The sequence below is a fragment of the Dermacentor silvarum genome, chromosome 3 (genome assembly GCF_013339745.2).
Source record: "Dermacentor silvarum isolate Dsil-2018 chromosome 3, BIME_Dsil_1.4, whole genome shotgun sequence".
NCBI classification, from domain to species: domain Eukaryota; kingdom Metazoa; phylum Arthropoda; class Arachnida; order Ixodida; family Ixodidae; genus Dermacentor; species Dermacentor silvarum.
The window spans coordinates 43122214-43241008 of record NC_051156.1 but is presented as its reverse complement, the minus strand read 5'-3'; the positions used below and the strand labels follow the sequence as shown (position 1 = coordinate 43241008).

Here is a 118795-nt window from a genome sequence, read left to right as displayed (position 1 = left end):
GCTCGCCATACGTGGCCCAATCGTGGCACGACGCATCTTCGGAATACCACTAGGCCATCGCTGATTTGGCGGGGTCACTCAAATGCGTTGTCCACTCGCGAAATAACTCGTGCACACTTCGTCGTCGCCGGCATCGTTTTCTTTCATTCATAACAAAAACATTAGGATTCGGAGAACAGAAATCCGATGATTCCCTGCGCATATGGGGAAAGTGGACGAGACTCGGGTGAACCTCAACGAGATTGCGCATGACTTAGCACGAGGACTTGCTAACCGTGACAGCCATAACAGAGCCGTTCATCATCAGGCCGGGGAATATAGAGATCATTTAAAACCTTATAATGAGATTATCAAACATTACTATCTAGGACGCAGGTAATACCCATTGCCACATTCAAAACTAAGCAGGGCTCGGGCAGTCTCGCTGTGCTTATTGCGAACGGGTACATACCCCATGCCGTACCACATTAACAAAATATATCCAGAGAGGGAGATTAGGATGGAATACAATGATTGTGATGGCATCACTGAAATCAAACATGTGCTCGCGGGGTGCCCCGCTACTGTTCCCAGCTTCCTGGATGAATGTACTCAATGGGGAAAAAAAAAGCCCGGCTGATCGCACACCCTGTGGGAATCTATATTATGCGAAGCAGTGTTAACGAAAAGACGATGAGAGCATCCAGACGTAGGCGGCTCTTTCATGACCTACATGACACGCATATGACGACATTCATGTCATGAGTTCTCAGGAGTCCCTTTAGCTACACCTAAGCTACCTTAGGGCGACTCTGACTTCTACAATCATCCTTTAGTGTTTCCTTCACTTGTACCGACGTCCGAACCCATTCCAGTGGTTTTTGAATGTTAATCTTTTTTCGCTGAGGCATGGTCATTTTTGCTGAGTCATGCTCATGCCTACGATTTCTACCATCATCCTTTAGTATTTCCTTCATTTAGTTCCCATGTACGAACCCATTCCAGTGGTTTTTGAGTGTTCTTCTTTCGCTGAGTCATTGTCATTTTGCTGAGTCGTGCTCATGACTATTAATTCTACCAGCATCCTATAGTGTTTCCTTCACTTAGTACCCACGTCCGAAGCAATTTCAGTGGCTTTTGAGCGTTAATATTTTTTTGCTGAGTCATTGTCATTTTTGCTGAGACATACTCATGATGTAAGGCGTTTATTGCACGCAAGCGTTAGAGCCGACCGTTGGATCAGCTCAGGGAACTGCGGGCGCGAGCGGCGTAGTCCGAGCGATGCGCTAGCTGGAGAGCTTGACCCACTAGACAGCTCTGGTAAGGATGCCCCACTGCATCGTCCCTCTTCTTCACTACAATTACCCCGGGGACGAAAAAGGGAGCCGTCCGGCGACCTAACAGTTCGTCACTATTAGTGGATCGTAATACGGCTTGAGGCGCTCGATGTTGACAATGTCGCGTCCGCGACGGCGCATGTCCGAAGATGGTTCAACGGGCTCAATCACATAGTTGACGGGTGATGCACGCTCGACGATGCGGTAGGGACCTTCATACTTGGGCATTAACTTGGAAGACAGACCAGGTGCAGCGGAAGGAACTGAGAGCCATACAAGCGCTCCAGGAAGAAAGGTGGGCGCAGAGGTGGTGTCACCGCGAGTGTTCTTCTGGCGCTCTTGGTCATTGGAGGTAAAGGCCCGGGCGAGGTCGCGGCACTCTTCAGCATGTCTCACCGTATCAGAAATGGGCGCACATTCAGATGCGTCGGGCCGGTATGGTAGCATTGTGTCGATGGTGTGCGATGGGTGCCGGCCGTACAATAAGAAATATGGCGAAAACCCAGTAGTGCTCTGCGTAGCGGTATTGTACGCGTAGGTGACGAAGGGCAGAATGGCGTCCCAGTTCGTGTGGTCGGAGGAGACGTACATTGAGAGCATGTCGCCGAGCGTACGGTTGAATCGTTCCGTGAGTCCATTAGTTTGAGGATGGTAAGCCGTTGTTGTGCGATGAACAACGTGGCACTCTTTGAGAACAGCTTCAACTACTTCGGAGAGGAAGACACGTCCGCGGTCACTGAGCAGCTCCTGGGGTGGCCCATGACGTAGGATGAATCGACGAAGCAGGAAGGAGGCAACGTCGCGCGCAGTAGCTGCCGGAAGCGCCGCAGTTTCAGCGTATCGCGTAAGGTAGTCAACTGCCACAATGGCCCAGCGGTTTCCAGCCGATGTCATGGGAAGGGGACCGTACAAATCGATACCGACGCGCCCAAAGGGCCGGGTGGGGCAAGGTAAAGGCTGCAGCCCAGCTGGCGAGAGGCGGGGTGAAGATTTCCGGCGCTGGCAATCGGGACAAGAGCGTACGAACTTTTGAACGTAGCTGTACATCCCTCGCCAGTAGTACCGCTGTTGAAGGCGCTGGTAAGTCTTGAAAACGCCAGAGTGGGCACACTGGGGATCGGCGTGGAAAGCTGCGCATATTTCGGAACGCAGGCTGCGAGGCACTACTAACAACCACTGGCGGCCGTCGGAGCTGTAATTGCGCCGGTGAAGCAGGTCGTCGCGAATGGCGAAATGGTGAGCTTGACGGCGCAACGCGCGGTTAGGTGACCTGGTCGATGGATCAGAGAGCCAGCCTATAATCGACGCAATCCAGGGGTCCTTGCGCTGCTCGGAAGCGATGGTGCGAAGGTCGATGGAAGACACAGTCAACCGAGATATATTGTTGTCAGCCAAGGGAGAGCGCGAGAGGGCATCGGCGTCCGAGTGGTGTCGTCCGCTGCGGTAGAGTACGCGGATGTCGTAGTCTTGCAGGCGAAGTGCCCAACGTGCAAGACGGCCGGACGGATCTTTCAATGACGCCAGCCAACATAGTGCGTGGTGGTCCGTGATGACATCAAATGGGCGACCATACAAATATGGCCGGAACTTAGTAAGAGCCCAGATGATCGCGAGACATTCTTTTTCTGTCACGGTGTAATTATTCTCGGCTTTCGTAAGCATTCGGCTGGCATAGGCAACGACATACTCAGGGAACCCTTGCTTGCGTTGCGCGAGGACAGCGCCAAGGCCAACACCGCTGGCATCTGTGTGGACCTCTGTAGGGGCTGTCGGGTCGTAGTGGCGCAAAATTGGGGGGGAAGTCAGCAAACGACGAAGACTCGTGAACGCCTCATCGCACTCTGATGACCACGAGGTGAGGAGCCCGTTGCCCCCTAGGAGCTTCGTCAGGGGCGATACGATGGCGGCGAAATTCCGAATGAAGCGTCTGAAGTACGAGCACAGACCGATGAAACTGCGCAATTCTTTGATGGACGTTGGCTTGGGGAATTCGGCAACGGCGCGAAGTTTGTCGGGGTCGGGGAGAATTCCGTCCTTGGATACGACATAGCCAAGTATTGTCAGTTGCCGTGCAGCAAATCGGCACTTCTTTATGTTTAATTGTAGGCCGGCGTTCGATAAACAGGTCAAAACACGCCGGAGGCGTTCGAGGTGCGTGGTGAAGTCGGGCGCGAAAACTACAATGTCGTCAAGATAACACAAACATGTGTGCCACTTTAAGCCTCGCAGAACTGTGTCCATCATGCGCTCGAATGTCGCGGGCGCATTACAGAGTCCAAAAGGCATAACGTTAAACTCATACAAGCCGTCGGGCGTGATAAAGGCTGTTTTCGGCCGATCGACTTCTTCCATAGGCACTTGCCAATACCCGGAGCGCAAATCCAGAGATGAAAAGAACTCGGCTCCTTGCAGGCAGTCAATTGCGTCGTCTATGCGTGGCAGGGGATAGACGTCCTTGCGAGTGATCTTGTTGAGCCGGCGATAATCGACGCAAAACCTTACGGAGCCGTCCTTCTTTGTAACAAGGACGACAGGAGAAGCCCATGGACTTTTCGAGGGTCGAATTACTTCGCGCCGAAGCATGTCGTCGACTTGCTCGTTAATCACTTGACGCTCGCTGGCAGAAACGCGATACGGGCGTTGTCGCAATGGTGGGTGAGAGCCAGTGTCGATGGGGTGCGTTACAGTTGAAGTCCGACCCAAGGAAGTTTGCCCCACGTCGAAAGACGAACGAAATTCATCCAGGAGGGACAGCAGCTGGGAACGCTGGGCCGCTGTAAGGGTCCCAGCGATGGAGGAACCAAATACATCTCCGGGCAATGTGTCAGCAGTAGAAACAGCACTGAGCGTAGGGTAGGTTGCGCAATTCGGGTAGTCGGGCACGTCGATAACTTGCACGTCGTCGATGGCTTCCACGGTACCAACACATTCTCCTCGGAGCAGCATGACAGGGTATGGGCACGGGTTGCAAACGAAAATTGTGCTAGTACCCTTGATGATGTCCACGGTCGCAAAAGGTAGCAACAGGCCCTTCCTTGCGAGGAAACGGCCAGACGGCGAAAGTAATGCAATGGCGTCCGAGAGGCCACTGCAGCGCATGGACACGATCATTGAGGCGTTGGGAGCAACCTGAGTGTCGGCGTCGACGATTAGTTTCCTGGAAAGCGACGGAGCGTCAGTGGGCGTCAAATCTAGCAGCGGCGATAGTTCTATTTCGGCCCGTGCGCAATCGATAACGGCATTGTGGCGCGAGAGAAAATCCCAGCCGAGGATGACATCGTGAGAACAGGAGGAAATGAGGAAGAATTCTATAGCGTATACAGCGTCCTGAATTTCTACACGAGCTGTGCAAGACGCCAAGGGTCGAATGTGCTGAGCACTGGCTGTTCGAAGGGATAGTCCGGACAGGGGTGTCGTGACTTTCCGAAGTAAGCGGCAAAGTTTAGCGTCCATAACACATACGGCTGCTCCTGTGTCCACGAGTGCAGACGCGCGGACACCGTCGACAAACACGTCTATCACATTGGATGGGCTGCAATGAGGACTTGTGCAGTTCGACGTTGTCGCAGCCCTTGCCTCTTGGACTGCGACTGTTAGTTTTCCTCATCCCGAGGGCCGGCACGAGGCCGCATCGGCGATAGCGAGCGCCGGCGCGGAGATGGGGAACGGCGGGTGTTCAGCGGCGGGCGGTATGTTGGTGACACACCGGAAGGTGGGTCGTAATATGGACGGGGCGAACGGTTGGTCATGGATGATGCGACGCTGGGCGGCTGCAGACGATTACAGAAACGGGCCACGTGACCGGCGTAGCCGCAGGCAAAGCATATAGGCCGGTTGTCAGATGTACGCCACCGGTTCGCTGTGGCTGGTCCCGTCCACGTCGGAGCACGCCCTGTATGGAGCGGCTGGTGATAGGGCTGCACTGGAGGCCTAGCCACGACGTCGGCATAAGTAAGGGGCACATGAGCAGAGAGTGGGCGGGGCCTCGCGACGACTTCAGCGTAGCTGAGCGGTGCTGGCGCCGGAGCCTGTTGCGGTGGTGCCACGACCTCGGTGTAGCTCAGTGGCACAGACGCAGGAACACGGTGGCGTTGGTCTGGCAAGACCTCGGCGATTTCTTGCTCGATGGCGCGGCGGAGCGGACGCACGATAGTCGAAGCGGGCTGTGGCACATGCGACGGTTGAGCAAAGGGTACCAATGAGAGTTGGCGTGCTGCTTCCTCCCGAATGAATGCTTTCACTTCCGCAAGCAGTGCGGTCTGGTCGAAGGTGGTAGCCAGACCAGCGATGTGTTCGTCGCATGATGAAGTCCGACGAGTCAACGAGCGCTGCCTGCGTAGCTCCTCGTAACTTTGGCATAACGTAACGATCTCTGTTACGGATTGTGGGTTCTTGGCGAGCAGCATATTGAAAGCGGCGTCCTCGATTCCTTTCATGACGTTTCTGATACTGTCTGATTCCGACATCGTTGCGTCCACGCGCTTACACAAGTCCAGGATATCTTCGATGTAGCTAGTGAAGGACTCTCCCGGCTGTTGGGCTCGTTCTCGCAAGCGGGATTCTGCTCGCACCTTGCGCGCAGCAGGACGACCAAACACAGCTACCAATGAGGTCCTGAACGCGGACCATGTCGGAATTTCCGTCTCGTGGTTGTTGTACCAGAGGCTTGCCACGCCGGCGAGGTAAAAGAGTACGTTGCTTAGTTTCGCGGCATCGTCCCATTTATTGACGACGCTTACTCGCTCGTACGTGGACAGCCAGTCCTCCACGTCGTGGTCGTCTGTGCCGCTGAAAACAGGAGGATCCTTGTGGCGAGGTAGACCAGAGCACACGACGGATGGTGCAGGAGGCGTTTGCTGGGACGTCGGCTGAGATGCGTCCTGGGACATGGTTGAAGAGAGGGTACGGGATCGAAGCTCCAGGATTGTTCGAGCGTAGCACTCTCCACCACTTGTAAAGGCGTTTATTGCACGCAAGCGTTAGAGCCGACCGTTGGATCAGCTCAGGGAACTGCGGGCGCGAGCGGCGTAGTCCGAGCGATGCGCTAGCTGGAGAGCTTGACCCACTAGACAGCTCTGGTAAGGATGCCCCACTGCATCGTCCCTCTTCTTCACTACAATGAGTATGATTTCTACCATCGTCCTTTAGGGTTCCCTTCACTTAGTGCCCACGTCCGAAGCCATTCCATTGGTTTTCGAGTGTTAATCTTTTTTCGCTGAGTCATTGTCTATTTTGCTGAGTCATGCTGATGACTATTACTTCTACCAGTATCCTGTAGTGTTTCCTTTATTTAGTACCCACGTCCAAACCCATTTGAGTGGTTTTTGAGGGTTAAAAGTTTTCGCTGGGTCATTGTCATGACCCACATGACACGCATGTCATGACATTTTTGCCATGACCTATCGCTTATGTTCGTCATACACTCCTGTAATAATATATTGACACGTATACGTGTTTATCTTTCACCGGTGACCGCTTTTCACCGGCTGTTGCGGCTGCAGGCACAGGATGCGCCTGCATGTATCGGAAGTTTCTCGAACGTCATCGATGCTTCTATTCGTTGTCTCTTGAAACCGACGCTCATGTAATCTGTTCGTATGAGTGACGCGAATTCTCTAGAACTTTCTCGAAGACACGCGCGTACCAGGGTACCTTCGATGACTCATGTATAAAAGCTGACGCGTTTCGCCGCTATCGTTTACCTTCGAGTGCAACTTGCTTGTGTGGGTACACGTTCACCCTATAAAGTCCGTTTCGTAATTCACAGTTTTGCGACTGCTTTCTTCGCCGTCACTACTACGTGACAATATCAATTTTGGTACCTACCAAGTTAACGAAACGGCCATGAGTGCACCAAGACGTAGGCGGCTGTTTCAGGACCTGGATGACGCGCATGTCATGATATGCATGTCATGACATATCATTTATGTTCGTCTTATACTCTTGTCATAGTAAGCCGATTTTGGTACATAACAAGTTAAATAAACGACCATGACAGGACAAAGTCGTAGGCGGCTAGATAGATAAATAGATAGATAGATAGGTAGATAGATAGATAGATAGATAGATAGATAGATAGATAGATAGATAGATAGATAGATAGATAGATAGATAGATATGGTCAAAGTAGCAAATGTTCACCATGAAATGCTTGGCATTTAAAAAGAATCCAAGCCTATTGCTTCAAGATCAACTAAGGGCTGTCCAGAGAGCCCATGATGTCGCTGAAGGGCTAGGCCTGACAGTGCTAACGTGGGAGCGGCCCGCCTCGGTTTAAGTCGAGCCTCCGGACCTCTTTAAATATAATTTTCACACACACAAATGCTTTGTTCATTTCTTCTGCACAAGTTCCTTTGTCGCTGACTATGAATTTTCACCATATTAGAATTGACAAAGCGCAACCGGAAAAAACATATTTTTTTCAGTGACGTAGAGACCCGGTACTTCCGATTGTTTTCAACCCATTAGAACTTCAAAGTCAAATTTGCACTAGCCAAACGTTTCCGGTTTAACGACTTGTATTTCTAAAGACCACCTGTTTCCTTGACGCAGGAGTTTGGGGCATCTACGTGAAATGCGTTTCGAATTAAAGGATGATGTTTCCGACAACGCATAGAGGAAACACTTTTACTTGCTATCGCATTGTATTTGTCATACCATCACGTGCTCATGCCAATAAACTTAATCGGGTGCTATGCTAACGAGACCAACCTGCGAAAATATATAAAAAACATTGACTAGAGCAGTTCGTTTCAGCTGACAGTGGCTGATATAAAAGTCCGCAAGCAGACACTCGAGTTCTTAACCTGAAATAGGCTAGCCAGCAATGATTCCACAGTGGAAGTTTATATTCGCAGCGTTCTTTGCTTTTGTCCTGCTACCACTTTCTATCAGCGGGAGCACTGAAATTCCCTACAACAATCCTGCGCTCGGAATCTATCAAAACGAGGCGGCTGTAAGTAGGACTTGATTTGCACTTTCTGTTGAAATTTGCTTTGACTAAAATTACAGTGTCTTTCAAACAAGTCACAACATATAATTTTCAGTTAAGCAAATGCCTATTATGCAGACCATTAGCTCATGCTTGCCATAACTTGCAGTTGTTGCAAGCACGCGAGCTTGCTGACAGCTTTAGGCAGCCTGCATTAGAGATGTGTGAAAGATGAAAATATATCAGAGCTAATTGAAAGCTACATATTCCTCATTGACACAACGAAAATGATGCTTCCAAGAGTATTATATGATATATATTAATATGTAATATTATAACCAAATGATAAGCGTTAATTAGACAATTATAAAGCAACATGATACATGATACCTTTACAGCTTTCTCTTGCTCAATACGTGCTACATAGAAGTGTTTTTCTAAGCATGAGAGAAGCCCGGTGAATACTCGAAAAGTGCCTTAGCGGGCTTCTTTCACGTTCGAAAAAAAACACTTCGATGCAGCCCGTATTGAGCACCAGAAAGGTGTTTGGCGAGTTTTAAAGCGAAGCTTTATATGTCTAGGCGAAATCACCTGTGTACGGAGAGCTATCATCATCAGCATTGGCTCGAGCGTAGTCGTCTTCCGCAGCTGGCTCGTTGGCACCCCTCGGGTAGCGCTCGTGATCGTGCTCGGCAGGCGTTTCTTGCCAGTGCTCCCGCGTTCGTCGTCGTCGTCTTCTTCCACAGCTGCCTGCGTTGCCACTCACCATTCCAGCGTAGAATTTCACTTCTCTTCTGTCGTCGTAATGGGGAGGCCGCGTTTGCGGGGTATGATCCATTGCTTAAGGGAATATGAGCCATTCATTGTCTTACGTAACGGATAGATTTAATTTTGAAGCAACTTAATTTCGACGACTTGCAAGCGGCAATGGTGGGCGAATGCTGATAACCACGCCGCCGAGCAAACTCGAGACATCGAACGCAAGCGACAACGGCGGACTGCGGGCATACCGTCAGTGTCATGGGTCTCTCCGTCGCAGTCGAACGTGTGTGTAACCTCATAATTGAGAAATACATTAACGAACCCTCGGAATTAAGTGAGGACCAAGTCCGCACGGTTCCGCTTCGGTGGTTAACCATGTTCACGGAGAGGAAGGGCCGACGAATTTTTTTCATCATTTAAGCCTTTCATCTAAATATAATAATTGAGAAGTAGACTGATTAATTATGACTAATTATCAAATTAGGCGGAATACAAACGAAGTAATCTGAGTATCTCAAAGCGACGGCAAACTACATTACTTTGGTTCTGTGCAACTAGGTGGCATTTGCATATATTTAGAGTTTGGCTGAAGTTACGTAGCACACCGTGTGTATGACGCCACAGAACTGCAGTCTCCGAATCGTTTCATTGCAGTGCTTCCCGATCCACGAAAAATGGTATATAATGTACAGGAACTACCAAGAGGATCCATATTTCGGGGACAGTGGAAAGTGCATCACCATAATTATGACAAGTCCTTTTGAGAACAACTATGGTACTTTCGAAGTGGACGTTGGCGATTACGTCAAAGTGTGAGTTTGTGTTCGGAAATACTTTTTTAACAACAGATAAAAATGACCGTGCACTACGTTTCCAGTGATGAAAACTTCAGTTCGACATAGTGAATTCGAAATACGCAACATAAAAAAAGCGAATTTAAATACTACACCTATTTTAGAGAGTACGATCACTTCAGGTAACGAAATAGAATTTGTGTACTCGCTGTGCCTCATTTTTATCTCGCATGGCTTCCCGAACTACATAGGGTTCTAAATTGCCACTAAATTTGAATTATAAAATTGTATACAAATCACTAAATATTTCGTAAATAATGACTTGCGTAGTGCTAAATTATGAATAATTTACAAGCACCTGTAAGTAAATAAGGTTAATAAATTCCTGTGGAAAGAAAATAAATGAACGACTGGCTCCCCCTGGCCAGTTTCTCAGGACCAATAAAAGTTCTAGTCACTGTCACTGACGCATTGTTACATGTTTGTAAGACGCAGTTATACATCATTTTCCTGTCTGGCTAACGCTCTTCAGGAGCCACGAACTATCTTAGCATTTCTTAAAATGGTGCTTCATGACCTGGTACTATCATGTGCCTGAATACCAATAAAGAGATTTTAGCAGTTAGGCAAAAGAGGAGGAAATCTTCAAAAGTTAAACATAGGCAAGCGGTTCCCTTTATATTGTAGACAAATACCCTTACTTAAAGCATTAAAGCAAAGGATTTTAAAAATTGGCCAGTTTTACGTTTGTGAAATCTGATGAGACAGCGGGGCTCTGCAAGCGTGGGTGTATAGCGTAGTGGGTATGACGCTCGCCTTCGCACCATGAGTACCCGGTTGAATTTATGCCTCGCCAAGAAAGTTTATATAGTTTTTTTTCTCTTTCTCGCTCTCTCTGTCTCTCTCTTTATTTCTCTCTCTTGCTCTCATTTTCTCTTTCTCTCGCCCATAGAAAGTTGTGTTACAATGGTCGGTACAATGCAACCATATGGTTCCCACAAATGCATGTTAGGCAAGGGAGGGTGTATAGTGCAGTGGTTACCCGCTGTGGTTGCTCAGTGGTATGGTGTTGGGCTGCTGAGCACGAGGTCGCGGGATGGAATCCCGGCCACGGCGGCCGCATTTCGTTGGGGGTGAAATGCAGAAAACACCCGTGTAGTTAGATTTAGGTGCACGTTGAAGAACCCCAGGTGGTCAAAATTAATCCGGAGTCCCCCACTACGGCGTACCTTATAATCAGATGGTGGTTTTGGTACGTAAAACCCATTAGGTACAGCTCACGGCACGCTGAAAATGTTTGGTGACGACGAACTGGGACTCATTTCATATGCGCTAACATCCAGGGTGGGGGGGGGGGGAGTTATTCTGTAAGAGCCCACCTAGTGGACGCCATTGGTTGCCGCTTCACGAGCGCGAAGGTCCCAGCCAGTCCCAGCCAGCGGTAGCCAATGGCGACAGCCGAAGTGGACAGTCCACTAAGTGAACTCTTACAGAATACCCCCCCCCCCCCCCGGTACTCAGGTGCACGTTGTCTGCCCAATGCAATATTTAGAGGCTGCTAGTAAAAAAAAAAAAAAAACTACGGCTCTCCCGTAATCGAGAGCCGATGTAAGCATGCAATGGCTACCATATGGCGTCTTTTGTAAAACCCCTAGATTTAGTCTTTTGTGGTCTGTGGTGCTGCCGCCTTCAACCGTGTTTTTTCTAGCAACAATCCAACGCGCTCAGTGTCTGCCGCCACTTTTTCTTCTTGTCGGATCGAAGTGATCGGCTGCAAATGCGCGGCCTTGTGTTTCATACCTTACCTTTGAAACCTTACGTTTCATACATAAGGTGCAAGGCTATGGAAGCTACGCAAGAAGTACGGTCTCCAGAAATGTGTCACTCCGCGTCACTTCGCTGCGCGCCAGCGGCGATTGTTCTGGCGAGCATGCATGCGTGAGCCACGGCCGCTGAATAAGAAAAAGGTGCGGCCTGCCGCGTGCAACGAAAACGGTGTGATCCGCCGCGGCACCACACGCCGGGGTCTCTTGTCTGGCATCGGCATAGCAAATGCGTCAAGAGCGCGCTTCAAACGCCGTCGCGCGTGCGAGCCGAAGCGTTCCATTCCTCCGAGCTAGCGCCGTTCGGCCCAGCCAAGCGGCCGACAATGCAACTACGGCCGTCACGTTCGCTCCCATAGCTGCGCGCTCGACGCGGCACGCCGCACCTTTTTTTTTTATTGCGATAGCAATTATATGGACACTCAAAAGCAGATTTCTGCCGTCGGCGTCGCCGTCGCCGTCGCCGTAGCCGTCGCCGTCGCCGTCGCCGTGAGGTTCCGTATGACGTCATTTGGAGAAGAAATCGTCGCCGATAAGTGGTTCTTGAGGGAAAGGGAAAGGTTGGCGCTATCTTCTGCAGCCCTTGAGGGAGCACGGCTCAGCGCCAAATCGAACGCTGTATGTGCGAGTGAAAGGGCGCGAGGGGCGCGTCTTTCACGGGGAGTGAACGCACGGCGGAGAACAAACGCGCGTTCTGCGCCGTGCTCGCTTAAGGGCTGCAAAAGTAGGCGTCTCTGTTCTCCTTCGCAATCACCAGGTATGTAGAGCAAACGCGCCTTCTTTCGACGAGCGAGAGGCCGTGGGGGAGGGGGAGGGAAGGGAGGCGACGTTTAGCTGCGGCACGCAGTGCCTATTTATATCAGAGGCTCCGGCAACAGTCGCCAACGCCGCACGCATTTTGAGCGAACGCGGGCAAAACGCCGATGGCGTCTTCAACAGTTCTGCGTGTTGCCGATGTTGCTGCATGTCCAAGTTTATACAGCTGATAAAGCTAATATCCCTTACTCCGTATAGCTCTCTACAAGTTTGCTATCGCAATTGACGCTTCGCCTTTCAGGTGAAACTGCGACAACTTTTTTTATTTGGGGGGGGGGGGGGGGGGCGGGAAACGCCAAAGCGAGCTCTCCTATTAAAGTGGCAACCTTATGCTGCGAAACCGGCAGACGCGCAGTCGCTGCTTTCCTTTTGTTTAGAAGCGAGGGGGCAGTACGCTTTCAGAGGCTTCAGAAACCTGTACAATATGGGAATATAGAATGTGGAGTGAACATATTATTATTGCGATAGCAATTATATGGACACTCCAAAGCAGATTTCTGCCGTCGGCGTCGCCGTTGCCGTCGCCGTCGCCGTGAGGTTCCGTATGACGTCAATGGAGATGAAATCGTCGCCGCGCGCCGTCGAACGCTGTATGTGCGAGTGAAAGGGCACGAGGGACGCGCGCTTTCACGGGGAGTGAACGCACGGCGGAGAACAAACGCGCGTTCTGTGCCGTGCTCCCTTAAGGGCTGCAGAAGTAGGCGTCTCTTTCCTCCTGTACAATCACCATATATGTAGAGCAAACGCGCCTTCTTCTGACGCACGAAAGGCCGTGGGGGGGGGGGGGGGGGGGGCAGGGAAGGGAGGCGACGCTTAGCTGCGGCACCAAGTGCCTATTTATAGCAGAGGCTCCGGCAACAGTCACCAACGCCGCACGCATTTTGTGCGAACGCGGGCAAAACGCCGACGGCGTCGACAACAGTGCTGTGTGTTGCCGGTGCTGCTGCATGTCCAAGTTTGTACAGCGGATAAAACTACTATCCTTACTCCGTATAGCTCTCTACTAAGTTGCTATCGCAATTGATGCTTCGCCTTTCGGGTGAAACTGCGACAACTTTTTTTATTGCGATAGCAATTATATGGACACTCAAAAGCAGATTTCTGCCGTCGGCGTTGCCGTCGCTGTCGCCGTCACCGTGAAGTTCCGTATGACGTCATTTGGAGATGAAATCGTCGCCGCGCGCCGCCGAACGCTGTATGTGTGAGTGAAAGGGCGCGAGGGGCACGTCTTTCACGGGGAGTGAACGCACGGCGGAGAACAAACGCGCGTTCTGCGCCGTGCTCGCTTAAGGGCTGCAGAAGTAGGCGTCTCTTTTCTCCTTTACAATCACCATATATGTAGAGCAAACGCGCCTTCTTCCGATGCGCGAGAGGCCGTGGGGGAGGGAAGGGAGGCGACGTTTAGCTGCGGCACCAAGTGCCTATTTATATCAGAGGCTCCGGCAACAATCACCAACGCCGCATGCATTTTGAGCGAACGCGGGCAAAACGCCGATGGCGTCGACAACAGTTCTGCATGTTGCCGATGCTGCTGCATGTCCAAGTTTATACAGCTGATAAAGCTAATATCATTACTCCGTATAGCTCTCTACAAGTTTGCTATCGCAATTGATGCTTCGCCTTTCAGGTGAAACTGCGAACTTTTTTTTTTTTTTTTATCCAGCGGCCGTGCGCGAGCTCTGGGAGGATTTGCTATGTTGAATTTGGCTACAGAATGGTAAACCGACACCTTCGCTACGTACTCGGGAAAGAGGCTTCGGTACCGGATCCGAGTACCACAATGGGGTATTTTTTAACACTTAGACGATAGCTATAGAGTTCCCAGCTCTCAAAGAACTGGCTCATCGTCCACGGTTGAGTGCTTTCCTAGCGCGTTCATCACGCTTTTGTACGACGTTCGCAGACAAGAGTCTTTGACCAGCAGGGGTATTCTGTAGGAGTCCAACTAGTGGACTTCATCAATACTTCTTTTTGGGCGAGTTGGCACATCTTGAAAGTTTGGGTGACAGCGCAAACAGGCGACCACAAGAAGGTGTGCCAACCTTCACAATAAAAACCAGTTGTTAGTCAGCGCCTGTGTGTCCGTGTCTCCCTTCTTGGGGTCGTCTGTTTGCGCTGTTACCCAACCTTGCAACTAGTGGACTGTCCACTTTGGTTGTCGGAATGGCTCCAGCAGCACGAGCGAGAAGTAGCCAGCCAGTATTTTAGGGGCGAAGCTCCTTATGGCGGCACCCGTTCCGTCCCCTGTCGTAGTAGTAGTAGTAGTGTGTAACCAGTCTGAGAAAAATGAGAAAAAATTCCGAAGTTGTGTCCGTAGCGCGGAATCGAACCAGGGACCCCTCGCTTCCGAGCGCGCGGCGTTAGCCCACTACGCCACGAAGCTTTTTTTTCTTTATTTCCGAAATAACACGTTACAGGGGAAAAAAATGGCAGCCAGACTTTGGCTATCGCGGCATTAAAATCTTTTCATACAAGCCAACACATCAAATACAGGGATCCAGTCTGGTGGATCGGCTAGAGCACGATACACATCTCGCACACGCACAACACTTTCGATAAAATGTTCGCGAACAGGGCGTACATTTTCATCAGCATGCCGATATTCCATTCTCGTTTTCCACAAGGCGTGGAGTCCCAGGACCATGATCAAATCGTACGGAATATCCTCGGATACGTCTACCGGCAAGAAACGAATGCCATATGGGTCAAGGGGTAATTGTTTCTTTAATGTGCGCTGAAGCACATCCCAGTGAAAGATTGGGTCCCAACAATCTAGAAATGCGTGCTCGATCGTTTCTGGTTTCTTGCATAAGGAGCATAAACGGCATAAACAGTAAAAATCTCTTCCGGAACCCTTCCATAATGTTCCTTTGTTGTCCAAGCAGCACAGTAAAATGATCAGCTATCACGCGCATGATCATCTTCCTATCCGACGTCATATCGTTGCCACTAGCTATTTGACTGATTGTGGGTAGGTGAAAGACCAACGAAGCGGGCGTTGTCTGATGAAAAGAGATATGCGTGCCAGAAAGAAATCACTACGCCACGAAGCGGACATGGACAAACGCACCACGATGGCTATAAATGCCCAACATTAACGAAAGGCCGCGTTTCTAGCGCGTTTCTTCTTTCTGGGGTTTTACGTGCCAAAACCAGTTCTGATTATGAGGCACGCCGTAGTGGAGGGCTCCGGATTAATTTTGACCACCTGGGGTTCTTTAACGTGCACTACAACGCAAGCACACGGGCGTTTTTGCATTTCGCCTCTATCGAAATGCGGCCGCCGGGGCCGGGATTCTATGACTGAGCCACCCCGGCGGGTCCTAGCGCGTTTCTAACGCGTTTGTGCTAGCGCGTTACGGCCCGTGTAAGAAGCTGGTGTAAGACGCTGTGGCCTCTCCACCTTACCTTCAACGCGTTTCGAACGCGCTGCCCAAAGCGGTGGCAAGTCAAGTTCAAGTCGAGGAGCGTTTATGAATACGGGGGGTATACTCTCTCAGCAGTCATGTGATGGCGTCGGCAAACGCGGTGCACGTTCGGCATGTGTAAATGGCTGCGTAAGACGCTGTGGCCGCTCCCCCTTACTAGAGAGTACTGCACGTTTCTAACGCGTTTGTGCTAGCGTCCCCTTAAGCGGGAGATCCGATGATTCCCTCCGGAGCTTCGCCCACTCATCATCATTCACCTCGTGGATCTGCTGTCATTTTTTTTCTCGCTCGTGCTGCTGGAGCCATTCACGACAGCCGAAATAGACAGTCCACTAGGTGGGCTCTTACGGAATACCCCCCAAAGCTCCGTATTGCCGGCAAGCACTTACGGAGTCGCCACCTGTCGGAAGCGCTTCCCTTGTTCTCTTGCGCAGTATGAGGGATAACGCGGCGCGCCCCTCATAGGTTTGTCTTTCGGTGCTCAATAAGAACACCACGCGGGCGCCCTCCTGGCCATTTCTGCAAGTACTTTCCAAACGAGAGAAGTTTCTCACTGCCTAATAATAACCCTAGGAATAGTTTACAGGCGCTAGCTCTTTACCGAATATGTACAGCGAACACCCATTGCGCGCGCTCGCCGCGATGGAGTCCCCCGACACAGCTTCTTGCGTGAAACCTGGCAACCACTGAGAGGAGACTAGGCGTGAGTATAACCAAATGGAGCCTAACAGAATAAAGCCTCAACGCAGCGACCGCACGGGTTCGCAGCGACCGACTGCGCGTCTGCATGCGAGCGCCTTTTCGCACCGTGCCGTGAGCTTTAGGCAGCAGCATATGAATATTTGACAATACACAAGCAACCATTGTTGCATGGACGCTATCAGAGCTGTTAAAAAAAAGTTGTCGCAGTTTCACCCGAAAGGCGAAGCATCAATTGCGATAGCAACTTAGTAGAGAGCTATACGGAGTAAGGATAGTAGTTTTATCCGCTGTACAAACTTGGACATGCAGCAGCACCGGCAACACACAGCACTGTTGTCGACGCCGTCGGCGTTTTGCCCGCGTTCGCACAAAATGCGTGCGGCGTTGGTGACTGTTGCCGGAGCCTCTGATATAAATAGGCACTTGGTGCCGCAGCTAAACGTCGCCTCCATTCCCTGCCCCCCCCCCCCCCCCCCCATGGCCTTTCGTGCGTCAGAAGAAAGCGCGTTTGCTCTACATATATGGTGATTGTAAAGGAGGAAAGAGACGCCTACTTCTGCAGCCCTTACTGGAGCACGGCACAGAACGCGCGTTTGTTCTCCGCCGTGCGTTCACTCTCCGTGAAAGCGCGCGTCCTTCGCGCCCTTTCACTCGCACATGCAGCGTTCGGCGGCGCGCGGCGACGATTTCATCTCCATTGACGTCATACGCAACCTCACGGCGACGGCGACGGCAACGGCGACGGCGACGCCGACGGCAGAAATCTGCTTTGGAGTGTCCATATAATTGCTATCGCAATAAAATTAGCGTAGCTCTCACTGGAGGCGCAATGCTACAGAGACAGGGGAGCTGATGGGTACCTAGCTAGTCCTGGCTTTGGGCTAGGCTAAGCACTGCCAAGTCATCCCCAGCATTTCCCGGAATTTATTCATTATTTGTCGATTATCGATTAGCGATTGATAGGCTATCGCTAGGTATTGGCTACGTATTTGGCCTAGGCTAACTACTAATAAATCATCCCCAGCATTTCCAGGAATTTATTTATTTATTTATTTATTTATTTATTTATTTTATTATACCTCAAGGGTCCCGTTAGGGACATTACATGAGGGGTGGGTACAGGGGATAGAACATAATTTCAGTAAAAATTGGTGAATACAGGTCCAATAAATACAAATCAGTTAGCGAATACAAGGCAGGAATAAATAAAATATTAATGATGCGCAGCAGTGTACACGATAATCCTATGGGTTAGCGTCGATGTGTGCGATTTCTTCGACGGCGGATTTGAATGCTGCATGGTCGGTGATCGTAGCGATATGGCCGGGAAGGCGATTCCAGTCACGCGCAGTACGAATAAAGAATGATTGGTGAAATGTTGTGGTGTGGGCACGTGGATTGATTATTTGTTGATTATCGATCAGCCATTGATTGGCTATCGATTGGCTATCGCAAGATATTGGCCACTTATTTGGGCTAGGCTAAGCACTACCAAGTCATCCCCAGCATATTCCAGAATTTGTTGATTATTGATCGATTACTGATTAGCTATTGATTCGCTATCACAAGGCATTGGCCACGTATTCGGGCTAGGCTAAGCAATACCAAGTCGTCCCTAGCATTTTTGGAATTTAATAATTATTGGTCGATTATCGATTAGCTATTGATTCGCTATTGCAAGGTCATCATCATTAGCTTATATTTATGCCCCGTGCGGGACGAAGACCTCTCCCTGTGATCTCCAATTACCCGTCTTGCGCTACCTGATTCCAACTTGCGCCTGCAAATTTCCGAACTTCGTCAGCCCACCTAGTTTTCTGCCGTCCTCGACTGCGTTTCCCTTCTCTTGGTATCGATTCTGTAACTTTAATGGTGCACCGGTTATCCATCCTACGCATTACATGGCCTGCTGAGCTCCATTTTTTCCTCTTAATGTCAACTAGAATATCGGCTATCCCCTTTTGCTCTCGGTTCCACACCGCTCTCTTCCTGTCTTTTAAGGTTAGGCGTAGCATTTTTCGTTCCATCGCTCTTTGTACATTCCTTAACTTGTTCTCGAGATTCTTTGTTAACCACCAAGTATCTGCCCCATATTATAGGAGCGGTAGAATGCAATTTGTAGGCTTTTCTTTTCAACGACAGTGCTAAGCTCCCAGTCAGGATTTGGCAATGCCTGCCTCATGCACTCCAACCCAATTTTATTCTTCTGTAAATTTCTCTATCATGATCAGGGTCCCATGTGAGTAATGGACCTAGATAAACGTACTCCTTTATAGACTCTAGAGGCTGACTGGCGATCATGAATTCTTGTTCCCTTGCCAGGCTATTGAACATTACCTTTGTTTTCTGCATACTAATCTTCAACCCCACGCTTACACTTTCTCGATTAAGGTCCTCAATCATTTGCTGTAATTTGTCCCCATTGTTGCTGAATAGAACAATGTCATCTGTAAACCTGTATCACAGGGTATTGGCCACGTATTCGGGCTAGGCTAAGCACTACCATGTCATCCCGAGCATTTCCCAGAATTTACTGATTATTGATCGATTAGATATTGATTAGCTATCGATGATTGAGTAAGCTTAAGTAGTCCCAACCATGCTTACTAGACTTAGCCAGGCTCAGCTTCGTAGTTCACAGGGGTATGTGCCATTGCGCTTGGACCCTTTATGCACTACCGCCAGGATCGGCATACATTTTACGTTGACGCGCCACGGACTTACGGCCGGCTTAAACGACTCCGCTGTTAATAAATTCATTATAACTAGCGACTTCGACGCTATACGGCGGCTCGTGATTTTTCATCGCGACGATTCTATCATTTTTACAGCGAAGCTGTTAAAGGTTCACTCTTCGATGGTCCCTTCCAGCAATAGAAAAAAATGCCAGGCCTGCGCGGCACACGCAGCACAGTCACAGCGTAAGCTAGACGAGCGTTTCGACAGTACTACCTAGTAGTTTGAGTGAATGCGTCAGGAACGCGCATGGGACGCCGTCGCGCGTGCAAGCTGACGCGTTCCATCGCCGATGGCTAGTGCCGTTTGGCCCAGCCAAGCGGCCGACAATGCAACTACGGCTGTCATATTCGCTCCCTTTGCAACGCGCCTACAGTGTGCTAGTACACTGTAAACGCGCCCAATCTAGCGCAATCAACGTGATCCCGAATGTCCTTCGGTATGTTAGCGCTATCTAGTTAAGGCGGCAGCAAAATTTACAGTGTCTGAAGAGTTGCGTTTGCCGGCGCCTTAACTAGATGGAGCCACCATACCGGCGGAGGCTCGGGACCGCGTTGTTGGCGTTCCGCGTCTGAATCGCATCTCGTCGTCTGCGCCTGCGCGCCTGCATAGGGCGCGTTTATAGTAGATTTTCCCACTCTCCAATAGCAAGCGCTTGCTTGGCTCAGTGGTGGAGAATCTGCCTCCCACGCAGTGGGCCTGGGCTTGATCCCGGCGGAGAGCGGGTATATTTCTTCGCATGCGATAGCGGCTACGGGTCGGCGGCCGCGGCATCATCGCGACACGAAACGCGTAATGGAATGAGCCCATAACAGCTTACGCGGTAAAACTCTCATGGGACGTATGCTGTTTGTGCGAGCGACGCGCGCTTTCACGGGGGGCGAAAGCACGGCGGAGAGCAAACGCGACTTCCCAGTGGAAATGCAGCGGTGGGTGAGGAGGGCATCGAGGCACCCTAGTTTGTGCGTGTGCCTGCCCGCTCTCCCACTGCGGTGCATGCGCACAGCCCTGTCGGCCTCTGCCAGCGCTTCTTCCTCTTCACAACCCCAATCTCTCTGCCGCCGACTCTCTCTGGGCTCTCGACTGCCTGTTCCCTAACAGTATCCACAACGGCGTTTAGCCGTTCCTTCACGTATATATAGCCCGCGTTTGACAGCGGCTGTGTTCGGTGACACAAACAACGCGCACAAATGTTGTCGACGGCGGCGGTGATTTGCCTGCGTTATCACCGAACTCGCGCGGCGTTGGTGACGTGGTTAGGAAGAACGTGCCAACCTTTTCCGTACACCCTATGGTGGTGTATCGTTAACGACTATAAGGTCATGGTCCCTGTGGTCACTAAATAAATGAAAACCACTGGATCATATATATTTCTAATTCATTAATAGTTCAAATAACCAATTACACCATTACATCTTAATAATCATAATAGTAAATACATAATTCCCACCATAGTTGGTCAGGCTACTCAGTCAGCGTAAGAGACGATCGAGTGACGACAATGTCATTACGGGAGTCGGAGCACGAAGCTTGAATTACGACGACGCAAGCAACACGAGAGCACAACGACCATCAGGAGCATCACGACCTAGTGGTCCAAGCAAGTAGACTACTTAGACCCGTGGGTTGGCCTAAGAGGCTAAGTAGATAAATATATAGTCTAAAATATCTAAAGTAGGCAAACGATGCTAATCGTATTTATACATTAACCTGACCGAACACATCTAGCGACACGTTCTATGTTCGTTCGCTGTCCCCAGAAGTGATGAATTTGCTTAAACGGTGCGCTGGGTTTTGTCTCTAGTAATATTTTCACAGAGTGGCGGTTGACGTCGAATGAGATTTTGTGTTCACCTTCAGACTATGGGTGCAAATTCAGTATTGTTGAACATGAGTAACCATGTTTTCTTAGCAGAAAAACGCACTTGGTCCAGGTTAGGCCCGCAAATCTCGTCTGAGGAGATATCAACAAAAATTCGTTATGTTGTTATTATGGTGAAAGCCAATTACGTGACTTATATACAGGTTAAATACTGCGCTGCAAAATGATGTTGTACTGAAACAGTGTGCGCTGAATAAATTTATCTTTAAGCCACGAAAAACGGCAGCGACGCCTACGCATTCGCGTGACCATGGCGTGAACGAAACCAGCCGATACGTGGTATACTGCTTTCTACAGATCATATATACTAATATGTACCGGCTGCGTTCTATATGTTCTTAAAATATATTACAAATGGTAACTTGTTTAATCCTTAAGCCTGCTAACGTTCACCACTCGATAGTGTTCAGTGAAATCGCAGCAACCGGAGCCCATTCTAACGGCACACCTTAAAAAATAAAAAAGCATTTTGTAAGCACGATTCGAGACATGTTTCTTTCACCGCAGGGCGCCACTAACCACAACTTACAGCCTCCGTGAGTGCAGGGCGTGGTTTATTCATCATGCTGACAGAACCCATGTGCTCACAGGCAGTTTACGCCGCCCACTTGTAGCTATAGAATGGTGAAACGCCATGATGAAGTCGCCGCAGTTAGCAAGAACTGGACACATTCCCTTCAATCGTTTTAACCTAGAATCTGAGCGACCGTGTTCACATGGCTTTGCTAGTTAAAAACGCTGAAAGGACAGAAAAACAGTCCGCAGAAGCACAGCTGCTTCTTTGTTGACCTGGATGCTGCAGCAAGTTATGGTACCTAGCGTATACCTTAACTTACTGCGGGGAGAAACTTATCCAGGCATCTGTTTGATCCCATCCTCTAATGTAGCCTACCGTACCATCTCTGTGCATTTATTAAACAACAGCAACAAAAGTACCTTGGCATGTAAACAATAAAATATACAGTGCGCTAATAGTCCCACTGATGTCCTTCTTTTTCTTTTTGGAATTTTGAACCATCGATGGAACTACAATAGAAGCGTGGCAGGGACGCTGATGTCTTCTCCTGGATACACGGTGAAGAATGTGATACACGTGGATGCCATTGACGGTATGTTTGGTAATACAATGCTTAGCTGGTCTTCTATAGCACTACTTCAAGAGCCTTACTCGACCACGTCCACTGCGCTCACTTAACGCTCATGTAGTGAACTTCGTAGCTGCGCAATGAGCACGCTGCTCAGTACGACGCTCCGCTCCAATGAGCACGACCCACAAGGGCCTGCTCCGTGCGCCGAATAACCCCATACTCATGCTGAACTAGACGAGCGATCTACCGTATTTTTACGAATGTAACGACAGTTATTTTTTATCTTTATTTCCATCCTTACAACGTAGTCTTGTTATATTGAGGTTCGTAACAGGAATACAAAGCGAAAATTTTTCATTTTTCTTTTAATTTCTCTTGTGCTTCGAACTGCAGATCGATACCGCGTAGGGAGCCCTGCTCCTCCTGCCACCGACGCCCGTTCTAAGGTACCCGTGCCAATGAGAATTTCGGGACGGCTCTCTTCTCCAGATTTAGATCACAACCTTGAGAAAGACAATGACCGCAGTTGGCACGCTCGTCCTGGAGCTATCTTCGAAGTCGCGCCGTGGATCACTGCGGATTCCATGAAAAGCAATGTTTTTGTGTCGTGGGCACTTCTGAAGCGCTGCCTGTCCGATAAACTTGCTGGTTGTCCCAGTAGCGAAGACATCAGCACTGGTCCTTTTACTATATGTTGCGACGGCAGTTCGCGGTTATGATGAATAAAGCGTTGTGGTCATCCGATATAATGCATCGCTACCTGTTTCTTTGCGATATCGCTTTGCGTTGTAATCGTAACATTTGTTTCTTTTCTTCTGGAAGACCGATAGACATAGAGAGAGAAGGGAGGCCGGGAAGGCAGGGAGGTTAACTAGAATTAGTCCAGTTCGCTATCCTACACGTGGGGAGAGCAAGGGGCAGTGAAAGAAAGCGATAAAATGTATTTAGTATAAAGAATGTGTATTGATTTCAACCGTACATTCACCTAGCGGGTTCGTTTCATTTTGAAAGCAACACGTCAGTAGAACTAGGACGCTCAACCAACAAGCATATTTACCTCGAAACAACAAAAAGAGCAGCTTACTTTTGTATTATTTTATTGACAAAATACTGCGGACAAGAAGTTCAAGCAGGGTGAGCAGAATACACAAGATTATTTACACAAATGAACAGGATGAAACAACTTTGTAACACGCTTTTCACAAAATTTCTTTGGTCATAAGATACACGATTAAGAAAATTTAAACAGCTTCCTTATATTGCAACTCTAATATGAAATAACAACATTAATTGCACAAATGGTATACAGGTCACGGGTGCTGGGGAAATACATCAGTTAGTTTATTCCAGTCAGCTATTGTTTGTGTAAAAAAAGAGTACCGAAAAGTGTCAGTCCTTGCGAAAACTGGTGTTAGAGAATGAGAGTAATGGTGTCGAGTGGGTCTGCTTACCAAGGGCGATACGTATGTTACGGTGTCTAAGGCTAGCCTACGATTCATTAAGATTAAACGAAACTCTAGTCCACGTTTCTTGACAACATCCAGCTTGTATCTTCTGTTTCAGTCCCTGGCATAAGCTTCAACCTAACCTCTGTCTACACAGACTGCAGCAAGTGCAAAGTGCTCCTTCACAGTTACATTGATGGAGGTACCGTAACAATTTACACTTTTTATGCTATGCTTAACTTTCTCCACCATAACCAGAAAAGCAAGAACTATTTCTAGATTATGAAGCTATGTGAGTCTAGTCGGCGTTCAGTCAACTATCAGCCACAAGACATAAGAGTAATGAATAATGGTATAATATTAAGATTGCTCAGATTTAGATGATCAAAATAAATTTTCATAATCTTTACATTGGCAAGCGGGGCACACATTCGAGTCGCTTAGACAGTTAATTTGTGTGTATTTTGCTACCAGTCAGTCATTTTGATTGCCGGCAGATATCAAATGTGTGTTCTTTACAAGCAGTCGCCTATTTGTTCTAGCTCATGTTGCGTACGTGTTCTACATGTTGTAATCTCGGATAACGCAAAACGGTGTCTTGACAACCTGCAGAGAAAAAGGAATAAATGTAGCTGTACAATTTACAACTCGTGTTTGAACAACGTAAGCTTCCCCTAATATTATTCATTGTCTTCGTGCCCTCTTATCTTGGTAAAACATATAGACAATCTTTGTAAACAATGAACCAAAATGCATGAAATCCATGTGCTGCAGTTGTACGTGAGTCTAATTGGCTATATTTTAGGTTTATTTTAGTGGTGATTAAGCTTTTTTTTTCTCGTGTGCGCTTTGCGTTGTCACGTGTATACAGGATGTCCCAGCTATCATGCATCGATTGTTCTAGGAGTATTCTACGCGAAAGTTGGCAAAATTTTGAATTGTGATCCAGATTAGAGCACTGCACGGGCTCGGGCTTACCGAAAGCCCGAGCCCGGCCCGGCCCGTGGGCCGGGCCGGGCCGGGTAGAACAGTTTTTTCACGCGCTCGGGCTGGGCTCGGGCACGGCGTGTGCTTTTTGACCCGGGCCCGGGCTGGGCTCGGGTTTTTTGACGCGGGCCCGAGCCGGGCTCGGGCTTTCTGGTGGTGTGCATGTAACGTGCAGCGAGTTATTCTCAGGCGTCTCAACTCTGAAAAACATTATTTTTCGGTCTCGGGCCGGGCTCGGGCCTAAGGTAAAGGGGTGGCGGGCCTGGCCGGGCGGGTAACGTAGATTATTTCCGGGCCCGGTCCGGGCCCGGGTCTCGCCATAAAAGTTTTGTTCGGGCTCGGGCGGGCCGCCCAACATAAAAACGGGCCCGGGCCGGGCCCGGGCTGAAAAAATTGGCCCGTGCAGTGCTCTAATCCAGATAGACATGTTTCAGTAAACTGCGACGATTGTGTGGGCGAAGCACTGCTTAAGAGTTGTTCCGTCTACAGAAATACGGATAAGGATACGCAGGTAAATTGTCGGAGCAAACTTGATTGCAAAAGTGGGTGCTAACTGCGTCAGCGCCCCGTCGATTACTCTGAGCGGGAGAGAAAGTGCCTATCTGGAAAATGCTGGTTTACACGTGCGATTATTTCTACTTTGTATTCGTTTTGTCGATATAAGTACCATGCCCTTCTGAAATAAAAATCAGTGGATAACTATAGCGCATGTCCTGTCGCCCCTGTTGTCCACGCCAATTCAGCGCTTTCAACTCAATTACTACAACGAACCAAAATCTGTACAACGCCCAAAAATCTGTACTCCATAGCCCAAGTTGCCTAATATCTTCGGAAACTAGGTACGTGCTCGTGTTCATGATGCCTTTGTGTTTGTTGCATCATCGTCATTTCAACTTTGTCATCCGACTCACGTCATGCTGTAGTTGCCACGCCATCATCGTTACACAGTCGTGGTCATACCGTCTTCAACACGATGTCGTTTTACGATAGTCATCACTTCACTAACGTCATCCCATATCGCCATGCCGTCGCCGTCAATCTGCATTCGTCGTTCCGTCGACTTCATTCCTTATTCTTTGTTCCATTGTAACCCTTCTGTCGTCATTCAATGGTAATTATGCTGCCGTTGTCAAGCCGTCAGTATCATGCGGCCGTGATCATTGCATCTTCTTCATTCCATCATCGTGATTGGTTTTGTCGTCATACCGTAGTCGTCACGCCATCATCTTCATACACTCGTCGTCATCCCATGTCGTCGTTGGCATGCTTCGTCGTCATATCGCATTTGTCTTTACATAATTGTCCTATCTGCTTCGTCTTTGCACCGTCGCCACTGCATCGGCATCATAGAGTCGCCATCATCCCACCATGCTCATGGGTAATCTTGGCGAACGAGTTGCCCCGCAAAGTGGAACGATGCCGGAGCACGTCCCATATAGCAAGAGAAAGGGAACCCGCAGGATGACCTGCTACAGGTGCTAAATAAACGTAACTTCAGAAATAGGGTGTTTTGCTACGTAGATCGATTGCTAATGACATTACTGTCGACAGTCATCGTGAGATAAGTTCTGCCGTAATTTCTTACACGCGTAATGGTAATACTGACGCCTTCGGTGCTTCGGCTATATGACACATACCCCGCTATTGACCCACATTGCTATGATACTCGCTTGCCAAGGTCACCCGTGAGCATGTAGGCATGAAGATGACTGTATGACGCCAATGCAGTGACGATTTAATGACGAAGAAATGATGATATCGATGGAACGACAAAGCTGTGTAACGAAGATGGTATGGCGATAATGAGATGCCGATTCTTGAATTATGACGATGATATCACAATGGCGGTCGAATCGCAATTTAACGACGAGAGCATGGTTACGATAGAATGATGAACAAGTAATGATGTCGATGGATGGATGAAGGTGGTATGACCACGGCGGCATGACGAGAGTCGGATGTCGAAATTATAATGATGACGATGGAACGCCTGTGATGGCGTCCCAAACATGATATGAGAAGGAATGCATGCCGACGACTGCATGAAGACGATGGAGAGACGATGATGGCACGACAACGACATGAGAACAACGGGATGACGACTAGTGTCTGATGGCAACGGTGTAGCGATGACTGTATCACTAAACCTTTATGACGACGATGGCTTGTCCACGATGGCAGGAAGAGAGTGGGATGACGAAGCTGCAGTGACGATGATCGCAAGACCGCGACAGCGTTACGACGAAGGTCTGACAATGGAGGCATTATAGCGGCTGTCTGACAATGACGCCAACACAAGGGCGGCATAATCGCGTTTGAATGATGGCAGTATGATTGCAATACAATGGCGAAGAAAGATTAACGTCGACGGAAGGACAGAGGCGGCATGACGAGAATGGGATGACATTATGAAGTGTGAATAAACGACAGCGTGATAACGACGGCATGGCGACGACTATGCGACGACGATAGTGTGATAACGACGGAATGACGAGAGTTGGATGACAAAGCTAGAATGCCGACGATGCAATGACCACGATGGCATCACGACACCGAAAACATACCTAGTGGCCGGAGTAGAAAGCGTGCCATAGAAGGCGTGACGAAGTCAGATCACGAAGCTGGAATGACAACCATTGAGCCACCATGATGACATCAGTATGGCGGTGTGACAACGAATGCATGACGACTGTAAGACGATGACGCCATGACGAGGGTCGGATGACAAGTTTGGAATGACTGCGATAAAACGGGCAAGATAGCATGACGGCCACGAGCCCATACCCAGTGCCCCAAGTTATCAGACAACTTGAGCACTGTGTAGGGGTAGAAGGCGCGAGGATGACGGCATGACAAAAGGAAGAATACAAAATTTGAGTAACGACGACTGAACGACCACCATGGCATCACTATAAGGAGCACCAAGTCGTACCTAGTGACCCAAGCAAGTCGACAACTTGGGAACTGGGTCAGCGTAAGACGCTAGATAGATACGTAGATTGATTGATAGATAGATAGACAGTAGATAGATAGGCTCAAAACAGCCGAAGTAGGCAAACAATCCCATTTGCATTAAAATATAATAAACGAGGGTAGGGCACTACAATTATTGTAAATTTTGTTCACTGGTAATGAAGAATTAGAGGAGGCTAAATAAGCGACTTGTTGCTGTTTACTTAAAACTACTGTCTTTATCAGTGTAACTAACCCTTACTAACAGTTGACGGGCGGAGACAACGGAATGAAGTGATGAGATAAGAAAATTGCAAATAAATCATTGCTTGGCTCGCACAAGACAACATCATTGGAGATATAATGCAGAATCCTTACTATAGCAGATGAGTATGTTCGCTGTAATTGTGATAAAAATACTTGCGATAATACCGTTGGAGAACACTTGGGAGACAGACTTAGAAAAATGGGAAATTTTCTTGACCATCCACTAACGCACACCATTTCACCCCTCAGGATGCAGCTTATGGCAGCCCGAGAGTGCTCTCGGCCAAGATGTGAACTGCTGCCATTTCATCTACGACCTGGTGTGCGGACCGAAGTATTCACTTTGCGAAGAAGTTTAAATAAAGAGCAGTGGTTCTATACTGTAATGCTATATTGTTATTCAGAAAGTCACTCCTTATTGGAAATGGCATCCAGTCTGAAAGGCTCAGGTCATAACCGATGTCTGTGGGCAGTTCATAAACTTTAAACCAGTCATTATGGTTCTTTTCACGCCTGCCTCCTTGGTGGCCAGTGCTGAAAACACGCTACGATACGGCGTCCGATCCGACGGGTGGTCTTTTATTCCGGCATGATGCATGCAAAGATTAGGTATACAAGGGACGTGCTTTTGACAGAGCCAGTGGCGCGTAAGCTCTGCACAGATCTAGCCCCCTGACTTGTACACTCGGAAGACTTCATATCCTCGCCGAGATGTACAAAACAAACAAACAAATGAGTTATTGTGTGTTGTTCAGTGGCGCAAGGGCCAGGTATGGCCAAAGAGCGCCATGTCAGTGTTTGTGAATTTGAAATGGAGCGATGAATTCTGAGAAGTACATGAGGTGTGGCTGTAAAGGGGCTAAAATAGCCGCTGTACTGAACGAATGAATGAACGTCTGTTGTTTAGTGGTGCAAGGGCCAGGTGTTTGTGAGTTTGCCATGCAAGTGCTTGTGAGTTTGCCACTGCCACGGCGGCAACAGTTTTGCTGGAGCCATAGGCCACTGTTCAAGCACTGGAACACCCATTTCCTCACTAAGATTCCTCACACGCCAAGAGAACGGCTTTCTCGCCGCCGGTCGATTATGGAAGAGTGTGGCAGTTGTCATATCGTTTATAGCTGAATACAAAGCATGTTAAATTTTCGTGCGTTCTCTCAGAAAGTATGTAAAACTTGCATACGACCGCTGGACATGAAGTGACCACTGATTGGTCTCTACAAAGAGGTTCTGGATCAGACTTGGTCGGAAAGCACCGGTCGCAAGGCGGATACCGAGATGGTGAACGAGGTTCGGTATTTTTAATGCACTTGGCGTTGCGAAATTATAAATTATAGCTCCGTATTAAAGGCGTTAGCTGACAAGACTTTTATACAAGTTAAGCAGACACTTTCGATTACTATCCCAAGTCATACGCGACAGAAGCTTTAAAAGGTTATTGTCTTCAGGCATTTTGCCCTCAGATACTTAAGATGAGGAATAAAGGTCAGCTTGGAATTTAAAATGATTCCTAGAAACTTATGCTCACAGCTCACGGAGAGCGCATCTCGTTTGATCTCAATACTTGGGACTGGCGTTACTCCTCTCTTGTTTGTAAAGAGTATGCAAGTGCTCTTCTGGGAGTTCACTTTAAAACTGCTTTCATCTGCCCATTTGTACAATCTGTTTATTCGAAGCTGGACATGTCGTTCGCAGATGGCAATATTACATGACTTGAAGCCTATGTGCACATCTTCGACATAAACAGAATAAAACATTGTGCGTGGGATGACTGTATGCAGGGAATTCATTTTGAAGCGAAAACTTTATTACGCTACCTCCAGGCAGCCGTCGGCGACTCAACAGTTTGCATCTTGAGAGCGATAGGTCAAACCACAAGAGATCATTAAGGCGCGTTTATAGGCAGACGTTATCGTTGCTCACACTTTGTCTTGCATTATTTACAAACTTATTCCTCGGATGTTTGAGTATGAAAGCCCACAAACAAATATCATTAAACAAAATGCCGGCAGCAAATGCCTTTTATGTTAAATATTCTCAAACTAAATATTAAAAGTCCGAAACAAAAAATTGACAGTCACTTATGCATACGCGAAAGAGGGCGAAGGCGAAAGCCTGCGCGCTCAAGTGACATTCATTAAATTACTTGGCATTCTCATTCGAATGCATTGTTACTTTGGAAGCCAAAGCTGCATTACGCTACCTTGGGCAGCCGTTGGCGACTCAACAGTTTTCATCTTGAGAGCTACAGGTCAAACCACAAGAGGGCATCAAGGCGCGTTTATAGTCCGACGTTATTGGCGCGCGGGTGAGCTTCATTAGATGCCGGGGCGTCGGTGCATTGGCCGCGCGTCCGGTTAAGTTAGCGGCGCCAGTACGTCGAACCATCGGTCGAACTATAGCAGCTGTTGGTCTCGCCAACGTGACACAACGTGTGCGTGCGCTGTCACGCTACGTCGAACTATATTTAGGCCTTTACAGAGCCCTGAAAGGAGGCATAGCCGCCGTTGCCCGAGTTGGGCTCGGATGCGAGTTGCAACCAAGTCTCACTACTTTAATGATCACCGCAGTGCCTTCATAGGCATAAAAAATAATTAATAAACACTGTATTCATCGCAAACATGGCTGTATATCATTGCGAACCCACACCTCGGACACAGCTCGACAATGGGCCTAGCCAGGGCAGTGAAGCTTTCGCTATCAACCAGGGTTAACCAAAGCTAAGCCACACCAATTTTTTTACAATAAATAATGTGCAGCTACGCACACCCCTCTGCAGCACAGCAGTTTCTTGGCTGAAAGGCCTAGATAAAGCTCCGTCCACTCTTACGCGAAATGTGCGATTGAATAGGTAACTTGCAATTGTGTTTAGAATGTTGCCACGGACACCAATCATCAAAAGATATCGGAGAATTCCGAAGCGCTATGTGGTGTCGCAAGCTTTCCCTAGGTCTATAAATATTGACACACAGAACTGCTTATGTTCCTCAGACACACAGAACTGCTTATATTCCTCAATGTGGATAAGGTGGTCTGTTGTAGACATAAGTTCTCGAAAACCACACTGGAAGGTGCACAGTATTTTCTTATTTTCTATGAACCAGATTTAGTGCCGGTTTATCTTTTTTTTTCGAACAGCTTGCAGAGACAACTTAGCGCTATTGGCCTGTAGCTGCTGGCTAGGGACGGGTCCTTGCCTTGTTTAAGCACGGGGAGGACTATAGGTTGCTTCCACGAGGACAGGATATACCCAGCCACCCACATAGTGTTGAAAATAATACAGAAGTGTCTTCAGGGTTTCAGGATGCAGGTATTTAATCATTTCATACATGACACAGTCGCCGCCTGGCGCCGAGTTCTTGCACCAAGTGAGAGAAGCTTTACGTTCAACTAAGCTGAATTGGCGGTTGTAATCTTCAATTTGTGCACATTTTAGATCAAGCGGCTTTCGCTCTGCGTGCTGTTTGAACCTTAGAAATGTTTGTCTGTAGCGGGACGCACTAGAGTTATATTCAATGTGTTCAGCCAAACAACCTGCCTGATCTTCCAGTCTCTCCCCTTGAGGGTAGGTGGGTGTACCAACCTCCCCTCCCCCCCCCTCCCGGCCTTTTAATTGATTTACTTGATTCCCCACTTTCGTCTCACCAGTGTCAGAACTTATACCGGAGGTGTACTTCACCCAACTCTCCCTTTTAGCAGGTCGACGTGTTCTTCTACCCTGGGACTATATTTGTTTAAAACTAATCAAGTTTTCGGTGGTTGGAGAGTCGCGAAGTCGTCCGAAAGTTTTGTTTTGATTTTTCTGTGCTTTTTTGCATTCTTCATTTCACCACGGGATACGACGTTTATTCGCCACTTCGTTAGTTCGACGGGTGCATACTGTGGCAGCCTCAATTATGAAGCCATAAGTTATATGCGCTATAGCATCGTCTATAATAAAAGAGACCATATCATCCCTGCTTAAATACGTTTGTTCTTGGAAAAGTTCCCAGTTAGCTGTGTCAACCTTCCATCGCGGAGCATGTGGCGAGCATCCATCTTGTTTTGTTAAGCTTAAAATTGTGGGGAAGTGGTCACTCCCAAAAGGGTTCTTGAGAACGGACAATTCTAGGTACGGCATTAGTGTACTCGATACCATGCTTAACTCTATAGAGGAGTATGTGCTATGTGCCATGCTATAGTACGTTGGCTCTTATTAAGTTTGCAAGCTCTTGAGGACAAGAGAAAGTTTTCAATTAGGCAACCTTTCGCATCGCAACAAGAGTCTCCCCACAATGTGTTATGCGCGTTTAAATTTCCGGCAACTATGTATGGCGCCGGAATTTCATCTATGCTTTTGAAATTCGGTTTTATTAAGTTGGCATTTGGGAGGGATATATATAGAGCTGTAGTGACTAGCCTGTCAAACAACACCCCTCGGACAGCAACTTCCTCGAGGGGCGTTCGAAGTTTCAGTTCTCGACAAGCAACACCTCTGTCAACTACGATAGCAACACCGCCGGATGACAAGAAAGTGTCATCGCAGTCTTTACGAAAAATTGCATATTGTCGGAGAAATTTTGTTTCAGTATGTTTGAGGTGTGTTTCCTGTACACACAGCGCCTTCGGATTATACTTATCTTGGAGTTCTTTAAGGTCATCGAGATCGTGGAGCAGACCTCTGACATTCCACTGTAAAATTTGTGCATCCATGTTGAATGCGGTTTTTGTGCTGTGTGTTAAGAAAGAGGAGTTAATTCACAGAGCCCTTTCCGGGTGCCGTGATGCGGTCTTTTTCTTGTTTGGAACGATCGAGACACTCTCGTCGCTCTTTGGGCGCTGGCGGCGCCGTCTGGCCGGTTGTTGTGTCCAGCACCTCTTGCGAGGCGCAGGACACGAGCTCGCGCGAGCGGTTTTTTTTTACTTGAAAGCCTTGTCTCGAGACCGTTGATGCCAGCAGCCTGGAGGTCGATGGCCCCTCCTTGTGAGATGGTGGAGCAGCGCTAGCTGCACCCGCCGAGGGGGCGGATGGCGTCACCGCCGTCTCACTGTGTGTGGGCCGGAGAGACGCCGGAGGGCGTTGTGGCGCTGCCCCCTGACGCGCCACATCGCCAAAACTGACTTTAGGTAGGTATGACACCCGCCTGCAAGCCTCCTTCAACGTTATATTTTCTTTTACTTCGATTGTAGCTAGTTCTTTTTCTTCCTTCCTAGACGGGCATGACCGCGAGTATGTGGCATGCTCGGCGCCACAGTTGACGCAGTGGGAAGCGTTTTCGCACGTTTCAGAGGCATGGTCACCGGAACTACATTTAGCACATGTCTGTCGGCCTCGGCAGTTCTGGGTACTGTGGCCGAAACGCTGGCATTTGAAGCAACGAAGATGATTTGGAACATAGGGTCTGACACGTAGCTTTACATGCTTGCCTTGATTGTCTCGGGCAGGATGCTTGGGCCTAAAGTAAGTACTAGATGCTTGAATTTGATCTCCCTGCCGTCCCGTCTTAGTATGATTCGTTTAACAGTGATCACGTTTTGCCCGCACCAGCTTTTCAACAGTTCAGCTTCTGTCCATCAGGTCATCGACGGAGACAACACCACGGCCGGTGTTCATAGTTCGGTGCGGGGATATCGTCATCTGGGATCTCCTCGAATGACACTAAGTTAGGAAGCTCTTCATGCTGTTTCGCATCGAGGAGTTCCAAATGGAGGTCACCGCTAGCCATTTTCAACGCTTTGTAGCCTGCTCCAAGAGCTTCGGACAGACTTTTCGAAACGAGGAAAGGTGAAATCATTCTCACCGTCTTTTCGGGTTTATCAGAATGGATCGGGGGACGTTTTGCAATTTGTTGCCAAGAAATCAAAAAGCATCTTCGGTGCGCCCTCGTTTCTGAGGGCGATCAGGAAGTCGGGGTAACGACTACAAAGCCATAACGCTAACTATAATTTCAATAACTATGCCAGACGGCCACCACTGAGCCCACCAAGGGGACGCTGCGAAACCCGAAGGCAACGAAGACGCCAACTGTACCTAGCTACTATAACCTAATATTACAAGCCCAAGGTTGGATAAACTACACCAGGTTAAATCTTGCTTCCCGGAAGATTGGAAATAAAATGAAGTGAAGAGAAGACAGGAGAGATTTAAAGTGAGAGAGAAAGACGAAGGCTGGAGGGAGAGAGAGACAGGAAAAGGCAACTGCCGATTTCCTCCGAATGGGTAAGTGCGGAGGTGCCGTTTACGTGAAGCCGAGGTCAAAGTGGCGTGTTGCCTCCGCTGAAGGGCCGTAAAGGTCCAAACACCCGGCATCGGCTCAACCTCCAGGATCCTCTTTTCCCCGGAGACGGCTAAGCCATGCATGGTTAGTGAGGGAGGGTCCAACCCTCATGTGCTCGGGTATGTGGTGTCGCAACACACCAAAGGCCTGCTGACGCAGATGCCCCTGCGGAGTACAAAAGAAACAACTATGCAAATTGCTGCTTCGCTTTACACGGACATTGTCTATAAAATTATGACTGCGCATGCATTAAGCATAAACATGGTCGCGTCGTTCACTGACGGCTCCACTGACAGCCTTCGACAGGGCGGGCTGGCTTAGCTCGGCGGATGCCTCAGCCGACGGTTCTTGTGATACAGCGTGAGCTTGTAAGAGGGCACATACTTTGCCAACACGAATACTAGTTGTGCACTTATGTCGTGCGTAATTAATTGGAATTGGTTTACCCTACGCCGTCGATTAGAAAGGCTAACGTGCACGCCAATCGAGCGGCCTCGGTGTGTGCTGTCCCCCTGTGCAATGTCCTCGCATGGCAATTCCCGATCTCGCTAGTGGCTTGGCACTAGGCACTTTGCAGGACACGCGCACTTTCGACATAATTTCATGCAATTTGCAACCACTTCTAGACAGAACGACATTATAGCTGATTTTTATGACGGCATGAGCGGCCAGAAACAAGGCCCGCCGGCGGAACCTCAGTGGAGGGAAAACTGACGATGACGTTCACTGGCATCCCCTTAAAAACGGGGCAAGACTAATAGTCACCTAACCTGTTTGGTTTATTGAGATCTTAATACATCAATCAAATCAAGCCTCATGCCTATGGTATCTTAATTTTAACGTTCGTCCGTAAAACTTATATCACTATTGACACGTATACATGTTTATCTTTCACCGGTGGCCGCTTTCCACCGGCTAACAAATGTTAAACGTTATCGCTCGGCGCAGGACGCGCCTGTATCGGAAGTTTCTCGAACGTTATCGATGCTTCTTTCCGTTGCCTGTTTTCACCGACGCTTATGTTATCTTACTATATGGCTGACGCGAATCGTCTAGAACTTTCTGGAAAACACTGCGGGTACGAGGGATTAATCTGAAACATTCGATGACTCATGTATAAAATCCGGCACGTTTCTCCGCTGATCAGATTTTCGACGATCGCCGACTGTGTTCGCCGCTTTCGCTGTGCTTCGAGCGTATCTAGCTTGCTTTTGTGGGCACAGGTTCGCCCAATAAAGAGTCAGTTTCGTAATACACAGTTTTACGACTGTTTACTTCAGCGTACTACTACGTGACACTATATTGTACTATTACCCACGCTTGCAATGACTCCGGTTATATAAATCTCTACCCTGTTTTCCTCAATCAATACTTTAATCGTATCTCACTTATCTCGACTGCTGAAGTTAATCAGCTCAACGTTTCATTTTCTTTGAGTCTCTTACGTTTCTGAAAGTTGGACCCTCCCGACGGGTCCGCCTGGGCGAATATCTTGTCATTCCATTAAACTGAACCAACTGGTTTCCGGGCTATTCTCGCAGCAACCTCATGCTTCATCCTGTGGCGCATGTTTGCTCCGGTATGCCTTCGTCCCGAGTAAGCCTGATTTCTTTCTTGCCGTGTTTATAAATCTTCCTGGCATGTTTTGTCTCCATCCTTCGCATCCAATTTAGCAACTCTGCTTCTATAACTTTCTTTTTCATAGCTCCTGGTCGTGCATCTAGACTTTCAATCACCCTGTACTTGGTTGCCAACATTCTTGAACTCTTTCTCCATTCTGTGTGCACGCGCTTTCTTGGTACAGCTATTTGTGCACTGTGGGCGGCGATTTCTTTTCCGTCATGTTCCATAGTGCTTCTTTAAAAGTAATTTTTTTCAGTACTTCCCTGACTTCAACACAAGCCCAAGCCGTGTCACCTTGCACTGCCTGATTTGTGGTTTTACCGTTGGCCGCTCAACACACTAAGCCCACCGACGTCTGGTTAATCTCCAACTACGATAAAATGTGTGATTTAAAGCACAGAATTGTATTTGTGAACGTTAACGCTGGTACCATCACACTTTTTAATTCCTCGCACGACCTCATATTTAATATAGGCCTAAAGAGATCTATATGTTTGATTATTGCTGCGTTCCGCTTCCCTTACCTTTTTGGATTATCTTGGTGCGCGCTTTAGTAGGTATTTCCTTTGTTTATATATACACACCCTGGTATTTATAATGCTTCCCTATGCGTGTGACTTTCTTTTGAACTGATACCACGTCATTAATCGTCTGTTCAATAAATAAACTCATGTAGCTTTCCATAAACTCTAGCGCGAGGCTTTATGGGAGTAGGGTGCGCCGAAGAAGAGCGAGAATCCGATCCTTTGCGTGCCCGCACATCGCGATAAAGCTGCTTGGGAATTGCGGTACTCGCTTGAGCGGGTGCTCACAGCACATTTTTTGTGTTCTCGTACTTTTTGCTTTTATTTGTTATTGTAGTGCTACTGGTTGGGTAGCGGTGGTACTCTCGACACGATGCCTCCAAGGCGAGGCAACGGATAGACGTGATATATCACCGGTTGTGAAAACAACACTGTGAAGCATCGCCACCTTTCCTTCCATTAATCATGCAGGGATTAACCTTCAGTGAAGATTTATGATGGACTGTCGATAAATGTATTAAATTTAAATAATTTAGTGCCAAGGTGCTAAACACTCTATTAAGAGCAAGTCAAGGTGGTAGAATGACGCGTTCTGCATTGTATCATCAGTTACCATAGTTACAGGCACTGTAGTGACTTCTCGAAAGCGATGTTTCGTAGCAATAGATTTCCCTCAGAAATAAATTGAAGGCACTTGAGGTAAGCAAAACGTTCAATTTAGCCTAAGCTTAACTTTTCTGGTCTATTCCTTGCCACAATTGCACATAAATGACAAAAATAAGTCGCCTCCACAAATGCGTACGCCGTGACTTAAGGGGTTAAGGTTATCGCTCTGCGCATGACTTGCCCGCATGATTTTAAACTTACTCGAATGTTGCCGTTGATCATATCTATTGTGTATGTTCTCGCAGAACATTTATTATTGTGGGATCGAATGCCGGCCACGGCCGCCGCATTTCGATGGGGCGAAATGCGGAAAACACCCGTGCACGAGGTGCACGACAAAAAAGCCACAGGTGGACCAAATTATTCCGCAGCTTCCACTACGGCGTGCCTCATAGTCAGATGCTGGTTTTGGCACGTAAAACTCCATAATTTCATTTTTAACCTTTTATAATCAGCTTGGATGCACGACACGAAATGTGTAGTAGTTTCTGGAAGGCGCGCGGGATCCAGCGATTGTTTCGGAACTTTCAACGAGTATAATATAAAAGCCTACGCACTTGACGTACAGATCAGATTTTGACAATCGCTGACTATGTTCGCGGCTATCGTTGTACTTTGAGTGTAACTTCTTTTTGCGGGCACAGGTTTCCTCAATAAAAAGTTATTCGGGGTTTTGCTTCTGTGTCCTTCCCTGTCACTACTACGTGACAATATTGTTACGTGTTTAAATAGGACACCTCTCATTATTAGCCTGACTTGAAGAATTAGATAATAGTTGTTTTAATGCGAAAGCATTATAAGCCCCTTTACGCGAATCTCCCGCGTTGCCGTCGACGGCGTGACCGAACGATGGTACCAAAAATGGTACCAAAAATGAAATTGTTTGTGTAACAACCCAAGACGGCGTCGCATATCAGTCGAATATAAAATCATCTATAATTGCCTAAATTGAGGGGCGGAAGGCCACCAGTCCTATCAAGGAGGGATCATGTTCTTTTGCACTTTCATTTGAAATTCAATGGAGCCGTGTGTGACGGCTACTGAAGTTTTCATCAATTGGCATGTCTACAAGAACTGTATGAGCCTGCGCTCGCTGAGTGCATAATATAAGCGCTACGGTGGTTTTTTTTTTTTTTTTTTTGTAAAGGCGTGCACTACGGGCATCCATTTGTTTCTAAGTTTAGATGTTGAAGCACAAGAAATAGCTGTGATATCGCCATTGTTTTACTTATACATTTTATAAAGCGCATCATTGATCTTATTATTGCGAATATCCCTTACTTTTTTTTTTGTTGATCAGTTTCGACAGTTCAGCGAATTCTATCTGATCTCTGGAGTTTGCCACTTTCATGTTTTGTCGTTTCTTTATTAGATCCTTTTTTACTTAGGAAAACTTCTCTACTGGTTGTTTTGGTGCCACACCTCCACTTCAATTGCTGCTTCTGAGATCAGCCTTCTTATGGTTTCGTTTATTACCTCTATGTTTTCTTCACCCTCCTGTCCTAAAGCTGCAAATTTGTTTGCGAGCACCAGCCTGATTTGGTCACAGGCGAACCTAGACGCAGGCCAAGAAGAAACTAATAATAATAAAATAAAAACAGGCCAACTTAGACGCAGTAAGGGTAAAGCGCTTACTGCGTGTAGATTGACCTGTTTTTTCGTGACTAATTTTACTTTTTCTCTCTTCAAATTGAGAGAAATACTAGACCTCACTAACCTATGGTCGCTGCACTTTACCCTACATAACACTTCTACATTAGCACTATGCTGGTATTGGCAGAGAGTGCGAAACCTATATCATTTCTTGTTTCTTCATTAGAGATTTTCCGGGTCCACTTTCTGTTGCTGCGCTTCGTGAAGAAGGTATTCATTATTTGGAGCCTATTCCTTTCCGCGAATTCCACCAACATCTCTCCTCTAGTGTTTGTAGAATCGATGCCTTAGTTGCCAATTGCTTGCTCATCAGCCTGCTTTTCCCCGCTTTTGCATTGAAGTCGCCAATGACGACAGTATACTGAGTTTGCACCTTCCTCATTGCTAATTCAACATCTTCATAAAACTGGTCTATTTCTTCATCATCGTGACTGGAAGTCGGGGCGTAGGCTTGTACTACCTTAATTTTATACCTCCTATTGACCTTTAATACGACGACTACTACACTCTCATTAATGCTGTAGAATGCATCAATGTTGCCCGCTATGTCCTTATGGACTAGAAATCGTACCCCGAATTCTCTTTTATCTGGAAGACCTCTGTAGCAGATGACGTGGCCTTTAGTCAACACTGTATAAGCCTCACCAGTTCTTCTAGCCTCAATAAGGCCAATAATATCCCAGGCAATGCCTGATAATTATTCAAATAACCCTGCTAAGCTCACTCGAGAGGGTGCGCATGTTGAACGTTGCCCGGTTCAGATCCCAGTGGCGGCCTGTGCGGACCAAGAGATATTTAGCACCCTCTGCCACGTCGCACGTCTGACCACCGCCTTGGTCAGGTGCTCTGCAGCCGATGGGCACGGAGGGCCATGGGTTATTTGTAGGAGTAATGTCGGAGGTAATGACCGAATTCTGCACCACGGAGGCCAATTCCTGTTCTGGAGAGGAAGTGACTTTGTTGAAGCTTAGTGGGCTTTGCTAATTTGGTTGCACCAGGACTAGTATAGCCACACTAGCCCTCGGCAATATTTTTACAGCGAAGCTGTGAAGGGCTCACCTTAAGATCGTCGCGTCCGGCAATAGAAAAAAAGCCGCATTGGCCGTAGGCTGTATGTGCGAGTGAAAGCGGGCGAGGGCGAGCGATGCGCGCTTTCACGAAGAGCGAACGCACGGCGGAGAGCAAATGCGACTTCCCAATGGAAGGGGAGTGGTGGGCGAGGAGGGCATCGAGGCTAAACCAAGGTAATTATACCTGGTAGCGAGGCTTCCATAGAAGCCCACACATTCAAAACATGGCTGTTCATCTGCGACGCATGGGGCTTAGCGCCATCTGTGTGAGAAGGGAAAAGTTCTGGCGTAAGAAAAAATAATTTGACGTCATATCCGTTAAAAACAGAAGTGACGTCATTTTGTTCTCAAAGGCGCGAAGTTTTTTTCGAAAGCCTGCCATTAGAGCGGTATATTCAAATGCCCCGCCATTCGACTTGATGGGCGTTTCGAGCTTTTAGCAGCGGAGAGCGATGCAGGAAAAGTTCAGCCGTACGGGTGTCGAAATCGCATCGCTGCATGGAACATACTTCCTTTGGAGGCCGACGAACGTTTTGGGAGTAGAGTGCTCGTCCTTTCGTCGAACGCCAAACCCGTCGGCCAGCGCTGTCCCACGACAACAACTAAAGTAAACAACTATCTGGCGGTCGCAACTCACTACTTTTGACTTAACAGATTAAGAGACAATAAAACTACCCGCGTCACCAAATTCAGACAAACTACGACAAGCAAAGCAACACAACATGGGAGGGAGGCGTGAACTCTACGAGCGTGCCTTTCTGTCCACTTCAAGAGGTGCATTGCATTGCAAGTGATAGCGGCGTCAACGCCCGCCGCTATCGGTGGGTGCTCTTACGGTGGGCGCTGAAAAAAGATATTTATTGATAATGATTAAGTAAAATAGAGTTATTTTCTGCCATGCCTATATAAAAATGATTGAGAATTTTATTTTCCTTGAATGAATCTAACTATATCTCGATTTAATTAAAAAACGCCTTTTTCTTTCCCCATGTTGGTTCCCTCCAAACATAGTCGCGCTTTAATCGCTGCTCTCATAACCACCCTTGCTGATGTCGGTGACAATTCGTTCTGAACCGCTTTGCGCCCGAAGCTTCGCGACCATTTGGATCGACCTTGGCTAGACTGTGCCTGTGCGTGCCCGCTCTCCCACTGCGGCGCATGCGCGCAGCCCTGCCGGCCTCTGCCGTCGACCCTCTCTATGCTCAAGCCCGCCTCTCCCCTAACAGTGTCGGCAACGGCGTTTAGCCGTTCGTCACGTTGCAAGCGTTGTGACAGCCGGTTTTGTGCGGTCACACAAACAACGCGCACAGCTGTTCCCGACGGTGTTGGCGTTTTGCCCTCGTTCGCACCGAACGCACGCGGCGTTGGTGACGTGTTAATGAAGAACGTGCCAACCTTTGCCGTACACCCTATGACGGTGTACCGTAGCGACCATAAGGCCATGGTCCCTGTGGTCACTAAATAAATTAAAATCTCCGGATCGTATATATTTCTCATTCTTTAATAGTTCAAATAACCAATTACACCATCGCATCTTAATAGCCATCATTGGAAAAACATAATTCCCACCATAGCTCTGCTTCGCTGGTCTTCCATCTCCACCCCAGTGGAAGGGCTGACAGTTTTTTTTTGCTGGTGTCAGGCGCGGAGTGTAGTGGACTGGAGGAGGATTCAAACCTACGATCTTCAATTTAGAAGCCGGGTGTTCTACCTCTGCTCCACGCCACCACATAAAGACTGACTTAGGAGTAAGGATAAACGGTGAATACCTCCGCAACCTTCGGTTTGCAGATGGTATTGTCCTATTCAGCAACAATGGGACGAACTACAAGCAATGATTGAGGACCATAATCGAGAAAGTATAAGAGTGGGGTTGAAGATTATATACAGAAGGCAAAGACAATGCTCAATAGCTTGGCAAGTGGACAAGAATTCCGGATCGCCAATCAGCCTCTAGTGTCTGCAAAGGAGTACGTTTATCTAGGTCAATTACTCACAGGGGACCCGGATCATGAGAAGGACATTTACTGAAGAATATAATTGGGTTGCAGTGCATACGGCAAACATCGCCAAATCCTGACTCGGAGCTTACCACTGTCGTTGAAAAGAAAAATGAACAATCTTTGCATTCTACCGGTGCTAACATATAGGGCAGAAACTTGGAGTTTAACAAAGAAGCTCGAGAACAAGTTCAAGACCGCACAGAGAGCGATGGAACGAAAACTATTTGGCCTAACGTTAAGAGACAGGAAGAGAGCTGTGTGGATCAGAAAGCAAACGGGGATAGCCAATATTCCAGTTGACATCAAAAGGGAAAAATGGAGCTGGACAGGTCATGCAATGCGTAGCCGGGATAACCGGTGTACCATTAGAGTTACAGAACGGATACCAAGAGACGGTAAGCGCAGTCGAGGACAGCAGAAAACTAAATGGGGCAATGAATTTACGAAATTTGCAGGCGCAAGTTGGAATAGGTAGCGCAAGACAGCGCTAATTGGAGATCGCAGGGAGAGGCCTTCGTCCTGCAGTGGACATAAATATAGGATGATGATGATTATTATTTATCTGTGTTTGTTGACAAGTGTGCAAGGAACCTATTAACACATGTTGTTTACCGGTGATTTTTCTTTGCCTTGACCGTTTGTTAGCTTTATTGCTTGTGCAGTGCTATGTTACAAGTCTGCATTTACTTGGCCTACCATGAACCCTCTGAAATGATGATATTGGTCTTACTGGTATAGTATTCTACTGAAACACTGTGGCTCGACCAGATAGTCTTATTTCGATTAACCTGCATGCCAGAACTACATCCTGTGGCTTAACTAATTAGGTTGATGTAGCAGGTACTTGTCATATCTCATAAAAAGTACATCGCTTCCCCTACTGCAGCAATGATTCAATAAATGTACTACGGAGTACCCGCATAAATTTTACATATCTGCTGTATTGCCTACCATGTCTGAGTTATCCCTGTACAGGGCGTTAGGGGTTTGGTTCCGTTGAAACAGATACCTATTGCCTTACACACCATGGATGGTCAGCTATTCCTTGAGTCAACTCGATCAGGATATGGGGCCGGTTAGTGGATGCCAGAGGCTGTAATAGAAAGACAATTACCCACATCACCACCGAAATGGACAGTATGCTCAGGTTATCTCTAGAGTATCGAATTCGAGACTATAGATGGTGTCTCCGTGCGTTCCTGATGAGCTACATCATTTCTGCTGCAGCCGCCATAGATTGGACTAAGACAGAAAGGAACAAAATAGGCACGCTCATGCGCAAGAGCCTTAAAAGAGTACTGGGATTACCAGTCACCACTAGTGCACAGAAGCTTATGCAGCTGGGCATGCATAATACCGTCTCGGAGGCGATAGAGGCCGAAAGAACAGCACAAATTTTCAGGCTATCGACATCCAAAGCCGGCAGACGTTTACTAGACTCAGTCAACTTAGCTCCAAGCTTAATTAACCATCATGATGAATTACTCTCGGATACAATCCGAGCATCATTCACTGTTAGTCCTTTTCCTAGGAAGGTTCACCCACAGTATAACATTGGGCGACGCAAGGCTCGGGCCCGGGCTATTTTATACGTAGACAGTCGCAGATAGCACATGTTGCAGCATTTGTAGATGCGGCCCAATAAGGACAGACCAGGAATTTTGTTTCGGCAGTAGTTGATACGAACAGTGCACTTATCAACGCGGCTTCCGTCGGTCAGATCTCCATCGATGTAGCACAACATATAGCCATGGCTTTGGCAATGAGGGACCCTGAGCGTCCCAATATATGCACAGACTATCGTGCGGCTATACGTGCCATTGCATCGGGTTCGGTCTCCCGAGAGGCTGCTGCCATCCTCAGAAATAGGGTGATTACTGGTTTTCACTCCATTACGTGGTTTCCGGCACACATGGGTCGGAATATTCTTACAAATCCCCCAACGCCACTGAGCTTGCTCAAAACCGTGCGCGAGATCTTCCCCGCCGCGGCGGTATGGAAACTTTTTGGGGGGGGGGGGGGGCGGACGAAGTTTAGCGCAGCGACCCATTACTTACTTTCCACGAAATAGTTTCTCACTACCAGTTACTACCTGCCGAGGAGTTGTTCACTACCGCATCCTAAGCTTAGCAGGTCTCAACCACCGACTTTTAGAATGCTCCAAACGGGGTCCTCTCCTTCGGGGGCTTTCTAAGTCACATCGCCCCAACTACAGAACCACCCTCACTCGATTATGGTGTGCATTTCTGTACATTGGCTCACATACTCTGGCAGTGCCTTGCGTTACGTAACGCACCATTCAAAGAAGCGGACTGAGACAATGCTCTTAAAAGCGGCGTGCTGGCGGTTCAACTCCACGCAGAGGGCCTGCGAAAGGGCGGATGACCACGGTCTTCCTGCCTTTACGTAGACGCTGCCAGCAACTACGACTTACTTTCCACAGAGGGTCCCCACGTAGTTCCTCAGGACCAAATAAAGTTCATGTTTGTCTGTATTTCTGCTGTATAAACAACAATCAGTAACACTACCTGATATGCAGCATACAAGACGATGGATGTCTCTATCTTACAGGCCCCTGTTTGGTTTCACGCAAGTGGTTTGTGCCACAATTTTTATCGCAGTTGATTAAAATGCATAATCAATGCCATTACAAGTTAGTCGAGTCGTGAAATTATTGTCCAGATGCCTCCCCGTTCAAAAGTGCTAAGATGAGCTGAAATAAACTTCCAACGTTTCAAAGCAAATCTGATGTGTGTTTGTTTACATATTTATCTATTTACATTACCCTCAGGGCCCGAAAGGACGTCACATAGGGGATGGGAACATTAAACAATAAAAATGCAACACGTTAAAATATTTATTAGAGTTTCAAGGGGCCCTGAACTACCCCTCGGGCTTGGTGAAATAACATAGTCAGCGGGTAGCATACGCTGCTGTGAACATCTCAGCCAAGTTTTGCTGTCGTACGCGGTGCGTGAAGCTCGCAAGTGGAGCGCGAAGTAACCTTTGTCTCAAACGCCCCCGTTTCAACAGAGCCATGATCCTCGCTCTCTTCTGTGTGCTTTATTGCGCAATAAAGCACATTCCAATACGCGGCTACTATTCGTCGCTGCCGTCGATTACACCGCGGCCGCCGCGGGGATCCGCCTCGAGTCCACTGGCTAAGCGCACTGCGGCTCTCTGAGGATAACCGCCTTTGGACAACCGTTTAGCTCGGCGTAGACACCAAAATTACAAATTGGAACTGCGCACCACGGTGACGTCTTGAAGGCGGAGTGCTGTGGCCCCGCCCCACTCTGCCGTAGCCTTCGCAGTTCAAGGCATTGAAGAAGGAAGGGGGAGCACAGCGGAGGTTGTGTTTGATTGACAATAACTCCGCTTTTGCTGAACGCATTGAAGTGCTTTTTGCAGCAAATTATTTCTGATATAGCCTATTTTAACCTGAAATGTTTTTCTCCTTTTCGACAAAAAGTGGTACAGGGCCCCTTTAATGCGATAAACTGAAAGTATAAAGGTTGGAATTTTCGATGGGGGCGAAATGCGAAAACACCCGTGTACTTAAATTTAGGTGCACGTTAAACAACCACAGGTGGTCTAAATTTCCGGAGTCCCCCACTACGGCGTGCCTCATAATCTGAACTGGTTTTGTCACGTAAAACCCCACGATAAAATTTTTTAATAAACTCAAAGTATAATCCATTATTGCAGTACTGAAAGATGATGCATACTCGAAGCAGGCGATGGAGAGGTGAACGCGGTTCCCTCGGCACTGGTCTTTGGTAGACCAGTGCAGAGTTCGACAGATAGGAATGTGTGAAACATCTGTGCGACAGATAGGAATGAAAACTTTCAACTGATGATCAAGACGTGGCGACATGTACGAAGGCTCTGAAATGAACTCTTGCTTATGCGAGTTATTTTGGTAAAAGATTTAACATAACAAAGGCAGAGGCAAGAAACCTTTCTTTGAAGCTTCAAATTATTAAGGCCAAAGTCTGATTTCATAAAAGAAACGTATGTGCGCGTAAATAATTCGAAGGGATGAAACAGGCTGACATGTTCTGAACGGACTCAATGGTATCTGCTAATGTTTTTTCATCAGTGTCCCAAACTGATGAAACTGATGCATACTCTTACTCGGGTCTAATTAGTGTTTTGTTGACCACCCGCCGCGGTGGCTCAGTCAACTAAGGCGTTGCGCTGCTGAGCACGAGGTTGCGGGATCGAATCCCGGCCGCGGCGGCCGCATTTCGATGCAGGCGAAATGCAAAAACGCCCGCGTGCTTGCGATGTAGTGCACGTTAAAGAACCCCAGGTGGTGAAAATTAATCTGGAGCCCTTCACTACGGCGTGCCTCATAATCAGAACTGTTTTTGGCACGTAAAACTCCAGAACGAAGAAGAATGTTTTGTTGACCAGTAACATTAAATGGGGGGAGGCTGATAAATTCCTGCGTATACAGGCAAGATATATTTTTGAATTGTTAGTGATGTTTTCGATGTGCGCATGCCACGAAAAGTTATCGTTTAGTTTGATTCCGAGATATTTATAGGAAGTCACATGCTCAAGTTTGGTTCCATTGATATATAGCCGAAATGAGATGGCGAGGGTGAGCGACGCGAGAAAAATATAATATTGCATTTGGTGGGATTGAAAAGCATTAGCCATTGTTAGCACCACCTTGACATGTCATACTGATGAATAAAGTTATCATGCTGATTAGTTATGTCGCATTATAGAACGCAATACCCGGCAAATAGTTTAGTAGATCTAGTAATTGCGGCAGGTAAGTTGTTAATAGAAATTAGGAATAGTAACGGGTTAATGTTATTGGGCATCCATCCAAGACAGAGCCTTCAGGAACCACTGACTACACGACACAGTGACATTACTGCTCCGCCTCACAGCAAAACTGTTCCTGTTATGCACAGTTTTGCTGTGAGTGCGGTTGACTTTCAGTGGGCGGGTACCCCTCATTATTGCAAAACTTTTTCTTTGCTACACGTGTCTAGGCTACGTTTCTAAATCTGAGTTTTAGACTTTGTGCTTAAACATTACTTCTTAAGTGATTCCGTTAAGTGATTTTTTGGCAGGCCTGCACCTGGTATTAACTTGAATGTACAGCCCCTGTTATGCGAATAAGAAACTACAGGTGGAACTCATTTTACCAGTATTTTTCAAAAGTCAAGAGCCACATTGCTATCTACCTAATTGCTAGTCGGGATGTAGGACTTAAGCTAAGTGATGCCACTGTCCTATCAAGTGGTGAACAAGAACCATAAGCATGGTTTCTACTACATTGTTTCCTCTTCATGTTAGCAAGACTGGGCCCTGTACATACTCCTGATAAACCTGAACATCACGAAAACACGTTCTCAAGTTTTTAATGTTGTTTTTAATAAGCATCAAGGCTACTAAGTTCTAAAGTTTGGGCAACACTTATACGTAATTTACTATTTGTGGTCGCCACAAGAAAATATAGTCTTAATAATAATTTTAGGTAAGAAGCTGGACTTTCTTTTTCTTTGCTTATAACAGCCACATGTCACTTATTATCTAGAACAAATTATTTAACCAAGGGGCCGCCACCGACACTGCTGGGCCGAAACCGGATTCACGCACTGGGCGTTTGGTTGCCGTAGTACAAAGAGGCCGTCCTACGTGTGGTTAAAGACGTCCCAAGCCTCCTGACCGATTTAAAGTCCCTGTTCCAACCGGGGGTGGGTTTCATTTGCCGGCACGACGGCTAACATTTACGTTCATGAGGGAGCCCGGCTTCGTTTTTTCAAGCCTCGCGCACTGCCATTCGCCCTGAAAGACGGAGTCACCCAGCACCTGCAACGGTGACAGCGAGAGGTCATCCTGGTGCCTGTCATGACGTCTGAGTGGGCCGCTCCCATAGTTCCAGTCCTCAAGCGAGATGGCAGTGTCAGGATCTTCGGGGATTTCAAGATTACCATCAACCCCGTCGCTACCGTCGAGGAGTACCCGCTGCCTCAGATTGAAGATATCTGGTCAGCGTTGCTCGGGGGACAGAAGTTCACAAAGCTCGACGTCAGAGACGCTTACCAGCAGCTGGTCCTCCAGGATGCCTCCCGAAAGTATGTCACGATATCGACAACTTTGGGGCTTTTCCAGTACACGCGCTTACCATTTGGCGTAGCCTCAGCCCCGGCCATCTTTCAGAGAGAGATGGACAACCTCTTCAGGAGCATGAGGCACGTGGCGGTGTACTTGGACGACATCCTGGTTACTGGAACCGACGACGGGGACCACCTACAGAACCTGCACAACGTCCTGGCACGATTGCAGGACGCCGGTCTCAAGCTCAAGCTGGAAAAGTGCGTTTTCCTGGGGCCCAGCGTTGAGTACCTGGGACACGTGATTTCCCAGGCTGGCCTGTCCCCAGCCCTCCCGCAAAGTTGATGCTGTGCTCAAGGCGCCAAAACCCCACAACAAGAAGGACTTCGGAGCTACCTTGGGTTCCTTAACCTTTACAGGAGTTTCCTGCCGAGTTGTCGGCTCATCTACAGCCTCTTCATCTTCTACTTCGAGATGGTGAGCAGTGGACCTGGAAGAAGGAGCAGGAAGTGGCATTCCAGCGCAGCAAGATGCTAATCATCAAGGCTCCAGTGCTGGTGCACTTAGATCCGGACAAGCCTGTCGTCCTTACAGTAGATGCGTCGCCGTACGGCGTGGGAGCCGTCCTGGCGCACCGGGACAAGGGTGGCCAGGAACACCCTGTGTCGTTTGCTTCCCGTCGGCTTCTTGCTGCAGAGCAATGTTACATTCAGCTGGATAAGGAAGGCCAGGCCCTCATGTTCGGGGTCAAGCGCTTTCACCTGTACCTGTGGGGCAGAAAATTTCAGGCGGTAACGAACCACAAGCCGCTGCTGGGTCTGCTGGGGCCGGACAAGGCGGTTCCCGTGCAGGCCTCGCCTCGATTGGTACGCTGGGCCTTGACGCTTGCGGCCTACAGCTACCGGCTGGTCTACTGTCTCGGAAAGGACCTGGGACCTGCTGATGCCCTTAGCCGCCTGCCCCTGCCGGAGATGCCAGCTGCTGCTCCAGAGCCTGCTGAAATGTTCATGCTGGAGCACGCATACCCGGAGGTAGTCTCCAGACCTGCGGTGTCACAGGCGACCAGCCGGGACCCAGTCCTGTGTCAGGTGGTCAAGGCGGTGTCCCGAGGGGAGGAGTTGGTGCAGCAGGCTTACAGCCACAAGGCTGCCGAGCTGAGCCTACAGCATGGCTGCCTACTGTGGGTTTCCAGGGTTGTGATCCCACAAAGTCTCCGGTCCAGGGTCCTGCCGTGGCTGCACGTGGGTCATCCTGGTGTAGAAAAGACGAAGGTGGGGTCCCTGTCCCACGTTTGGTGGCTTCGCCTGGACCAGGACATCACTCACATGGCGCAGAGCTGCCAAGTCTGCCAGGAGCATCAGCGGGCCTCACGTCATATGAAGATCACCCCCTGGCCGTTCCCACAGAGACCCTGGTCCCGCTTGCATGTGGATTTTGGGGGTCCCTTCAAGGGCCACTACTTCCTGGTAGTGGTGGACGCCTTTTCGAAGTGGGTGGAGGTCCTACCTGTCGCCACGCCTTCAGCAGGGGAACCATTGCGGCGCTGCGACCGATATTCGCCGCGCAGGAGTTGCCGGACGTCATCATGTCCGACAGTGGCCCGGCTTTCGCCAGCACAGAGTACCTGGCCTGGCTGACGAAGAACGGAATTCGCTGGATCATGGTTCCGCCGTACCACACTGCTTCAAACGGTGCAGCCGAGCGGGTGGTACGGACTACAGCACTGCACGGGCCGATTTTTCAGCCCGGGCCCGGCGCGGGCCCGTTTCTACGTTGGGCTGCCGGCCCGAGCCCGACCAAAAGTTTTATGGCGAGACCCGGGCCCGGCCCAGGCCTGGAAATATTCTCCGTTACCCGCCCGGCCCGGCCCGGCCCGCCACCCCTTTACCAAGGCTGCCAATACAAATACTTAGGCCCGAGCCCGGCTCGAAAACGGCCCGAACCCGGCCCGGAACCGAAAAAGGTCACCGAGCGGCATTAAAAAAATAAAATGAGGAAGAGAATGAAAGGAATTTATTTTGAAGGCATAAATATATGTCATATGCAATTATGAACACAATTTGAGCGGTCTGAACGCAAATACCAGCGCGCGAAGTAGTACGAATGACCTTGCCGAGTATTATCGCCAGCAGTTTCCTACGGCGCGACCTTGAAGAATTTCTACGAATTCGCCTTTGAAGAATCAGCAAGTCGCGAAGGCGCTTGCAACGCACTGAAAGCAATAATTACATTGGTCATTATTTATCCTTTCTTTAATTCAAATAATAAGTACAAGTAATTTCCCCTATGTTGTGCTTGGTGTTATTGTTTGTTGGCTTCTTATGATATGCTTATAAAAAAAATCGGGCCTCTCGGTTTCATTTCTTCTCGTTCATTACATAACGAGGGCTCGAATCCGGCAACAATGATGCCTGTAGGTAGCATATGTGGGCTTATTGACCAGTTGCCATCACCCAGATAGTTCACGTGCTCGTGACGCCTGCGGCATAAGGGATGTTTCATATCCGCCCTATGGTTTATGAGCGGTGGCGCTGGCTAACACTCCCAGGGTTAGTTTTAGCTGTAAAAACATAAATACCCCAGAAAGTGGATGGGAAAACGGTTCCGTGGTAGCTCAATAGTGAGAGCATCACACGCGTAATGCGAAGACGTGGGTTCATTCCCCACCTGCGGACAGTTGTTTTTTCATCCATTTTCATTTTCATTATTTATCATTTATTTATTTCAATTAATAAGTACAAGTAATTTCTCCTATGTTGTCTGGTGTTATTGTTTGTTGGCTTTTATGATATGCTTATCAAAAGAATCGGGCCCCTCGGTTCCATTTCTTCTGGTTTAGGTAAGGAATACAATGGCATCCTTTGGTGTGAGGCGACCTCGGCCTTTCTGGGCTTTTACATTCTGTTCAAGCAGTGCAAAATACAACGGAAGAAGAAAACGGATGTTCACAGGAGTACAACTGCTAGCTTCCAGCTGCGCCGGGGCACACAGGTTTTTCAGAGTCGATACGCGCGAAGATAACTCCCTGCACGTTACATGCACGCAAACAGAAAGTCCGAGCCCGGCCGGGGCCCAGGTCAAAAAGCACATGCCGTACCCGAGCTCTGCCCGAGCCCGTGAAAAACTGCCCTACCCGGCCCTGGCTTTCGGGTAAGCCCGGCCCCGTGCAGTGCTCTAGAACAGACAATTAAGGACAAGCTGAAAAACAGTAAGGCTGGAGGTTTTCGGACGCAGGTGGCCCGGGTACTGTTTCAGTACCGAACCACGCCCAACGATGTCACTGCCCGTGGCCCCTGTGACCTCCTGCTGGGTCGGATGGTGAAGACACCCTTTTCACGATCTCAGGGAACAACTAAAAATCGTCACTTGGGCCGAGGGAGTCGCCCCCAACAGGGGCCACCCTGAGACCCCACCATGATTTGCAATAAAGATGTTGTAACCACCACCACCACCTTCACGTCCTGCATTCGGACCTCCGGTCCACAGCGCTCCTGAAACAGCTAAAGCAGAAGCTGGCTGCTGACCGAGGGTGCCGTGCCGGGCCTTTGCCGGAGTCGGCATGTCCGGTCTTCGCCAGGAATTTCCATCGTGGTCCACCCTGGTCTGCCGCACAGGTGCTATCTCCTGCAAGCGCCTCATCGCTGTTCATCCCCATGCCGGACGGGAACACGTGGCAACGGCACGCCGACCATGTTCGGCCTCGCCTCATGACACAGCCTGCAACCTCAGGCGCCACTTCAGAAGTCCAGCTCGCAGGATGGGTCAATGACGACGGTCGCTGCCAGCGAAGCACCAGAGGCGGCAAGCGTCGCCAGTTGTGCGGCACCCGTTGGACAACTACCAAGTTCGGCGCCATTTTAGAGGCCGGTCAATGCTGGCCCTCCAAACGGAGCGAGAGTGGCTCTGGGAGCACCACACCCGGATCGTCAACACCTGTGCCCAGGCGGAGTACTCGACAGCGGAGGCCGCCGGACCGTTACTCGCCTGGTTAACAGGCACTTTTATTTGTTGTTTGTGTGCACAAAGAAACTGGGGGGTAAGAGGATGTGACGATCATTTGACTTCACCCCGGCCATTTTATTCGTTGACCCGCTAGTCTCAGTGGCCCGCCAAAGCTCGGTGGGTAACATTGGTTCACCGCATGTAATAAACACCGCGAGCACAGCTGCTCGGCAGTCAGTCATCGTCCACCACCACCACGTTGCGCGTCGTTTCTGGAACGGGGGTTCCTCGCCCCCCCCCCCTTTCGTTTACGGTCTGGGGCGGTTCGTGACAGCTATACTATGATTTATATAAATAAGGAAGAGTAGGGGTCCCAGAATAGAGCCCTGATGAACGCTCTGCTGTACTTCGAGTTTGCTTGAGGACCAATTGTTAACACATGCATGTTGATAACTTTTCTCTAGATAACTCTGAATCAGTTTTAGCGCCACCCTTCTAATGCCATATTTCTTCTAATTTGCTTAACAAAATATTATGTTGAACAGTGTAGAAGGCTTTGCTAAAATCTACAAATAAGCCAAGAGTGAGCAGTTTACTTTCTATATTTTCAATTATCTTATCATTGATGTCAACGAGAACAATATCAGCTTATTTGTTTGCTTGAAAGCGGTATTGAGCTTCTGTTAAACTCGGTGCTCCATAAAAAACCGTTCAGCCTGTGATTGATGACGTATTCAAATACCTTTAAAAACACTGCCAGAACTAAAATAGGCCTGTAATTATTAATGATGGTCTCACCACACGCCTTTGTAGACAAGTGTAACTTTTGCAATCTTCAATTCATCTGAGAAATCTCCGCTAAGAAGCATCTGATTTATTATATGCGATAATATTGGGCTCATTAAGCATACCACATGCTTAATGGGCAAAACTTGTAACCCGTCGTCACCACAAGCGACTTGGTTTTTTAGATTTCCTATTATTTTTTTCAATTTCATGAGACGTTGTACGGGGCAAGCATTATTGACTCCAACAAGCTATTTATACGTACACAGTCACTGGAAGTGTCATGCCATCCTGAATAAACACCTACTTTGACGAAGTGCCGTTTCATTGCTTCTACTAAATCGTTCCCAGTTAGAAGCACATTGTCAATGCCGATTTCCTTCCTCCCAGAGCCAGCTAAGTTCCTTTCTAATAGGTTGTTTAGTAGCTCCCATGTCTCTTTACTGTCATTTTGAACTTCCTAGAATTTAGTTTGGAAATAACTGTACTTTGGGTATTTTAGATCCGAGTTCAATTTGTTGTCTTAGTTCTTTGAATTCATTCTGTACGCGTGGGTCTCGGGTTTTATGAAACTGTTGAAATGTTCGGTTTTTCTCTTTTATTCTTCTATACGGCTCACTAGTAACGCATGGTTTTTTAATTCGTTAGCTTTTTTGGGCGCTTTCTCGGAGTGGATAGGCCATATCGTAGCAATGCTGACATTTCATCAAAAACACCTAGTAAGCCAGTGTGGCGCTGCACTGCTTGAACACATCATCCCAGTTCTCTTCTGCTAAATAGTTACGAAACGTCATCAAGGTTTCGTCCTAGTTATTGCTCGATACAAAATGTTTTCTTCAGGAAAAACTATTTTTCTCGGAAGGAAAGCCCAGGCAGAACACTGGCAAATGATCGCTGATATCATACCTGAGAACACCAGCCATAAAATTTGTGTCATCTATGTTGGTGAGACACACATCAAGACACGTGGCAGTGTGTCCTGTAACCCTGGTTGACCATGATATCAGATTAGAACAGGCATAGGAATTTAGTATGTCATGAAAGTCTCTTGGCCATTGGACTATTTGATATGGTGTCTATATTGTCACGGTAATAACAGCACACGCAACAACCGGTCACACAGCAGAACAGCTCTGATCGAGCAGCACGGCTTCTTCGTCGTCTGCGGCTCTCCCCACCGAATCCTCTGCGGTGCGCAAAAGAAAGCGTAAGCAAACTGGAACTGCACAACACACGGAAATGTACTGAATTGACGTGTCATTATCCCCCCCCCCCCCAATTGAAAAGTATCGGCTCGATGCTTTCGAAGTAGGGAAGGTAGGTGGTCAGCGTGCGTAATATGGCTTCATCTATAGCCACGTGGACGATGTCCGGCTGTGGCGTACGGCGGGAGCTTTTGCTTGGTGCTCTCTGGAACAACTGTGTATTTAGCGCCATTTCGGCGTTGAAGAACATGGTAAGGCCCGAAATAACGCCCGAGATGTTTCTGCGACCTCCAGACTTATACTTTGTCTCCGGGGTAGTACGTAACTTCTCTATGGTGGAGATTGTACCTGTGAGCATCAAAGTGTTGCGGAGAGTGAATGCGGTCGCGAGCTAGCTGACGAGGTTCCTCGGCACACTGAGTATATTGGGCAGCATTCACTGTGGCAGATGCGAAGGCGTCGGGCAGAAGCATTACGTCTAACATTGTGGTAACCTCGCGGGCGTGAAGCAAGTGGAAAGGAGTAAAGCCTGTGGTTTCTTGAACGGCGGTATTAGAGGCCAAGGTTACGAAAGGAAGGACACTGTCCCAGTTCTTGTGATCCACGTCTACATACATTGAAAGCATGTCAGCGATGGTCTTGTTGAGCCGTTTGGTTAGGCCGTTCGTCTGTGGATGATAAGCTGTTGCCCGACGATGAACCGTGCCGCTGATGGTCATCACTTCTTCCAGGACTTGGGCGGTGAAAGCGGTCCCTCTGTCGGTAATATCCACAGCTGGCGCGCCATGGCGGAGGACGATAGCATGAATGAAGAAATTGGCGACGTCGTTAGCAGTAGCTCGTTGAAGTGGTCTTGTTTTACAGTAACGAGTGAGCCAAACTGTCACAACTATTATCCATCGGATACCATGCTGAAGATTTAGGACATGGTACAAGCAAGTCCATTCCGACTTATGAAAGGGTGCCCGAGGTGGTTCGACAGGTTGTAACAAGCTAGCCGGTTTTACGGGCGGCGTCTTGCGCCGCTGGCAGGCTCAGCAAGTCTTCATGTATTGCTCAACGGTACGGGACAGTTTAGGCCAGTAGTACTTGTGGCGCATACGTGCGAGAGTGCGCGTGAACCCCAAATGGCCAAAAGACGGTTCGTCGTGACAAGTATGCAGGATCTCTTCTAGTATCGCAGATGGCACCACTTAGAAGATCGGCCTGAGAGCTGGAGTCAAAGATTTGCTTGTACAAGACGTTGATGCGGACAAAAAAACGACGAAATTATGCGTCGCAATGTATGTGGTGGCTGCGTAATTGGCCCTCAAGGTAGTCGATAAGCGTGCGAAGCTCCAGGTCATCACGCTGTTGTTGCACCAAGTCAGACGCTGTGACGGCGCAGAGGAAACTGTCGTCTTCAGTTAGTTCAGGCGAAGTCGTTTCTACAGGGGCGCGAGACAGACAGTCGGCATCCGTGTGCTTGCGTCCCGACTTCTGGACAACTGTAACGTTGAACTCCTGAAGGCGAAGACTCCATCGAGTAAGGCGGCCTGAGGGGCCTTCGAGACCGGCAAGCCAACACAACGAATGGTGGTCACTGACTACTTTGAAAGGTCTTCTGTACAAATATGGTCGGAACTTGGATATCGCCCACACAACAGCTAGACATTCTTTTTCTGTAGTCGAGTAGTTCGATTCGGCCGATGACAAGGTACGACTAGCACAGGCGATCACTCTATACCTTCTTGCCGCTGCACAAGGACGACGCCGAGAACGACATTGCTTGCGTCTGTGTGTACTTCAGTGTCGGCGTCTTCGTCGAAGTGACCTAGGATTGGAGGAGGTTGAAGTCATTGTTGTAGGTCACAAAAAGCGCGATGTCGCTCGGGGTTCTAAACGAAAGCGACATTGTCTCTTGCGAGATAATGCAAGCTGCTCAGCTATTTTCGAAAAGTCTGGTACGAAGCGACGCTAATCCGCGCAAAGTCCCAAAAAACGACGAACCTCGCGTTTGTTCGTAGGCGTTGGGAAGGCTTCAACAGCTCGCGTTTTTTTAGGATCCGAGCGAATTCTAACGCAGCTTATGACATGACCAAGGAATTTCAGCTCCTCGTAACCGAAGTGGCATTTTTCGGGTTTGAGTGACAGGCCAACAGTTCGGAGCGCATCAAGCACTGCACGAAGGCGGTGGAGATGGAGATGCTGCTCGAGTCTCCGAAAAAACGACGACGTCGTCTAAATAAACAAGACACGTTTGCCACTTAAGACCGGACAAAACAGTGTCCATCATTCTTTGAAAAGTCGCAGGAGCTGAGCACAGGCCAAAAGGAAGAACCTTGAATTCAAACAGTCCGTCAGGAGTAATAAATGCGGTCTTTTCCCGGTCACGGTCATCGACCTCGATTTTCCAATAACCAGTACGCAGATCCATGAATGAAAAATATCTGGAGTATCGAAGTCGGTCCGTCCAGCGAGTCGTCGATGCGAGGAAGCGGATAGACGTCTTTCATTGTGACGTTGTTGAGTTTGCGATAATCAACGCAGAAACGCAGTGTGCCGTCTTTCTTTTTAACAAGCACCACTGGTGACGCCCATGGGCTTGTAGATGGCTGAATGATGTCATGAGTACGCATTTGTTTGACCTGTTCACAAATGGCGTCGTCTTGTTCTCTTCGAGACACACGGTAGGCATGCTGTCGGATGGGTCTTTCGGCGGGTTAGGTTATAATTCTGTGCTTCGCAACGGGTGTCTGCTTGATTTTTGACGTCGTGGCAAAGCAGTTGCTAATGGAAAGCAAAAGAGAGCGAAGGCTATCTTGCTGTTGAGCCGATAGTTTGAAATTCGCATCGAGTTGAATTGTAAACTGCTTCTCGTCGTGTGGGATGGAGGAAAGTTCTGCGAGTGATAGGCTGGTTCTCTCGTGGCCGATTTCTTCGAATTAAGCGACAACAGCGTGCCTCGTGAAGTGCTGGTATTTATTTTGTGCTGTTTGAACAGAATGTAGAAGTCTAGAAACACCGAAGTCGCCTCAAACCAAAGGATTCCCTTGTATTCTTTACCTAAATCAATGTAATTAATGCTTTCAGCGCGGTGCAATCGCGTTCGCGACTTGCTGATTGTGCAAAGGCGAATTGGTAAAACGATGGTAAAACGATGGTAAAACGAAGATAAGATAATTCGTCACGCGGCTGAAGTATGGCACTGCGTCCATCCATGATCGCACGCATTTTCTCTACCGGCCACCTAGCAGCAGTGCATTGTGCTTCACCATGGAGGAACGAGAAGCTCCATTGACTCCATTTCTCCATTGACTCCATCCTTGAGCTGCGCTCACGACCGGTCGTGGCTGCGCTTCGCCTATTGACCCTTTTCGCAGCGATCCCGTGGGCGCTGCCATGTTTGATCACGTAGTGACACCTCCATTTCTTGCCTCAACTGCCTCCGTTGCCTCCTTGTTTACAATGGACGTGTATGACGCCGGCGCGGCTTAGAAAACCTCTGTTTTCTGAGATATCGCAGACGGTGACTAGGTGGACGACACGAAGCTTTGATCACAGCTTCAAAGACATGCAAAAGCGCTGTCGAAGCTGATTAGGCTATGTCCAAACGGCGCAAGCAGCGTATAAGGTGCTTGTTCTAAAAGCGGGGCTAAATGTTTATTCCAAGCTATCCCAGCTTTCCGATTATGAATTCAGTCAGGATTAGTGTGTTTAGTTCTTTGTTCTTTATTCGGCAAATATTTTGAAGCAGTGGCTTGTCAGTTTCTGACTCAGTGAAGTTCCTCGGTGCGGCCACTATCTGATTATTTTCTGCTTAATCGCTCACGGGTGTGCACAGTTCCGATAGATTTGTTCTTGCTGCGCACAATGCTTGAAACGTAGCTGTTTTGTACATCGTAATGCCTTGTAGCAAATGTATACTAAAGCTAGTAACTCGCTTACTCTTGTGGACCGTCATGAAACATTCAGCTTCGACCATTCGTGCGCCATAGGTGTAGTCCGTTATTTATTGTGCGCATACAGTGCACATATATTCAAGTGTGCGCCCATTCACTTATTCCTTATACGTCGGCGATAGAGTGGGCAAAGTTTTCCTGACATTTGGGACAGATGCGTATAGAAACGTGCGCGAAACTAACTATGACAGGAAGCGGCGCTACCTCCTTTGTCATTTTTTAACGAGTGGCACTCACTCTTGCCGACGTTCTGGGGATGAAGCCCTTTCTTTGAAGGTTAGCGATACCAGGCTGGCGGATGAGCAAATTTTTGTATCCTCGAGGAAAGCCGTACATCACGAAGTGCCGGTAACACGTTAGGAAAGTCGCAGCAGCGGTCCGCGAACTTGGCCACACAGATTCATTCTATTCCTTAACATGCCAGTCACTATTTTTGCAGCCAAATACTGCACACGTCTTCAATCCCCACAATCCGCATGATTGGAGCACAGTGCAAGGTTGATCCAAATAGGTCGCGAAGCTTCGGGCGAAAAGCGATTAAGAACCAATTGTCACCGACATCAGCAAGGGTGGTTATGTGAGTAGCGATTGAAGCGCGACTAGTTTTGGAGGGAATAAACACTGGGAAAGAAAAAAGCGTTTTTTAATTAAAGCGAGACGCAATTAGATTCATTCAACGAAAATAAGATTCCTAATCCATTTTATAAACCCATGACCATAAAAGAAGATACAACTGTATTTTACTTGATCATTACCATTAAATACCTTTTTTCAGCGCCCACCGTGAGAGCGCCAATCGATAGCGGCGGGCTTTTACGCTGCTATCACTTGCAATGCAATGCAGCTATTGGGAGTGCGTGGAAAGGCGCGCGCGCTCGTAAAGTTCACCTGTTACAATACGCCCCTCTCACATGTTGTGTTGTTTTGCATGTCGACGTTTGTCTGAATTAGGTGACGTGGGTAGTTTTATTGTTTCTTAACCTGTGCACAGATTAAGTGAGTTGCGACAGTCAGATACTTGTTTATTTGTTTTCGTGCGACAGCGCTGGCCGACGGGCTTGGCGTCCGACGAAAAGACGTCCACTCTACGCAATCTACGCCCAAGGCGTTCGTCGGCCTCCAAAGAAAGTATGTTCTGTGCAGCGATGCGATTTCGACACCAGTACGGCTGGCCTTTGTCTGCATCGCTTTCCGCGCTGAAAGCTAGGAACGCCCATCAAGTTGAATGGCGGGGCATTTGAATATACAGCTCTAATGGCAGGCCTCCGAAAAGAAATTTCGCGCCTATAAAAACAATATGACGTCACTTCTGTTTTTACCGGATATGACGTCAATTATTTTTTCTTCCGCTGGAAGTGTTCCCTCCTCACACAGATGGCGCTCAGCCCCATTAACCACCGATAAGCCGCCATGTTTCGAACGTATGGGCTTCTATGGAAGCTTCGCTACCAGGTGTATTTACCTTGCACAGTGTGTTAGAGAAAACTCAGTTGCATTTCCGACAGCTAATCGCACAGAACCAAGGTAGAAGCAGTAATGGTTTCGTATTCCTGCGCGGTCGCTGAGGAGAGGTATGGCGCGCCGCCGTGAGCACCATCTCGTTTCTCTAAAACAAACTGCTCCGCGGAAAGGGTCAATAGTGAACTAGAATACGGTTGAGCGGGACGAGCGGCCGGGGCGGCGCATGCTTTGCAGTGAGGCACCCGACGTGGAAAAATACTGTGGCCGCGCTGCGATAGAAGTGGATTGGGTTGCATGAAGGTAGCGCCGTTGGAAACGGCTGGCGATGCTGCTCGGCAGGGTCATTCGTACTACTTTGTGCGCTGGTATTTGCTTCCCGCCGGCTCAAATGGCGTTAATATTTGCATATGACACGTATTTATGCCTTAATAATAAATTCATTTCATTCTCTTCGTTATTTTATTTTTTTAATGCCGCTCGGTGATCTTTTTCGGTCTCGGGCCGGGTTCGGGCCGGGTTCCGGCCGGTTTCGAGCCGGGCTCTGTATGGGCTCGGGCCTAAGGCAAAGGGGGGCGGGCCGGGAGGGTAACGTAGATCATTTTCGGGCACGGGCCGGGCCCGGGTCTCACCGTAAATGTTTTGGTCGGGCTTGGGCGGGCAGCCCAACGCAAAAACGGGTCCAGGCTGGGCCCGGGCTGAAAAAATCGACCCGCGCAATGCTCTGCCCCATCCAGGTTCTTTTCTCTCACTAAGGCTTGTGGGATGTGCTTCTGCAATTTTTCAGCACACTGGCAGTGCAGCTGTGGGCCACATCTTTGGAAGGAAGTGCGCTGGCGGCACCATTCACGGCACAGATTACTTTTTTCGAATTTGGCATGACATCAGTGTTGACCTTTGTTCTCTTGGCCCAAACTGCAGGTTTAGGTTTAGTGTAGTTGTCGAAAGACAAGTTAAACATAATTTTCATGGTTTTAGTGGTCGCATTTGTCTTAGGGCATCAAGTTTCTTTTCTTGAAATGGTTTGCCAATGTGCTTCCTTACCGTCGGTATGAAGTTGCATGGAGATGAACATCCGGGAACTCGTGAACAGTGAACCGGTAGTTGGCACTTCGCGAAGAATGCATTGGCTTTCAAGCCATTCGTTTTCTGTTGGCATACTAGTACCTGTGCTGTTAGTAATTTCATATCGGCTTGCTGAATTACCTTGAGGCCAAACGCTGACGCTACTGATGTCTTCAAGTGCAGATGTTTTAGGATAGGGCTTCTGGCTTTGCAAGTGTGGTTTAAGAAAAGGCAGCATTTACAGGTGGCTATTCTAGGCATGAGTGAAACGAACCTGGAAATCTTGGTTACGCCTTGTGTGTAGTTCTGTAGGGGTTAAAGATGCCACGAAAATTCGTCTCGTCGCTAACATGATGATAGTCACTTTGTCAGTGACCACAACTTTATAATCATGTTACCTGACTAAATGAATTTTCATGACGATGGCGATGATGATGGTGATGATGATTTATTGGCATCCCCTTTGAGACGGGGCGGCGACAAGTAGTCACCTAGCCTGCTTGATTTAATCAGGTATACTGTACATGTTCTTTATCTAGCATTTTTGTATACCTCTCATTATTTTTCTTTTTCAAAAATTTACCTTGTACCGCTGCCTATGATTTTAAGAGATCAGGTCGTATCCATCTTTTCCCTGCTTTTTTTCCACCAGTACTCTCATCGTCTCTTTCTGATCTCTACGGCTGATCTGTTTATGTTTCCTTCCACTTTAAACCCAAGCGCTTCTGGGAGTTGCACGTTACCTACGGTTCTCGCTGGGTGGATCCCGTCGCTTTCCATTAGGATGTGCTGAGTGGTCTGTAGATCTTTACTGCAGTATACACATGTCTCATCTAGTTCCGAATATTTGTTCCGATATGTTTTCGTCCTTAGGCAACCGGCTCGAGCCTCAAATAGCAAGGCACTGCCCTTTGTGTTATCGTACAGATTTTCCCTTCTAATTTCTTTCTTCTCATTCTTGTAAATCTCCATTGTCCTTTTCGTTTCCATTCTTTGCATCCAATTCACGGTCTCTATTTCTCTCACTTTCTTTCTGATGACCCCTGGTTGTTTATTTACAGTTTCGATTATCCTGTACTTGGTTGCCAACTTCCTTGACCTCTTCCTCCATTCTGTGTCCACGCTTTTCATGTAGAAATACTTGTGCACTTTAGCCGCCCATTTATTTTCATCCATGTTCCTGAGCCTTTCTTCAAAACTAATTTTGCTTTGTGCTTCTCTGACTTCAAAAGAGGCCCAAGCCATGTCACCATGCACTGCCTCATTTGTCGTATTGCCGTGTGCTCCCAAAGCCAACCGGCCTACTGATCTTTGGTTAACTTCCAAACCCGCCAATATATCCGATTTTAAGCATAGAATGGCATTTGCAAATGTTAGCACTGGCACCATTACTTCTTTCCAGATTCCACGCACCACCTAATACTTATTGTGGCCCCACAGTCCTCTGTGTTTCATTATTGCTGCATTCCGCTTCCCCTTTATTTTCAGATTATCTTGGTGGTTGCTTGAGTAATTCTTTCCTTCGTTTATGTGTACGCCGAGGTACCTATATTGCTTCACTATGGGTATTACTTGCTGTTGAATTGACACCACGAAGTTACTCGTGTGTTCATTAAAGATCATAATCCCTGATTTCTCTGTGCTAAACTTAAGGCCTAGATTTGTCGCTGCGTTCCCACAGATATTCGCAAGTATCTGTAAATCTTTTTTATTGTCCGCTAGTAGCACAATGTCGTCTGCGTACATCAGTCCAGGGACCTTCTGTTGCATCGAACCCTTGATAACACCCTCTACATCACTTATAAAGAAAGCATTGTAACCAAGACTCACTGGTTCGTCTCACTCGCGTCCAGAAGAGAAATCCGTAAGTGCCACCTTTCCTTCGAACAGACTTGCAATGCAGTGACCATTATCCCAAGAAGTCTGCACTTGAAGGCCTTGGTAGAGTCAGCGTGGGGCCTCAAGATAATTCAGCCAGCTGCGAAGAAATTACTGGCAGCAAGAGTTCAAGAATACTTACAGAAAAATAAGGGATCACAAACTCAAGCATTCTTCGCAAAGTGTGAACTAGAGAAGACCATTATTCGTGTCTTCCAAGATATAAATCTAAATGTCAACTTCACGGCGACACTAACGGACCTCATTTGCACACAGTCGCAAGAAAGCCTGATGTATTGAAACCAAAACAGCCCGTTCATGCGACGAAGTTATCGTGAGCCTCTCTTCCGACAAGCCCATTAAACGTTAAGTGCAATCTTGCGCAAATTAATGAACACTGGCACTTTGCACAGCCCTGACGAGAGGGACCTGCATAGTGGAACGTGCCAGCAGTTCAATCTTTCTGAAGCTGGAGAAAGACCCACGAGCTTACCTGCCATTTCGGGACCAAGGAACCTGTATCGGTTCTTGCACAGGAGTTTTTCTGGCTTGACTTGGGTCAGTGAGCATAAATTCATTATTATGAAACAGGATACATTAACAGTTGCAAACTCAGCTAATGTCTTTATATGCATAATTTTGTGGACAAAATCTGATAGAAGGGGGCCCAATGTGACTAGTGATCCTGTCCGGGAGTCAATGATGTCAAGAAGTTTAAAAATCACTTGCCTAGGCCATCAATCTCTAAGCAAACTCGTGCCTGTCGCTTGAAACAACACCATGCACTTTAATTAAGGAGTGGTGCCAATTTTTCAAAGTGTTGTGAAAACCTGCACTGCACATATATTTTTGGTTAAAAAGAATGTAAGGCAGAATGGTCCAGATTAATGGCAATAATTAAGGCAAAAGATTTTTGCTCAAGCCATCCGACATTTCTTGTTTTAGAAAGTATGAAAATTTCTTAAATGTGGCTCCTGTCAGATGATTCTATATAAGCATTCGGCCTGGCAGAATGGTAGTTTCCAAGTAATTTCGTTAGCTCGGCCTGTTCGTGCCGCTTTCTATAAGTAGGGTTTATGCTTGTTACTTCTGTTGCTTCGATAATTACACGCAATCGACTGGGGAATGGCACGTGTCCTTGCCAGAGAAAAAGGACTATCTCGACGCCCTCATCTCGAGTCACTCATAATTTAGACTACACCGCCCACTCAGAACAGAAGCGATGGCAATCTGCCGTCGGTGTACGCGGGCTGCCTGCATAGCGTGTTCAAGCCTATTTACGCGAACTGCTCGAACGCACTTGTCTCATTTACCTGTCAACAAAGCTCCCGTGTGGGAACCGAAACATCTTTCTTTTTTCTAATAAATTTCACTGTCTGTATGTATTAAATGTATTAATTGTCACTGGAGCGTTTTATCGATCACCAAGCACGGATTTCTATGCTTTGGAAATACTGTACAATATCGTTTCGGAGGCATCTGGTCAAATAATATTGCTTGCGGGTGATTTTAATTTGCCCGACTTAAAGTGGGAAAACGGCACATGCGAGTTGATGAATGCTAACCGTACCAATCTAGAAATGAAGAACCTGGATGATAGTTTCGGCTTCTTTCAGTATGTCCTTGAACCCACTCGAATAAATAGTACCTTAGATCTTCTCTTTTGTAATTCGCCAAATTTAGTTGGTAATGTTGATATCATTCCAAGTATTAGTGATCATCGGGTTGTGGTTGCAGGGATTAAAACGAAAGTACAGCGCACAAAAAGGCGCATCAGTAGAAGAGTTTTCTTCTTTGGAAAGGGCGATTATTCATCAATTTCTGATAAACTTCTTGATTTTCTTCCTATTTTTGAATGCATCGCGGAGGAACACGAAGTAGAATACTTGAGGAGCACATTAAGAAAAAAAGCTGTAATATTACACAGAGAAGTTTATAACAAGTATTGATTAGGCTAGGCTCCAAAAGCGTAAAAAACCATGGATCACCTTTCGTGTATTGAGACTAGTTAAAAAACGAAGCCACGTGTTTCAAAGTTATAAAAAAACGCGTATTTTAAGAGGCTACAAGAATTAACACGCGAATACAAAAGCCTGTCGAAAAAAGCAAAAGAACAGTATCTTAAACGATCAAATGACAATGTGAAAACAAATCCTAAACAGTTCTGGCAGTATATGAAGGGATGTGAGCTTGATCCTGTTGGAATAAATGAAGTTATTTACAAAGTTATTTACAATGAACGCACTCTTTTTGACGATGCAGAAACAGCGACATGCCTAAACAGATATTTCCACTTAGTCTTTCTTTCTCAATGTGCATGCAGCCCACAATCATCAAATAGCAACGTTACTCTTATGCAACCAATCGAACTTAGCGTTAGCGGCATTAATCTCTGCTAAAGAACCTTGATGAAAGTAAGTCCATTGGTCCTGATGGTATCTCTCCAAGAATTTTAAAACACTGTGCTCACGCCATCTCGCTTTACCTTTATTTAATTTTTCACAAGTCGGTCAGATGCCACAGGACTGTAAAAAAGCAAATGTAGTCCCAATTCACAAAGGAGGCTCTAAAAAAGAAGTTACTAATTATAGACCTATCTCACTTACTTTGATTTCATGCAAGATCATGGAACACATAATATACAAGGCTATCATGCAACATCTAATGGACAACGCATTGCTTACGAACAGACAACAAGGATTTCGCACGGGGCTTTCATGTACGACACAACTGATTAAATTTTATGATGACCTAGCTTCTGTAGTTTATTTGGGTGGGAAAATAGACTGCATATTTCTAGACTTCAGCAAAGCATTTGATACCGTTTGCCATTTTTTAATATATAATAAACTTCGAATGTTAAATATAGATTACAGTGTTTTAGCTGGATAGAAAACTATTTGTCAAGTCACCGTCAACGTGTTGTCCTCAATGGTACTAATTCAGAATATCTTGAGGTCACATCAGGCGTCCCGCAAGGATCTGTCCTGGGGCCTCTTCTTTTTCTCCTACATATTAATGACGTTAACTTAGGTACTGACTCTAACATGCGGCTCTTCGCGGATGACTGTATTGTGTATAGAAAAATGGATAATGAACATGATGTTCTCAAACTGCAGGCCGACCTAGAACGTATTTGCAAATGGTGCTCTAAGTGGAAAATTACTTTGAATGCGGGTAAGTGCGTCCATGTGCGGTTTACTAAGAAAAATGTAATTGATACCAGCTACTATCTTATGAATAATATTTTATGTAAGAAATTCACAACTAAATATTGGGCGTGATGCGTCGGGCGACTGCTCTTGGCGGGCACATGTGGACTATGTGGTTGGCAACGCGATAGTTGCTTTGAATTACATTCAAAGAAATTTAAAATGTGCAAATTCTAACCATAGAAGCACGGCGTACCTTACTTGTATACGGCCTATTTTGGAATATGCTTGTACGCTTTGGGACCCGTCACCGATATGCCTCATAAATAAACTAGAAAAAATACAAAACAGAGCACCCAGGTTCGTCTTAGGTAAGTACGGGAGAAAGTACAGTTGCATAGCAATCAAAAAAGAGCTCAATTGGGAATCCGTGTCGTCTTGGCGAAAGCTTCTGTATGAAATATATCATAACAAAACTGGAATTGATAGGGAAATGTACTTAAAACCGCGAAACTATATATCTGCAATCACTGACCACCAGTGAAAAATTGTAGAATACAGGGCTAGGATGGGCCTGTATGCCAATTCCTTTTTTGTTAAAACTATCGCTCAGTGGAATCGGCTGTCATCTGGACAGGTGTGCAGTGTGAATCATGATGTAGTTTTTTCATGTTTGTAACCCCCCTGCTGTAACGCTTCCGGCTAAGCGGGGATATGTCTGAATAAAGAATAAAGAAACTAACTTTTGTTGGCGTAGTGCCCCGGGTTTTGTCTACCTTTCACCATACTTCATCCTTCATTTCCCAATGGTAAGAATGCTGAAGCATTCTTACCTTGGTGTAAGCATTACATGGTGAAGCATTCATACCAGGGTAAGAATACTGAAGCATTCTTACCATGGATGCATATTCTTACCATAGATTCACAAGGGTAAGAATGCTGAAGCAATCCTTACCCTTGTGAATGTAGGCCAAACTGATTTTGCTTATGTGTTATATTATTGCATGATTGAAAAGAAATTGTTGGGTTTTCTTTACATTTTAAGGTGCCATGCAAGCTATCACTCAAGCAAAGCATTCCAATGGCCTTCTGTCAGCAGATTGAGTGTATCGAATAACATTAGAAGGTCCAATAAACAGCTCTTGTGATATGTATGACATGTCCTTGGTTAACGTTGGAGGACTTCACTATCAATGAAAGCTTGAATGGGTGTGCAGAAAAACCTGCGTAAATTATGCTCTTCAATTTTCATATACAAGCCATTATTTCACCTGACATTTTTTTCATCTCAAAATTACTCTTTACTGGCGATTTCTGAACAAACCATTACCGCAACACAACACTGTAGTAAATTAAGCACAATTGATCGTGCATGTAGTACTTAAAAGAAATGCATCTGAATTTTTATAGCAAATATGAAAATAAGGTGCGGATCTTTTTCAGGATACATACTACGCAGGTCGTACAAGCATCGTTCATCTTGTATGCGCACATCTCGTTCAAACAAACAAGTTCATGATGCACGAGAATCTCGTTCAGTGACGAGAACGCGATCTCGTACACATGTGCACTACGAGAACTCGTTCAGTCTACGAAAAATCGTAGTCTATGGAGCAATAAACGCGTAAAACATTTCTCTCCATTCTCGCTCGCCTTTTCCTTTTCAATAGGTTAGGAGGACTTTTTGCCGCTCGTTGGTTGTCCTTTCACGTGTGCTTCTTTTGCATTTTATTATGTTGACTAAAATTTTTTCTGCTGCGGAAAGCAGCAGCTGTGCTGGATATCCGCTGCCTTTCAGCCGGAGCACGTGTGCACTAAACATGTCCTCTACCTAGCGGGAACATAGCTTGTTGACTGCCTGAGTCATACTGGATAGTGCGATGCCCCGTCTTAGATAGAATGGTAGAAAGGAGGGGGAGAGGAGGCATAGAATGGGTAGAACCAACGCAGTCGCGAAACGAGTGAAAAACAAGGAGTTCTGAATGTGCGGATCTGCACAGAAGAAGACGCTTACAGCAGATTCGCGTGGAACAGAGCCCTGTCTCTCCACAGCTCTAACAGAGGGGATCGCTACCTCTACAAACGAAGATTAAAGGTAGTCCCCAGTGATGGCATTTGGAGCACCACAGGAGTCCTCCCTCAGTCCACTTCTCTTACTCATATTCGTAAACGACGTTCCTAACGGTTTTTACCTACATCCTACTATTTGCAGACGATTGCGTACTTTATCGTCACCTTACACAATAAGGCAGTACTTGAAAAAGATCTACATATAATATAAACCTGGTGGTCCAATTCTCTATTGAAACTTAACATCTCTAAAAATATCTTGTAAACAATCTAAAAAGGATTAAACGTGCTCTTAAAGCTCAACAACGCTATACACTGTTGAATGAAATCGATGTCTCCGTATAACGATGACTAGCAAGTTGAAGTGATCCGATGAATCACGATATTGGCCGCGGACAATTACAAATCACGTGCTTACGTCATACGTAACTTCGCATTAGGCCCTTCATCGACAATGAATCCTAGCCTACGAAATGTGCCCTCAATGCGCACTCGAGAACGCCTCAGCTATACAGAGCCCCTACTAGGCTTGCCAGATTACAACTTTACAATAAATGCGAAATGGCGCCTCCAGATTCATCACTTCCCGCGACAGCGGTGAAGAAAGTGCTAGTGCAATTAAATGATCCCTAGAAGTCGAACCATTGGAGTTCCCCTGAAAAATTACAAACTCAACTTTTTTCACTGAGTATACTATAACTTTCCACAACCAAATGCAAAACTTCTTATTCCACAAGCCGTAGATCTCGTTTCCATTGCATGCTTGCAGCGTCCAGTGCTTGCATGGTTCAACATCTTTTAATCACTGTTATCTGCCCTGTGCCGCGATAGAGTGGAACAATTTATGTGACAGATGGATGGATGGATCGATGGATAGACGGATGGACGGACGGACGGACGGACGGACAGATGAGATTGTTTCAGCCTCTTTGACGTTGCGTTTACCGTTTTTTGTTGCCATGTTCGTTAATATACCGGTCGCATACTTGCTGGTAAGCTTCCTAGTTTTTTTCCTCCACTGTGAATCAATGTTTTTCCTGTACAATATATGAACAGCCTCCCAGCCCATTTACTTTTTTACATATTCATCAGCCGTTCTTCATAATCACTTTCACTCTGAGATTACCTCACTTCAAAACTTGTACCGCCTTTATCACCCAGCACAGCTTCTCTTGTAGTCTTCCCGTGAGCGCCTGATGAGAGACGTCCCACCGCCCTTTGGATGCCAGCGAGTCCGGATTGTACCCCTGACTGCAAGCAAACAACCACATTTCCAAATGTATGTCCTAGAACCATTACGCCTTTCCAGATACCTCAGAGAACCTCGTACCTATTGCATAGGCGCCGACTAAGGGGGGGGGGGGGGGCTCCCCCCCCCCCCTCCCCACTGCTAAATTGTCATCACCAGACTCCTATTACACGAATCATTTATGGTTTCTTTTGAGTTGCATCTACTATTTCCCTAAAACGCAAATATTAGTTCAACGTGAACTGTTAAAATACCATACCAGAAACCTCGAAACGGTTGCTTCGTGCCAAGCAAAGATTTCATTTAAGAGAAAATTGCGTCTGGGAAGCGTCCGCGTACCTTTAGCGCAATTCATATCGCACCCCGAGCAAGGTGTGGTGACGCCATGGTCTCATAGTGACGTTGTGCCGCCGATAAGTAAAACGCCGCCCGCAGACGGCGCTGTGGCTACTGCTTTTTTGTGGGAAAAGCAGACGCGCGGCCAGAGACAGAGCCAAGACAGAGCCGACGGCAGTGCGAAAGCGGAAGGTAAAGCGCGCGCCGAATTGTGAACACGGTGATCGTCGACACTCGTCGCAATGGACCAACTAGTTGACGACCCTGACAACGACACATTGGCTCGCGATACTTGGCTCGATTTTAGTGATTTAAGCTCCGATGAGCGTGACATGGTGCTGAGGGCTCGCGTTGCCGGGTCTCTTGCATACTACGACGGCGGCCTCGACATCGGCTCTTCCGACCGCGAAAGCAGCGAGGACGTCGGGCGACGAAGGTGGTCACTGTCTGGACGTGCTGTCGCGATTCTCAAGCTGCTGTCAAATTCAAGTGCGAGTTTAGCGAGCCAGCAACACCAGCGCAGTACTAAGCAATAAGGAAACTTCTGAAACTCGAAAGCGAGCGCGGCGCAGAGTCGAGCGAAAACGAAACATTTTGACCGCCCCCGTCGTTATCAAGTGTAACGCCAAAAAAGAAATAGACAAGTAGTATTTTCTTCCGTCTTATAATCCAACGAAATAATACTTTTATTAAGAGTCGTTGAGTACTAGTGACATTTTTTTTTGAGGAGTGCCTTCGTCATCGGGTAAGTACCGGAATGTCCCTGGGGAGTCTCTTATCGTGTCCTGCATTTACTTCAATTTCTCGATTCATAAAGCTCTGTTCGCGATTATATTGACGCCTTAGACATTCTAGGGCATTGCTGTATCACTTTAGCTTGACTTTTTATTTGACTTTAGTGTCTCTTTGAAATATTATTGTGGCTGAAAGCTAACTGCATCATTGTTGACGCGGACGTGCACAGCTTTTATTCATACTTTCGCTTTATTTCTGAAGATTCTGACAATAGGAAAACAAGTGCATTAGAAGCACCAACGGCAGCTACATCATCGGTATTTTTTTTTCACTTCCATATGTTATTTTAATTTTAAGTGTGAACACCATGTGGAAGCACATTATATTTCAATGTGTACACAGGACCAAGTTTATTATATTTTTAAAGCCAACCGACCAACTAACAATTATTTCTAATCATATGGATAGTCTATGTCTAGAGAATGAATATGTTGCTGTATGTTCAACTCGCTACAAATTGCTTTGCGCGCTTTTTTACACAAAGAAAGACCTGCAGACTTCAGTGACCCCTTCGGCAGAGTCTTTTATCAACGGTGTGTGAAGTGCACGTGAATTATATGTGCCTCAGCATTGCTTCTCTTTACAGTAGGTAACGCTAGCGACACATGAAAAAAAAGCTTCTAATAATTTACTACATTTATTGGCGATCGAAACATCGCAACGTGCATGCAGAGGTCATAAATATATATAATTAACCTTAGTAACCGAAGCGAGGCAAAGCCGGATTCACTCGAAAACAGAATCAATAGCAGCCACGCGCAGCAGAGCTTTTACTCGGACTCAGGAAAAAAAAAGGAAAAAAAGAGGCTGAAGTTTCGCCGGAAAGGCGAAGCAATATTAGTGATAGCGAAGCATAAGACAATTACACTAAGGAATATTCTTCCCGTATAAATCCGTGTAAGAGCCACAGCCCCAAATGGAAAGCAAATATATATATATATATATATATATATATATATATATATATTTTTATTCCAGGCGAGAAGTAAACGCGTTGAGCGCTGATTCCGATCGCGCTCCACTGCGAATTTTCCCGCGCTGCGTAGTTTCGCGCGTCGCAATTGGAAAAAAAAAAAAAAAAACTCCGTTACAACTTAAGCAGACAGGAGAGACGCCCCGCCCCGATCACTGAAGCGCAGCAGCCGATTGCCACCGCGACTACAGAAATAGTCCCGCTTGCGCAACTCGGCCCAGCTCGAAGCGCGGGCTGCCATGTCCTACGTCGGCGAGGTCAACGGTCGTCCGGCTCATGACGTCCATCTAGAGTGTGCGCCGATTGGTGGATGCTCATGATCATCGGCCTTTTGGAAGCCAATGCTGCTGCCTTTTAAAGTTGTTTACCACTATAAATGGCGAGAGGAGGCGATCGCGGACGTTTACGGCGGATTTCATACTCGTAGTTGGAAAAAAATAGATAAAATGACCCGGTCCCACGTAAGGCTAGTCGAAATTGCGGCAAAAATGTGCGGCCCTCACATGAGTCTGTACGTTGCTTACATCGCCAACATGAATTGTAGTAACATTGACTTACAAATTAAAATAACAAACATCGTGCAATGCACGGACCATATAAACCTGTAAATATCTCGCAGCATGACCGCGAGCAGTCGCTGTCACAACGCTGGCATTATGAAGCACGCCGGCAGCGGGGCGAACGGTTCGTACAGGCATGCGATTCGCCGCGACTCTGAAAATTAGATCCATCATCATCATCTGCACATCTTTAAGTCCACTACAGGACGGCCCCTATCAGCAATCTCTAATTACCCCTGTCTCTTAACTTACGCTACGCGATCTGCAACACTTGGGGCGCGGAAAAACAGCCTAAAGCCCCAACCAGACGTACGCGTTGGAACACGTCCACACGCGCCGCATCGCGCCTGGGCGCGTACAGCGTCAGGCGCGGAGGCTGCGTCGCGTGTGGACGCGTTGCGGAGTGGACACCTACCACTGCTAGAATTTTTACGCGCGCGCCGGAAGCTGCCACCGCGTCGCCCGCGCGACGCTCCTCACGTGACCACAGAACGCCTATGACGTGACCACGGCGAACCAGCGTGACTTCCGGAACGGCTCTTCGCGCGGCGTGCAGGCAAGCCCGGGCAAGCTGCGTGCTTTGTGTTGGTCGTTGCGCGCGTTTGGTGGATGAACATGGCAGCCGCGACGAAACGCGCAGGGACGCGCGGCAACTCATGCACCGTTTGGGTACAGTGTACTAGAATACCTTCTAGTACACTGTAGTTTGGGTGCGCGCCCTCTTCCTCTATCGGACGCGACGTGACGTCGAGTGAGCGCGGCGCGTGCGGGCGCTTTCGGACGCGTACGTCTGGTTGGGGCTTAAGAAGGAAGACAGCATGCATGAAGTCAGCAGCCATCCCTGCTCGCCCTTGATCATTGCACCCCCCAATGATTACCAACAATAGGAAACGGCACGCGGGCCGCGTAAGCCTCAACCGTGCAGTCATTCGCAGCTGCGGCAGAGCTAGATAAAAAGACACGTTCTCTCCTCCCCATGCACTCATTTGATCATATGACCTCCAACTAACCTGAATATTGAGCGCGTGGGAAGATAATGTTCATCAAGCCGCCATCCTTTTCAGCTCAGTGTTACGGGCTTTTTCTCGCACCCACAGTGTATGGGTCACTCACTCATATGACTTTTATACTTTATACGGATATCACGGCGACGACGACAGCGAGAACTTTCCTGAAGTGTCGATACAATTGCAGTCGCAATCAAAGGAGAAATAGAATACACGCGTCGAGCTCGCTTCTACTGCGGCTGTGTACGTTGCAATATGCACCGGCTACAAACACAGCATGAACACCAACGACAAAACAAACAATGGGCACCTCGCTTATCGGTACTCCGCCAGAACCCGTCTGACCCTGAAAAGGAAGCGTATTTTCCACCGTATAAGTACCAGCGGAAACATAACACTAGGTGCGCGGGGCGACTGCGCACGCGAAGGAAACAGCCATCTCGGATGGCCCAAGCTTGAACTCGGCGCAGATCACCTCCAAAATAAAGCGCGTGGCCCGCGTATGCATGGCAGAGGTAGGAAAAGTAGGAGTTGAGTTGCTAGGCGAAAGAAGACTCCACGCCGCTAATAAATTAAAATTAAATTATGGGGTTTTACGTGCCAAAACCAGTTCTGATTATGACGCACGCCGTAGTGGGGGACTCCGGAAATTTGGACCACCTGGGGTTCTTTAACGTGCCCCTAAAGCTAAGTACAAGGGTGTTTTCGCATTTTGCCCCCATCGAAATGCGGCCGCCGTGGCCGGGATTCGATCCCGCGACCTCGTGCTCAGCAGCCCAACACCATAGCCACTGAGCAACCACGGTGGGTTCCACGCCGCTATCAAGAAGGTTCCTGAGTTCACGTCTTTCCATCAGCGAGTGACATGTACCGCGAGAGGTTCTATGAAGTACTTGACACAGTGCTGTCTTCGTTAAACAAGTATCCACCTCATATGTGGCAGCATAAGACACAAATTGAGCAGCTTGTCATAGGGAAGGAAGACGACGCATATATAACATAGTTCTACGGTGACGACCTTGAGCCAGGACGCCTGATTTTGCACAGAGATATGCTGATTTACATTTTAAGCCAGGAAAGGTCGGCATCTTTGCACACATTCGAGGGCGTCGTGCACGTGTTTACGCGTGGCAAAGGGCGAACCCCTGCGAACCCTTTTGCCCGAAATGGCCAAGCTAAAAAAATTGCGTTGGCCATACCAGTGTCGTCGACCACATCCGAGAGGTCCTTTTCTTGCTTTCGGCTACTGAAAATGCACTTGCGGTCGACGAGTGGACAAGCCCGTTTGAACCATCTGACAATTTTGCACGCCCGCAAAGACCTCTCCCGAAAAATCAATTTGAATGAGATTGCCGACGACTTCATTTCCAGATCAAGTGCCCGAACGAACACGTTTTCAATGATGGTGAAATCATCGCATCAGACAACTTACTGATGTCTTTAATAGGAGAGAGAAAGGCACGAACTTGCAAGCGAAAGCAAACCACCTGGCTTATAAAACAACGCAAAAAGTTCTACAAAGGAAGGAAAATGGGGTACATAACAGCGCAAGCAGGGTGAGGCCTTTGGGTAAGCAAAGACGAGTGGTTTGGCTATTTGTAAAACTCTCTAGTCTAGCAGAGTAGCAGGCCAGAACATGCTCGCTCAGTCCGACTTCTCTGCCTTTCAAATAAATTATCTCTCTCTCTCTCTCTAATCTATCTATGCATTTTCCTTGGAAATTTTTATTCGTCATATGCACTTGACGTTCAATAACGCAATCCACGCTGTTCCTATATTTGTTATCGGAGTCCTTTCTCGCTTTTGAGATATCGCTTTCTTATTTATTTATTTGGTAATATGTTTATTTATTTGGGCACTTGATAATTTTACTCCACAATCCTTTATTCTGCCTCCGGAAAATAAACGAAACCAGTGGCATAAGGCATGCTTTGACAAGTATCCTCATGATGGAATCATAAGTATAACGTGATGGAATCACGTTATACTTATGCTAACGATTGTAGTCATAGGTTGTGTTCAGAAATTATTATATATAGTTTAATTTTTTATATATGTCATGTCCTGGCTTCTCAATAACTGACCTTTCGTCAGGAAAATACTTCTTGATTGTATCTTTTGTATGAAAACTTCTACAAAGCGTTACATTGCTTTTTTTCATAGATGTGTACTTATGCGACTTTATACGCACAACACATACATATCTCCCTAACTTGTTTAAAATAATCCACTCGTAGCATGGCTCAACCAAGAGACGCCAGTCTCTTGGCGGTGCGAGGGGGCCTCGGGCTGTAAAACTGAATTGTCTCCTACTCTGAGGTCTTGCAAATACTCATATAAGCTCGTCACTTCAGTGGACAATCTGTCGAGGTCACACGATTTTTCCAGTGTTACTGTTATTAAAGGTAATATATATATATATATATATATATATATATATATATATATTGTGGGCATTTCTTAGTGACTTCATCGTTGGCTGCACGTGTTCATCATCTCATCGCCTTCGTCGTCTTCATGGCTTGCGGGGACTCATCATGAGCCTGATTTCTGCCTCGAGCGTGATCGGTCCGCCGCGTCTTGGGGGCGTATTAAAGGTTGCGTAAACGCTACGTCGCAAGTGGTGGAGGTTGCTCCTCGGTCCCCCGTCCTCTGCTCGCCCGCTTTACCTCCTGGAGCATCGTTCAGGTCGCCGTTTGTGCCAGCTGTCCGCCAACATGCCACAGGACGAGCCATCTGGTACTTCAACGTCTACAATATTGGCTCCGCCTGCCGCAGCCTCTCCATCTTGGATCGTCAGTGGGCCCCAGCGCGTTCACAAATTGTAGACGAATTGCTCCGAGCCTCCGGCACCACCCACAAGACTACCTCCAGTTACCACCCTCAAACCAACGGCTTGACTGAGCGCTTTCATCGCACGCTCTCCGACATGATAGCCATGCACATTCAGCCAGACCACATAAACTGGGACGCAATTTTGCCATTCGTGACTTTTGCGTACAATACCGCCGTACAACGCACAACTGGCTATTCGCCATTCTACCTCGTATATGGCCGTTCGCCGGCTACATTTCTTGACGTCTCTTTCTCCTCCGCCCCGGTCACTCTAGCTGCATCCTCTTGTGAACAATATAGATAACGTCTCCTCCACTGTCGCCAGCTCGCCCACATCAACACTGAAGCAAGGCAACATGACCGCAAGAACCTCTATGACGCATCCCACCGCGCAGTGTTCTTCAGCCCGGGCGATGAAGTGCTACTCCGGACACCAGTTCGCACTCCTGGCTTGTGCGACAAGTTTCAGTTTCGGTTCATAGGCCCATACAGAGTCTTGGAGCAGACTTCTCCCGTTAATTATCGCGTCCAACCTATTCTGGTTCCCAGTGACCGCCGCTGTCGCGCTGCCGAGATTGTCTACGTGTCTCGCATGGAGCCTTTCACAAGGCGTTCGCCGTCCCTTTAAGTTGCTCGCATGTGGGGGAAATTAGCGTGGGCATTTCTTAGTGACTTCTTCGTTGGCTGCACATGTTCATAATCTCACCGGCTTCGTCGTCTTCATCGCTTGTGGGGACTCATCTTGAGACTGATCTCATCTTGCAATGATCTGTGCCTCGAGTGTGATCGGTCCGCCGCGTCTTCGGGGCGTATTAAAGGTCGTGTAAACGCTACGTCGCAGTATATATATATATATATATATATATATATATATATATATATATATATATTCCCATGTATGCATATATATATATATATGCATACATGGGTGGGGTCCGGAAAACTGGTCAGGCCCCATCCCCCCCCCCCCCCCGAAAAATTAAAACTCCGCCTCAGTGATTCGCACTGGTGACAGTATCGTCGCTGTCGCTGCTAGCGATGGCGGAGACCTCTTGCTCATGTTTGGGTGGCACAGTTGAGCTCCCGGGAACTTCAGGCTGGCAGGTGGAAATTAAAAAAAGAAAGCCATGTGTTTCAGTCTTGTAACACTCTATTTATTTATTTATTCATTCATTCATTCATTTATTTATTTGTTTATTTATTTATTTACCGTACCCTCAGGGCCATAGGTTGCTGATAGAGGGGAGTTGGTTTTCATTACTAAAAAATTTAGCATAAACAGCAGTAAATACGCAGACTATTCGAAATACAAAAGAGGCTCACAAATGAAAAAAAGAAATGTTAAGTTAAAATGAAATGGGGTTTTACGCGCCAAAACCACGATCTGCATATGAGGCACGCCGAAGTGGGGGGACTCCTGAATAATTTGGACCATCCAAGGGTCTTTAAAGTGCACCTAAATCTAAGTACACGGGTGTTTTCGCATTTTGATCCCATCGAAATGCAGTCGTTCTTCGTCACCGTGTTTCTTCTCGCGCTTTGTATTACCAGTACCACCTATAATCCGTTAGATCCACGTCTGTCGAAGCTTTCGCTCTTTAGAAATCAATTAGAATCCGAAGCCTTTGTTCCTTGTGTGGTTGTTGTAGCCCCCAGAAACGCCGCAGGTCAATCCTCCCATAGCACGATGGCTCTACACGAACCATAAAAATTGCCAAAATCGTTCAGAAACAGGACGCACCGGCACTCCGGGTGGCTGGAGCGGCCTGATGACTACAAGTACCAGCATGCACCGCGGCAGCGGTGGCGTCGGGAAACTGCCCGGTGGGATCCGTCTATTGCGGCCGCAACACCGACGAAACCGTTGCTACGCCGTTGGGTCCTAGAGCGTGCGGAGAAAGATGTCCGATGTGGCATCGAACTGTTTCAAAGAAGGCGATACGGAGATGGGTCCTGAGCACCTGGCGTCACAATGCCTTGCAAAAATGGTGGCTGCTCTGGTTTGAGTAGTTGAGAGTCAGTGATTTAAAATTTAAATTTCGGGTTAACATGTGCGCTGAGAGCCCAGTGTTTTTTTCTATGCATAACCAGATTGGGCTCCTTGCTCTGACTTACAAAGACAACCTGAGAACGGTCGGACGACCATGTCGTGTTCTTTAGGATGCCTTCTTGGGCACGTTGGTGTTTGCTTAGCGACATAATGTAACGCGAAGGCACAATCGCCAAAGAAAACACACATGTACACGTCACAGACGCTGTGACGTGTGTCTCTGTGTTTTCTTTGGTGATGGTGCCTTCGCGCTACATTATCATAGCCCCTCGAAGTCTTAAATTAATTTCTTATAGCTTTCAGATGGCTTTTGTACGCAGTTCAAGTCCTCGCCCCAGAATAGCTGCTTAGCATTGTTTTTCGTACAAGCAATCCAACCTGGAATTTAAAAAATCCAACCATCATTACCTATACAGACTGCAAAAAGGAACCAATCACCGTTTCCGTATTCTGATCAGTTTTTCCTGTGTTCTTGTTCGTATCTTAGACATAACTTTTGTTCGTTTTGGCTAAGTAGGCAATTTTTCCATCATATTTCACATGACACAGTGTATTGCAAAAGGAAACACGTTTTTCTTCAACGTACAGGTTGTGATTTCGGTGTCGCTGAACCCTGCAAGCATTAAAACATCAAAGTAAAATTTTGCACAAGCGAAACAAAGGCTTCCGCTCTAACGACGTATGTTTAACCGAAGACCATCTGTGTCCTTGACTTCAGAGCCAACGGCACGTGCGCAAATTGCATTTGGAAAGAACGTATTTCTCCCACAAAGCTGAGAGGAAACATTTTGCTGTATTTGTAAAAACTACCACGTGTCCATGCCAACAAGCAGGATCAGGTGCTCTGCAGATGAGACGATCAAGCAATAATATAAGAAATGCGTCCACTAGACGAGTTCATTGCAGATAGCAGCGAGCCACTGAAAAGTCTGCAAGCAGGCACTAGGTTAACGTGAACAGCGTAAGCCAGAAATGATGCGACAGTGGGAATTGATATACGAAGTGTTATTTGCTTTTGTCGTCTTACCTGTCTCTATCAGAGGTAGCGCTGAAATTTCCTACAACAATCCTGCGCTCGGAATCTACCAAAATGAGGGGGCAGTAAGTACGACTTCATTTGCACTTTCTGTTCAAATTTGCTTTGACTAAAATTACGGCATCTTTCAACGAAGCCACAGCATATAATTTCTAGCTAAGCAAGTGCTCATTATGCTGACCATCACCTAATGCCTGTCATATATTGCAGTTGTTGCAAGCACGCAAGCTTGCTTGCAGCATTAGGCAGCCGGCACTAGTGATGTGTGAAAGACCCAAATATATCAGCGCTAATCCAAAGCTACACGTTCCTCAATGCCACCAGGGAAATCATGCTTCCAAAAGTATTTTAAAGCAAAACTGTATAGCTCTCGATGGCGGCAAATTATGTGGCGTAAACACAGAACTCCAGGTTAACAATGGAAGGCAAATGGCATGTCTTCCTTTCCAATCAGGCCTACAACACACACACACACACACACACATATATATATATATATATATATACGTCATGACGTCACCACGCTTTTATATATATGAAAGGGAGACCTGTCTAGCAACTCATTAGGTTCAATCTAACACTGCCATGGGTAGACCAACGAAATTAAACAAACCAGCAGAACAGCGTGAATACAATGCTCGACTATGTGTGGTGTTTGATACAGCTTCGCAGGACATTCACTTTCGCATGGCCGGATGGCGGCCAATTTTTTTTTAACTTCAGAGAGATTTCCCCAAACATTGAATCTGTTGCATATGCAGACTGGAAAATATAAGCTACAATACGTCAGAGTAGGCACCACAAAAGCGTAGACATATTCTTTCGGTGTGATTTGTGGGATATTTATTGCTTACGTTAACGTATGGTCCCTGGCTTGCCATATTTTAAATAGTTATGGACCTGCGGTACATTCAAGTATTCGAACATCACTAGACTCCTACAAAATTTTCATCTGGTTTTGTCGGGTTGAAAACATACCTTAGGTAACGAGGCTTAATGGCCGTGCAAATTTTTGCCTACACATTGACCGCAATGCTGGGGAATTTTAAGTAACCATAGCTCATACTGCCCGTTCTATGTCCCTAAATATTGTAGAACTACTATTGATGGTATAAAAGAAAGCTGTGTTCCCAATTTTTATGTCAACTTAGTCTTTCCGTGCCGCAATAGCTAAATCCGGTATATTTTATTGATATATGCGCTATCAAGTGCAGCGTGCAAATGTGTATTAGGCAATCTGTCGCCTCCGATATTTACAGCGTTACTTTCGTGGAATCCTTGTTGATCGAGACCCCGATGTTTTGCATGTATTCAGCACAAGCACTCAGTGTTGCCATGCGTTCTTGATGTTCAATGGTTTCTCGAACTGCCGCGCATATGATACAACAGAGCGGCAAACCGTATTGTCTCATTACAGTGCTTCCCGCTGAAAGAAAAATGGTATATAATGTACAGGAACTTCAAGGAGGACCCATATTTCGGAGAGAGTGGAAAGTGCATCACCATCTTTGCGACAGGTCCATTTCAGAACAATTATGGTACTTTCGAAGTGGACGTTGATGATGACGTCAAAGTGTGAGTTTGTGTTCGGAAAGCCATTTCTGAGAACTGATAAAAATGACTATGCTATTGTTATAGTGATGAAAATTTTAACCGGACACACTGAAATCAAAATACACAACATTAAAAAGAGAGTTTAAAATAGTACACCTACTTTAATGAGTTCGATCATTCTAGGCAATAAATAAAATTTGCATACCCAGCCACACCTCATTTTTATCTGTCATGGCAACACGCGCTAGATTGGGTGATAAATTGTCACTGAATTTGAATTATATGCAAACGGTTACATTTTTCGTCAAATATTACTGGCTTAGCGCTACATTATGTTTAACTTAGAAGCAGCTATACATGAATAACGGTGATCTATTGTTGGAAACAAAATGAACAAACGACTGGCGCAGTGTTACATGTTGTTTGATTTAGACGCCGCTATACAGGCTGTTTTAGCGAACACTTTCAAAACTTTTTAAAGGTTGCCTGTGGCAGATAGCACAATTTTAGTTCACAAGCTGCTCCACTCGAAGAGGCGGACATTACTTGCACAAAAAGTAGAAATGCTTAATCAACTAATTAACAAAGATTCACTTAGTTTCTAACTAATTACCTTATGACCCATATTGAAATTTACAAATTATAGCCGTGGAGTTCGCAAACGGATCCACATGGAATGATTTCTGAGGATGACACCAGTTTCGAGATATTATTTCCCGAACAATCCGGAGAAATACATTGGCGCTCCAGTTACTTTCTTAACAAACGTCGCCTTATGCACTGAATCTCAGACGCACAACAAGTAAGAAGATGGCGTAAGGACGACTTTAGAATAACGTTGGCATGACGACGACGACGTGAAGGCGACATTCAGAGCAGAATCGAATGACGAACCTTGGTTGACCACAATGGAACAACCACGATGGCATAACGATGGCGCTATAATCACAAACGAATGACGAGAGCATGATTTTCACGAAATGAATAGGAACGAATTGCCTCAATCAAGAGCATCCCGCCACAAACATATACACAAGGTTACACCGATCTTCGCACATACTAATGTATACGCCAACTCGCCCAAAATGTAGCATTGATAATGTATATAAATATATACATATGTATTTATAAAGATGATCGTCTAGTGAAATGCATTACCCAAATGTTCCAATTTTCTTATACCTCCTGAGAGAATTATATGTTGTATTCAACTTTTCTATTATTGTGTATTTTGTTTTATTCCTCGTATGCATTTTCTGAAATGATTCATGTATGCGTGAGTGGTTTTGTACTCCCTCTCCTGCTTGGATCTCAATTTGTCCGCAGTATGCACCAAATAAAAGTTTAAAAAGTGGAACGACAAAGGCGGCATGACGACGACCCCATGGCAATCGCAATGGCATTTCTGAAATAATTACACTGGTACGATGACCCGCCTCGGTGGCTTAGCGGTTATGGTGTTCCGCTGCTAAGCAAGAGGTCACTGGTTCCAATCCCGGCAGCGGCGACCACGTATCGATGGGGGCGAAATGCAAAAACTTCCGTCTCCCGTGAATTGGGGGCACGTTAAAGATCCCCCGTTAGTCAAAATTATTCCGGGATCCCTCACTACCTCATAATCAAATCGTGGTTTTGGCACGAAAAACCCCAGAATTTGATGATGGTACGACGACAGCGTGACGATGGCGGCATGACAGAAGGACGAAGACGGTATAGAGCTAATGGCATGATAACGACGGCTTGACGACAGTTGGATGACGAAGCTGAGATTACGATGCTGCAAAGATCACAATGGCATCCCAACCACGAGGAGATACCAAATGACCGAAGTTATACGTGACAACGTGGGCAACAGCGTCGGCGTAAGAGGAGATGCTGTGGTGACGAGATTGGGACGACGAAGCTGCGATTACGTTGATGCAGAGTACACTAGCACCACGACCACCTGAAGATACCCAGTGGGCGGAGCTAGTAGAGAACTTGAGTCACTGGGTTGGCGTGACGACGATGGCCTGACAAGAGTTTGATGGCGAAGCTAGAAAGATAACGAACAAAAGACCACAACCGCATTTAGGATGACGAAAACGTAACCAGCGGGCCAAGCTACTAGACAACTTGGTTCACTAGGTCGGCGCCAGAGGTGATGGCGTGAGGACGACGGCATTGCAAGAGTTGCATGACGAAGTTTGAAAAAGGACGACTCAAACACCGCGAGTGTATCACGACCACGAGGGCACAGCTAGCGGCTAATCGACTACTTGGGCCAATCGGCTGGCGTAATAGGATTAATAAATATACAGCATAAAGAGGCCTAAATTGGGCGAGAAAAGCTAACCGTGTTTATAAGTTATCATGACCGAACAGATTTATCAACACGCTTTACGCTCATCCTCTGTTCGCGCAGGTGATGAATAAGGATTGTTTACCTACACGGTACCACGGGTTTTACCTTTACTAATATGTTGATAAAACAACGAATGCCGCTGGGTGAGATTTCGCGATTGCACTCAGGCTCTGCCGATACAAATTCAGTATTGATGGGCCCGAGTAACGGAATTTTCCTAGCACAATAACGGACATGCTCTAGGGTGTGCGTGCCTGTACATTTTCTCGTCAGAGGAGATATCAATTCTGGGACACGCGCTTCTTTATGTTGTTATCACGGCGAAATGTATTTAGGTCACTTATATGCAGGTTACATACTAGGCCGCCACCTGTTGTTCTACTTGAGTGCTGTGCGCTGAATTCATATGACCGAGAGCCATGAAAAACGGACGCGACGCCTACAGATTCGTGTGGGAATCTCGTGAACAAACCCAGCGGCTACATGTGAAATTTTCTACAGCTCATATGTCACAATATTAACCCGCTGTGTTTTATATGCCGCCATAAAGTACATTACGAATAGGAACTCATGTTAATTCTTAACCCTGTTAACGTTCATCAACCGATAGTGTTCAGTGAAACTGCAGCAAGCGGAGCCCAGTCTAATGGTATTCGTGAAACACTAGAAATACAAGCATTTTGTAAAAACAATGCGAGGCCTGTTTCTATCAGCGGAGGGCGCAGCTAACCACAACGCAAGGCTTCCGTGAGTGCGGAGCGAGGTAGCTTCATCATCCTCACAAAGCTTATCTACCACACAAATAGTTTACGCCATCTGCTTTTTCCTATTGAATATTGAAACGCGATCTAAAAAAAAGGAAAGAAAAGTTACGAAAGTTGCTTCGAAACGAAGTTGGTAATATGGAAAGACTTGTCGCTAAACATACTAAAGATTGCTAAATTGCGCCATAACACGGCAATACTGGCGACAGTCCCTCGAATCGTTTTAACCAAGAGTCTGAGCGACTGTGTTAATTCGAATGGAATTGGCGGTGAAAACGCTTAAAGAAAGTAGGACAGCCCGCAGAAGCACAGCTAATTTTATGTCCTAGGCGCTGCATGAAGTTACCGTGTCTAGTGGGTATCTTAATTCAGTCAGAGGCTCACCAGCGCCTCTCCTTAATTCATGTTCTAATGATAGGCCACCTCGCCATTTCTGTACATTCATTAAAAACACCAATAACATGACTATGACATGTGAAGAATAAAATACACAGTACGCTAATTGTCCCAATGATGCCCTTCTTTTGCTTTTTGGCACTTTGAACCATCGATGGATTGGAATAGAAGCGTGACAGCGACTCTGATGTCTTCTCCCGGATACACGGTGAAGAATGTGATACATGTGGATCCTACTGACGGTATGTTTCGTACTTCCTTGTCTGGCAGTTCTTGTACACAACAGCAAGAGCATCAGGACCCCTGGACTGATGGCACCTCCCAGCACATGCTGGAAGACACCTGCTTGTTTAATTCAAAAGCCTATTCGGCCACGTCCGGCGCACTTGCTTAACGTTCGTGTATTGAACTTCACAGCTGCGCGATCAGCCACAAGGGTCTGTTTCGTGCGTCGAATTACGCCATAATCATGCTGAAGTGGGCGAGCAATAGACTATATTTTTACGAATATAACAAGAGCATTTTTCTCCACTTTTTTCCAAAATTTCTGACCTCACAATGCGCCTCGCGTTGTATTTAGGTTCGTGACAGCAGTACAAAGCGATATTTTTCTGCTGTTTACTGTGGTGCTTCGAAGGGCACAGCGCTACCGCGAAAGCCGCCCTGCTCCGTGTGCCGCCGACACCCGCACTAACGTACCCGGCCACTGAGCATTTTGCGCCGCCTTTCTTCTTCAGATTTATATCGCAACCTTGAGTAAGACGACGACCGCTATTGTGAAGGTGAATGAATGAATGAATCAAAAACTTAATTGATCCCTCTTTAAAAGAAGGGGCAATTGAATAGAAGGTGAGGGAATAACTTCTGGAACTAGGCCTCCTCTATCATCTCATCCCGCTCAAGGATAGTTTTATTAAGAAATTAATTGTTTGAGGAAAGCGTCCAGCGACCTATCTTCGAAGTCGCGCCGTGTATCACCGCGCATTCCATAAAAAGCTTTGCTGGGTTCGATTGTGTCGCGGGCATTTGCGAAGTGCTGCCCGCCCTGGAGGCAAAGACGTCATCACTTGTCCTTTTACTTTATTTTGCGGCGGCTGTTCGCAGTAACAACGAATAAAAGTGTGTGATCAGCCGCTTTACTGCATCGTTCTCTATTTGCTTGTGATATCACTTTGCCTTGTAATAGTAATATTTCTTTCTTTTTTTTCTGTAAGATCGATAGTCATCCCTAGCGTTATATTCGTGGTCATGTTTGCGTGCAAATACCGTACGTAGCGTTGCACGCAGCCTGACTTGACTTCCGCTGTAAAAAGAAGCCTGTGTAATAAATTTGGGAGCAGTGTTGCTTCGAAAAAAGTCGAAATTACTTTAGGAAAGTCCTCGGGACTTCTCTAACAAAATAGTATGTGCGAGAGCTAAGTACTGCTGAGTAATCAGAAACAAAGACAATGAAGCAATGTTAAGTGTAACATAAATCTTTCGAGTGTTTCTCTTCAGAGCACAGCTGAAGTAACTGCTGTCCCATAGGAAGACCTTATATTACAATTCACTAAGTACTGACAAAGGAAGCATAATCCAAAGAGGTCCAATCCTTAGTGTTCTTAAATCTGTACCGTATGTATATTGAGCGGTAAAATATGTTTAGTATTAAGAATGTGTCGTGATTCCAACCATATACATTTACCGAGGGCGTTTGTTTCACTTTGGAACCAACATGTCAGAAGAACAAGGACATTCAACCAACAATCCTCCTAGTCTCAAAAATCCTAAAGTCAGAAATAAAAAGTTATCGTAGCACTTCTTTCCGTCATTTGTTACTTCATTTTACGGGCATTCAAAGGCAATAAAAATATGAAACTTTCTGATAAATTCTAGACCTTTCGGTCAGTGTGGCGGTGCAGGCGCCGAGACTATTCACTGCAGTGAGACTGTGCTTTTCGCAGATATTGATCTCCACCACTTTACAGTGCAGTTCACGAACACAAAGCATTGCAGCCGATTGCGGGAGTGAGCAAGTAAAAATTACGCGTTCTGCAAGCATGCTACTAAACCAATGCAGGCCTGTGTCATTATGTACGGTGTCAGCTTCATCGACAACATCCATCTTCTGTCTTCTGTTTCAGTCCCTGGGATAAGCTTCAACATAACCTCGGTGTACACAGACTGCGGCAATTGCAAAGTGGTCCTTCACAGCTACATTGATGGAGGTGCTGTACCAACTTGCAATTTTTAGACTGTACATAATTGTCTACACCATAACGGAAAAGCAAAGAGGATTGCTTGATTATGGAGCGATGTGGGTACAGTCGGCCTTTACTCAAGCATGAGCCACAAGACATCAACTAGTAGACTCATAAGAGTAATTAAAATTACTGTATCTTTAAGATGGCTCAAACTTAGCTCATCAAATGAAATGTTTCTGCACCCTTACACTTGCAAATAGAGGACACATTCGGGTCTCTTCAAGGCAGTTAATTTGTATGTATTTTTTTTGCCAGCTAGCCATTTTGATTGCCAGAAGATAGTAAAAATGTGCGTTCTTTTCTCGTAGTTGCCTCTTTCTTCTAGCTCATGTGGCTTACGTGTCCCACGTGCTGTAGTCCCAGATAACGCAGAAATGCGTCTCGACAACAGGCAGAAAACAGCATCATGTGCAGTTGCAATATAGTAGGCTTCAGCTACTATGATTTATTGACTACTTATATCTTATGTTAGTAAAGGAAGTACAGTACTTTCGTAAACAGTGAATCTACACGCGTGTAAACGCATGTTCGCCTGTCGCTCGTGAACCTAAACGACCAGATTTTACATTTGTGTTACTGGTGATTAAAGGGACACTAAAGGCAAATACTAAGTCAAGGTAAAGTGATGTATTAGTGCACGAGTATCTCTAAAGCGTCAATATTATCGCGAGCAGAGCCTTAGTAATAGAGAAATTAAGGTAAATGCAGGACATGATTAGCGACACCCTCGGGACATTCAAGTACTCGCCCGATGACGAAGGCATTCCTCATTTAAATTCTGTCACTAGTACTGAACCACTCGTTATAAAAACAACATTGTACTGTATTATAAGAAGTAAGAAAATACTACTTCACCAGTTCTATTACACTTTTACAAAAAAGAACTCACGGACCGTTGACAACGACGCGGGCGGTGAAAAGGTTTTGTGTTCGCTCGACTCTGCGCCGCCCGCACTTTTGCGTTTCAGTTTTTCTGTCAGCGTGTAGTGTTGCGCTTGTTTTTCTGGCTCGCGAGCCTCGCACTAACTGCAAGTAGCAGGGAATTCCACTTCCATGCGACGTCGCGGAATGCCCGAACGGTCTACGCCACTTTACCAAAATCAGCTGCAGCGCGCACCGTACCGCCATCTCTCGGGCGCTGTTACGCTCACCAACCGCAGAAAATGGCGTGTGCAACGTCACCACTCCTTGGTTGGCGTGGCGGGTGATTTGAATTGTAATAAAGGTATTTGGACCCTTCACATCCAATTTTCTTGTAAACTAAGTCTTTTCTTTGCACGAGACAAGTGTTTTCAGGTTTCTGGAAAGGTATTTAAACAGTCCACGTCGACTTAGTATTTGCCTTTAGTGTCCCTTTAAGCTTTCTTTTCCCGTTTTCTTCTTTTTTTTCGTGTCGGCTTTGAGTTGGAACGTGTAGACAGGGTGTCCCAGCTCTCATGCATCGCATTAAAAAGAAAAAAAAAAAGAAACAAACCATTCAACGCGAGGAAAGCTGTCAGTAAACATTTTTCTTGATTCCATTCAATTTAATAATTATTTGCAATTAGCTAGTTCTTTATGATTGCTCCCAATGTAATGGCATCTGTGAACACGTGTAGGAAATTGTAAGAAACCTAAAGCTGCCATGTTTTCTGCTAAGTACTTTGTACAAGTTTATTTTTCCGGCTGATAAGTAAATCCCCAGAAAAATGAAAAAAAAAATGTTACGTGACTAACCGCTCACCCGCGTCATAACAGCAGCGTCCTCAAACAAATTCCATATCAGTTAGCGGAGGTTCCGATGCTCGTCCCGTAGCAACACCAATGCTTCGCATACGCGACCGACGAATGTGCGAGATGTCTTTACCCACTGTATAACAAACACGTGCACGAATGCATTGCAGCACTACCTGCATCAAACAGGGCTGCACGCATTTATTTGACGCCTATTTACTTTTTTTTGTACATGCGCCTCGCGGCAAATCAATCCGATTAAAAAAATATCGGTGCACCATTTTGTTCTTTTACCTCTTCTCGCGCTGGTCTTTGGCGCTGTCGTTTATCATGTTAAAGGGGCCAACTCGTTCAGCTGTCCCTTATTGGCGTGACGAACACTGTATCGCGAAACCTATATGACTACGACGTTATGACGAGTGAGGTCACGCAGCTAGAATGACGACAATGGAGCGACCATGCTGGTATTACTACGGCGGTATGACAACGAATGCATTACTGTAAAATGACGATGACGTGACGACAACGGCATGACGAGGGTTGGTTGACAAAGCTGGAATGGCGGCGATGTAATGATCACGGCGGCATCACGCCCAAGCCCCCCTATACGTAGTGGCCCAACCTTTTAGACAGCTTGGGCCACTCCTTCGAGGTAGATGGCGTTACGACGACGGCATGACGAGAGTAAGATTGCGAAGCTTAAATGACGACAATCGAACGACCACGACCGCATCACGACCAGGAGCATGTACCCGGTTGTCCAAGCACGTAGACAACTAGGGCAGGCAACTATGTCGGCATAAGAGACTCGATACAAATACCAATAGTTAGATGCGTATTAAATTATGGGGTTTTACGTGCCAAAACCACGATCTGATTATGAGACACGCCGTAGTGGGGGACTCCGGAAATTTGGACCATCTGGGGTTCTTTAACGTGCACCTAAATCTAAGTACACGGGTGTTTTCGCATTTCGCGCCCATCGATATGCGGCCGCCGTGGCCGGGATTCGATCCCGCGACCTCGTGCTCAGCAGCCCAACACCATAGCCACTGAGCAACCACGGCGGGTAAAGATGCCATATATATATATATATATATATATATATATATATATATATATATGCTGAATACGGCTGAAGTAGGCAATGAATGCAATTTGCATTAAATATAGGAACCGAAGCTAGGCCACTACATTTTAGGCAATTTTGTTATAGGGTAGCCAACCGGAGATACTCCCGGGTTAGCCTCCCTGTCTTTCCTTTGCCTTTCACTCTCTCGTGCATAGGTATACAGTGAAGAAATAAAGCAAAATAAGAAACTTCCAGCTCTTTACTTTAAACTACAGTCTTTGTCAGTGCAACGAACTCCTATTAACAGTTGATCGGTGGAGACAACAGAATGAATTGATGAAATTAGAAAACTGCAAATAAATCTTGTTTGGCAGGCGCAAGACAACATCAATGGAGATATTAGGCACAATACTTGCTATTGAAGATGAGCGTAGTTGGGGACGGCAGAAAACTAGGTGGACTGATGAAGTTAGGAAATTCGCAGACGCAAGTTGGAATCAGCTAGCGCAAGACTGGGGTAACTTAAGATCGCAGGGAGAGGCCTTCGTCCTGCGGTGGACATAAATATAGGCTGATGATGATGATGATGTTTGCTGCAATTATGATAAAAATTGGGGTAATAATGTCGAAGACTTCTGTCTATCTTAGACGTCACGTCTAAAATAGACAGAAAAATGTGGTAATTTCCTTGACCATCCACTAACGCGCACTATTTCATCCCGCAGGATGCAGCCTATGGCAGCCCGAGAGTACTCTTGGCCAAGATGTGAAATGCTGTCAGTTCATCTACGACTTGGTGTGCGGACCAAAGTATCCACTTTGCGAAGAAGTATAAATAAACAGGAGTGCTTCTATAATACAATCTTATGTTTTTATTCAGTAAGTCACTCCTTATGCGAAGGGGACCGCAGTCTTAGAGGCTCAGGTCTTAACCGATGTTTTTGAGCAGTTCATGAAGCTTAAACCAGCATCATTATATATATAGTCTCCTTCGTGCCTGTCACTGGGGTGGCCAGCGCTGAAAACACGGTACGATACGGCGTCCGATCCGACGTGTGATCCGACGTTCCGGCATGATGCATGCGAAGATTCAGTACACAAGGGACGTGCATTTGACAGAGCCAGTGTCGCGTAAGCTCTGTACAGATCTAGCGCGGCGACTTTCAAGCTTGGAAGACTTCATATCTTCGCCGAGAGGTATAAACTAAACTTCTTTTCAAAGCGCTGCTTCGCTTGACACGGATATTGTCAATAAAATCACGCCTGCGCATTCCTTAAGCATAAACATGGTCGTGTTGTTAAATGACGGCCCCATTGACAGCCTTCGAAAGGGCGGCTGGCCAAGCTCGGCGGATACCGCGGCCGGCGTCACTTGCGATACAGCCCGAGCTCGTCAAAGGGCGAATATCTTAAAGCGAAAGCTTTACTAACCTATAGTCGGGTACAACTTTTGAAGGCAGCGGCATTTGCCCCTTAAAGGTGAATGCATACGAGCCTCCACCAATGGGCGCGCACGAAAGACTTGCGTCATGAGCCGGACGGCCGGTGTCCCCGCCGGCGCAGAACATGGCAGCCCGCGCTTCATGCTGGGGCGAGTCGCGTCAGCGGGACTATTTCTTTAGTCGCGGAGGAAATCGGCTGCTGCACTTCGGTCATCTGGGCGGGGCCTCTCCTGTCTTCTTAAGTTGTACCCCACTATAGTCGAGCCGAGTTTCGCCATCGCCAGCATTTTGACCTTCATTTGACAACAGCTGTGCCGTAGCCTTGGCAAACCTCACGTGACTCGCAGCGCCGAGCTCCGCCGCCGCCGGCTTGGCGCCTGCGCCATGGTGGTAGAATAGGAGAGGTGGCGAAACGAGCGCCGCAAGCGCGTCGCCGTACCTCTTGAGTTTCTGCAGCGGTCGCCAGGGCACGAGAAGGGTTTTATGGGCTCAAAGACGCGCATTGCAAGCTTTTGCTGCGCTGTCAAAGGTCGGTTATAATCGCAAATTTTGTGTCTGTAAAACGTTGTTTATGTTTTTGATAGCTTGTAGAGGCTGTCTGTCGACCGTGTCCCCAAAGTTAAGTGTACCAGGCTCTCTGGAGCTCAAAAATTTCTGATCGGCGCAGTTAATCTCGACATAACTGGCACAGAGCTCTGATAGCAAGGGACGTGCATGTATTTCTCTGGAAGCGTGAAAATTCTTACCGGCGAGTGGACAATGTAAAAAAATATATATTTGTTTTTCACGTCATTGTGGGGAGCATTGGGCTTATATGGGAGTTGTTGATTTCTGATCGTCTGGTTGTAACAAAATTTCACTGTTGCGCGGTCACCACTTGTTTAATAATTGTTCAGCTCGCTTCACGCGCCAGTAGCATCAGATGGCGGGTGCAAACGTGCACGCGCCTACGAAATGCTGGAGACTGCAAACGACGAGAGTAGAGGCCGCTCTGTCTTGACAGAGCGGCGCCGCCGCGCCTTCGTGTTCGCGGCCGACCTTGGCCGGCCGGCCACTATAAGCAACAACGAACAGCAACGGCGTGAAACACGCAGTAAGTTAAGCTGCGGTGACCGTTGTAGACGCGGCGCAGCGGACTTCACGTGGGATGCACACTGCAGACAGATCGGGCACGCTGAAACTTCTTTAAGGAATATCACGGTGGCGCAGAAAGCGTCGATGAACGCTGATGCTTATATCAGCCGGTCCTCCCAGTGATATAATCTTTCAGTGACGTGCTGAGAAACTGCCTATTTCTGGACCCAGCGTTTTTCAGTACTAATAATATTAACAATTATGTATATATATATTAAAATGGTTGTGTTGGTCTTCAAGCAGGCCTGGATGTGGCGTTACAGAAGGCTATCCTAAAGGCAGGTCTGGTTACCGGCGAGCGCGAGCTAGAACGTCAACAACAACCACACTCATCGTCGTCTTCTTTTCCCAGACATCGAAGCGCGGTCAATCGCCTTCAGTACAATTACCCCCCGCGGAATAAGGAGCCATCCTGGCGACCTAGGGGCAAGAAAACACAGGGGGATCGTAGCACTGCTTGAGTCTGGACACGTGGACAATTTCTTGACCGCGACGACGATGGTCAGAAGACGGTTCTAACGGCTCGATGAGATAGTTCACCGGAGATGTTTGTTGAAGTACACGATATGGACCCTGGTACTTGGAGACCAGCTTCGTTGAAAGGCCAGGCATAGTGGACGGGACACGCAGCCAGACTAGCGAGATAGGAGCATAGCACGTAGGAGTAGCGGAGGCATCGTGGTGTTGCTTCTGGCGCCAATGGTCTTGTGATGTGAATGAACGTGCAAGTTGGTGGCATTCTTCAGCGTATGTAGCTGCTTGAGATAGAGTCGTGGACTCGGAGGCGTCGGGTCGGTATAAAAGAATAGTGTCCATGGTACAAGAAGGTTCGCGGCCGTGAAGGAGAAAGAAAGGGGAGAATCCAGATGTGCTTTGAATGGCGGTGTTTAAGCGTACGTAACAAAAGGTAGCACTCGGTCCCAATTGGAGTGATCTGACGAGACGTACATAGCAAGCATGTCGCCCAGGGTTCGGTTAAAACGTTCTGTCATCCCGTTGGTCTGTGGGTGATAGGCACTGGTGGTGCGGTGAACGACGCGGTATTCACGAAGCAATGCTGCGATGACGTCGGAGAGGAACACACGACCACGGTCACTCAGCAACTCTCGAGGAGCTCCATGACGAAGGACGAGATTGTGAAGAATGAAAGTGGCAACGTCTGTTGCCGTGGACGACGGAAGAGGTGAAGTTTCGGCATACCGTGTGAGGTGATCGACGGCAACGATTATCCAACCGTTACCATCTGGTGTACTGGGAAGGGGACCGTAGATGTCGATGCCGACTCGGTCAAATGGTCGGGCGCGGCATGGCAGAGGTAATAAGGGGTCGGCGGCGTGTTGAGGAGGAGTCTTGCGTCGCTGGCACGTGGAACATGACCGAACATACTGTCGAACATAACGGTACATGCCACGCCAGTAGTACCGAAGCCGAATACGTGAATACGTCTTCAGGAAACCTGCGTGGCCACATTGTGGGTCGTCGTGGAAAGTGGAGCAGATTTCGGAGCGCAGGTGGCGGGGAATGACGAGGAGCCACTTACGGCCGCCCGGAGTGTAATTCCGGCGGTACAGCACGTCTTCCCGAGTGGTGAAGAGCTCAGCCGGCCGACGCAATGTCCGAGAAGTGGGAGCAGAAGTCCGGCCAGACTGAAAGTCTAGAATGGAAGCCACCCACGGGTCCTTGCGCTGCTCAGATTGCATGTCAGAGATGGCAAGAGCGGTGGTATCGCAGGTAGTATTTGTGAAGCCGACGGGGTCGGGAGGCAAGGGTGAACGGGAGAGGGCTTCTGCATCCGAATGTTTCCGACCAGAGCGATACACGACGCGGATGTCGTATTCCTGGAGGCGCAATGCCCATCGAGCGAGGCGACCACTTGGATATTTCAGTGACGACAACCAGCACAGGGCGTGGTGGTCGGTCACTACGTCAAATGGGCGCCCGTACACGTAAAGGCGAAATTTCTCTATGGCCCAAATTATGGCAAGAAATTCTTTTTCAGTCACCGAATAGTTGCCTTCGGCTTTGTTGAGAGTTCGGCTTGCGTAGGCAACGACGTACTCTTCAAACCCATCTTTCCGTTGAGCAAGAATAGCGCCTAACCCGACACCGCTGGCGTCCGTGTGGATCTCAGTGGGTGCAGAGGGGTCGAAGTGTCGCAGTATAGGAGCCGACGTAAGGAGACGGCGCATTTCGTTGAAAGCGTCGTCGCAAGCAGGAGACCAAGCCGAAAGGTTATTACTGCCAGCGAGGAGCTTGGTCAAAGGGTTGATGATCATAGCGAAATTGCGGATAAAGCGTCGGAAATAAAAACATAGGCCGATAAAGCTGCGGAGATCTTTCATGGTACTTGGTTTGGGAAACGCGGAAACGGCCGTAAGTTTGGCAGGGTCGGGGAGAATACCGTCCTTCGAAACAATATGACCTAGAATCGTAAGCTTTCGAGCGGCGAAGTGGCATTTCTTCAAGTTCAGTTGCAGTCCTGCAGCTGAGAGGCAAGCGAGCACTTGTTCGAGGCGAGTTAGATGGGACGCAAAATCGGAGGAAAAGACCACAATGTCGTCTAAATAACAAAGGCAAATATGCCACTTGAGGCCTCGAAGGATCGTGTCCATCATGCGCTCGAAAGTAGCAGGCGCGTTGCAGAGGCCGAAGGGCATGACTGTGAGCTCATACAGGCCATCGGGCGTCACAAAAGCGGTTTTTTCGCGATCGGCCTCCGCCATCGGTACCTGCCAGTATCCCGAGCGCAGATCTAAGGACGAGAAGAATTCTGCTCCCTGTAGGCAGTCCAGGGCATCGTCGATGCGTGGTAGAGGGTACACATCCTTGCGGGTTATTCGATTAAGACGGCGGTAATCCACGCAGAACCTGATGGATCCGTCCTTTTTCTTTACCAGCACAATTGGAGAGGCCCAGAGACTGCTGGAGGGCTGGATTATTCCTCGTTTCAGCATATCGTCTACCTGCTCATCGATGACACGGCGTTCTGCAGTCGACACACGATATGGGCGCTGGTGCAAAGGTGCTTGTTGACCGGTATCAATCCGATGAACAACTGCTGATGTTCGACCTAAGGAAGACTGGTTGTGGTCGAAGGAGGCTCGAAAACGCTGCAGGAGTTGCACGATCTCCTCGTGCTGCGCAGGTGTGAGGGCGGAATCGACGGCATTTAAGAATATGTCGACAGGATCATCGGTGCCAGCGGCAGGAGCGACGGCACAAATCGGTAGTGATGCCTTAACTCCAAGCATTGCATCCTCGAAAAGGCAGTCAAAAGTCTCGAAGCTCCCCAGACACTCGCCGCGTAGTAGAAGTGACGGACATGCAGATGCATTGCACACGTAGATAGCCGCAGAACCATTGCAGAAGTTGATGACAGCCCACGGGAGGAAGTTTCGGCGCCGAGCAGGAGCTGCAGATGGCGAAAACAAAACAGGTGAGTTGGCGGCGGCAGGCGAAAACACCGGTACCAGAACGACGGACAAAGGGGCGATGTGGACGTCAGCCGCGGCAAACACTTTAGGGGGAGTGTGGTCGTCGAGGTGCTGAGCACCTTGATAGGTTGGCGAAACCACGCCATGTTGAGAGCGGAAGCTGCGACGGTGACAGTGGCGGGCTATATGGCCCGCAAGACCACATGCGAAGCATATGGGCCGGTTATCAATGGTGCGCCACGGGTTCACAACGGATGGTCCGGTGGGCGAAGAAGGATTGGGCAGCGTGCGTGAGGGTGGCGGCGACGTGTAGAAGGACCCGGTGGTCCGGTAGGCGCCAGAAAGAGATGGGGCCTGTGGGCTGGCAAGAACGGCAGCGTAAGTTAATGGCGTAGGGACAGGCAACGCCGGAGGGGCAGCTGGTAGTGCCTGGGCGACTTGCGTCTCAATGACCTGACGAAGAGGTGAGTCTAAAGATGACGGCGCTGGCTCAGGTGTGTGGGCGACAAGGGAAACTTGACGTGCAACCTCCTCGCGGATGAACTGCTTTATGTGTGGTAGCAAAACGGTGTGATCGGCAGTGGCGTCGCTGGCAAGGGTGGAAATGTCTGCTGTATCTTGAGCAGCACGGCGCGTCGACGCACGCTGCTTTCGCAGCTCGTCGTAAGTCTGGCAGAGTTGTATCACGTCGGCTACCGTCTGGGGGTTCCTAGCGACAAGCATCTGAAATGCGTCGTCGTCGACTCCTTTCATGATTTGCTTTATTTTTTCTCCTTCGGTGAGAGATGGGTCGACGCGCTTGCACAGGGAGAGAACATTTTCGATGTAGCTTGTAAACGTCTCCTCCCTGCGTTGGACTCGACTGCGCAAGCGCTGTTCCGCGCGAAGCCGGCGCACGGCGGGACGACGGAAGACCTCTGCGACGGCTGCCGTGAAGGTCGACCAGTTCGTGATTTCGGTTTCATGGTTTTTGAACCAGAGGCCGGCTACATTAGTGATGTAAAAGTGAACGTTCGTGAGCTTGGCGCGGTCATCCCATTTGTTACAAGAGCTCACTCGTTCGTACTCGGCGATCCAATCCTCAACGTCCTGGTCGTCGGTGCCGCTAAATACAGGTGGGTCGCGTTGTCGCTGCACGCCAGCACAGTGGATTGTCGTTGGCACGGGAGAAGCTTGCGATGGGCCAGGATCAGTCATGGTGAAAGCTGATGGTAGCGTCCGGCTGCGAAGTTCCAGGATGAACAGTACCCCGCACCTACACCACTTAAAATGGGGGTGTTGGTCTTCAAGCAGGCCTGGATGTGGCGTTACAGAAGGCTATCCGAAAGGCAGGTCTGGTTGCCGGCGAGCGCGAGCTAGAACGTCAACAACAACCACACTCATCGTCGTCTTCTTTTCCCAGACATCGAAGCGCGGTCAATCGCCTTCAGTACAATATATATATATATATATATATATATATATATATATATAGTAGTAACTGGATTTTTCAATGGGCCAAGCGTATTTAGGAAAATCAGAAGCACAACTTCGCGGTTATCTTAGGTTTATTATTTTCCCAACAGTTTCGGTCGGTGGACCGACCTTTTTCAAGGACCCTTGAAAAAGGTCGGTCCACCGACCGAAACTGTTGGGAAAATAATAAACCTAAGATAACCGCGAAGTTGTGCTTCTGCTTTTCCTACATATATATATATATATATATATATATATATATATTTATCTTGCGAGACAACGTTTAGGCGGTCACTCTCTTCTTTATTCTCTCAAGCGAGAGCCCCACCACCAGGCCCAGAATGGTGATGATGAGTATGTACAGATGAGAATATGAAGTGTATGAATAATGCTCGCCCTAATTTCCCCGCGCGCGCAAGCGGCCAGCCAGGCCGCGACTTAGCCAGGAGGTAAACGCCGAACGAATCGTTTGAGATGTGAAACGTGAACGATCTCCGCACCACGATAACGATGGTCCGAAGAAACCTCGACGGGAGTAACACGATAGTTCACTGGGGATGTTTGTTCGTTAATAATGCAGGGGCCAAGGAAGCGCGATTCAAACTTCTCACACAAGAGCGTAAGATTGGGCGAGTTGGTATTCTCACACAAACCGGGTGTACGAATGGGCGTCCAACGGAGCACTTATCTCCAGGACGAAAGGAGACGTCTCGACGAGACATGTCGCAACGTTGCTTGCGGTCTAGTTGACTGACTTCTGTATTGAATCGAGCAGGGTCACGACATTCGTGAAGTCGCGAGACGAACTGTTCGGGTATACTGGCCGAGGTGTCAGTTGGGGCAGTTAAGAAAGTGGCGTCGATGGTGAATGTCGGCGAACGGCCGTAAACGAGGTAGAAGGGTGAGTAGCCTGTAGTTCGCTGGATAGCAGTTTCGTGAGCAAACGCACAAAAGGTGCAGCACAACTGATAGTTGGGCGAGTTGGTACGAATTCATAGTGAAATCTTTTTGCGCACACAATCGACACGGACACAGTGAAGGGGGGGGGGGGGGACACACGAGCGCTTATAATTGTGTCCCCCCTTCACTGTGTCCGTGTCGATTGTGTACGCAAAAAGATTTCACTATGAATGCACAAAAGGTAAAAGTTTGTCCCAGTTGTCGTGGCTTGGCTCGATGTACATTGATATCATATCTGTTCGAGTGCGATGAAATCGCTCTGTTAAGCCATTTGTTTGAGGGTGGTACGCGGATGTCGTCTTATGAACTGTGCCACAAGCTCTGAGTATTTCTTCGATCATTGTTGACATGAAAGTCTTGCCGCGATCACTCAACAGTAGACGAGATGCACCATGACGCAGCGCAATGGCATCCAAAAAGAAGGTGACAACATCTGAGTCCGAACTAGAGCGTAAAGGCGCCGTCTCTGCGTACCGTGTGATGTTATCGACAGCTGTCACGATACAACAATAACCTGCTGGCGTTATGGGCAGAGGTCCGACCAAGTCTATTCCAACGATGGCAAAAGGTGTCTCGGGACATTGGATGGGCTGTAAAAGGCCAGCAGGAGGTGAAGTAGGTCGTTTCCGCCGTTGACATTGAACGCAAGAAGCGACGTACCTGGCCACAAAGGTAGACATGCCTGGCCAAAAGAAACGGCTCCTAACGCGGTGGTACGTTTTGTGGAAACCCAAGTGGCCAGCAGATGGGTCGTCGTGAAAGGCTTGAAGGATTTGTGGGCGCAGCGAACGTAGAAGAACGGGTACCCAGTGGTGTCCGTCAGGATTGTAAATGTAGCGGTGCAGCACATCATTCTCGAGCTTAAATAGTCGCAGTTGTCGACGTAATCGGGCATTCGGTGCAGAAATAGTACCGCACAGCCGTTCGATGATGCTGCTGCAGCAGGGATCAGAACGTTGGCACGAGGCGAACTGAGTGCCGCGGTTAGAAGATGTCGTGTCAGTATCAGCTAGCGGTAATAATGTAAGGGGAGACATAGTCTCATCAAGTGGCGCGGAATGGAGAGACATGCTCGAAGATAATAGTGAAAGCGGACAGCGAGACAGAGCGTCGCCATCTTGATGTTTTTTCCCAGACTTGTACACAACGTCAAAATCGTACTCTTGTAATCTGACCACCCAGCGACCAAGGCGTCCGGACAAATTTTTTAATGACGGCAACCAGCAAAAGGCGTGATGGTCGGTTATGACAGTGCAGTGGCGTCCATAAAGATATGGTCGAAATTTTTGTATGATCCAAATTTCTGCGAGGCATTCCTGTTCTGTGATCGAGTAGTTCTGTTCGGCAGCCCTTAATGTGCGACTGGCATAAGCAACAACTCGCTCTCGTGCAGTGGTATCACGCTGTAGAAGGACAGCACCAATCCCATGGCCACTAGCGTCGGTGTGCAAACAAGTTGGTGCGTTCTCATCAAAGTGACACAGGACGGAGTCGGATGTCAAGGCTTGCTTGAGGGCTTGGAAAGAACGTTCGCAGTCGTCTGTCCAAGTGAGAGCAGTGCCCGACGTCAGCAACTTGTGCAGCGGAGACGCCACGGCAGCAAAATGACTGATGAAGCGGCGGAAGTAGGAAGCCAGGCCCAAAAAACTTCTCAACTGCTTTTGATTTTCAGGGTGAGGAAAGCGAATCACGGCAGCAACCTTGTCACGATCTGGTCGAACGGCATCTTTACTGATAAGGTGTCCCAACACTTTGATGTTCTTTGAGGCAAAATGACATTTGTTTGTGTTGAGTTGGAGTCCAGCGTTAGAAATGCATGTTAAAACGTCGTCCAAACGCTCAAGGTGCTGACGAAAAGTTGTAGAAAAAATAACCATGTCATCTAAGTAACACAGACAGGTCTTCCACTTAAGGCTGCGTAAAACTGAGTGGATCATGCGTTCAAATGTTGCAGGAGCATTACATTAACCGAAGGGCATCACGTTGAACTCGTAAAGCCCATCTGGTGTTGCAAAGGCTGTCTTGTCCTTGTCCGCTTCGTGCATGGGTATTTGCCAGTACCCGGACCGATGGTCGAGACTTGAGAAATATTCAGCGCCCTGGAGGGAGTCAATGGCATCGTCATTCTTGGCATCGGATATGCATCTTTGCGCGTGATCTTATTCAGTGCTCGATAATCCACGGAAAATCGTACAGAGCCGTCTTTCTTGCGCACTAACACAACAGGAGACGACCAAGAACTGGACGATGGCCGAATCATGTCTCTTTTAAGCATGTCATCAACGTTGTCTGCAATGATTTTGGTTCTGCGGAAGACACGCGATACGGGCGATGGCGTACGATGGAGCTGCCTTCGGTTTCGATGCGATGCACAGCAACGGAAGTGCGCCCCAGATGCTTGGAGTGAACGTCAAATAAAGCGCTGTGTTTTTGCAGTAGAGTCATAAGGTCTGCTTTCTATGCAGTAGTCAGATCGGGATTTATCGCGGCCGTTAAAGCAGTGGTCACTGCATGATCGTCAGTTGTGGTAGACATAGGTGGTGATTCGGTGTGAAGGGGTACTACACTCTAAAAAAAGGGAGTGAGAATAGAGCAACGGGCTCTGTTCCTCCTTCAGGCCAGCGAGTTCCTCCTTAGAGCAAGGTTCACGCGCTGCGCCCTCTTGCGGCAATCGTAAATGGAGGAAATACGGACACAAAAGTTGGCGGGTGGTTTTTTGCGTCGGAACAAAAGTTGAACTGTTCAAAATGACGAATACAACAAGCTGCTTTGAAAAAAAGAACGAGAAACATCTTTTTTTCGCGATTTTCTGCTGCACCTTGCCTCCAAGCGGCCGCCGGCAGAAGCTGAAATTTGACGTCATCGCTACCGCGCGCGGCCACGGTCGGCCACAGCCGTCGCAGTGTTTCCGGGGGTGTCGGTGCCTTGCAGCGTTTGTTTAACCCCTTTCGGCGATCTTCGCACGTGGTCCGTCCGAAACATTATCCCCGTCGGCGCTCCACGCAGTTGGTGCGTCTTACATGCGCCTTCCCGCGGTCGTCGCTCGGTATTGACGCGTTCGTCGCGGCGGAAGGAAATGCCCAGACATTGCTGTTATACCAGCATCGTCGGTCGTGACACGCCATCGAACACGTTTCCCAGAGACGAGAAGGTGCGTTAACTTTGGATACCTGCCTGTTAGTCATCACGCACAGCCTGGAGACCTCTAAAATGACTTCATTTGCGCGGACCACTTCGTCGACGATGATTATGTGACCAGCCCGGCTGTGCTTTGCCCTGTCATGCCGCTCAAAAGGCAATGCTTGCCTGACGCTGTGCCATCGGTGTTGTCACGAAAACGCAAGGCAAAAAGGATCAGCGGCGCGTTGGAAAAGAGGAAGCGAAAAGATGTCGTTACTGTTTTCGTTCACGTGCAGCCTTCTTGAGCAGCGTGAGGGCGAGGCTGGGACGAGATGCCCGAGGCTGGGAACGCAGGCAGTAATGTCTTTAAAAATGTTGGAAAAGCATAGTAAAACAATACAAGGCTAGCGAGCGCGACTCACGAGATCAGACACACACACAGCTCTACTTCTTCACAGAAAAAACTGGGCAGAACGACAGACAGGTGCTGCCATCTGTCGGCATAAACTACTATTCAGCCATCCACGCAGTGCTGAAAAAATTAAATTATGGGGTTTTACGTGCCAAAACCACGATCTGATTATGAGGCACACCGGAGTGGGGGACTACGGAAATTTGGACCACCTGGGCTTCATTAACGTGCTCCTAAATCTAAGTACACGGGTGTTTTCACATTTCGCCCCCCTCGAAATGCGGCCGCCGTTACACGCAGTGTTGAAGTACCCCGCAGCAGGCCTCGCCTGCGTGCGCTCTTAAAGAAGGAAGTTTACAGAGGAAATGACAAACAATCGTTGCATAAGTGTCTGGTGCAAAGCGAAATCTTCGAGCTACGGTTCGCGAAAACCTGACCGCCACTTTCACGGCGGCCTGCTCTTCTTCGTCGCTTGACGCGGAAGGCTCGTAACCGTAAGCGGTAATATTTATTGCCATGTTGGAATGGTCCTCGTCTTCAGACGTGTTCTCATCGCTGGTAGATGCACCAGAACTCGAATCCATGCTCGCGATGGCGGCGTCGGCGCGCTTCGAATGACCGCGGCCGGCCGGCTTGTTATCCGACGAGTTAGTCGTGACGTCACGCGTTGCAACTCCCGCGGGTCGGGCGGCGAGGCGCGCGCTCACAAAAACGCCAAAAATAAAGTCATCGGCTCAAAAATGTGCTAAGTGACTACTTCTTTTCGATATAATCACACACGAATGATTCATTTTCAGCATTTTCGTAAAATTTTCTGATTTCGTGTCCGTATCCCTTTAAGCGCGAGCACCCCGGGACCTGAAAATGAGTGGCGCCGTGATCCCGTGTAGCGCATTGCGATTTCATCGGCTGCGACCGATCGGTTCCATCTCTACGAGCACCATAGGCGATCACTTCACCCACTGACTGTGTTTGAGTGCCTTCAATGTGCTGCATGGATACTTCATCGCGCAACGATGCGCATGCGATATCATGAACGTCGGTGGAGGAAGGTTGATCGCAAAACAGGCAAGTTATTTTATTCTTGATCATTGGTATGCGCATACGAATTGCTCTCAGCAATAGGCTATACGTTTTAGACGCAGTCCTTTTAGACAGTATTTACTGCACTGAGATGCAAGCAAGACCTTAAAATGTATTGGTAATCTAGATCTTCATGCTCATGTAGGGGATAATGCTTAAGGATGTTTCTTTTCTTTATTCTCGCGGTACATGCGGCTGTCGTGCGATTATTATTAATGCGAAAGTGCCTATTAAGTTGTGTTAACAAAAAACAAATATGTGGAAACGCGTACGTGTAATGAAAGCGGTGCAGAAAGTGACCAATAGTATCCCGAAATCGATCGCCACTGAGATTTATGGCCGCAGTGGCTATGGTTCTTTATTTCCTTATGGTCGCGGCTTCGACTCTGGTTCCTGTGGCCGATTGCGGTGGGGGCGGAATTTGAAAGCAACTGTAGTCTCTTGTCAAGTTTTTATGCAAATCGTAACATATTATTCTACAGCTATTTTAACTATGTTGTTTACGTGGTTCAAAACAAACAAGGCCAAGTGATCTGATTTGTTTTTCATGCACCATGCTACATCATATTCGGTTTGAAAAAAACTTTGTCCACTTTTTTCAGTGTCATGCGTTACTGCATTTGAGAATGACATTTTCACAATTCAATTTTTTATTCCTTTTAGAATACATGGCTAACTGGAACAAGCACTGGACCTTTATATGTACATCATCGAAGTGGAAGTTCAGTACATCAAAAGACGTGACTTAACTGCTTCTATAACCTGCATGGCTTCTGAAAATAAATACAGACGCGAGAGCCAAACATAAATGACACAATTGCCCATTTTGTTGTGATGTCTTGCAATAATTAATTGTTTCATGAATTTCCATCAATGTTGTTGAATGCCACCAATCTTGACTGCTTAAAAATTACCGAGATTGCTGGCAAAGGTGTGTGATAATAAAGCAATCTTGCCATGCTGTAATAAAGTGTACATTTATTTACTCTTGCCTCCGTCACTATCTTAATTTAAAATTGCTTTCAAACGAAAGCAAACTTAACGTGTTGTCAGCCAAACTGGCAAGCTTTACAGGTGAGATGTTGCATGTTCAGATGTCACGAACATTACGTGTTATGCATCAAAAATGCTTTCGAATCGTTGTTGTCCTGAATTAGTTTTTAGCTACTCCTTCATGAAATCCCTCTTTCCCACTAGTCCACATAATTATCAGCCTTACTTTGCCGTGCCAGTCCTTAAAAGCCTATACATAGTTGTGTTATACATCTACTGCTTGTAATAAATTATCAACAAGCCCAAATTGCCATTTAAGGGTCTGTCACCTTTTACTAGCTAATAACATAATAAATCTGCAGAATTCAAAAGTACTGCCATCCAATGATTTTTAAAGAATCGCACTACTATGATTAAAAACGAAAGTAATGTAATTAACATATAACAAAAGTAAAAACAAATATACTATGATGAACAAAAGCACACTACCTGAGCAAGAAACTGTTTTAAGACTCTGTGGAAGAAATAAGCAGATGTCTGCCACAGTTTCAATAAGGCATCACAATAGTCTGATCAAATACATTATGGTTCTTCCAGAAGCAAAAAAACAAAAAAGTACACTTCTACAACATTGTATGCAAAGCCAACTAGTAATACGTACAGTGGCACAGTTGATGTCTGCAAATGAATACATGGAAATTCTTTATTGTAACTTGCCTTACAAATAAAATCGACCGTGGTGACTATTATCCATCTGTAACACTCGAAGATGCAGGCAATATGGCACATAAATATAAAGCATGCGGCATCTAAATGGGCCATGACAAACCACAGCCTTCAACAGCGCACCACATGCATTTCTATGTGTTCCACCTCATCAACCTGGGTTCAATGTCACCAGCAGCCATAAGAAAAGATTGGTTTCGGCATGTGTGCATCAAAGCATTGTTCAGAAGTTATATCTCGACAAATAAGCAAAACAGGGGCGAAATAGCCATTTTTTCAATGTGCAGAAACGATGCAAAAGCCAGCCATTGAGCATCCTGAAGGGAAGGTGCCTGTGACATAAATGCCAACAGAAGTATATGCCGTTAGGATCCGCTTTTAAGTGCCTTTTTGTGCCTACATGAAAGTGAACATTGAAGAGTGCTGGTTTCTCACTGGCTTTGGGATGCCTGAATGCCAAGTACACCATGCAATGAGGGTTGCCTTCAGGAATGTACTCTGCATATATTTGGGGAAGCAGCCGAAAGAGGCACCATTTTTGGCTTGCTGATCCCCTAAGGCTGGCTTTGCCACTACGAAATGCGTCCCTAATGGCAGGAGGTATGGCCTTTTTGTCATGAAAGCCATACTTGAAGGCCAATGTTTTTCCAAGGTCCTGCTTGCGGATCACTCCGTCAGCAACTAAATCTTTCAAAACGTGGGGAAGAACACAGTCAATACCCCCTTCAAGTATGTCATGCATGGCATCAGGAGGTAATTGTTCAGTGACATCAAACTCTTCAAGGCCTTGCAATGGCGATACATTTGTAATGCCGTACAAGGGCCCATTTATAGCTGGGTCAAGTGTGAATGCTCTAAGGTGGCTCTTGTGTGCTGCACTTGTCCTCTCGATACAGTCATCCAAATTATGCAGCATCCGCAATTGTCTGTGCTGAGCTAAGCAGTAATGGCAGACTGTGCCGCTGCTAAAGCAGCACTGGAGACCTGCCAAGAGGTGCATTGAGAGGTTATCTCCTGAGAATGCCACAGTCACAACATTAAAGTGCAGACTGCCAGTGCCCCCTCCATTCTTTTATATTAAATTTAGGTCCTGCACGAGTGGCAGTAGCACTTAGGCCAGGCCATGTCGTAGCATGACACGGTACTCCACAACTAGAAGCAAGTGAATGGCACTGAGTTTTGACCGATGCCGAGGATGCAGATTCAAAATAGAAAAGTTAACTGGTAAAATTTGTGCCGTCCAGCAGCACCACCAAGAGGGTTTACAAGCTCCAGCTCATCAGTGTACAAAAGCAGAAATATAGTGCCATGACTGGCATCCTGTGCAAGCTGACGGTACTGACTGAATGCATTGCCATCAGCAAAGTCATAGAGCACATCTTGCGATTTTGACACTGACTGTGAAATGCATTCTAGCAAGTCCTCGCATTTCAGGAAATTTGTTAACAGTTTAGAGATAGAAATATAACATGTAAAGTCTTTGTAGCTGCCAGTCTGCAGTGGCATCTGAGTAGCTTCAGTGTAAATAAACTGCTCCGAAATTATTTTTTTTCTCATGTGAGTACTTGTCAAGTCGGAAAATATATTGCCAACAATATCCGCAGCATTCAGTTGGCATGCCAGGTTTTCTATTGTGCATGGTGCCACATTTTTTCCTCTAGGAGCTTTGCAGTTTTTTTGAACACCCCTTCTATGAAATCATAAATGAGGGCTTTCACAAGGGTGAAAATTTCATCTGTGGTACTCAACGGTAGCTGGAACTTTTCCGTGATTCTGATGTAGAACATCGCTATCTGCTTCCCTGATTGTCGCAATGAAGTCAAAGTTCGAAGCAGTGTCATCACTGTTTGTATGTGATGAAGTTGAGGCATCAGTTACGATGCATTTTCTCCAGTTGCTTCACCACAGCCAAAGTGCTCATCGCCGCTAATGCCAGCGGCCTTTGTGTGAAAGCGATACACGTGCTTCTTGTAGGCGAAGTAACGGCGAAATGATGCCGCGCAATTCTCTATTCCACATAATACGCAGAAATACGGCTAACAACTGGGGACGTCTTCTGAAATGTTCCACTACAGTGATATCTCGCTTCTCGCCTTCAGGCACTGAGGACGTGACGGCCGCATTTAGGCGGAAAGTAAAAACGCTCGTATAGTGCATTGGATGCACGTTTAAGAACCTCGAAAATACATTACAGAATTTCTTTCTATGCTAAACTATAATGTACGATATAGATTGTTCAATGGTTCTTTTTGTCTCAACATCTATACGCATGTATGCTGGGACGGTGCCTCCTTTATTTTTAGAAAAATAGAGAAGGCGCTGGCTGGGAGTGACATCGTCGACGCAGCACCGGCAACTAGGAGAGCGCTTTTCAACCGGGTCGTACCATTCGAAAGGTAAGTAATCGTGCTTGCTAACTTCACTCGCATTCTGCGTGCTCCTCGTGTGTGCACAGAGTGCGTGAGCGTAGGAAATGGTACTCCCACGACAACAGTAATACCTGTGCTGATGCTTGCTGAGTGCCGGTTGGCAGAATTTAGTTATGCAAGTTTGTTGCCTCAATGCAAAATTGAAAATCTTGATAAGCGTCTTCTTCCGATGAGAAATATTACGTTCGGAAATAATCGTGATCATGTGCGCCTGTGCGTGAGCTCCCCCTTTTCTGCTGAAGTTGCATAATAGCGACCCATGTGATTTTTCACCGATTCTTACTGCAATCCCGCTTCCTCGCTTATAAATGCTTCGACGTCGTAAATAATCTCTGCTTTATGAGGTTTTCGGTTTACGAGCAGTTTATGAGAAAAAAATCACAGCTTGCTACTAGTACAGCTTACTTTTAAGGACAAGGTGTGTTGACATAACTTATACGCAACTAAACATGACGGGAAAGTTGCTTATGAAAGAAAAAAGAAATGAATTGTTATGTAAAGAAACATTTGTTTGTGATGTGCTGCTCCTGCGTGTGTTGAAAATTTTACTGAGATGAAGGGGCCCTATTATCATGTGCACTGTTGCCACCCTGCACAAGTGGAAACATTGTTTTCGTGACTATTTTTAGGTGCTCCTCGCATGTGTTCACCATGTGCAGCTTTAATGGGCTACTGCTATAAGTTAACACAACTTGTTTTGTAGTGGCGAGGCTGTGACCACATAACGGAGGGGACTCCTTGGCTATGGCCGCTGTGGTGCAACGTGTAATCTGGATGGTCGAGTCAGGTATATATGAAGTGTACGTGTTCCAAATAGAAGGATCTCAGTATCATTCGTCGATAAGTTAGTCGACGTATTACTCAACACAGCTTATTAAATTGACTAAATATTTATGCAACTTGCTGCTTATTTGTGTTCATAGCTCTTTTGCACACATTATCACGTTCTATAAGAAAACTTGACCAAACATGTTGTGATGAGTATTTTTTTTTCAACAATCGCTTGGCTGCGATTAACATTTCATTTTTGCTAAGTACACAGTGTGTTCATTACTTTTTATTTTGGTTTCATTGTTTTGAAACTTTTTCATGCTGCAGCTTTTATTTCCGATTTTCATCTGTTTATGCTACACGCTCGTGCAGTATCTGCGTATGAAGAATTCAAAGTGTAGTGGGCCAAATTTGTCACAGGTCTAAGCGCACGGCGTGCTTAGCATTCTTTAACATATTTACAATTATTTGTCTTGTTCCCAGAATAAATACCACTGGGAAATGCACATTTGACGAGCTTGGAACTTCTTGAAATGATACATGAAAGCCAGTATTCACTGTGCTGCAGCTACTACACCAGTGAGGTGTTTTCTAGTAAGCTTGCTATTTTATTTTATATTCATGGCAAGCTATTCCGATGCATGCAAGTAGGCATTGTAGCAGTTGCGAGTCTGTCTAGTTACATTGTTTTTCACTTTACAGCAATACAGCATAGACCACAGAGTTAGCTGGTAGATAGTTCAGTGTATTGATACTGTCTCAATAAAGAAGCACATTACTTCGCACATAGTGCTTAAATGTCTGCTAGCTCTTATGACATTTGTTGGTTATTGCAATGTTGCTCATCAAATGCATTTGATTTCAACATGACCACACAGAACATTCTCTGATTGACACTAGTGTAATTTTAATAGCGATAATCAACCAGCCAAGGCTTAATTCTACAGCTCTCAAGAATTATTTCTAATACTTTGGGTTCCTTTCCATGTGTTCTGTTTCATCCTGTGTTTCATCAGCACAGTGGGCAGTCCTTTAAAATTATTCATTCTACTTGGCGCTGTTCAGGTAGAAAATGTTAACCAGCAAGTCCAAATTATAATGCTATCGGTAAGACTTCTATTACTGGGTGGATGAATACAAAGTGCTATATGTAATTGTAAACGTATTTTTGACAAAAGTACCGGTGTATAGAACAATCACCATATGCACGCAACTCTTATAGTGTTAAGTTGGGTAGGCAAGTATCTATGCTAAGTATACTTGCGCATATACTTTCTACATATTAGCTAGTATTTTAGCTACATGAAAGAGCGTATGTTGTGACTGCTGAAGTCAAATTTATGATTGATGTGCCTGCCCGTTTTTGTTGTGCACTTACTGCTGTGGTGTCTTAAGCATTGTAGCCATGTGACAACTGAAGTATTGCAACAATGTGTAAGCTAGCTTGCACCTACTATTGCTACAGTATGCCAACAGATACCTATCACCATATTTGTGCATTTTCTGAGAACCAGCTGTGTTGGCTATGTGCAATTTATAGTATCCTGATGAGTTTGCCGGTCAGTTGACGTAACTTTTGATGACATAATTTACAGAGAGGGAAGGGAAACCATACAACATGAATGCTGTTAAAAAGGGACTTTTTATTTTGATGGAAGGATTCAAAATAACAATAAAACTGGATGTGTGCTTATATCTTGCGCAAGCCCTATCAGAGGGAAGGCGGAAGTTGTAATACAAAGGCATAAAATCACGATAAACAGTATTTGCATAAAAAAAGGTGGATAAGCACAGACTAATATTGTTAGCTTGTCATCAAGAAAGGTTGCTTTTTCATGCATTGATAATGGGGCTGGCTTACACGTATCATTTATGTGGCATGCCTCACTGATTTCTCTTGGCACTCTTTCCCCGTTTGTGAAAACTGATGAACAATCTTAATCCGACCTGAAGCCCTATCATGACAATGCACGGCCATGTTGAGCGAGCATACTGGCCTTTCGAGTGAAATGTGATGATTTATTTGGCACGTATTTAGATAACAGCCAGACTGTCCTGTATACATTTGACCACCTGTGAAAGAAATACAGCACACTGCCACGCACACTAGACAAATTTGGTGGTATCCTTAACCAAGCAAACCTCGCTTGCCTTGCTCCCCTTTCTCAATTCACTTGTGGACTGTTGTGCATAGCAGCCCACAGGTGAAGTGAGAAAGGCACCCAGGCAAGCGAGGCTTGCTTAGTTAGAGATACCACCAAATTTGTCTTGGGTCCGTCAGTGCTAGTGTGGTCTATTCCTTTGATCATCTGTATATTTGGTCGAATGTACATGGGGCAGACTGGCCGGCTGGTGCCTCAACATGCATCCAGGAGAACACGTTAATCATCACATTTCACTCGAAAGGCCAGTATGCTCGCTCGACATGGCCGTGCATTGTCATGATAGGGCTTCAGGCCGGATTGATTGTTCATCGGTTTTCACAAACGGGGAAAGAGTGCCAAGAGAAATCAGTGAGGCATACCAGACAAACGAGTCGTGTGAGCCAGCCCCGTTATCAATGCATGAAAAAGCACCCTTCTTGATGACAAGGGAACGAAATTAGTCGGTGGTTATCCACATTTTTAATGCAAATACTGTTTATCGTGATTTTATGCCTTTGTATTACAACTTCCGCCTTCCCTCTGATAGGACTTGCGCAAGATATAAGCACACATCCAGTTTTATTGTTATTTTGAATCATTCCATCAAACATTTTTAACAGCATTCATGTTGTACGGTTTCCCTTCCCTCTCTGTAAATTATGTCATCAAAACTTACGTGAACTGACCGGCAAACTCATCAGGATACTACAAATTTCACATAGCCAACACAGCTGGTTCTCGGAAAATGCACAAATATGGTGATAGGAATATGTTAGCATACTGTAGCAATAGTAGGTGCAAGTTAGCTTACACATTGTTGCAATACTTCAGTTGTCACATGGCTACAATGCTTAAGACACCACAGCAGTAAGTGCACAACAAAACAGGCAGGCACATCAATCATAAATTTGACTTCAGCAGTCACAACATACGCTCTTTCATGTAGCTAAAATGCTAGCTAATATGTAGAAAGTATATGTGCAAGTATACTTAGTAGCATAGATACTTGCCTACCCAACTTAACACTATAAGAGTTGCAGTGCATATGGTGCTTGTTCTAGACACCGGTATTTTTGTCAAAAATACTTTTACAATTGCATATAGCACTCTGTATTCATCCACCCAGTAATAGAAGTCTTAGCGATAGCATTATAACTTGGACTTGCTGGTTAACATTTTCTACCTGAACAGCACCAAGTAGAATGAATAATTTTAAAGGACTGCCCACTGTACTGATGAAACAAAGGATGAAACAGAACACATGGAAAGGAACCCAAAGTATTAGAAATAATTCTTGAGAGCTGTAGAATTAAGCATTGGCTGGTTGATTATCACTATTAAAATTACGCTAGTGTCAATCAGAATGTTCTGTGTGGTCATGTTGAAATCAAATGCATTTGATGAGCAACATTGCAATAACCAGCAAATGCCATAAGAGCAAGCAGACATTTAAGCAGACTATGTGCGAAGTAGTGTGCTTCTTTAATGAGAAAGTATCAATACACTGAACTATTTACCAGCTAACTCTGCGGTCTATGCTGTATTGACGTAAAGTGAAAAACTATGTAACTGGACAGACTCGCAACTGCTACAATGCCTACTTGCATTAATCGGAATAGCTTGCCATGAATATAAAATAAAATAGCAAGCTTACTAGAAAACACCTCACTGGTGTAGTAGCTATGCACAGTGAATACTGGCCTTCATGTATCATTTCAAGAAGTTCCAAGCTCGTCGAATGTACATTTGCCAGTGGCATTTATTTTGGGAACAAGACAAATAATTGTAAATGTTAAAGAATGCTAAGCACGCCGTGCGCTTAGACCTGTGACAAATTTGGCCCACTACACTTTGGATTCTTACATACGCAGATACTGCACGAGCGTGTAGCATAAACAGATGAAAATCGGAAATAAAAGCTACAGCATGAAAAAGTTTCAAAACAATGAAACCAAAATAAAAAGTAATGAACACACTGTGTACTTAGCAAAAATGAAATGTTAATCGCAGCCAAGTGAATGTTGACAGAAAAAATACTTATCACAACATGTTGGGTCTAGTTTTCTTATAGAACATGATAATGTGCGCCAAACAGCTATGAACACAAATAAGCAGCAAGTTGCATAAAGATTTAGTCAATTTAGTAATCTGTGTTGAGTAATACGTCGACTAACTTATCGACGAATGATACCTGAGATCCTATTTGGAACACGTACACTTCATACATACCTGACTCGACCATCCAGATTACACGTTGCACCACAGCGGCCATAGCCAAGGAGTCCCCTCCGTTATGTGGTCACAGCCTCGCCACTACAAAACAAGTTGTGTTAACTTATAGCAGTAGCCCATTAAAGCTGTCACATGGTGAACACATGCGAGAGCATCCTAAAATAGTCACGAAAACAATGTTTGCACTAGTGCAGGGTGGCAACAGTGCACATGATAATAGGTCCCCTTCATCTCAGTAAAATTTTCAACACACGCAGGAGCAGCACATCACAAACAAATGTTTCTTTACATAACAATTCATTTCTTTTTCCTTTCATAAGCAACTTTCCCGTCATGTTTAGTTGCGTATAAGTTATGTCAACACACCTTGTCTTAATAAGTAAGCTGTACTAGTAGCAAGCTGTGATTTTTTTCTCATAAACTGCTCGTAAACCGAAAACCTCATAAGCACAGATTATTTACGACGTCGAAGCATTTATAAGCGAGGAAACGGGATTGCAGTAACAACCGGTGAAGCACATGGGTCGCTATTATGCAACTTCAGCAGAAAAGCACAGGTGCATATGATGATCATGATAACGAACGTAATATTTGTCATCGGAAGGAGACGCTTATCAAGATTTTCAATTTCGTATTGAGGCAATAAACTCGCATAACTAAATTCTGCCAACCGGCGCTCAGCAAGCATCAGCACAGGTATTACTGTTGTCGTGGGAGTACCATTTCCTACGTTCACGCATTCTGTGCACACATGGGGAGCACGCACAATACGCGTGTAGTTAGCAAGCACGATTACTTACCTTTCAAACGGTACGACGCGGTCGAAAAGCGCTCTCCAAGTTGCCGATGCTGCATCGACGATGTCAGTCCCAGCCAGCGCCTCCTCTATTTTTCTAAAAATAAAGGAGGCGCTGTAGCAGCATACATGCCGCTGCGTAGTGGACGAGCTCAGGCACGCTAATAATTCGCATGCTTTCTTTGCGACATGCACCCAACTTTCCACAACCATGACACAAAGGCAACGCACTACCCGGCACGAAAATCGTTGGTCCACATGTGGCTGGCGCGCCACGCATAAGGCGAGTTTGCAGCAAGACACAAGCTATCTTCTCGCACTATTATTGAAGCTAACTACGTCACATTTCATTACCGCAAACACAAAAACACACGATCAAACGGATCGTAGCAGCAGCGAAGCAGCTCGCACATCCAACAAGCACGTTGTAGACGGAGGAATGACAACGGCGCCACCTGCACACTAGTGAGGCTGTGGTGGCCTCCGTGATACATGAATATTAACTAGCCGTGTTGCGCCTAACTATGTTGCGAGACAAAAAGGTTTAGCGTAGAAATAAATTCTGTAATATATTTTCGAGGTTCTTAAACGTGCATCCAATGCACTGTACGAGCGTTTTTACTTTCTGCCTAAAAGCGGCCGTCACGTTCTTGAGCCCAGTGGTAGGGTGGCTAGCGTCGCAACGCCCGTAGCCACGGGAGTACGTTAAAACCCTGTAATTAAACCGTTTAAAAACCACACACCCTCATAGGATTTAGACCCGTCTATCAACTCAGACACCATGATTTTAATCAAGCACCAACTGATGACCCCATTAGAAACGCCAAGGCCATTCTCGGGTTGGATCTCGAGAAGCGTTTGATAATAACCTATCTCACCAATACATTGTGGACAACCATTTCCGAACTCAACCTCGGAGCTAGATTCCACGCGTACGTCAGTCATTCTTGGATAATAGGACGGTTACGCTCCGATTTGCCGACCTCTCCACGGACACTCTCGTTGGGAGCAAGGGCACCCCCCAAGGCTCGGTCATCTCCCCTATGCTTTTCAACCTTGCCATGGCGGGACTTGCCGAGAACTCGGACAGATCCATGCTCGAGCACACCATATACGCAGACGACACACCTTTGTGGTCTCCAAAGGAACCCCTGTATGTGTCAGCCATCTTGCAAGAAGCAGTGAACACCGTAGAAGAATTTCTAATTCCCACAGGACTCACATGCTCGCCTACCAAGTCGGAGCTGCTTTACGCAGACCCACGCAGAAGGGCAAAGGCCATATTCAACAGACTTCGATTACAATCAGAAATTACCGTACGAACCAATTCGGGACACGCCATCCCTTGCGTCGACAAATCAGAGTCTTGGGTTATAGTAAGACTAAAGACGTCAATCCTCTACGGTCAAAGCTCATCCCAAACTAACAACGCTATCGGGCTCATCAGAAGAATTGCCAATAGACACAGGGGCCTCAAGAACTAATCTCGTCAAACTCATACCCGTTCGTCCCTGTCACTTCGCATACGCTGCGGCAATGCTCAATTGGTCGAGATCCGTATGAGACAGACTCAATGCGCAAATCAAAAAGGTCACCAAGCAAGCCCTCGGCATTCCCACCAGCACCAGCAACGAGAAGATGGGGATTGCCGAAGCCCAGCAGCGCGGCCAGCTTGTTAGGCTTTCGACGGCGCCTCCGGGACACGCGATCCTAGGGAAGCTAGGCTTTGCTCAAGGAAACATTGAACAAGACTTTGCGGACCTCCCACGGGACATCCGCGCTAAGATCACGGTCCGACCTATACCCAGAACGTACACCCCGAAAACAACAGGGGCAGACGACAAGCGAGAGGACAATTCCTCCTTAACCAAGCCTTGGCAAACCGCAAAAGCTCAGCTTTTGTGGACGCGGCGGCATACGCGGGAAACAAAGCTTTCGCAGTGGCGATGGTGGACGGCTGCGGATCCACAAGACATGCAGCCACGGTAATCGCAAGGAAGCCTGAACAGGCTGAACAGGTTGCGATCGCCGTTGCGCTGACCAATGACAATATTTCTTACATCTACAGTGACTCCATAGCCGCAATTAGAGCTTTTCAAAAGGGCACGGTCTGCGCACAGGCTCTAAGAATTGTCACAAAGAAAGAGATTAAGCACCACGTCATATACTGGTTCCCGGCACACTTAGGACCAAAGATCGGCGACGTCCCCAACCTTAACGAGGCGGCACACGAGGCTGCGCGCGCGCTTACAGACCGCGCGGCTTCACCCGACCACTTGGAGAACAAGGACGCCCCCACTACATACAATGAAATCACTAAACACTACTACCTACAACGTAGAGAGTTTAGCACGCCACACCGCACGCTCACTCGAGCTCAAGCGGTTACTCTCAGAATGCTACAAACAGACACATACCCCACGCAAAACAGACTACACCACTACATGCCTGAGCTCTACGACAAGTCTTATTGCACCAATTGTAATACATCCCTTAACGTCTATCATTTACTCTGGCCGTGCTTGCAGGCTCACATAAACTCCGAACCGGACAAGCGCAAGTTTGAAGAAGCAATTCGGAGCGAAGAACTCGCTCCCCAACTCTGGGCCGTCCAGCAGGTCCACGACGCCGCCAGGAAGCTCAACCTCCCGGTTCCGTCGTGGGAGACGCCCGCTCCATGAGAGCCCCAAAGCTCTCGTGGCCTGCAGGACCTTTAATAAAGTTGATTTCCTTCCTTCCTATACCGTTTAAAATTCTGCATCTTTATATTAAAAGGTCTGTGTGCATTGCCTGCACCTGTAATACCACCGAATACGTTTAGCTTTGTCTTACCAGCAATTGTTTAAGTTGGCAGAAAACTGATTTGCATCCCGGCACAATTGGGGGGTCGCATTTCGTGACTATATAAGATCGTACGCAGGTACACAAGCATGTAAAGAAAAAAAAAGGTGAACCGTGTCGTTATATGCGAATGTGGGCGAGTTGGTTCTGTTAGTGCTCTATGAATTGTTGTGTCAATGAATCTGTTTGATTTACGTGTGTGTAAAAAATGTCTATGTATGCTTGTTAATGTGACCATGTGTATTATATAAACCGGACAGTGTGACTATGTGCGTGTGTTGGTGATTGTTAAGTGCTGTATGAATTGAATGCGTATGTGTACATTTGAATACTGCTCTAGGTGAATGACCAGCGTAAGCTCTATTAATTATGTTATTAATTAAATTAATTGTTCTATTATAATGTCTGAGAATTAGTACAATGTTATAAGAAATGTGTGTCATATAATATTATACGTTCACACATGTTTCGCGTGTGGGAAAAATCTTTTTGTATATACAATTTTTTAAAATCTTTTATTGCCTGTAGCCTCCGAGACCATTGCTTAGTGCGTGCGAATCTCGAAGCCTTGTATTGGCGCCCCTAGTAGCTTCAATCCTAGTTGTTAAGCCTATAGTCGTGTTGCTGGCTTCACTTGCCTGGAGTCGGCCATGTTGGTTTTGGAAAGGGAGTAACAGTTGCTCCCAGCCATGAGGGAGGAAAGTTCCTCCATTTAAAGACGAACATAGGGGACATCGCCGTTCCTCCTTTAAAGGAGCAAGGGTCACTCCTTTTTTTTTTAGAGTGTACATCTGTAATCTGTTAAAAAAACGATGTGTCTGCGCTGGGCGAAGGAATCACCGCCAACAGCATGTAATCGTGGGCGTCCGGACAAATTTTATAGGTGCTCCTCTCCCAGAGTTTCCTGATGAAGTAGACGATTGTCGCTGAAACCAGCAACTAGCGACCCAGTCCTGGTGTAGCGAAATGATGGACCGGTCCTGCGACGCTTTACGAGAATCCCGGAATCCAAGAGCAGCAGCGGGGGCAGAAGCTTGAAGAATCGACAATGCAGTGGCATTGCAGCCCGAACACGTCCCTGCGGTACATCTGTAATCTGTAAAAAAGAACGATGTGTCTGCGCTGGGCGAAGGAATCACCGCCTACAGCATGTAATCGTGGGCGTCCGGACAAATTTTATAGGTGCTCCTCTCTCAGAGTTTCCTGATGAAGTAGACGATTGTCGCTGAAACCAGCAACTAGCGACCCAGTCCTGGTGTAGCGAAATGTTGGACCGGTCCTGCGACGCTTTACGAGAATCCCGGAATCCAAGAGCAGCAGCGGGGGCAGAAGCTTGATTAGTCGACAATTCAGTAGCAGTGCAGCCCGAACACGTCCCCGCGGCACATCTGTAATCTGTTAAAAAAAACGAGGCGTCAGCGATTGGCGGAGGAATAACCGCCAACTGCCGTCAGCTCATGCATTCCGCTGCTAATGCATGATGACGTCGATTTAACAGATGAATAAACGGACAAGCGCCGATTGGATTTCCTGCAATAGACAGGTAAGCCTACAGCCAAGTACGACATCGGCTTCTCAGGTCCAACCAATCCTCCGGAAAGCTGATATTGTTATTATATTATTATTCGGCCAGCAAATAATAAACAATTCATGATCGACTCTTCTCTACTCGCAGAGCAACAGTGCAAATTCAGTGCACCAACCAAAATTAAATATGCAATTAAATAAAGAAGTGTTATTTGAGTGACCAACACAAAAGCACAGCAGCACCCACTCCATGATAACGCAGCAGACGACATGGCGAAAGCCCGAAAGGTTGCAGCAGCTAAAGTCAGTCTTAGAGATTAGAACATAATGCCGTTGGCGCGTTGTGAGGATTTTTAATATTTGTTTTGGCGAGAATTGCGCAGGCGTAGTCATCAAACTGCTTGTTTAAGCGATCAATCATAGGAGATTTTTGCTAGAAGCCTCCACCCCGGCTATGATCAGCGAATGCACAAATATGGTGCTGACGTGTTGCTGCAGTTCTGTGGCAATACCGCCAGCAGTAGCACAGTTCCTTCGAACGAGATAACATGGCAAAGGTAAACGATTACGATACTATAGGCAAGACAATATTTAGCGTTCAACTGGAGTAAGGAACGCCAGAGCATGCAATTACGACACGTACACAAGCTTCCGCAGTTGGTCGATGGCGCCTTAGGCAAAGCTATAATGCGCACCTCGAGCGTGACGTCACCCAGGCCGGCGCTGTCGCTGAGGGAGGCAAGGAGACTCTCACACGTCTTGATGCAGCCAAGGAAAGAGATGGACAGCGCCACAATGTTGCCCACCACGCGCACCGCTCGGCGGCAGCCCACCACGCACGCTTCCAGCATTGACGCCTCCTGGCTGAACGAGGAAACTCTTCGTTCAGGTTTTATCGCGTTTAGGGGTCGCAGAAAATTCGGCGTCGGCAACCGGCGTGTGATCGCAGAGTGGCGGAGAAAACATCGACCGCGCAGGCCCTCCACGTGGTGCAAGGTGTTGGTGAACAAAAATCGAATTTCTCACAGTGAAATCCGTCACAAAATGGTTAAGTACGATTTCACCATTCGGCGGCGGATTCGCCGTCGGATTGTTTGCCAATCGGCGTCGGATTGTAATTTGAATGTACGAGAAAACCTAATTCTGTTTAGACCACTGCACGGGCCGATTTTTGCGGCCCGGGCCCGGCCCGGGCCCGTTTTACATTGGGCGGCCCGCCCGAGCCGATCAAAAATTTTATGGTGAGACCCGGGCCGGCCCGGGCCCGGAAATAATCTACGTTACCCGCCCGGCCCGGCCCGCCACCCCTTTACCTTAAGCCCGAGCCCGGCCCGAGCCCGGCTCGAAACCGGCCCGAACCCGCCCGAGACTGAAAAATACATGTTTTTCAGAGTTGAGAAGCCCGAGAATAACTCGCAGAAAGCCCGAGCCCGGCCCGGGCCCGCGTCAAAAAACGCGAGCCCGGCCCGGCCCGGGTCAAAAAGCACACGCCGTGCCCGAGCCCGGCCCGAGCCCGTGAAAAAACTGCTCTACCCGGCCCGGCCCGCCCACGGGCCGGGCCGGGCCCGGCTTTCGGGTAAGCCCGAGCCCGTGCAGTGCTCTAATTCTGTTACGAGGAAACTAACAGAAACCCCTTTTCCAGCATTTCTACCAGACCTGCGCGCGTCGGGGCAATAGCAAACAATTAATAAAGTAATAAAGAAAGGTGCTAGGGCCTTCACATTTAATATAAGACCACTTATATTGCCACTGGAAAAACGTATTTCCAGCAATGCATTGCAGTTTAAAAGTGAAGCCGATTTTAAGGAGATCGGTGTAAGCTTGGTCTTTGTAAGCTGGCTTTCCACGTTCAGTGTTGCAATGAATGAAGCCTACTTGCGGTATGCGAACGATGCGATGCGAACGGGTCCCGATAGCGCTATCGCATTCTACTCTCAAAGGCGAATCTTAAGCGTCCTTATTTTTTGGCTAACATTAGGAGGGTCTGCCCTGCGGCCAGCAAGCAGCTATAAATTTGTGCAAGCCCACAGCGTCTACTTCACCCTCCATAGAACCGCATCAAAAAATTGGAGGACGCTTAAGCTTCGCCTTTTAGAGCGGAACGCGAAAGCATTCAAAGATCCCCGACTGCTACTCATGCTTTCTGGCAACTGCAGCTTATGTAACTGTAGTGCTTACAGGGAAACGCTGGCGGCGAACGTTATGCGCGATGGTGAGCTTTCTGGTAGTAACGCGGCCTCTTTCGTCGGCCGATCCCGGAGGTAGTGAACAGCCACGCAAAAAAAAAAAAAAAAAATCTCGCAGAATTTTTCACGTTTCTGTTGTTGTTACGCACTTTTCATATTTCAGTCTGAGGAGATTTAACAAAAGGCATGCGCCGTCAGTGTCTTGTTTCATGACATTCGTTTGTCGGCTGTCATTCTCAAAATTTTGAAGAATAACTTTGTCAAGAATGCAAGAAAATGTATGAGCAACTTTAGTGATAAAATGTGTAGCAATATACCCGCATATAACGCCTGTCATATATCAAGGGGTGGTATATAAATATGCCTTAATATATACGAAAATGATCGCTCACGGGGCGCCGACACCGACACCAGATTTTCTGCGACGCGGGGCCCTCAATGCTTTCACGTTAATAAAGCCGCGTGTGGTCAAATATTCTGTAAAGGTTTCTCGGCACCTTAGTAATCTGCCTGTCCGTTTCCGGTGACGTTTCCATTCATCAAGTGCTGATATCGGAATGGTTTAGGAAGCCAGATTACACAACCTATATCTGCCTTTGTATCTACTTGTGTGTGAAATTCTTTGTTACTAAATGTGGCTTTCAGCGTTTCTGAACAATCATGAAGCGGGACTTAAAGCTTGGTCATTTGATGTGCACTCTTGTGCTATTTATGAAATGTTTCATGACATTGCTGGTCCGTTCCGGCTTGTTGGCAGCAAATAGTAATCGAACGTTGCAGGAAGCTAGGAGCCGTATGTGGCCGTGCTGTCCCCAACATTGCCATTTCACGAAATTTCCCACATCTCCAGAGCTGGGACCGGAGGATTTTCCCCTCGATAGCC

At 47.1% G+C, this 118795-nt stretch overlaps 1 protein-coding gene across 4 annotated transcripts; it reads left to right on the top strand.

Moving 5' to 3' along the window:
• The first annotated feature begins 8134 nt into the window (after positions 1 to 8134).
• On the top strand, positions 8135 to 89083 carry LOC125944474 (uncharacterized). Of its 4 annotated transcripts, none has more exons than XM_049664984.1 (5): positions 8135 to 8271; positions 9664 to 9821; positions 83368 to 83441; positions 85323 to 85406; positions 88953 to 89083. In XM_049664984.1, exons 1-5 carry the CDS (start codon positions 8143 to 8145, stop codon positions 89060 to 89062), a joined length of 555 nt encoding a protein of 184 aa, XP_049520941.1. In that variant the 5' UTR covers positions 8135 to 8142; the 3' UTR covers positions 89063 to 89083. The 4 variants fall into 4 exon arrangements, 3 of the variants coding, with proteins under 3 accessions (XP_049520941.1, XP_049520942.1, XP_049520940.1); XM_049664985.1 differs by lacking the exon at positions 83368 to 83441 and adding an exon at positions 22226 to 22299; XM_049664983.1 differs by lacking the exons at positions 8135 to 8271; positions 9664 to 9821 and adding exons at positions 77917 to 78206; positions 79559 to 79716.
• The last annotated feature ends 29712 nt before the right edge of the window (positions 89084 to 118795 follow it).

Bases quoted from the DNA above. Each gene is read 5' to 3' on its own strand.
- LOC125944474 (XM_049664984.1), top strand. From the start codon at position 8,143: ATGATTCCACAGTGGAAGTTTATATTCGCAGCGTTCTTTGCTTTTGTC. The intron at 8,272-9,663 runs GTAAGTAGGACT...GTTTCATTGCAG, and splicing joins TCTATCAAAACGAGGCGGCT to TGCTTCCCGATCCACGAAAA. The intron at 85,407-88,952 runs GTGCTGTACCAA...TTCATCCCGCAG, and splicing joins TCACAGCTACATTGATGGAG to GATGCAGCCTATGGCAGCCC.